Here is a 144,179-nt window from a genome sequence, read left to right on the forward strand (position 1 = left end):
TCCAGCGGGGGTCCGGAAGGACCTCCTGCCGTCCAATCTTTTTCGTCTATGGCTGCCGCCATTTTTCGGCGCCATTTTGGAAAATGGCGCCGGCTGAAGACGACAAGATTCAGAGCAGGAGCCCGTTCCGGACCGCTGCCGTTCCGGACCGCCGCTGGACCCGCAGGTTATTTAAGTTATTTGGGGGGGGGGTTCGGGAGGGTGGGGGATTTAATTTAAAGGGTCGGGGGTGGGTTTTAGGGGGTTTTAATGTGCCGGTTTTTCGATTTTTCGATTTTTTGATTTTTAACGATTTTTAACGATTTTTCACGATATTTTACCCCCCCAAACGGCAACAATACGATTCCCTCCCCCTCCCAGCCGAAATCGATCGTTAAGACGATCGAGGACACGATTCACATCCCTAAGAACTGGATGACAAATTCACATAAGGTCTTTAAGAAGCTCAGTAGCTGGAAAGGGTTAGGCCCTCGAGGAGCGAATACCTGATTCCAGGGAAATCTCTGAGAGAGCGGTGGTAACTCACAAATGTCTGTATCTGTGATAGCTTCCAGGCAGTAGAGAATCTTCAGAGTGTTTAGGAACATGGGCCCTCGAGGAGCGAATACCGGTTCCTATCGGCAATCTGAAATAAAGAAAAGAGAGCGAGGCCCCCGAGGAGTAGGTACTCCTGGTAAGTCCGAGGAGGCAGAGTAGCTTGGACACATCCGTAGACGAATCCTTGCTAACTCGATGTGCTAGCAAATACTGATACCTTTTATATTGGAAGTGGATGACATCATCTCAGGGGGACGCCCCCGAGTTTCGCTCCCTTGCTGGTACATTAATCGGAGCGCGCGAGCGCCCTACGTCATCAAGAACATGGCAGAACCACAGCGTCATGCCGGTCTGGGGATGCCGGGGAGAGACGGCATGAAGATGCTGCGGCTGCCAACTGTCCTTCAGACCCGGATGGAGTCACCACAGAGGCAAAGAGAGTGGAATGAGGGTGTCGAGCAGCAACAGACGCAACAGCTGGGACCATTTCTGAATGCTCTCCAGCTTTTGTGGGTCCATCTAGAACCCCTTGTTAGACACGAACGGTACAGACTCCTTGTGGAATTCGCATTTGGACAGCTTAGCGTATAGACGGTTCTCCCACAGTCTCTGTAACACTCTCTTGACATCCGTAATGTGGGTATTCAGATCTTGAGAGAAGATCAGGATATCGTCCAAATAGACAACAACATATTGGTAGAGTAGGTTGCGCAGAATGTCATTCATCATGTTTTGGAAGACAGCTGGGGCATTGTATAAGTTGAAGGGCATCACCAAATACTCAAAATGTCTGTCCCTGGTGTGAAAAGCTGTCTTCCATTCATCCCCGAACGAATGCGGACAAGGTTATATGCTCCTTTAAGATCTAACTTGGAGAAGATCTTAGCCCCTTGTAGGCTGTCAAACAGCTCAGAGATGAGTGGTAAGGGATAGCGGTCTTTGACCGTGATCTCGTTTAGACCACGATAATCAATGCATGGACATAGGGTTCCATCCTTCTTCCCTACAAAGAACGATCGGCGCCATTTTGAGACTTAAAATCGTCGTCCCGCCAATACTCAAAATGGCGCCGATCGCCTTTGCCCTCACTATGATGGCGATCGGCGCCATTTTGAGACTCAAAATTGCTTTCCCGCCAATACTCAAAATGGCGCCGATTGCCGTCATAGTGAGGGCAAAGGCGATCGGCGCTATTTTGAGTATTGGGATCGGACGGCCGGCGTGAAAGGAGGTCGCTCCCGGACCCCCGCTGGACTTTTGGCAAGTCTTGTGGGGGTCAGGAGGCCCCCCAAGCTGGCCAAAAGTCCCTGTGGGTCCAACGGGGGGTCCCGGAGCGACCTGCCATCCTACGCCAGGACTCAAAATGGCGCCGATAGCCTTTGCCCATACTATGTCACAGGGGCTACCGGTGCCATTGGTCAGCCCCTGTCACATGGTAGGAGCACAAGATGGCGCCGATGGCCATGTGACAGCGGCTGACCAATGGCACCAGTAGCCCCTGTGACAAAGGCTATCGGTGCCATGATGAAACTAGCACCAAGGGTCTGAGTGAGTTCCCGGACCCCACCGCTGGACCACAGGGAGTTTTGGTAAGTCTTGGGGGGGTCAGGAGGGTGGGGGGGTTTAAATTTTTATTTAGGCCGAATAAAACAGAAATCTGTTTAATACGTGGGGAGTCGCGATGCGTTTCGCCTCCCCACGTATTTAACAGATAGCAAAAAATAAGTTGCGGATTACAAATACGTGGAAAACGGATGCACACCTCTAGCGCCGACGCCATTTTGAGTACTGGCAGCCGCTAGCCTTTGCCCTCATATGTCACAGGGGCCGACGGTCGGCCCCTGTGACATAGTGAGGGCAAAGGTAGCGCCGACTCCATTTTGAATGCTGGCAATACGGCCCAAGTGCAGGAGGTCGATCCCGGACCCCCGCTGGACTTTTGGCAAGTCTTGTGGGGGTCAGAAGGCCCCCCCCAAGCTGGCCAAAAGTCCCTGGGGGTCCAGCGGGGGTCCGGGAGCGATATCCTGCACTCGTGCCGTCGGGTGCCAGGAATCAAAATGGTGCCGATAGCCTTGCCCTTATTATGTCACAGGGGCTACCGGTGCCATTGGTCAGCCCCTGTCACATGGTAGGAGCACAAGATGGCGCAGATGGCCATGTGACAGGGGCTGACCAATGGCACAGGTAGCCCCTGTGACATAGTAGGTCAAAGGCTATTGGCGCCATTTTGATACTGGTACCGAGGGTGTGTTGAGTGTAGGGTATGGTTCCCGGACCCCCCGCTGGACCACCAGGGAGTTTTGATAAGTTTTTGGTGGGGTCGGGGTGTGGGGGGGTTGTTTAAATTGGCGGCCGAATAATTCGGCGAAAATTCGTTGTATTCGTGGGGAATCGCGATACGTTTCGCTTCCCCACGAATACAACGAATAGTGTAATATACGTTGCAGATCGCCAATACGGCGAAAACGAATGCACACCCCTATAAAACATGCCTATTTTTCTATCGCATGCGATATTTAGTGCATTTTGATAAATCCAGGCCATAGTTGGTTTACTTATGCGGCCAAGATTGAATATTGCTCCTTAGCTGAATAAAATATGCGGCTAAGTCACTTCGCCCATTGCCCGTTCACAACTTATTCAGGTAATCTTTTAGCCATATAAAGGACTTTAGTGGCTAAGCAGCAGCCCCTATACAAAAGTGCATATTCAGTGGCCGCTACTTAACCACAAAAGTCCAACTTAGTCGGCTGGGAAGCATTGAACGCACTTTGATATCGGGCCCCCTATGTTTCTGGGCTGTTTTGACATATTTATTCTTTTCATGGTTTTAATATTATGAATGATGTTTTATATCTCTTGATTTTATTGCTTGATGCTTTGTGAGGAGTGATTTATGTTTTTACATTGTTACACTGCATAATACAGTCAGGTTTGTTGTGGTTACCAGAGAATGTTTGTAAGCAAGAGAGAACAAGTGAGCCAATGAGCATATGTTGAGCAAAAGGATTATTTATGTCAGCAGGCCTGTGTGTGAGTCTAAAAGAGAGCGACTGAGACAGTGAGTATGTGATTGAGCAAGAACAAATTTGTGAATATGTGTGTGGGAATATATATGAGAGAGCATGAGTGAGCCAGTGAGCATGTGTGTAAACAAGAGCATGAGTGTGGGACACAGTGAGCATGCCTGTGAGAAAGAGCATGGGAGCCATTCAGCACATACAAGAAAGAAAATATGATCTAGTAAGCATGTGTGTGAGAGAGAATATAAGGGAGTTTATGTGAGAATGAACATGTGTGTTAGAGAGAGAAGAATGTTTGTTCATATCTCCTACCCCATATTAATCCATGACAATCTCAGGGTGACTGGAATCTAAAGTTTCCAGGTACGGATTTATTTTAGCTTTAATTTTAATTATTGGGTGTTGTTTGCTATGCCTGCTATAATAAAATATTGTATTGATGTTTGGGAAATTAAAAAAAAAAGTTATATGCTTGTAATCATTGGATGTTCTTTTCAACTGTTTTGAAATATTTATTCTTTTAATGAGTTTTGTTTTACTATTATGATTGATGCTTAATATTTCTTTATGTTATTGTTTAGATCTGCATTCTTGTTTGTATAGGCAGTATAGAAAAACTTTTAAATAAATAAATACATAAATAAATAGGGGTAGATCTTAAAAGGAGCGCGCATGGCTTACATGTGCGCGTGCTATCCGGCCCCGCCCCCACCCTGCCCCCTCCCTGCCCCTTTTTGCAAGACCTGGGACTTACACACGTCCCGGGGCTTTACGCGCGTCGCTGGGCCTTTTTAAAATAGGCCCGGCATGCGTAACTCTTTTAAAATCCGGCCCATAGTGAGGAATGATATTTGTTCTTCCATTTCATATAGAGTCTGGCTTGTTGCAATTTCAAGTTCAGTTTTTGTCTGCATGTCTTTATTTATATTTTATTATATCTTCATTTTGTATTTGGTGAGGGTCTGTCTATGTTCTACATGTGTGACTGAGGTGAGATATTCTTCTAGCATGTAGCAATGCTTCCTCCAAGGAGTGACTAGTTGTGTACAAATGTTTTTTCAGGTGAGCAACAATTTTTTAAACCAACAATTTTTGAGTGTCAGATTAGCATTCCATTTTGGTATATAGCCCAAATAAAAATTTATGTGAACAATTGTAAAAACTTAGAGAGTAATGCACTAAAATGTATGAGCAGAACTATGGCATGTAGTTTCTGTGCAGGGATCTATAACAGCTTAGCTTGTTTTGTTTTCCTAATAGCAGGTGTATTGGTGTATTAGGGTCTGATGTAATATATTCACAAGCGAGCACTTTCGACAGCAGGTCCGCTCCATTGGAATTCGCTTCCCCCAGATATACGCCAGGAACAATGCCATCTCTCCTTCAGAAAGAAACTGAAAACCTGGCTGTTCACACAAGCTTACCGTTGAAGGAACCTCCATCAATCCAACATTGACTCTTACCCTTCTACCTCTTCCCCTATCCCTCCCCCCTCCCCGTTTCAGTCCCTCCCCATCTCCAGTCCCTGCCCTAACACACCCCCCCCCCCAACTCAACTCCCCAATTCTCCTCCTCCCAGATATATTATGTTAATAATCGCCTAAGATAAATTTGTTTATGACTCGCTACTATATTGTTTTCGTTAATTTTATCACTCTCCAGTTGTTATCGTTTAAAATCTCTCCTGTTTTCCATCTCCCATGTTTTCGCTCCCTGTTTAATGTAACTTTACCTTTCCACTTAATTGTTAATTGGTTTCCCCCTGTTATATTGTAAACCGGTACGATAAGACCTTGTCTTGAGTATCGGTATAGTAAAAGAAGTTAAATAAAATAAATAAATAAATATGCAATGTTGCCTTTTTACAGGTAGGGTTAATACTGTTTGAGTGCTGGCAGAAAGTGCTGTTTACGTATGGGAGGTTTACTATATTTCAATTCAGTTTTCTCAAAGCTTTCTAAAGGCCAACTCACCCAACACCCTTTAAAGTAAGCTGTAATACCATATGGCTGCAGGTGGCTTTTTTGCAGAGTTTTCTGTTTGGTAGCATGTAAATAATATACATGTTGTACGTGATAGTTTTATTTTAGAATATTAACTTTGAAGGTTCTTTTTCATGTAAAATCTGTTATTATAAATTACCCTTGTACCAGCCCTAGCTGCACTGGCTCTACAAGAAAAAGCAGAATTCCCATCTGGAGTTGGGTTGGTGACTCTCCCTCATCTCACGGTCTCAGCCACTGCTTAAGTTATTCTTTTTATAAGCCCATGGAAAAGTATGTATCACTTCTGGTCCTTTTCCCCTGAAATATTTAGTCAGAGTCAAGCCTGGGGAACTATAAAAGCAGCAGACTGTGTAGCATGCGGTCAATGGGAATTCAATTGAATGGTGGGAGAGTGGCAGAGAAGTGGAGGCAAGCTACAGGCACAGGAAGGGAGAGAGTGAGCCAGGATGAAGTACCTGTGCAGTGTTGGGGAGGCTTCTGTCTGAGGTGACTGAACTGAGCTGGGAGAGGAGCAGTTAGACATGGAACCAGCAAATCTCAGAGTGGGACTGGAAAGGGAGGAGGCTGCTGCAGAATGAGGAAGGGCTGGTAGCAAGCAAGAACTTTACACTATGATGTGGTAGTGCTGGGCTGTGGGCATTCACTGGAGGAGCACATAAGCAGCAGCACAACAGTTAGAGAGTGTGTGTGTGTCTGTATCACACAGAGAGCAACACATGCCTATTAGGGGTGTGCATTCGGATTGACCGCATTAGTAAAACGCAACTCATATTTTTTTTTTACTTAAAAAATTGATTCGACATAAACGATCGGATTTCCCACATATCGAACATAGATATGTTCGATATGTGGGAAATCGCGATTGTTGAGCCAAAATAAAAATATAAACCCCCTCACCCTCCTTAATCCCCCCCCCGACTTACCACAACTCCCTGGTGATGGAGCGAGGAGTGAGGACGCCATTTCTGCAATCCTTGGCGAGAAGCATGTGACGTCGGCGGCACGTCGAGTGACGCGTCACTCAGACGCGACGTCACGTGATTCCCGGCAAGTTCGCGCCGGACGGCTCGTTCGGCCCAAAAATAACTTTTGGCCAGCTTGAGGGGGTCAGGAGGCCCCCCCAAGCTGGCCAAAAGTTCTTTTTGGGCCGAACGAGCCGTCCGGCGCGAACTTGCCGGGAATCACGTGACGCCGCGTCACTCGACGTGCCACCGACGTCACATGCTTCTCGCCAAGGATTGCAGAAATGACGTCCTCACTCCTCGCTCGATCACCAGGGAGTTGTGGTAAGTCTGGGGGGGGGATTAAGGAGGGTGAGGGGGTTTAAATTTTTTTTTTGCACATATGTACATATACCCAACTCATTGGATTTTTTTTATGTCCATATTGGCCGCAAGTGGGACCCCCTTTCGGACATAAAAAATATGAACATAAAATTTTGCTCTGCACATCCCTAATGCCTATACCTAGAACAGGGGTGTCAAACTCATTTTTGCAGAGGACCACATCAGCCTTATGGTTGTCTTCATAGGACATTTAGTAATTCTGTGACTGTATAAATGTAGCTATGCCAGTAAGGTTTGTAAAAATGCTTACCTATTTTGTTTTCTGGCTAGATGTCTGACACCATTTTCCCATGGTCAGTGTGTATCTATTTCTGGTTGTAGGTCTTGAGCTGTAGGAATCCGTTAAACAGCATGGAGGTCGCCATCAGAAATGCATGATCTATGCTTAGTCTTGTTTAGATTCATTATCGAAAACATGTGTTCACATAGATAGGTGCTCCCAAACTTGGATAGAATACAGGCAGCATGAAGTCAGAGCGGTGGCATCAAAGCAGGAGGTAGTAGATGGTAAAAGTCCTCACTTTTACCATCCTGTAACTTTGCTCTCAGGCCATTATCACTCTGAACAGCAATTAACTCCATCTGATGGTGATGGGGTGCATTGTTGACGTCAGTACTGAAAGGATTGGCTACGATGGCAAAGCTTGAGTGCTGTGTTCTAAAGTCAGAGAAGTGCCGATCAAACTCATTAATTAACCGACCCAATTTGGTAACCAACCGAACAGTTGAAAAAGCACCAGGAAATGAGGTGGAGATGCTCTGACAAACAGGAAAGTGAACAAGACTGTCCTGGTCCACTTGGGACTTCCATAGGTGAAGTTTAGGTTGGAAAGCTGTGATCATGTCAGGCATGCATGATGGCTTGCTTGCGTCCCTGCGGCTTCTGATTCAGTTGGGTGAGATAATCTGTTATGTCACACAACATAGCAAAATCACACAGCCAGTTTGGGTCCAACACTTCAGGCAAGGGTTTTCCTTTACTTTGCATGAAAAGTGCAATTTCTTCTTTAAGCTCAAAAAATCATTTAAGGACTGTGCTCCTACTCAGCCACCTTAGTTTTGTATGGTAGGACATGTCTCCATGCTCTGAATCCATCTCCTGCAAAAACACCTGGAACTGTCGATGATTCAAGCTATGCACCCAAATGAAGTTCACTGTTTTCATGACTGTGGTCATTATATTATAGAGTTCCAGAACCTTTCCAAAAAAAGCTTCTTGATAGATAATGCAATGATACATTATCAAACGTCTGTGGCAGTTAATTCCTTGCATTTTCTCCTTTTTTAATCCAACCAAGCCTGTTTTTTCTCCACACATGGCAGGTGCACCATCAATAGTTAGCCCCACCAACTTTTCCCAGGATAATTTATGTTTACTTATGGACTTCTCCACCGCATCAAAAATGTCCTTCCCTGTTGTCGTCCCATGCATGGCAGCTACATCCAAGAGCTCCTCAGTGATAGAGATGTCTGCCTTCACGCCTCTTATAAAAATGGATAGATGTGCTGTATCTATGTTGTCTGTGCTTTCATCAACAGCTAATGAAAAAGCCAGATAACTGCATGCTGTTGCGCGGGGACGTGTAGGGACGCATGGTGGTGTGCCCTTTGGGCCTCGGCAAACCGGGCAGAGCTCTGTGGAAGCGCCGAGGCTAGTGGGCAGGCTAGAGGACTCTGGAGGCCCTGACCCTCCGCCGGACCTGCATGCTTCTGGAGGCCCTAATGCAATGGTGGTCTCTGAGTGGTCCTCTGACCACTCCAAGCCCTTTTGGACCTGCTGCTGGTTAATGGCAAGAAGTGGCAGGCTGGACAGAGGTCGAGGGGGATGAAGACCAAAGGTACTGGAGCTTGGGTCATAGAACCCCAACAAGACAAGGACGTAGAACTTGGAAGACAAGGCGAGGCCTTGGAATCTGGAACCAGGCAAGATGAGGCCTTGGAATCTTGGAGCAGGTGAGAAGGCCTTGGAATCTGGAGCTCAGGAACAGAGAAGAATCTGGGCAGTGCTCAATGACAGTCCTGCCAGAAGAAGGCTCCAGCCACCACGGGAATGGATACCGAATGGGACGGCTTTACTCCAGGGGCTGGTCAGCCGGAGCCGAGGCCTGGGGCGAGCGAGCTGAACCTTTGAGAGGACGGAAGGTACCTCAGGAACAGGAGAAGATGAAAGATCTCAAGCTGGTTCTTGGAAGCCCAAGCCTGGAACATTGAACCTTAGGACTGGAACGGAACATCAGGACTGGAAAGGAATATCCGGAACAGAGACTAGGAACATACGAGAAGGGATCCCATGGGGGAGAGCAGAGATGGCGGGCAGGGGCTGGAGACAAGGAGTCCTAGGAAGGACTAGGCCATTGCCAAGGCCACGACTGAATGACGACTGAATCCTTTTATAGGGCTGACGAAGGAGGCTCCCAGGTGATGTCATCAGGTGGAGCCAGAAGAACCACACCTACGCTGTTCCTTTAAAAGGGGAAGAGAGGTGCAGCCTGGCCCCGTAGGAAAAGGGGGCAGAACCTTGTACAGTGGTGTCCCCGCCCCTGAGGAGCGCAGGAGGAAGCTGCAGGCAGGCCCCAACTTTGGAGACAGCCTCCCTGCCACTGAAGAGGAGCAAGCCCACAGTGAAAAAGAGACAGGCGCAGCCTCGGCCAGCTGCAGGAGCAGCCAAGATGGCGGCCTCTGGGCCGCGAACTAAGAAGGCTGGTTTGCGGCGGCTCCTGCCATGTTGGGAGGTCCAGAGGCGGCTCCAGGCCACGGGAAAGGCCCTGGCTTCTGCGGCCTCTGGGCCGCACACATGAAAACAGCAGTGGCACCTGACACTTGAAGATGGCGACGGGGGCTGGCTGGCAGGAAGGTAAGAGGCCACCTGTGGCTCCGGCCATGGGTGGACTCGCAACACATGCCTCTTTGGACAGCTGTGTTGTCCGATTTCCTGCTAATTCCTTAACTCGGTTTGCGATGGTGTTTCTTGACAAACTGACATTTTTAAAACTCTGTATCTGATCGGGGCACACCTGCTCACATACGTTTAGCATGCACCCCTTCAAAAATTCATACTCTGAAAACACTTAGAAGCCTGAGCGATTTCTTCAGCCACAATAAAGCTAGCTTTCACTGCTGCATCATTTTGGGCTGCAGCTTTTGTGAACATCTTCTGCTGCAATTGTAGTCTGACTTTTAATGCTTGGATCATTTGTTGTTTTTCTTGGAGGCTATATTTAGCATACTTAATTCCATGTTTGGTCTCAAAATACCAACATATATTGTATTCCTTGAACACCACCACTGCCTAATAATGTATGTATTTATTTATTTAAAATCTTTTCTATACCATCGTTATGTTATATACCATCACAACGGTTTACAGATAGGCACGTATAGTAATGTTAGAATTGAATTGGGTAATACTAATTATCAAAGTGTCAGTAAAGTTCTGATTGCATAGTTACAAAATAAAGAATATTGATGAATGTAATGAATCTTGTCCATTTTTATATGTGAAAATATTTACCTTACATGTTTTGTTTTTTTTTATTTATTTAACGTTTCTTTTATACCGATGACCGTTTGCACATCGCGTCGGTTTACAGCAAACACAAACCATTGGGCGGAGCCCTTACATAAAACAGAATATAGTGAGCTAGGTAACATATAACAAATGTTTGGGAGGAGCCCTTACATAAAACACACAACCACGGTTAGAAGCCATGGGTATATGATAAGTACTTGAACTATAACAATAACTATATACACAGTTAGTGCGCAGTACAAAATCGATAGGCAAGAGGCGTTCAAACCATGTATAATACTTTTGTACTGTATATTTATTTAAAACTAGCTGTACCCGGCCACGCGTTGCAGTGGCAGTGCCAGGTTAAGTGGAAAGGAAAGAAAAGAGAATGGGGATAACCGCCCCCTGCCCCCCCCCCCCCCCGAACATGGACACAATAACATCCCCACGCCCCCCCTGCAGGCCCGCCAATACCTGTCAAAAATGGTAGTCGGTGGAGCGGGAGTTCGTTCCGGCATGGAAGTATTGGCGCCAGGCCCTCGAGGTGGAGCAATGGGAGCGGTCGTCTCGCTCAGATAGTAAGGGTGAAGGTGCGCCGGTTGCCAGTCCAGAAAATGGCATCGACGTGCCCTCGCCCTTACTATGTCACATGGGCTACTGCCGCCATTGGCGTTCCCGAGTGTCCTAGTAAGGGACAGAGCCATCGGCGCCATTTTGATTGCTGGCAGCCGACGGCCGTAGTGTATGCGATGTGTCACGGAGCGGTGTTGCCCCCCCCCCCCCCGATGGAGCAGCCCGAACTATTCTGCCGTTTTGCGTGCGTTCGGAGGGTGTGGGCAGTAAGTAGAAAAGTCATGTGCGTGGGGGGTGTGAGGAGGGTGTTTTTGTATGAGTTCGTAGGGTGTGGGAATTGCAAACATGTGGCATGTGAGTGGCCTCCCGGTGTATCATGCTGGAATTTTGTGGGTTTTTGTGTGTTTTGGGAGGGTATGTGAAGTAAGTACAATTGGCATGTGTGCGGGGGGGGGGGGAGGGGTGTGAGGAGGGTGGATTTGTGTCTGGTTGGAGGGTGTGTGAATCCCAAACATTGGTCACGTGTGTGTGGGGTGTGAGCGTTTGTGCAAGGTGTAAGACCTTGCGCTTACGTCCAGCAGATGTCGCTGTTTTGTGGAACCAAATTTTAAAACTTTTTTACCAGCCCGCGGTGTGACATATATGTAACGTAAGTGTAGAATAACCTTGCCATATGTGAGGTGAAGCTTGTGTCCAAATTTGAAAGCAATCGGTTCAGCTGTGGCTGAGCCTGGTTAAGTTGAAAAAAACAGAACAGAGCAGTAAAGGTTACAGTTTGTGTGGTTTTTTTTTTTTTTTACCCCAAATGAACAGCACCAGCAAAGAATAGTTTAAATGTGCAAGCACACCTTCCTGGGACCCCCCCCCCCCCCCCACCAACCCCAACCCGGCGAAATAGAGCAACCCACGCTACAGTCCCCCTCTCGGGAGATGTGGAGAATGTGTGCCCCCCCCCCTGTGAAAAACGTGCAGTGGAAAATGAGAACGGTCCCCCCCCGTGCTCCTCCCCGGCTACCTGTGTAAACTGCCAGCCAGTGGCGAGGGTGTGTGCTAGGGTTTGTTCCGCCGGCTGCCATGTCGCAAAACTTCACCGGTGAAAGTGGTGCGTCATGATTCCTGACCTAGTAAGGGCAAATGTCCGCTGAGGATATGGTGCCGACGGGCTCTTGCCCTTACTATGTCACATGGTGTAGCGACGTCATTGTTGTCTCTGTATAGCATAGTAAGGGCAAGGTCCGCCTGCACCATTTTGGTTGCTGGCATCCGACGGCCCAAATGAATGCGATGGGTCCCGGACCGTTCCTGTGGTGCCGGCGGAGAAGCACGGACTTGTTTCAGGTGTAGTGTGTGATCGGAGTGCAGTGCATGGGTGGGTGGAAGAGGGTACTTTAATTTAAATTTGGAGGGTGTGTGAAATGCGTGGCTTCCCAATGTAGCAGCCAGGAATCCGTGTTTTGGTGTGTTTTGGGAGGGTGGGTGAAGTAAGTGACATTGGCAGGCGTGTGGGTGGGGGTGTGTGGTGTGATGAGTGTGGATTTCTGTGTGTTATGAGGGAGTATGAATGAAAGACAATAGCCCTTTGTGGGGGTAGGGTGTGGTGTGTGAGTGTGTGTGAAAGGTGTAAGAGGTTGCGCTTGCGCTGACGGCCTCCAGATGTCACTGTTTTGTGTAAGCAATTTTTAAACTTGTATTACCTGTCACAGGGGTGACCTGTATGTAATGTAAGTGTATAAGATCCTTCCCGTATGGGAAGTGAATGTTGTGTGCAAATTTTAATGCATTCGGTTAAGCGGTTGGCGAGATTAGCGACAACGTACAAACTATTTAACATTTTTATTTATATAGATTAGTGGTGAAATAAAATAACAACATATGTACATATTTTAACTACGTGCTGTGAGCTGATGTTCTGCTGCCTGCTTTATTTATTTTCCTATTCTCCATTCTCTTTGTAAAACGCTTGTTTGAAAAGCCAGGTTTTAAACTTTTTAAAAAAGTTTGAAATTTTTCTGCAATCTAATCTCAAGGGGAATGGTGTTCCATAGTATTGGTCCTGCTAAGGATAGTGCCCGCTCTCTAACTTGGGTCAGTCTTGCTCTCCTAATTGAAGGGTTGGTTAGGAGGGCTTTGTTGGCCAATCTAAGATTTCTCTATGGGACATGCACATGCAGTGCTGTGTTCAGCCACTCAGCTTTTTCTTCATTAATTTGTATATTGTGCATAGTGTTTTGTAATGTACTCTTTGTTATATGGGTAGCCAGTGTAATTCAGCTAGTGTTTCAATGATGTGATCACTTTTCCTTTTACCAGTAAGTATTCTTGCGGCCGAGTTTTGTAAAATTTGGAGTGGTATTATAGTTGTGTATGGTAATCCCAAGAACAGTGTGTTGCAGTAGTCCATGCTAGCAAATATTAGTGCTTGTAAAACTGTTCGAAAATTTGTTGGTGTTAATAACAGTTTTAGCCTCCTGAGGACCATCAGTTTGGCGTAACCTTCTTTTACTTTCAGTGATACATGTTGTTTAAGGCTGAGTTCCATGTCAATTATTACACTGAGGTTCCATACTTTCTCGGCTAGTTCTACTTTCTGATTATTTTTTAGCATAATTGGAGTTTGTATAATCTCAGTGTTTTTTCGTTCGAGATGTAGGAATTCAGTTTTTTCAATATTAATAACTAGCTCCATTTGGTTTAGCAGTTGTTTGATTATGTTGTTATTATGTACATGTTAGCTAGATTTAAAGTTTTTTCAATTGAGTCATCAACGGGTAGAATTAGTTGTATGTCATCAGCGTATATGTAATATATGATTCCCAGGCCTGCTAGTAGGTGGCACAAAGGAAATAGGTAAATGTTAAAGAGCGTTGCGGACAGAGCTGATTCCTGTGGTACTCCTGTTTGTAGACTAATTTTCTCTGACATCACGTTTTTAATCTGTACTTGAAAAAATCTGTTATTTAGATAAGATCTAAACCAGGCAATTCTGTTGTTCTGTAGTCCAATTTCTTCTAATCTTTCATAACACAAAAGACATACTGGTCTTTCTCCTTGAAGCACAAACATGTATTCGCTTTCCCATCTTTCATGAAATTGTCTTCCTTCTGCATCAAGTTTTCTGTTGTTGGACATTTTGGGATTCAAATTGTTTCATCAGAGATGTTGTACTGCGCCACCAAAGTAAAAGACCAAGATGTCCTTTAGGGCCATTTTGCTGTCACATAAGTGCCCACTTAGAGAGCCTGCTGTCACATAACAACTGCCCCCATGAAGAGCCTGCTGCCATATTGCTGCCAGAGAGCCAGCTGCTATATTGCCCCCAGCCCCCCGAGAGCCTGCTTTCATATTTCCCACAGCCCCCAGATAGCCTGCTGCCACCAGTTGTATTTACCTGCTCCACTCCTGCTCCATGTGGGCACAAAAAGAAATTGTGCCCGGCCTTGTGATGACCTGTGCGCCGCGGATCCACCTCCACGATACATTGTGGTAGTAGAGCCAGGGCGTGTGTGCACATGATTGCTGAGTGGCCTGGACAGGATTGGTGATTGTATGGGGGAAGTGCCTTCAGTGCCGCGGTGTGCAGCTCATATGAGTCACGCTGCTGCGACACTGCTGACACATATTCTCACCCATTTCTCCTCAGCCACTCATATCACTGGCGGGCCACAGAAAACAAGGCTGGGGCTGGATTTGGCCTGCGAGCCTTGTTTTTGACACATGTGACCTAGAACAAGGGGGAAAGCTGACAGTCACTCAACAGTGCATGGTTTGGAGGAATATATCTTTGAAGGATACTAATGAAACAGGAGGGTTAAGGCATCCCAACAGAGAGGTTCTGATAAATGCAAAAGTAGCCCATGTGCCTATAAGTAAAGAATAACTTAAGCTAAAGAATTCCAATTTATCCATATTAACTGAGTAGAAGGTTTTTAATACAAACAAAAAATGCACTTTGAAATGTCTGTATGCCAATGCCAGAAGTCTAAGAAGTAAGATAGGAGAGTTAGAATGTATAGAAGTGAATGATGAGATTGACATAATTAGTATCTCGGAGACGTGGTGGAAGGAGGATAACCAATGGGACAGTGCTATATCAGGGTACAAATTATACTGCAATGATAGGGAGGATCAACTTGATGGGGGTTTAGCAATTTATGTCTGTGAGGGTATAGAGTCCAACAGGATAAAGATCATGCAAGAGACTAAATGCTCAGTAGAATCTATATGGGTAGAAATCCCATGTGTATTGGGTAAGAGAATAGCGATAGGAGTATACTATCGTCCAAAATGATCAGACAGATGATAAAATACTAAGAGAGATCAAGGAAACTAACCAATTTTGCAGTGCAGTAATAATGGCAGATTTCAATTACCCTAATACTGACTGGGTAAATGTAATATCAGGACATGCTAGAGATATAAAATTACTGGAGGGAATAAATGACTGCTTCATGAAGCAATTGGTTCAGGAACCAATGAGAGAGGGAGCTATTTTGGATTTAATTCTTACAGGAATGCAGGATTGAGTGAAAGAGGTAATGGTGGTGGGGCCACTTGGCAATAGTGATCATACATGATGAAATTTGAACTAATGACTGGAAGGGGAAACATATGTAAATATACAACTCTAACACTACATTTTCAAAAGGGAAACTTTGATAAAATGAGGAAAATAGAAAAAAATCTGAAAGGTTCAGCTGCAAAGGTTAAAAGTCTATAACAGGCATGGACATTGTTTAAAAATACAATCTTAAAAGCGTAGTCCAGATATATTCCATGCATTAAGTAAGGTGGGAAGAAGGCAAAACAATTACTGGCATGGTTAAAAGATGAGGTGAGAGAGGCTATTTTAGCCAAAAAAAATCCTTCAAAAATTGGAAGAAGGTTCCATCTGAAGAAACAAGGAAAAAGCATAAGAATTATCAAGTTAAATATAAAACATTGATAAGGCAGGGTAAAAGATAATTTGAAATGAAGTTGGCCGTAAAGGCAAAAACCTATAGTAACAACTTTTTAAAATATATCTGAAGCAAGAGACCTGTGAGGGAGTCGGTTGGATTGTTAGATGACCGAAGGGTTAAAGGGGCTCTTAGGGAAGATAAAGCCATTGCAGAAAGACTAAATGAACTCTTTGCTTCTATGTTTACTAATGAGGAAGTTGAAGAGATTCCAGTTCCAGAGATGGTTTTCAAGGGTGATGATTCAGATGAACTGAACCAAATCACTGTGAACCTGGAAGACATAGTGGGCCAGATTGACAAACTGAAGAGTAGCAAATCACCTGGAGTGGATGGTATGCAAACCCAGGGTAGAGAAGGAGTAAAAAATCACAGAGCATATAGAAAGACATGATTTAATGGAACACAGTCAGCATGGATTTGCCCAAAGCAAGCCTTGACTCACAAACTTGCTTCAATTTTTTTGAAGGGGTTAATGAACATGTGGATAAAGGTAAGCAAGTAGATGTAGCATATTTGGATTTTCAGAAGGCGTTTGACAAAGTCCCTCATGAGAGGCTTCTAAAGAAACTAAAATGTCATGGGATAGGAGGTGGTGTCCTTTCGTAGATTACAAACTGCTTAAAAGACAGGAAACAGAGAGTAGGATTAAATGATCAATTTTCTCAGTGGAAATGTCAAATGAAATTTAATGTGGACAAGTGCAAGGTGATGCATATAGGGAAAATAATCCATGCTGTAGTTACATGATGTTAGATTCCATATTATGATCTACCACCAGGAAAAAAGATCTAGGCATCATACTAGATAATACATTGAAATTGTCGGCTGAGTGTGCTGCAGCAGTCAAAAAAGCAAACATAATGTTAGAAATTATTAGGAAGGGAATGGTGAATAAAACATAAAATGTCATAATGCCTCCTCTGTATCACTCCATTGTTGGGACCACACCTTGAGTACTGTGTACAATTCTGGTCGTCCCATCTCAAAAAAGATATAGTTGTGATTGAGAAGGTACAGAGAAGGGCAACCAAAATGATAAAGGGGATGGAACAGTTTCCCATGAGGAAAGGCTAAAGAGGTTAGGGCTGTTCAGCTTGGAGAAGAGATGGCTGAGGGGGGATATGATAGAGGTCTTTAAAATCATGAGAGGTCTAGAATGGGTAAATGTGAATATGTTATTTACTCTTTCGGATAATAGAAGGACTAGGGGGCACACCATGAAGTTATCAAGTAGCACATTTAAAACTAATCAGAAACAATTGTTTTTCATTCAATGCATAATTATGCTCTGGAATTTGTTGCCAAAGGATATGTTTAGTGCAGTTAGCATAGCTGGGTTTAAAAAATGTTTGGATAAGTTCTTGGAAAAGTCCATTAACTGCTATTAATCAAGTTGTCTTAGAAAATAGCCACTACTATTACTGGCATCAGTAGCATGGGATCTTCTTAGTGTTTTGGTACTTGCCAGGTACTTGTAACCTGGATTGGCCACTGTTGGAAACAGGATGTTGGGCTTGATGGACCCTTGGTCTGACCCAGGATGATAATTTTATTTATTTATTTATTTAATTAAGTATTTTTATATACTGCGGCTCGTTGGCAAACATCACCTCGGTTTACAATGAACATTAAGTGAGCAACAGGCTTTACAATCCAACATATTTAAGAAAGGATACAATAGCTAATACATTAAAATTATAGTATAATAAAAACCAAACTAGAATTAGCTAGGGTGTATAGTACTTAAAGGAACATTATTAACAGTACAGAAATTTTTTAGGTCCATATTAGTCAGATTGCAGGAAAATAGGACACAATAAGGGGTCTTATGTTCTTATACATGTCAGAGAGAGACGGCATGTGTGGGTATCTTTCACACACACACACACACACACACACACACACACACACACACACACACACACACACATTCTTGCTCTCAGTGTGTGGGTTCATCTGTGTGTTTGTGAGAAAGTATCTGAAAGAGAGTGTATGTCAAAGTCAATGTATATGTGCCAATAAAGTTTCTGCAATCTATAAATCTGTTTGTGTGACTGAGCATGTGTGTGTGTCTTACACTGGCTGGCAATGTAGTTGTCTCATTACTTTCACTTGTTTAAGAACTGCTTGGTTGGCCAGACAGGTTATGTGTATGTATATGGTAATCGATTTGAATGGATGGAATGGGGTCTACAGCTTTGTTTATTCAATGCTGATCTAGAGTATGCTCTATTTCTTAGTTATTTAGGAAAAATGTGAAATTTATTTTGGAGATATTTGGACATAATTCTGCCAGGTTGCAAAGAAAGTACACGAGGGAGTCAGAAACTCCATGGGCCGGTTTCAAAAACATCCCCTGGGCTGATGTTTTCCTGCAATCCACCCTTGTAGGTACCCCTTCTTTCTTAGAGTCCATATCCTTTTGTCTGGCTCTGTTACTGCTAGCAAGAAGCACTCCTCAGCTTCTCCAGCATCCCTTTTGTTACTAATTTCCAGCCCTGCTCCTTTGCAGGACTGAACAAAAACGCTCTCAATTTGTCAACTCTCCACTATCCAACTCTGGAATCCTTAGTCAGGAATCACTATATCTCTCCTCTTTCTCTTGCTTCTCCTAGCTCCCTCTAGTACAGGGTTTTCTTAACCTGTCCTGGTGACCCCATAGCCAGTCAAGTTTTCAGGCTATCCACAATGAATATGCATAAAATAAATTTGCATATTATGGAGACACAGTATGAAAATTTATCTCATGCTTATTCATTGTGGATAGCCTGAAAATCCTACTGGCTGTGGGGTCTCCAGGACAGGTTAGGGAAGTCCTACTGTAGTATTTTGTGGAAGTACTAAAATACACTCATAGGCAATACATCTCCCACCAGCTCAGGAAATTTGCCCTCACTTCACTGACTCTCTCATGACCTTCTGATGGAAGATTCTACATCTTGTCAAAAACTCATTTCTTGTGAACCCAGGGCAGGGTCACATAGCTTTACAACAGATAATTGCTGTAATGTCCACAATGTACTGCAGTGATTATGGCACTGTCTCTTTAAAAATGGAAAAGAAGGCTCCATTGTAGGACATTTTCTGATCATATTCCAGTGAAATCAGATCATGCAAAAGAAAAGAGCATGGCATGGGTCATCTCCAATGATTTTCCATAGAAGGAAAAGAAAAGAACATTCATCTTCCCATTGGAATTGCACCCAGACTTAGCCCTGCTCTGATCAGGAGTTAGTATATTCAGAGTAGAGGCCTTCAGGAGTCTCTATCTAGGTGGGTAAATAATTCTTTGGGGCTGGGGATGGAAGTGGTGTGGTATCAGTAATAGAGAGTATAAGCAGAATCTGCCTTCTGTGTCCTTCAAATATCTTTTCTGTACCTTTGTGAATAAACTTTGGAGTATTTCATATCTGTATATCCACTTTTACATCAGGAGATATTCAGGAAAATACAATACCCAGCAACTATTCACCTCCTGAAAGTCCAATTATTCATTGGTGTATTTTTTCTGAAGACAATTAGCACCAGAAGACCCATTGTTATACTCCTATGAAGTGAAGTGCTGGCATTTAGAGGAATGGAAAACTATGGGACTTCAAAAGACAAGGAGTAGATAACAAAGGATCGTAATTGCCGAATTCAGGGTATGGCTGTTGGTGATAGGGGTGTGCATTCGTTTGCAACGTATTGGCAATCCACAATGTATATGTCCATATTTGTTGCATTTGTGGGGTCGCGAAACATATTGTGATCCCCCACGAATACAACATATCATCCGTTCCATACGTTTGGCGTGCTTGCAGTGATTTTTAACGGCCATTTGAAATAGGAGAATGCCATTTGGGTGTATCCATAGCCCAAAACCAGCCCTTTCCTGTGAGTCATCAGTGACTTCACATCCCTGTCAGAGTGGGTTGGACAGGTTGTCAAGGAGACCAGAATGCAACTTCAGTGGTAAGAATTTTTGCAATGCAGCCAATCGTGCTCTCACTCAGTGGTCAGTGACGCTTTTGCTGATGACCCAGCACTATATAGACTTAAGCACGTGGCAAGCCATGCACTTTCTTTGCAGGGTGGTGTGGGGAGGTAGTCTTCGGAAGGTGGCTGCACTCAGAGCTAGTCTGAGTTCTCAAATCTGTATTCATATTCAATTGCTCACTAGCTACTTCAATAGAAAAAGATATTTGTTCTGCATTTGGCTGCAGTGCCAGCTAGCCCTGTTTTTTTAAAGCACTTTTTTAAGTTGATCTGAGACGGTCTCTCTGTGCCATGGAGAGAAACTGCTAGCACTAGCAGTGGCATTTTGCTGCTTAATTCACCTCCCTGGGGTAGATTGCAAGCACCATTTGGGTGTTGTGGGTGGGAGAGATATATTCAATTTCTAGCTAATTTGCTAGAATTTCAATTGAAAAATATATTTCATTGATTTTCCTGCTGTGCCAATTCCAGATTTTTTGTTAACTGCATTTTTTAAATTGAACTCACTCAGTCTATCTATGCACTGGGTAGTTTTGCAGACTCAAGTATATTGGGACAGTGGGTGTCTGTGAAGCCAAATCCCCAGTGGGCCTCTTTTGTAGTTACAAGCTCGGTGTGTGCACACACATTACATTAGTGCACATCAAGGCACTGTGCCCGTGGGCAGCTAGATTTGCAGAATCAAGTATATTGGGTCAGCAGTGGTCTGTGAAGCCAAATCCCCAGTGGGCCTCTTTTGGAAATAATTTTTTAATTGAAATCCCTAGTAGGCAGTGACATTAAATCCATAATGTCAGGGAAAGCTAGACATGGTTGGGTGATTGGGACTAGAAGAGGAGATACCTCAAAAGGGAGTGCCAGTCCCCCATTAAAGTTAAAAAGGTACCTGTTGCAATCTAAACTCTTTGGAGGGGCAGGTAGTTCCATCTGGAAAAAAATGAAATCTAAACATGATGCATTTCCACCACCTGTTTCTGACCCTGTAGTTTTGGAGGTGAGGGAAGGAGAGGGTGAGTCATGCAAGACAAAATGTCAACACTCAAAAGCAGCAGTGGGACAGCAGTCTCGACTTAGCGTTGTCAATGTAGCACAGGCACTGTTTGCTTCTGATTCTGATGAAGAATCATCTTGTGTGGGATTCTCATCAGAAATGGAAGAAGTAATAGCTGACGAAGTTTTAGGAGGATCAGTTAGTCCTGTCTTAGCCTCCACTTCAGTGCAGCAGGGGAGAGATGAAACTGATGATGATGAAGAAGAGGAAGAGCAGTCAGCGCAGACACAGAGTGTGACTGATGCCCCTGGCATTGCTTCTCATGGTGCACCCACTACTTCAGCTCCAGTGCCAGCATCCACCCCCAAGACTATACAGAAGGGAGGATCATGAAAGACAGCTGGAGCTACTTTAAAGTGACAGAGGACCCTCGTTTTGCTCAGTGTATTTACTCTGGCAGGGCTATTAGCAGAGGCAAGCAAATGGGACATCTATCACATTTTGGCATGACACATCATATGAAGAGGCAACACCCAATAACAGTACTGCCATCTGGGGATGGTGGCAGTACCAGTCAGGGGACCCATTCTAAGCAGTGTAAAGTGGTTGAAAAGGAGCAGAGTCACCCCACGACCTCAACCCCTTCTAGCAGTCAGGTGGCAGGCCAGCAACCCCCTGACATGTGGCAGAAGCGATAACCCACCATGGAGGAAATGGGGTGGAGTGCAGTAATGCTATCCTGGGGTAGGAAGCAGGCAGCCTCAAAAGTTGTAACCAGGAGCATTGGGGAAATGATTGCCCTTGATGACCAGCCCTTGCAGATAGTGGAAAATGTGGGTTTCAAGCATTTTCTGAAGGTCGTACTTCCAAATTACAAAGTCCCCTCCAGAATCACATTTAGCAGAAAGGTCATCCCCAGACTGTACAAGCAGTGTTGCAGTCGCATCCAAGTGATGCTAGCTAAGGCAGAGGGAAGTGTGCATTTCACCTGTGATATCTGGACCACCATGAATGCTGCACACTCTTACTTCTCCCTGACAGCACACTGAAGGGACCTGGCTGAGGCAGGGGCAGGCAGCAGCTCTATTAGTGAACAAGTATCAGGGTAGGGCTTTATTGCACAACCACCTGACGGACCAGGCCCATACTGCAGCCAATATTCTAGCATGCATCAGAGAGATGCTGGAGGGCTGGCAACTATACCAGTGAGACAGGAATCCTCAGCCAGGGTTCTTTGTCACAGACAATGGTGCAAACATGGTAAAGGCAATAATCGACAGGGGCTTTCAGAACATCCAATTTTTTGCACACACTCTGTACCAGGTAGTGAAGTCAGCTATGGGGTTGGAGTCCAAGCATCAAGAGAATGGATACCTGCAGGACTCAATACACAAGTGCAGGGACATAGCAGGGCACTTCCAAAGAAGTGTGAAGGCGGGACAGGTTCTCTGACAAAAGCAGACTGATTTGGAGATGCCTCACAAGCGTCTCATTCAAGACATTGCCACCCGGTGGAATTCCACCTATATGATGCTGCAGAGATTTGTGGAGCTGCAGACTCCCCTTCATGAACTTTCTGGTTCAATGGTCATAGATATGCAGTATCCCCTAATGCATCATGACTGGTTAGTCATGAGTCAGCTGGTAAAAATCCTGCAGTCCTTCAAGGATGCTATGGAGGAGCTGAGTTCCAGAAGTGCCACCTTGGCTGACATCATCCCTATTGTTAATTTCCTGGATGAAAATTTGGAGGCATTTAAACAGGAAGAGGGAATGACAGCTGAGGTGCTGCATTGTCTGAATGTTTTGCAGCAGCAGGTGCAAGAGAGATTAAGGCCTTTAACATACATGCTCGCCACAGTCAGTGATCCCCGTGTGAAAGGGAAACTTGCCCTACAGTACGATTGTTTCCTGTTGGTAAAGGACCTGCTGTTAACAAAAGTCCATAAACAGGAGCACCATAGGCAGAGACAGATTAGGCATGAAGCAGAGGAGGAAACAGCGGGCACTTCAGAGAGTTGTGGTAGCCCAAGCAGAAGCAGCACTCTGTCAGCGACAGCTAGTACCTCCTCCTCCTCTACTTCAGTAGGCCAAAGGCATGTTGCCCATAAAGATTCATCTTTTGTGCTACGGGCTAGAGAGAAAGCAGCTGGCTTTAGTGACTTTCAGCCCACCCAAGCAAAGGAGACACCAGCACAACTGTCAGTAACACAGTATCTCTCAGAGCCCACAGAGGACATGCAGACAGATCCACTGGCATATTGGGCACACAAATCCACTGTCTGGCCACACCTAGCCAAAGTAGCTCAGTGATATCTGTCATTTCCACCAACCAGTGTGCCCAGTGAATGTGTATTTTCAATGATAGGGGATATCATGAGCCCTCACCGCTCAAGGCTGGCACCAGAGTTGTTGGAAATGCTAGTGTTTTTGAAAATAAACCTGCCTTTGCTTGGGTTTCCAAATGTTCCCTGTGAATGGCAAGATGAATAAAATGCTGTGCCTGTCTGTCCACTGTCCAGGCCATATGTCCCTACAAGGGCCTGGCCTCAAACACTGTACCTGTATGAGTTTTGTTCTGGTATTTCTAATTTCAATGCTGAAGTGCATAAGAACAATTAATAGTTTCTGGGTATTCACAAATAATCTCCAAGTCAGTTCTTGCTCAACAAATGGCAGTCTCTATTGCTCTAAATGCATCCTCTGTTGAATTATCTTTCAGAAATGAAAAATATGCCATTTTCTTATGGCAGTGAACCAGTTCAAGAAGAAGTGACAGATCAAACCACAACATACCTGCACAAAGGAAATCCTCTAATGCTGTGCCTGTCTGTCCAGGATTTACAATCCTTCAAGGGCTTGACCTCTAATGCTGTCCCTATCCATCCAGGATTTATGCCCCTATGAGCGTTTGACCTCTAATGCTGTGCCTGTTCATCCAGGCTTTATGTCTCTATGAGGGTTTGACCTCGAATGCTGTGCCTGTCCATCCAGGATTTACATCTCTATGAGGGTTTGACCTCGAATGCTGTGCCTGTCCATCCAGGATTTATGTCTCTATGATGGTTTGACATCGAATGCTGTACCTGTCCATGCAGGCCTTATGTCCCTAAAAGTGTTTTACCTCGAATGTTGTGCCTGTCCGTCCAGGTTTTACATCTCTTCGAGGGCTTGACCTCTATCCTCAAATGCTGTGCCTGGCCATCCAGGCCTTATGTCCCTAAAAGGGCTTGACCTCTATCCTCAAATGCTGTGTCTGCTATATGCAATGCTTAGAGAAGTCAAGTCTGCAATAGGTTTTCCACTGAGCTTTTGATTTAGTGAGGGATTGTCTTAATTCAGAAATAATTTTTACTTTCATGGTGCATGATTTCTGTGTTATGTTTCACTTTTTGTAATTAAGCATTTTGTCTGAAAATAAACATCTTGACTATTCCCCTCAAATCACTATATGACAACAAATCCCCCTGTAGTTGCGATTAAATTTGCTTTGGAACTTTTATTGATAATTTTGGTGTGATAGGAAATTAGCTCATATATTTTTTGCATTATTCATTGAGGTGCACTAAAACCTGGGACACTAAACCCAGTGGTAAATCTGAATAGTGCACTGTCTTCCATTATAGAAATATGCAAGCAAACTGTAGAATATAATTAATACTTGCTTATATATTAGGGATTAGAGATAATATTAGTTTTAAATCTCCAAATTTACTGTACATTTGCAGAGACAAAACTATGTAGCCTACTGGCTTGGCTGTCACATAACTACAAATGCTAGTATTAAAATTATTTTGGTCTTTTTTCATTTCAATTACAGTTGAAACATGAACCTATCAATTGTGTTCTTCCTTGCTCTGGCTTAAACAGTTAGTAACTGATGCATGATTAAAAGCCAAACGTTCTTCAGGTGACCATCTGACTTCTTTGTCATAATGCAGAGCTATTTTGATCCTAGTTATTCAGCTTATATTCCCATTAATTTTTTTATTTGAGAAACTTTAACAGTGCTTTGAAATAGGAGTTGAAAATCCGACTCGCCTGTTTTCTATGACCTAGAATCTAGCTGAATCTTTGACAAGCAGATCACTCACCATCCTCGTTAAAAGGTTTTAGGATTTTTCTGCTATGAAAAACAAGGAAAGCAATGTTTTTTTCCCAACTGTGCTGAGCAATAGCCTACAAATATTATGATAAATGTGCCCATATGTGTGTTTAATGTTTTCTTCTTTAGCTTTAGTACTGATCTTGGCTCATAAAGATGACTTGCTCAACTTTTTCACAGTTATAACTGAATCTGACCTTTGGAATAGCGCACAGAAATATTTAGAGGAAAGACACAGGAGGTAAAAGTCTGTGCTTCACCCTCCAAATGAATGCTGGCTCGATAAAACTCAACATGGAAACTGCAGGCTTAAAAATAATGAACAAGAGCTCAAAAAAAAAAAAAAGATTTGGAGTTAGTCTGGCATGACAATTTATTTATGTCACTTTATAACATTCACATGTGTATTTTTATTGACTAGGTTTTGTTTGCTTAGCTAAAATGCATTATGGAAAAAATAATCCATGCCATCGGGTTTAAAAAAAATGTGCAAAAAAGAAATACATGTCAGTATATTTATCAGAAAACTGTAGTCTAATTCTGAAGATTAAAAGGCATATAACTCACTCTTGTTGCTGAAGTACTTAACTCTTTTTAGTGATGTGAACAGACAGTAGTGGAAACCAAAGTCCTCCATTAATCCACAAAATAGACACCATATGGGATATGACAACATAAGGTTCCTCACATTGCCTTGTCATTCTGATCAAGGCCAGCTCTGGAAGGATCATCTTTAAGGCTATGAGAATAATTGGTTGCCCTACCTTTTCAATCTTTGACCTTTCTGCCTTCTAATTCTAAATAGAGATGGAGACCTTTTAGTGATGTTGACACTAGTCCACTGGTAAATGAATTGAAATACATGTCATCCAGTGCTCTGTAAATGGTAATAATCTTCAATCAGTATCAGTCTGTATCAGATTTGAAATGGTTACCTAGAGATGAAAACTATGTAAACTTGTGCCAAGCCACTGAGCCACTCACTCCTGAAAAGTATTTTTGGAATAAAAATTGTCCTCTGGAATCTTTTTGCATACCAAAACCCCTTTCCCACCTATTATTAAACATATCATTTCTGTTATCATATATTAACAATGGAAATAGGAAGCATTTGCATTAAGCCCTGAGTTACTAAAGTACTGATCACTGCTATTTTATTTTTAATTTAATAAAATCATCTGTAAAGAAATATTCATAGAAAAATATAAAATGTGAAATTATTACATTTATTATTCATATTATATTCATGTATCCTATTTACCATTTATGCAGTAATGGCTTATATAATTTAAAATCCATAAATAAAAGCTTTCATGATTCATAAATCCCTTCTCATAAGGCCCAATTTAGAAAATGCTTGCAGAAAAGCGTGTTTCTGTGTCTTAGCCATGAAAGGGTATGTGAATGTTACTTTTCTAGACTGTGTCCATATGGTGCCTAATCTGGTGAACTAACTATAACTAGGTAGAAATTCAGAGGGGGGAAAAATGCAATTTATCACAAGTGCACAGCTGGTGTCTCCTTCTAAGTGGTTGTTTCCTAATCTGATATCAACCTGTTCTTAGTCCAGCTACATTATTGAGCTATAAAATCAATAACAAATAGCATTCATGTTCCCTTGAGAGATTAACCATTTATTCCTACCATGAAGAGTAAATGAAGGTCAAACCAAAGAATATGAATTTTTTATTCTTCAAACAATAAAAAGGAGGGAAAGTATGAGAGAAAGGAAAAACATATGGATGAGGAACAGATCACAGCTGAATATACTCAGGGCTGAATTTAAGATTTTGGCAGCTTAAGTGCAAGCTTAAGGCTAGAACTGCAGACATTTAAATTTTCCACAGTAGCTGTCTGTGGTTTTCTTTCTTTAAGAAAAAAATCTTCATATCGAATTAAGAGCATTTATTTAGAGAGACAAATGAGTTTCTGCTTGAAGGCTAAAACTTGTTTATATTACCTCTTTTAGGGAAAATATATTTAAAATGTTAAATACTAATAAAAGAAAAATAAAAAAAATATTGAGATGATTATTTCATAATACATTTCACCAGTGTGCTTTGGATTTTTTTGGATTATTTATAATAACACTGGAGAGCTCTTGTTGTTGCTGAGTCTTAGTATATACCAGGAAATCCTATACTTTAAGAAAGATGCAGGGACACATTTCTCATCAAATAAGACTACGTAGGTATGCCACATCCCATGCTGCTGGAGACCCCATCACAACCCCATGAATCTGGTGGTAAAAATCTGACTGAAAACATAAACAAGTTCTTATGCAGAACTAATCCTGATAAGTTATGTATGAAAGACAATGGAACCTGTTGAGGAAGTGGTCACTGATCGAGAACTGTGCTGTTCTAATGTGACTACCTGTGGGATCTTCATATATAAGGATTCCACACCTAATTACAATAAAAGAGAATTTACAGGGATGTCTGTCAATTCTGATAGTTTCCTTAATATATGTGAAGAATCTTGGATAAACAAAGCAGGTGATTGAACATATGGTTGCAGAAATAGGGCCAAAAAGATAGCTAGACTTACCAATAAAGAACCATTTGCTGAAACAATGTGTTGGCAGAGCAGATTGTTCAGACTCTTGTTGTGAGAGTCTTAAGTTATGTAGTATCGATTGACGAGATGCTCATACATTGGAGATCATTACTAAATTTAAAACATGGATGCCTCAACAGCTATGTTTTGAGAGATATTTGTGACATTTTGCTCTTTAGAATGTTTAACATAATGTAATTTCTAGTGCACTTTTTAATAGCTTAAATGTTCTCTTTTCAGATCTTACAAGAGAGTAATTGTATTTTACAGTCACCAGTGGATTATCATTGTCGTTATGTTTCATCTCTGAGTGACTCCATGAAGAAGTCAGCAATTTTTTGAGGACTTAATTAATTGATCACCCCTGATACAGAAACTGGAATTTCAAAATGCTGAATCAGTGTCAGGCAATTACATGAGGGCTGAATACAAAAAATTAGCATATCTGCCTTTAAGTAACTGAGAAAAGAAAGGGTCAGCTTAGGTGTATTCTGACCCAGGGATTCAAAGTATGAGTGCAAGTTGCTACTTTGTATGCAATGTATGTGCATACATTGCTAAGGTTGTCTGTATGCTTTTACACTTTCTAATTGACTAATGTAATTGAAATTGTACTTGACTTTTGCTTGCAGGTTTTGAGTGGGAGGTCTGGGCAAACAGATGGAGATTCAGAGTGAAGTGATGGAGGGGTGTAGCTGAACTGGTGATGGTCTGAGTGAACTGGTGATTCCAAGTACGTATGGAAATAAGTATTTTCAAAAGTGGAGTATGCTCATAATTTATAAAATACCTGCCTATGTGTTTATTCTGGGTTATTACACATGGGTAGATTTTCAAAGGGTTACGTGCGTAACCCCCGAAAACCTACCCTATGCGCGTGCCGAGCCTATTTTGCATAGGCTCGGTGGTGCGCTCAAGCCCCGGGATGCGCGTATGTCCCCCGGGGCTTTCCAAAAAGGGCGGTCCGGGGGCGGGGTTGGGGGCGTGGCAGAGGTCTGGGGTGGGATGGGGGCGTGGTGGCGGTCCAGGGGCTGTCCCGAGTGCTCCGACACTGCGGCCTGTGCCGGGGCATGGCACGCCGGCAGCTGGCTGGCGTGTGGAAGTTACGCCTGACTTGGGCAGGTGTAACTCCTGAAAAAAAAGTAGGGGGGGATTTAGTTAGGGCTGGGGGGTGGGTTAGATAGGGGAAGGGAGGGAAAGGTGGGGGGGGGGGGGGGAGGGATCGAATAAAAGTTCCCTCTTTGCCGCTCTGATTTCGGAGCGGCCTTGGATGGAACAGGGAAAGCCATCGGGGCTCCCCTTGGACTCGGCGCGCGCAAGGTGCACGAGTGTGCACCCCCCTTGCGTGCGCCGACCCCGGATTTTATAACATGCGCGCGGTAGTCCCACATGGAAACCTGAGATCAGCTAACAAAGCACTACTAACCATCCCCTCTGTCAGAACAGCAAGACTAACACAAGTTAGAGAATGGGCATTATCACTGGCAGGACCTATGCTATGGAACACCATGCCACCTGAGATCAGATTACAAAGAGATCTCAAAACTTTTAGAAAGAGTTTAAAAACCTGGCTTTTTAAACAAGCCTATCACAAAGAGAATAGAGAATGGAAAAAGAAGGGAGCAGGAGGTAGAACACCCGCGCACAACTCTTAACTCGATATGTGCGCTTTTATTATTTGATCACGCTGTTAACATAAGATATTCAATTTATAAACTAAACCTGTAATCTGGAATGAAACCTGTACAAAAGGACATGATTTATCACTTCAACAAATAATACTGATCACAAAATTATGTTACCGAATCTTTATGGCACCTATGTAGAATGTATTTTCCAATACATTAACCAACCTTAATTTATGTGCCTTCCTGTAAACCGTTGTGATGGTATTTAACTTGACGGTTTAAAAAAGATTTTAAATAAATAAATAGATAAATAAATAAATAAATACATTTTCTTTCTCAATCAATGAAGGAATATCAGCTTCCAAAGCCAGAGGAACCTCTACCCTCCTGGGCTTTGGAAAAAAAATGGAGTCCCCAGGTGGGTAGGGTGTCCTGTAGATGGACAGAACATCCCTACATCTGGAAAAGATAAAAATGTATTGTCTCTGCAAAGAGAGGTTAACTCTCTCTTTCTCCCCAGGGGATAGAAGCACTGACTGGTGTCTCCAGAGATGTTAGACTTTGCCTTTAGTCACAGTTAGTTGTTTTCTCAAGTTTATTTAGTTAGGATGCAGTCCTTTTTCTCTCTTTGCTCTGATGTGATCCCAGATGGGAGGGATCCCCTGAAGCAGGACTCTCTGTGCTCCAGTCTGGAAGGAAAGGCAGACAGAACCTCCTCCTGGAGCTTGAAAACCCAAATTTTCAAAAAAAAAACTGAAGATAACACCAGAGTGCATCCTTCTAGCAGGTCACTGGCACCTCCTTCCTCATGGGGTGTATGGAGGGCGGGTCTTCCCTAATCTGCCCAGGCTCAGACCCAGGGTTCCCCATTCCCTGGGCCCAGGAGGTATACAGGGTCCAGTAGGGCTCCTACCACTAAAGAAAATAGAATCCAAAAAAATGTACCCAAAGGGAAAAATATAGACCAGCCAGTGAGTGGACTGGAAAGGAAAACCCCTACCGGCCTTGGTCAGGAGCACCAAACAGGGCTTGCTTGGAGCCTCTGACTGGGCCTGTAAAACAACAAAAGATAAGCTTCTAACTACCTTCTAAACTTGTGTAAGGCAGAAGGACTGCCTTCTGAGCTGTAGCAAGGGAGCGGTTATATATCCTATCCAGGAGTCGGCCATTTCAGATCCTGCAGAAGGAAGGGCTGTATTTGAATGAACCCTCCCCACCAAACCATCCTAAACTAACTAGCTGATCTTAACTTCCAGGGCTTACTGGTAGTGTGACTGTAGGATCTGCTACACCCCCTCCCACAAAATCAAATTTGACAACGGGCAGAGACTCTAGCACAGATTTCACAAGTGTGCACACCAAACAATATCACATTTTGCATTGCCATATACCTTGACATAAACTACTCTTATAAGCATAAATTCTCAGGACAGCAAGGCAGCAATTTCTACTAAGGTGGAACCCCCAGATACAAATAAGCGCTACACCTGGTGTAGGCACTAACATACCAGGACTGCAGACTCCATCGTGCCAAAGAAAAAGTTAGAAAGCATATCATCAATGTTCACCAGGGTAGGGGGAATAATAGTGAAGTGTAAAATATATGACAAATGTCAGCCCTGCCACTGCCGTCTACAGTGGATGCTGCCACCACCTTTAAATGTTGCAGGATGCTCTCACCATCCCCAATGAAACACCAAAAATACATAAGCTCCCACCTTCATTGAAGAAGGTGACACTTTGAGTTCTCCAGGATAGAAAACAGATGACTCCAAACTCCATGGGAGAAACCTGGAAGTGGTTCCTCTAGTTCTTGGGAGAAAAAACAATGTTAAGGTGTTGTGCTGGGTTTAGATAATTAGATCCTTTATGAAGCTTTTCTCTGGAAAAGCAGACAAAAAGCACCGGAAGGGCAGTTGCACCCAATCTACAAAGGAAATTATTACTTTAAGCTTATATAATGAAATGAATCCAGGGACACCAGATTCAAACAATTATTTTTTCAATTTTTATAGTAGGATTTTTTCAAATGTTTACTTTGTTCCAAAAAAGGCATAATTTTTATTCAACTTAAAAGATAGATACTTCTAACAGATATTGATTGTCCTTTCCATGATGGGTAAGGAATATTAAATGATGATAACTGGAAGTATATCAACAACCAGCAAGGCAGGATATTCTTGCCTTATTGGCCTCTTAACCAGTCAAGTTATCTGGTTGATTGAGGAATAACTCAAATTGGAAAAGTCCAAAAGAAAAATTCTTCTCTCCTAGAAGGAAAGCCTTTAGTCCTTCTGGACAACCATAATATCTTTCCCAACCTCCAAACCAGGTCAAAACATTTCATTATTCCTCTCCAAAGCCTGGGGCAATCAACTCTTTACATCAGAACCACAGAAAAACATCACACAGTGAAATATTTCTCTTTATTGCAGATTGCTATTATTTAGAACTGGGGGGCAGCTCAGAGTAAGGCTCATAGTAGGTCAGGTGAGGCTTCTTAATGACCACCCCACATGGCAGGTGGCACTCGATTAATATTCATTGGGTGGGCCAGGCACATGTTGGAAAACCACAGCACGCTTATGGATGTTGTGGCCCAAGCAAGCACATCTCCTGCATCCTCTGGCAAGCTCTTGAGGATAATCAGATGGGATCTCCTGAACCCAGGATCAGTGGAGTTCTTCATGATCTTGCAATCAGCCTCCTCTTACAGCCACTCCTTGTGGTTATTTTCCACAAACTCCATAACATGTGTTGGCACATATCATAGCGGAGTCCGAACTCGGCAAGCACCCACCGGCACAAAAGTCTTTCGGTCTGAGAGGCTCTCAGCAGATCTCTTAGGTTGATACAAGTGCTGGGGGTAACTCACAACTGGTTGCATACATTTTGGTGGATGGCCTGGTTGAACAACTCACTGAGTATTTTAACTTGGGAAGTAGTCACTGGGTAGGAGGCCTCACTGGGTGCTGGAGACTCAAACATGGAGAAATCTGGCAGCCCCACTCCAGAGGTTCTCTGGTAAACAGATTGTCTTCTGGTGTTGCAATCATGAATCTCTCTTGTGCCAAACATGCACTGATGGCCCTGCTCCATTCCAATGATCCTTTGCATCCAACCACCGATCAGCTTTGGAGGACTGACTCCTGCCACGGCCGGAGTCTGGAGGTCACAATGTCGGCAGGCATCAGCAGGCCCAGTGTGGTCATGCATCTGTGAAAGGCCTCCTAAAAGCAGTCCTACATCATTCCATTTTACTTTCTCTTCTCTCATCCTTTTCTTCTCTCTCCTGTTCTTGTATGCAGAAGGCTTCCTCTAAGCTATCCCCCCAGGTGGGAGGGGCAGCCTCTGGTGGACTCATAATTTCTGCTGATATTTCCGTGGATATTGATGGGGAAGTCACTCCCGCAGTAGCATTCACATCATTCTGGGCCTGGCATCACCTCCCACTGTTGGAAGAGGAGATTTCTGTGATACCTCCGGTAGCGCCCCTGGCATGATCGCCGCTTCCTTCTGATTTTATCAAAGGGGAGGTAGAGTATCCCTTGAGGGTGTCTTGCTCACATTCAGAGGAAAGCTGCAGTCTGAGGATGTCTGTCACTTCACGGGAGCTGGGAAACCTGGCCTCAGTGAATAATAGGTCCAGGCAATGACGGCATTGGAGCTGCAGCAGCTGCATCAGTTGAAGAGTGCAGCAGCTGGCACACTCCACAGCGCCTATGGATCTGGCTTCCTTTAAGATAACCTTCTCCCTCCCATGAGGGGTGAAAAACATGATGGTTTCACTTGCTGCCATGGCGATCCCAGCTGCTGCCCCAGTGGTGGAAGCAATATTTTGCCTCGGCTATAAGGTGCTACTCCCCATTCCAAGATGATCGCTCAGTCCTTCTTCCGAGCCCATGACTGAAAGCTGACTACCACCACTGCCAGAATGCATCAAACTGGCCATCAATGTTTGCGTTCAATACAGTGCATCACTGATTTTAATGCTTTCTACTGCTTCTCTCAATGCGTCGTCACCCAGTTCTGGCCAGACTATGCATCATGCTGCATGATCAACATGATGATGTATTCCACACACCTCAGCGATGCCCTGCTCGATGATGTCAGACTCTGACACAAGTCCCACTTCCCCCCTTTCTTTTGGCATGCTTTGTTTTGGCGTAGACGATTTCAGCAGGAGCAGCTGTGGCACAACCGGTGGCTTTGACGTGAACGGCAGCCATATCTGCAAAGTTTTTGTTTTTTTCCTTCAATTTCTCAACAATGCTCAACGATAGCAGTGCAGCTATTAGTAAGTCCCATTTGACATGATGTGCACCCTGCACTCATTCGAGCCCCATGTTCTCGGGCGCCATTTTATGCAACCTCATCTCTGGGTGCAGATTACTACCTGATGAGGCCAAAAGATTATTTGTACAAGTCATAGGGGCTGGAACCTTCCCAGGCTAGCATGAACAATGACTCTTATTTCCATGGCCTGGATCCATGGTCTAGTGAGGAAGAGAGGAGAATACGCCCAAGGCTCCGAGTACTAAGGGTGTCCTCTCATGTCCATTGTTATTGTCCCTGGGGAGAGGTAGGTGCATTTCTCAGTGAATGCTAGAGGTGCCAAAAAGTCAATAGAGCCACTATGTTAGTGCCCAAATAGATCTTTTACTGTTGCAAATAAGTGAAAATGGCACAACACTGATCCCCCACAACATTGAAGAATATGTTCTTTTACATTATCTTCCTTAATCTGTGCAGGAATATTAGCTACCAGAGCCAGGGGAACTTATCCAGGGCTTTGGAAAAAAAATAAGATTTTCCAGATGGGTGGAGCATCCTTTAGTTGGACAGAAAACCCCTTCAACTAGCAAAGATATAAAGTTACAGTCTCTGCACAGAGAAATAAACTTTCTCTCTCCCCAGGGGTTAGAAGCACTGGATAGGTCTCACTAGAGATGTTAGACTCTGCCTTTACTCACAATTAGCTGTTTGTCAAGTTTATTTAGTTAGGATGCAGTCCTTTTTCTCTCTCTGCTCTGATGTGATCCCTGATGGGAGAGATCCCCTGAAGCAGGACTCTCTTTGCTTCAGTCAGGAAGAAAGGGCAGTCAGAACCTCCTCCTGGAGCTTGAAAACCCAAATCTTCCATAAAATTTAAGAATAACACCGGAGTGTATCCTTACCGCAGGTCACTGGCACCCGCTTCCATGTGGAGGGTTTGGAGGGCAGGTTTTCCCTAATCTGCACAGCCTCAGGCCCAGGGTGCAGACCCGTTCGCTGGTCCAGGAAGTGTATAGGTTCCAGTAAGGCTCCTACCATTAAAAAGGTAAAATCCAAAAAATGTACCCAGAAGGAAAAATCCAGACCAGCTAGTGGGGGGACTGGAAAGGAAAACCCCTACCAGCCTTGGTCAGGACCAACAAACAGAGCTTGCTTGGCTCTTCTGACTAGGCCTGTAAAACAGCAAAAGATACGCTTCTAGTTACCTCCTACACTTGTGCAAACCAGAAGGACTGCCTTCTGAGCTGTAGCAAGGGAACGGTTACATCCTTGCTTAAGGAAGGGATGTACTTGAATGGAACCTTTCTGCTAACATGACCGTAGGGTCTGCTACACATGTAAAATATTTGCGCATAATTTTATAAAATGCTTATTCAAAGTAGGAGTATTTCTGCAATACAAATAAACGTGCAAACTTTTGAGGCAGTATATACATGGTATTTTATAAACTGTGCAGCTCCCACTATACAGTTTATAAAATACTAGCTTAAATATCCATGGGCCAACTTATGTATGCAAATATTATACCTTGGACAGTTTTGAAATTTGGGTTCAAAACTTTTTCAGGTACAGTAAAAAAACAGGAAACCTGTGAAGGGATCAGGCTGTTAGATGACCCAGAAGTAGAAAGGGTACTGTTGAGGGGCTAAAATCATAACATGAAATGGAAATGAGTTCCTTGGTCTTTACTGTGGAGGATGTTTGGGGACATACCCACACCAGAACCATTCTTTGTAGGTGATGACCTGGAAGGCTTGAAACAAATCAAAGTAAACCTTGAAGAGACATTAGAGCAAACTAATTAGCAACAAATCACTGGGACGTGGGAGTATTTATTCCAGTGTCCTGAAAGAACTTATATACAAGCAGGTTTTCAATTTTGTATATGAGTTCTGTTACTTATTACTCCAAAATGCCCTGAGGACTGCAGTACAGTCAGTTTAATACCAGTTATTGAAAAAGGCACAGGGGTGACCCCAGTAGCTACAGAAAAGAGAGCCTGATATCAGTCCTGGGTAAAATGATGGAAGCAATTTTTAAGAACAAAACTACTGAATGTTGTACATGTGGACCTTTAGGCTGAGGTGGATTTGGTGCTACCTGTAAGGAGGAGCCCCACAGATCCCTACTGTTGGCAGGTGAACCTGGCTGAAGCAGAGGCCCAACTGGGGCTTCCCCGATACCAGCCCATGTTCCCCTCAGATTGAATCCTTGGGTGCTGGGGCTGGCTGTTCTTATGTGCAGGCCTCTGTGTAGGTGAAGATCTATTGAAATGAAGTCATTCCAGGCCAGCACAAAGAAGGAAGTGAAGTCAGACAAGCAGCGGTCGAGGCAGGCAGCAATTGCCAGGGTCAGGTTCAGGCTTTAGTCAGAGGCAAGCAGCATTCCAGCAGTGTCATGGGCCAGAGAGTGGTCCGGGCAGGCGGACCACTCTCAAAAGCGTAAGAAGGTAGTGGTCATAGTCAAGCGGAGGTCAAGCAGCATCGAGGTTCAAACCAAAGTCAAAGCTGGGATTCCAATCCAAATGAGACAAAGAAGGGAGGACGAGGAAAAACAGGAGAAGGACGAGACACTGAAGACGGGTGAAGAGGAGACTGACCATGAAGACAAGAACACAGAAGACAAACCAGACTGAAAGGGATCAGAATCAGGATACATAAACTCAGGAAGACACACAGTGGAGACAGGAACCAGAAAGTAAGGATCAGGAACCAGGAATCAGGAACACGGGGCAAAGCACTGCTACAATGGAGTCGACCTATTGCGAGGCGTTGGAGGCAGGCTCTTTATACAGAGAGACCTGTGATATCATCAGAGGGTGCTGCAGAGAATTTCCCGCTATGAGTTCTTTAAATATTGATGGTTGGGCATGCACACGTGCCTAGGGAGGCTCTGTCTGCAGCAGGACTGGAGGCAGTAGGAGCATCAGCTTAGCTTCCCTGATGCAGACAGCTGCATCTTCATCAGGGATGCTGGCTGCGACATTGAGGAGATGTGTGCCAGGCTCCAGGCTGGAAGTATGAGCAGCAGTCTGTGGGTTAGATCCATGGATCACCGAATGCAATACTGAATATTTGGATAAACATTGTTTGATGAGGAAAAACCAGTATGGATTTCTCAAAAAAAAAGCTCATGCCTTACTAATTTTTTGTTTCAATTATCTTTTTATTGATTACATTCCTCATTTAATGAAATATAACAAAAACATGTTCGGGATACCCACATCAAAGAAGAAAAAAGTATACATAACATATATCATTTATCCTATGGTGAAGATCATATCTCAGGGGGAAAAAGCAATTTTAAATGTAAAATAATAATAATACATTGATCATAATGCGCTGTTTGTATATAACTAATTAATAAGTAACTCCATGACCATCAGCTAGTAACTTCTAAGATTAAAAAAAACTGGTGCCTTATCATGAAGGAATATCTCCAGATTAAGTTATCTAAGTGTTAAATCTTACTAATTTATAAGAATACTTTGGAAGTGAGAACAACCATGTGGACAAAGGTAAGATAATTTATTTGGATTTTCAGTAGGATTTTTTATAAACTCCCTCATAATAGACTCCTCCATATACTACAAAGCTGTAGGATAGGAGGCAAAATCTTACTGTGGATAGATAACTGGTTAAAAGATAGAAATCAGACTGTAGGACTAAATAGAGAACTTTCCCAATGGAAGGAGGATAATAGTAGAGTGGCTCAGAGATCTGTACTGGGATCAGTGTTGTTTAACTTATTCATTAATGATTTGGAAAAGGAAGAAGTGAGAAAGATGATCATATTTGCAGATGCCATAAAAAGATTCAAAATAGTTTAAACACAAGCAGACTGTGAGGAACAACAGAAGCACTTTTGAAGACTAGAAAACTAGGTATCTAAAAGGTAGATGAAATTTAATGTGGACTGGACAAGGGCAAAGTGATGGATATAGAGAAAAATAATTCTAACTTAAAGTTATGCAATGCTTGGTTCTCTGTATTATCAGCAACCACCCAGGAAAACTATCTTGGTGTCATTGTGGACAATATGTTGAAATACTCAGCTCACTGTGCCATGGCAATTAAAACAGCATATAGAACGTTTGGATTTATTCAGAAAAGAATGGAAACCAAACTTGAGAATATCACATTGTATTTGTATAGATGTATGATGCAACTCCACCTTGATTAATGTGTTTAGTTCTGGCTGCCCCATCTCAAGAAAGCTATAGTGGCATCAGAAAAGGTACAAAGAAGGGCAACAAAATTATGAAGGGAATCAACTGGCTCTTTTATTTATTTATTTATTTATTTATTTTTAGTTTTTATATACCGATGTTCCTGTATAATATACATATCACACCGGTTTACAAGGAACTTGTTTGGCTTTTATGAATAAAAGCCAAACAAGTTAGGGCTTTTCAGCTTGGAAAAGAGATGACTGAGAAGGATATGATAAGGGGTTTAAAAAAAAACCCCAGTGGGGTGTAACGGTTAAATAGGTGCTGCACCCCTATGCTTGGCCACTAGATGTCCCTAGTTCCCCATAGATGAGTACTAGGAATTAACAGCTCCTCCCCTATGAGGTAGCTGAAGAGGTGGACCTGGCTATAAGAGGGTCAAGGGGTGTTTTTGCAGGAGGAGTCGAGGAGAGAGTTCTAAGGGAGAGGAGCCCAAGAGTGAAGGGTCCTTCCGTACAGGAAAGGCCTACAATTTTTCCCAGATCCTTTTGGGGAATCAAACCTGTGCACATCCTGCCAGGTTAGGAGCCATGCAGAGAAAAGTAAAGCAGCTCCTAGAGTGACACTGAGTCTGAAATACCATGGTCTGGGATACAGCCTGGATTTTGAAGCAGGAGAAATCCCCAACTACATATCTATTTTATTGTAACTTTCTCACACACGGTTTTGATTCACTGTATTTAAAGTTTCACAGTTTATTGGGAATATTGGTTATTACGTTACTCTATGCTTTACACACATTGTTAAATGTAAACCGGGTTGATGTGATATCTGTCATGAAACTCGGTATAACAAAAATAATAAATAAATAAAATAAATAAATATCTAAGGAACATGATGGAAGACCCCCCAAGGATCTTTAGTTAGGAGATGGCTGCAGGTCAGGGCATCCTGTGAGGTTGGTGGGACCCAAGTAGGACTGGGGAAAAATACCCAGGTATCCGTCACAAGTCAGGGCCAGTCAGGAGTAGGGAAACCACCATGCTCCCCAATTCAAGTGAGTCATGACTCACCCCAGAGCCAGGGAATCAGCATTTACACAGGGAGAGTAAAATGACAATTTGTACAGACAGTTACTAGGGATGTGCGTTCGTTTTCAATGCATTGGCAATCTGCAATGCATAAGTCCCTAGAGAAAGATATTTGTTCGATTTGTCTGCAGTACTGCCGCCAGCTAGCCATGCTTTTTTTGTCCGCACTTTTATTTATTGATCTGAGACATTCTCTCTGTCTGTGCCACTGAGAGAAGCTGCTAGCAGTGGCATTTTTCTGCTTATTTTACCCCTTGGGGTAGGTTGCAAGCAGGATTTGGGTGTTGTGGGTGGGAGATATATTAACGTGAAAGCTACTTTGATAGAATTTTCCATTAAAAAAGATATTTCTTCATTTTTGCTGCTGTGCCAAGCAAGCCATCCTTTTTATTTAACTGCAGTTTGTTTTTTTTATTGAACTCAGGCTGTCTCTTTGAGCTCTTTTAAGCCAAGAAGACAGTGCACTCACTGGGCATCAGTGGGCACGGGGCAGTTTTGCAGACTCACATATATATTATTGGGACAGCAGTGTTCTCTGAAGCCAAATCCCCAGTGGGCCTCTTTTGTACTTACAAGCTTGGTGTGTGCACAATACACTGCAGTCCCAGTTTTAGTGTGCAACCAGGCACAGCCTCGTGGGCCAGTGGGCACTTTTGCAGACTCACGTATATTGGGACAGTGGTGGTCTCTGAAGCCAAATCCCCAGGGGGACTTTTTTGTAGTTACAAGCTTGGTGTGTGCACACATACAGCGGTCCAGGTTTAGTGTACATCCAGGCACAGCCTCATGGGCCTGGGGTAACTTTTGCAGACTCACATATATTGGGACAGGAGTGCGTTCTGAAGCCAAATCCCCAGTGGGCCTCTTTTGTAATTACAGGCTTGGTGTGTGTATACAGAGTTCCAAGTTTTAGTGTACATCCAGGCACAGCCTCGTGGGCCAGTGGGCACTTTTGCAGACTCACGTATATTGGGACAGTGGTGCTCTCTGAAGCCAAATCCCCAGTGGGCCTCTTTTGGAAATAATTATTTTAATTGAAATCCCTAATAGGCAGTGACATTAAATCCATAATGTCAGGGAAAGCTAGACGTGGTCATGTGATTTTGACTGGCAGAGGAGGCATTTCAAAAGGCGCTAGTGCCAGTCCCCAATTGAAGTTAAAAAGGGACCTGTTCCAATATAAAATCTCTGGAGGGGCAAGCAGTTCCATCTGGAAAAAAAATGAAATTTAAAGATGATGCATTGCCTCCACCTGTTTTTGACCCTGTAGTTTTGGAGGTGAGGGAAGGGGAGGCTGAGTCATGCCAGATAAAATGGTGACACCCAAAAGCAGCAGTGTGACAGCAGACTCGATTTAGCATAGACAATGTAGCACAGGCACTGTTTGCTTCTGATTCCAATGAAGAATCATCTTGTGTGGGATTCTCAACATTAGAAATGGAAGAAGTAATAGCTGAAGAAGGTTTAGGAGGATTAGTTAGTTCTGTCTTAGCCTCCAATTCAGTGCAGCAGGGTAAAGATGAAACTGATGATGATGAGGAGGAAGAGGAGTCAGCGCAGGCACAGAATTTGACTGATGCCCCTGGCATTGCTTCTCAGGGTGCACCCACTACTTCAGCTCCAAGGCCAGAATCCACCCGGAAGGCTATAGAGAAGGGATCACTAAAGAAATCTGTGATCTGGAGCCACTTTAAAGTGACGGAGGACCCGCGTTTTGCTCAGTGTAAGTATTCTACCAGGGCTATTAGCAGAGGCAAGCAAATGGGACATCTATCTAATTTTGGCATGACGCATCATATGAAGAGGCAACACCCAGCAACAGTACTGCTATCTGGGGATGGTGGCAGTACCAGTCAGGGAACTCCTTTTTCCAGGCAACGTAAAGTGGTTGAAAAGGAGCAGAGTCATCACACGCCCTCAGCCCCTTCTAGCAGTCAGGTGGCAGGCCAGCAGCCCCCTGCCATGTGGCAGAAGCAACAACTCACCATGGAGGAAATGGGGTGGTGTGCATTAATGCTATCTAGGGGTAGGAGACAGGCAGCCTCAAAACTTGTAACCAGGAGCATTGGGGAAATGATTGCCCTTGATAACCAGCCCTTGCAGATAGTGGAGATGTGGGTTTCAAGCATTTACTGAAGGTCTTAGTTCCAAATTACAAAGTCCCCTCCAGAACCACATTTAGCAGAAAGGTCATTCCCAGCCTGTACAACCAGTAACACATTCGCATCCAAGCGCTGCTAGCTATGGCAGAGGAGAGTGTTCATTTCACCTGCGATATCTGGAGTGCCATGAATGCTGTACACTCTTACCTCTCCCTGACAGCACACTGGTGGGACCTGGCTGAGGCAGGGGCAGGCAGCAGCTCTATAAGTGAACAAGTATCAGGGTGGAGGTGGGCTTTACTGTACACCCACCTGACGGATGAGGCCCATACCTCAGCCAATATTCTAGCATGCATCAGACAGATGCCGGCGAGCTTGCAGCTACACCAGCGAGACAGGAATCCTCAAGCAGGGTTCTTTGTTACAGACAATGGTGCAAACATGGTTAAGGCAATATACGACGGGCGCTTTCAGAACATCCAATTTTTGCACACACTCTGCACCTGGTAGTGAAGTTAGCTATGGGGTTGGAGTCAATCACCAAGAGAATGAATACCTGCATACATTAATACACAAGTGCAAGAACACAGCAGCACACTTCCACAGAAGTGTGAAGGCAGGGCAGGTTCTCCGACAAAAGCAGACTGATTTAGACATGCCTCACAAGCGTCTCATTCAAGACATTGCCACCCGGTGGAATTCCAACTTTATGATGCTGCAGAGGTTAGTGGAGCTGCAGACACCCCTTCATGAACTTTCTGGTTCAATGGACATAGGTGTGCATAATCCCCTAGGACATCATGATTGGTTAGTCATGAATCAGCTGGTAAAAATCCTGCAGCCCTTCAAGGATGTCACAGAGGAGCTGAGTTCCAGAAGTGCCACCGTGGCTGACATCATCCCTATAGTTAATTTTCTGGAGGAAAATTTGGAGGGCTTTAAACAGGAAGAGGGAATGACAGCTGAAGTGCTGCATTGTCTGGACATTTTTCTGAAGCAGGTGCAAGAGAGATTAAGGACTTTAACAGAAGACCACACATATATGCTCGCCACAGTCTGTGATCCCCGTGTGAAAGGGAAACTCGCCCTACAGTCCAATTGTCTCTCATTTGGAATTGCTGTTAGCAAAAGTCCATGATCAGGAGCGCCATAAGCAGAGACAGATTAGGCATGAGGCAGAGGAAGAAACAGCAGCGGTCGCTTCAGAGAGTTGTGCTAGTCCAAGCAGGAGCAGCACTCTGTCAGCAACATCGACGACCTCCTCCTCCTCCATTTCAGTACGCCAAAGGCATGTTGCCCATAAAGAATCATTTGTTCTGCTATGGGCTAGAGAGAAAGCAGCTGGCATGAGTGGCTCCCAGCCCACCCAAGCAAAGGAGGCACCAGCACAACTGTCAGTGACATGGTATCTCTCACTGCCCACAGAGGACATGCAGACAGATCCTCAGGCATATTGGACACACAAGTCCACTGTCTGGCCATACTTAGCCAAAGTGGCCCAGTGATATCTGTCATGTCCACCAACCAGTGTGCCCAGTGAATGTATATTTTCAATGACAGGGGAAATCATGAGCCGTCACCGCTCAAGGCTGGCACCAGGGTTGATGGAAATGCTGCTGTTTTTGAAAATAAACATGCCTTTGCTTGGCTTTCCAAATTTTCCCTGTGAATGGCAAGGTGAATAAAAGCAATTGAAAGCCTTGCAGCATCTCCAACTGCCTCATATGCTCCAGATAATATCAGCACATGTACCTGACCTGAAACGCTGTGCCTGTCCGTCCACTGTTCAGGCCATACGTCCCTACAAGGGCCTGACTTCAAATGCTGTGCCTGTCTGAGTTTAGTTCTAGTATTTCTAATTTCTGTTTCATGTATTTGTTCATCACTTCTTTCCAGAATATTCTTTCCTGTTTTGCAACATTTGTAATGTAAGAACATTAAAGCTGACTTCAGATGTTTGGAGCTTGCATAGTTCATATGCTCAATAATTTGCATAACCTTTAAAATATGGGCCATTTTCCCTAAATATTTCTTAGGTGCCAACATTAATGTTTCTAGAACAATAGAAAACTGGTGGTAGTTGCACTCTAGTTCATCCTCTGTGTTCCCATAGTTTACAGAGGCACTGTGTATACTACAAAGACAAAATAGGTTGATATTGTAGATTTGGACTTGAGTAGCGGTTTTCTTATTTCTGAGAGCTCTTAATGTTCCTTTGTCATCAGCTGAAGTGCAGAAGTACAGTTAATAGCTTCTGGGTATTTTCAAGGGCTTGACCTCTAATGCTGTGCCTGTCTGTCCAGGATTTACATCTCTACAAGGGTTTGACCTCGAATGCTGTGCGTGTCCATCCAGGCCTTATGTCCCTAAAAGGCCTTGACCTCTAATGCTGTGCCTGTCCATCCAGGACTTACATCCCTACAAGGTCTTGACCTCTATCCTCTAATGCTTTGACAGTCCATCCAGGCCTTAATTCCCTACAAGGGCTTGACCATTAATGCTGTGCCTGTCAGTTCAGGCTTTACGTCTCTACAAGGGTTTGACCTTGAATGCTGTGCCTGTCCATCCAGGCCTTATGTCCCTAAAATGGCTTGGCTTCTAATGCTGTGCCTGTCCATCCAGGTCTTAAGTCCCTATGAGGGCTTGACCTCTAATGCTGTGCCTGTCCATCCAGGCTTTATGTTTCTACAAGGGTTTGACCTCTAATGATGTGCCTGTCCATCCAGGCCTTAAGTCCCTACAAGTGCTTGACATCTAATGCTGTGCCTGTCCATCTAGGCTTTACGTCTCTACAAGTGTTTGACATCGAATGCTGTGCCTGTCTGTCCAGGCTATATGTCCCAAGAAGGGCTTGACCTCTACGCTATGCCTGTCCATCCAGGATTTACGTCTCTATAAGGGTTTGACCTCAAATGCTGTGCCTGTTCGTCCAGGCCTTATGTCCCTAAAAGGGCTTGAGCTCTATTGGTACCTGTTGACCTATGTTGAATCACTGTTCACATAGCACCCTCCTCCGCCTCGGCCTTGAAAATTCTCGTTTGTATATCTGCTAACTACACCAGATTTTAAAAGAGCAGCAAGAGCTCAATAGACACCAATGGAAACACCCCACTCAAGGGGCGAACCCATTCTAGGGATCCCTTTCCTGTGCAAAGGAAAGGGAACTCTCTCTGGGTCCAGCCTGTCTTGCCTCTATCAAAACCACAGGAAGCAGACTACCTCCACACTGCCAGCCTGTCATTAAACATCCATCCTGTGTTCATCTGTCTTGACTACACATCACCAAGGGCACAATAAAGAAAGTCACCCCACCACCTGGCTCACAGCAATAGCTACCCCACAGAAAGAATTCACCACTGGGGATTACGGTAAGGAAAGAAAGCCACAAGAGACAAAACATTATTTTATGTGCCCTCTGAGGAGAAATGGATTACATAGCAAACAGTTATTTACTAAGAGCATAAGAAATTGACATACTGAGACAGACCAAGGGTCCATCAATCCCAGCATCCTGTTTCCAACAGTGGCCAATCCAGGCTACAAGTACCTGGCAAGTACCCAAAAACTAAGTCTATTCTATGTTACTGTTGCTGGTAATAGCAGTGCCTATTTTCTAAGTCAACTTGATTAATAGCAGGTAATGGATTTCTCCTCCAAGAACTTATCCAAACCTGTTTTAAACCAGCTACACTAACTGCACTAACCATATCCCCTGGCAACAAATTCCAGAGTTTAATTGTGCGTTGAGTGAAAAAGAACTTTCTCCGATTAGTTTTAAATGTGCCATATGCTAACTTCATGGAGTGGGCCCTAGTCTTTTTTATTATCTGAAAGAGTAAATAACTGATTCATATTTACCCGTTCTAGACCTCACGTGATTTTAAACACCTCTATCATATCCCCCCTCTTCTGCCTCTTCTCCAAGCTGAACAGCCCTCTTTAATTTTTCCTCATAGGGGAGCTGTTCCAACTCTTTTATCATTTTGGTTGCCCTTCTCTGTACCTTCTCCATCGCAACTATATCTTTTTTTGAGATGCGGAATCAGAATTGTACATAGTATTCAAGGTGCGGTCTCTCCATGGAGCAATACAGAGGCATTATGATATTTTCCATTTTATTCACCATTCCCTTCCTAATAACTCCTAACATTCTGATTGCTTTTTTGACTGCTGCAGAACACTGAGCCAACAATTTCAATATATTATCTAGGGATGTTCAGCAGGGACGGATTCGTCCCATTTGGTATTCGTATTCGTCGGGACCCAAATCCGTTGCATCCATTCTCGGGGGACCTCGATCCGTTCATCAGTTACATATGTATTCGTTTCTCAAAAATAACCCCATCCCAACCCTTTACATTTAATTAACTACAGCCCCCCACCCTCCTGAACCCCCCCCCCCCCAAGACTTGCCAAAAGTCCCTGGTGGTCCAGCGGCGGTCCTGGAGCGATCTCCTGCACTTGGGCCTTCGGCTGCCGGTATTCAAAATGGTGCCGATAGCCTTTGCCCTTACTATGTCACAAGGGCTACCGGTGTCATTGGTCGACCCCTGTCACATGGTAGGAGCAATGGACGGCTGGCGCCATCTTGTGCTGCTACCATGTGACAGGGGCCGACCAATGGCAAACAAATGCACACCCCTAATATTATCCACTATGATGCCTAGATCTCTTTGCTGGGTAGCTCCTAACATCGTGTAACTATAGCATGGGTTATTTTTTCCTAAATGCATCACCTTGCACTTATCCTCATTAAATTTCATCTGCCATTTGGATGCCTAATTTTCCAGTCTCACAATGTCCTGATGTAATTTATCACAATCTGCTTGTGATTTAACTACTTTGAATAATTTTTTCTCATCTGTAAATTTGATTACCTCACTCGTTGTATTCCTAATTTATAAATCTATTGAAAAGCATGGGTTCCAGTACAGATTCCTGAGGCTCTCCACTGCCCACCTCTCTCCACTGAGAAATTGTCCATTTAATCCTACTCTCTGTTTCCTGTCTTTTAGCCAGTTTGTAATCCATGAAAGGACATTGCTTCCTATCCCATGACTTTTTTTTTTTAATTCTTTATTTTCAGGTTTTCCAAAATTCTTAGCCAAAAGCTTGACATAAATGAAATGTTGAACAAAATATAGGAATTCAATATCAATTTGTTAATCAACTTATAAGCAATTAGTTCTAATGAGACCTCTAATAGGGGACTGTTAATATACAGGAAACAACCTAGGCAATGACCAGAATTTCAATAAATATCTGCTAAATTTTTTTTTATAAACACTTTCAGCAGTAATTATGAGGAAATAATTAAGGGACTCTCTATTTTGCAAAAACCATTCTAGTTGATCGGGATAAAAAAAAATATTTAAGAGAACCTAATTTTACTAAACATTTATACGGATACTGCAAAAGAAATTTTGTTCCTATTTCCAACATATGCTGTTTCTTTTGTAAAAAAAACTTTCTGTCTCATCTAGGTGGCTTTTGCAAGATCTGGAAATATTGCAAGCTGTTGGCCATAAAACCTTTTTACTAGGGCACAAAAAAACATTTTCATGGTCCACATTTTATCAGGTTCCAAAGAAAAACCCACCAATAAAGCAGCACATCCCTCAGTATCTATTTGGGAATCCTGAAGTAAATCAGTTAAATTCTCTAATACTTTAGGTTGTACCGGAGGATTATTACTCAAATGTTCACCAGATTAGAGGTAATACAAAAAACCTTAGTAATAGGGGGAATAGCTCCCTGTGATATTTTAAGTACCTCTACATAGAATTTCCTAAGCATTTCAATTGGTGAAATAGTTGATGACATAGGAAAATTTGGAATTCTTAAATTCAACCTTCTAGAGTTATTTTCTAAAGATTCTAATCTACGCTGATTAAATTAATGTCCTTTAGTCAAAGCTATATCACTCTTTCCTAAACATTCACGCTGTTTTTCCAACGTAGATATATGTTCTATATTATTCTTAATAATTTTATCATGCCACCAAACCTGAGGTTGAATGGAACCAACAGCCTTAGAAATATTTTCAATTTTAGTCCCAAGAGAAACTTCTGAACCTTTAATAGCTGTCCAAAGTGTTTCCATGGTAATCTGTGCTGGTATCTCAGGCACATTTGGAGAAACTCTCAAAGCCAGTTCCCCCCCCCCTCCCCCAACAGGAGAAACCTGTAAGGCTCCGTTTAGCTGTAACTAGTCTTCCTGTGAACCTGCTAGAAGCACAGAGTCCAGTTTAGGTGGCAGGCAGAAGTCAGGTCTAAGGGAGGTGGAATTCCCCGAAGTGGAAGGCAGGGTAGCCCCCTTGCCCATTCCAAGCATCCCTGAAGGTATACTGACTCCCAAAGGTTGCAAAAACCCATCAATAGTCAGCTGGGACACTGGAGGGAGAGGAACTGTGTGGTTGGAAGGGAAAACACGGACAGTCCCTTTCCTCTTCTTCCCCATATGGATTCTGTGGGTTTATGCTCAGTGGAATAACAAAGAGAAGAGAGAGAAGAACGTACTTGGATGTGCTATAATCAACAGAAGGAGCAGACAGAGTCTCTAGGTAGGTTTAATAGATGTTCCAGCTGAAAGAAAGCCGCACACCACTTTGGCGGCGCGACGGCTGCGGATGCATGCCGCTGTAGGGTCGTTTTAAAGCCCCTCTGATGTCCCGCACCAATGACATCGGGGCACTAGGCTGTCCTCGGCCAAGCCCCGTCGGAGACCAAAATAGCGCTGCTCCCCCGGAATGGCTGCCGGTACCTCCTCTTGACTCTCCCTTCTCTTCCAGTCCCAGTACCAGTGCCGCTGCAGGGCCTTTTTAAGTCCCCTCTGATGTTCCATGCCGATGACATCAGGGCACTAGGCTGTCCTCGGCCAAGCCCTGTCGGAGACCAAAATAGTGCTGCTCCCCCGGAATGGCTGACGGCACCTCCTCTCAACTATCCTCCTCTCCCAGTCCCAGCTATCCCATGACTTTTTACTTTTCTTAGAAACCTTTCATGAGGAACTTTGTCAAATGCCTTCTGAAAATCCAAATATACTACATCTACCGGTCCACCTTTATTTATTTATCTATTTATTTAAAAATGTTTATATACCGCCTTTACAATGACGTGGTCAAAACGGTTTACAAATGTAAAATATAAATATAAAATCAATAAAAAGAAAAAGGAAAAGAAAATTACAAAAATTTTGTTAATATTAAACAAATAAAATTTATCCTTACAGAACAAGAAAAAGAGAGCATGTGTCTTATAATGCTAAAGAGAACATCCAAAAAACCAGATGTAATTAATAGAGATGTGAATCGTGTCCTCGATCGTCTTAACGATCGATTTCGGCTGGGAGGGGGAGGGAATCGTATCGTCGCCGTTTGGGTGTTTAGATTATCGTGAAAAATCGTTAAAATCGTGAACACACACTAAAACCCCCTAAAACCCACCCCGTGGTGTCGTCAGCCGGCGCCATTTTGCAAAATGGCCGCCACAAAATGGCGGCAGCCATAGACCAATACGATTCGACGCAGGAGGTCGTTCCGGACCCCCGCTGGACTTTTGGCAAGTCTTGTTGGGGTCAGGAGGCCCCCCCCAAGCTGGCCAAAAGTTCCTGGGGGTCCAGCGGGGGCCCCTGGAGCGATCTCCTGCCGCGAATCGTTTCCGTACGGAAAATGGCGCCGGCAGGAGATCGACTGCAGGAGGTCGTTCAGCGAGGGTTCAGCAAGGGTTCTGGACCCCCTCCTGCGTCAAATCATATTGGTCTATGGCCGCCGCCATTTTGCGGTGGCCATTTTGCAAAATGGCGCCGGCTGAAGACACCACGATTTGGTGTGCCGGATTTCCTGCTCTCCCCCTTCCCCCGATTTAGCTACGGACCCAGGGGTAATTTAAGCTACGGACCGCCGCTACGGACCCCCAGGTAATTTAAGGCATTTGGGGTGGGGGATTTAATTTAAAGGGTCGGGGTGGGTTTTAGGGGGTTTTAGTGTGCCGGGGGTGGGTTTTAGGGGGTTTTAGTGTGCCGCTGGACCCCCAGGTAATTGAAGGCATTTGGGGGGGGTTCGGGAGGGTGGGGGATTTAATTTAAAGGGTCGGGGGGTGGGTTTTAGGGGGTTTTAGTGTGCCGGTTTTCCTGCCCTCCCCCTTCCCCCGATTTACGATTTTTTGACGATAAATCGGGGGAATTGGTATTGTATCATGGCCCTAACGATTTTTGACGATTTAAAATATATCGGCCGATATTTTAAATCGTCAAAAAACGATTCACATCCCTAGTAATTAATATTAATGTTTTTCAAGCTTCTGAGATATTGTAAGCTAACTGAAAGACATATGGTTTGAGTTCTTTTTTGAATTGCTTTCTATTGGGTATTTGGCGGAGTATGTTGGGAATAGAGTTCCAGAGGAGCAGGCCTGCCACTGAGAAAGTGCGCTTACTTGTGTAATGTAATCTGACCGATTTTGGTGAGGGGATTTCCAACAGATTTCTTGATAGTGACCTTAGATGCCTAGCAGGTTGATAGATACGAAAGGTAGAACATAACCCCTTCAAAAAAGTGAAGTAGATTTAAGATAATACAAATTTTCAGATAATAAAAAAAGTAGAGGACATTTCATTTAACTAACAAGTAGTAGTTTTAAAACAAATTGTAGTAAGAATTCTTTTTCACTCAGTGTACAATTAACCTGTGGAATTTGTTGCTGGGGCATGTGGTCAAGGCAAATTGTGTAACTGAGTTTAAAAGAGGTTTGGACAAGTTCCTAAAAGCTATAAACAATTATTAGCCATGCAGTCATGGTGAAAGCCATTACTTATTCTTAGAAGTGGGCAACAGGAAATGTGTCTATCCTTTGTTTTCTGCCAGCTGCTTCCTACCGATATTGATTGGTCTCGATTGTAGATATGGTGCTGAGCTCAATTGGCCCTTGGTTTGACCTAGCATGGTGCCTCATGTTTTTAACTATATCCCACCTCTACAAGATACCTTTTTCTAAGTGGATCACAACATAAAAATCATTCAACAACATAAAACAATAATAATTACCCTTATTTTAACAAATAAAATGAACCCAGAGATGGAATGTATCAAACCAACAATAAAACAAAATGCCTGTGAAAAATGTAAATCTTTTATTTTCTTTTGGAATAACTTAAAATCACTAATATCTTGTACATCTGATAGAATTTGATTCCATCAACAAGAACCAGCCTCTAAAAAGGCACAACTCCGAGGCAATTTAAGAAAGGAATCACCAAGAAGTGCTTATCTGCTGAGCACAATGTATGATTCATCATGTGTGGGTCAAGAAATTAAAAAGTATTGAAGATTACCTTCTAATATCACTCTAAAGATCATGGTAACAATTTTAAACTCGAGTTTCTGTACTACAGGAAGCCAATGAAGCTCTTGTAGTCTGTGGGAGATATGGGGCTCTAACATGATGCAATTAACTATGCAGCCACATTCTGCAGCAATTTCAATGCATGAAGCTGACACTTGGAAAACCCCCACCTACAGTGCATAACAGTAATCAACAAAGTATATTTGAGACGTCTCACCATCCTAATCAGCTCTTTTACTAAAGACTTATTACCAATTTGTGTCTAAAGGAAATATGCTTTGTAAATAGGGCCCTAAATTTGTACAAACTAGCTTTCAAAACTGTATTAACCTGAGGTTTTAGTATCGGCTGAGAATTCAATAGTACCACAAGGTCACAAACTACAAAAGAAAAAACAATTGGAGACGGGTGACCCTCAAAAATCAACTCAGGCATAACTTCAGGAGATGCTCTATGGCTAATCCATAGTTCTTCAGTTTTATTAACATTGAACACAAGCTTGTTATAGGCCCAACAGTTATGTACCGCATGCATTAAAGATAATAGCAGATTTAGAGAAGAACCAATACTACTTATAGGAAAACATAGCTGAATGTCATTACCAAATATTAAAAAGGGTACACTAAGGACACTCTACCTGGGCAACAACAAGCTAGGTTGAGAGAATGTTGCCCAAATCTCTTCTTGGAGTGAGTTTCCTCACTCCACGGCCAGCAAATCTTCACTAGAGACCACTGTTCTTTCCGTATGTCTCATGTTGAATGTGAAAGTGGCCCCCAACCCCCTACGCTCATACCTAATCCCCACCTCGAGTTACTAGGTGGCCCTCCGATAGGGATACAAATACCTGTCTAGGGCATAGGCATTATAGCATGTCTCTCTCTCTCTCTCACTCTCTCTCTCTCTCTCTCTTTTATATATATATAACATGTTGCTTGCAGCACCTAAGAGTGGACATAGGCTGTTTGGGACAGTTTCATGTACTGCGAAGATTCATTGGTTGTTTTATCACAATGTTTTCGCCATTTGCGGACATGGATTCGCAAATCGTGATTGGAAAATGAGGCCCTAAAAGAGGAAATATTTGCATGTAGCGGCTGAATGTACATCTTAAAAACTACCAAAGATAACGGTGAATCCTGGGCACACCTATAGACAATGACTTCCAAGAAGAGGAGCATTCATCCAACCTAACTTTGTTGGGCACACCCCATACTACAAAAGCACAACCTCTCCAGCAAATTCTAATGATAAATGGTGTCAAAATCAGCCAAAATATCTAAAAAAAAAATCATCACAACAGATGAACCCTTATCCAATTCTCCTGGTAAGAAGTAATTTAAAGACAGTAATAGGGTCTTTGTACCCTGACCTTTACAGAACCCACATTGATGTGATGTTAAATAAATTAGAGGTAATTTTCTAAAGGATTTAAATATGTAAAAGCATATTTTGTAGCATTTTTCAAATGCCATTTATGTACATTAAGTCCATTTATGTATTTAAAACCTTTTGAATTTTTTTTTAATTTCAAAGAAGTTATATGCATAAAAGTAGCAATTTTCAAAAACCCATTTACACGTTTAAAGACCATTTATGCATGTAAAACTCAGTTTTACCTGTGTAAATCTTTTTGAAAATTATATCCTTAGGGGCAGATTTTCAAAGAGTAACGCATGTAACATATGCACATAACCCAGGAAAAGCTGCCCCAACCTGCCCATGCGTGTGCCGAACCTATCTTGCATAGGCTCTGCGGCACGTGTAAGGCCCGGGATGCACGTATGTCCCGGGGCTTCAAAAAAGGGGTGTTCTGGGGGCGGGGCCAGGGGCGGGGCACTGGCCCGGGGGCAGGGCAGGGCTGAGGCCTCCGGAACAGCCGCTGTGCCGAGGGATTGCATGCCGGCAGCTGGCCGGCACGCGCAAGTTACACCTGCCCATTCTCAAATAAAGGTGGGGGGGATTTAGGTAGGGCTGGGGGGTGGGTTAGATAGGGGAAGGGAGGGGAAGGTGGGGGGAGGCGGTAGGAAAGTTCCCTCTGAGGCCGCTCTGATTTCGGAGCGGCCTCGGACGGAACAGAGGCAGGCTGCGTGGCTCAGCATGCGCAAATTTCACAATTGTGCACACCCTTGCGCGCACTGACCCTGGATTTTATAACATGTGCACGGCAGCGCGCGCATGTTATAAAATCGGGCGTAGATTATAAAATCTGCCCCTTAGTGTCCTTATGAAAACTTTTTAATTAGAAAGTACAACTTTCTCTAATATGTTATTTAATATTGGCAGGTTAGAAATAGTTCAGTAACTAGAAGAATCTGATGTAGACAAAATTATTTTTTCAGTATTTATTTAGGCATTTTATATACCGTTGTTCCAAAAGAAGATCACAATGGTTTACAAAATAGCATTCATATTCTAGGTTAAGACAACATTAAAAACATGTTAACTATGGGGCTAGGATAGTCGTTTTTGATACATAAGTTCCATTTCAATAACCTTTATATATTAGTCAGTCAATTGTCTTAATATATCTCTCATTATTTATAGCTCATTCTTCTAACATTAACTATGTTTTTGAAAGTGAAGTTCTCTGTATATTGATTAGAGATGTGAATCGTGTCCTCGATCGTCTTAACGATCGATTTCGGCTGGGAGGGGGAGGGAATCGTATCGTTGCCGTTTGGGTGTTTAAACTATCGTGAAAATCGTTAAAATCGTGAGCCGGCACACTAAAACACCCTAAAACCCACCCCGACCCTTTAAATTAAATCCCCCACCCTCCCAAACCCCCCCCAAAATGCCTTAAATTACCTGGGAGTTCAGCGGGGGTCCGGAACAGCCTCCTGAAATCGAATCGTGTTGTCTTCAGCCGGCGCCATTTTGCGCCGCCATTTTGCAAAATGGCGGCGCAAAATGGTGCCGGCCATAGACCAACACGATTCGACTGCAGGAGGTCATTCCGGACCCCCGCTGGAATTTTGGCAAGTCTTGTGGGGGTCAGGAGGCCCCCCCAAGCTGGCCAAAAGTCCCTGGGGGTCCAGCGGGGGTCCGGGAGCGATCTCCTGCCGCGAATCGTTTTTCCGTACGGAAAATGGCGCCGGCAGGAGATCGACTGCAGGAGGTCATTCCGGACCCCCGCTGGACTTTTGGCAAGTCTTGTGGGGTCAGGAGCCCCCTCCCCAAGCTGGCCAAAAGTCCCTGGGGTCCGGGAGCGATCTGCTGCCGCGAATTTTGCGATTCGCGGCAGCAGATCGCTCCCGGTGGGTTTTAGGGTGTTTTAGAGTGCCGGTTTTCCCGCCCTCCCCCTTCCCCTCCCCCTTCCCCCGATTTACGATTTTTTAATGATAAATTGGGGGAATTGTTATTGTATCGTGGCCCTAATGATTTTTGACGATTTAAAATATATCGGACGATATTTTAAATCGTCAAAAAACGATTCACATCCCTAATATTGATATTTTAAGTTAGATCTTATGCATTTTGGAAGATCCAGGTTCTCAGTTCACGTTGTCAGATGTAATGACTCTTGAAGAGAGGTCCTCAACTTGGGGTCTGCTATAGAAAACATTCAGTCTCTTATTTGTGTACTCTGTGTTGTAAGCAGAGCTAATAGTCCTTGTTTTGTAATCTTAGGCCTGGATTTATCAAAATGCACTAAATATTGCATGTGATAGGAAAAGGGGCATGTTTTATGGTAATAGGCTGTTTATAGCAAAGTGTGCTATCTTAGTGCAAATTGCAATAACTTTTTCACACTTTGTGATAAGTGCCAGAATTGTTGTATTTCCTACCTACAGAGAGACAGAGAGAGACAGAGAGAGAGAGAGAGAGACAGAGAGAGAGAGAGAGAGATTCATCATTGTCAAACCCCTATAGTACAGGGTCCATTAAAGAAATGAGTAAAGATCGAATTTTTCTGAATCCGAATTGGTTTTGATATATAGAATATCATTGCCTTGTAGGTGATTTTCTAATTATTTATTTATTATTTTATTTTAAATTTTTATATACCGGAATTCCTGTATGCAATACAAATCAGTCCGGTTTACAAGAAACGAAAGAGGTTGCCCTGGTCTGGGAAGTTAGACCTGGGTTTTTTTTTACATAGAACATGGAACAATAACAATAAACCATTGAACATTATTACAAATAACATAGAATGTAACAATAGCATTTAACAGATTTAACCTTTTTTTTTTTTTTTTTTTTTTTTTACAAGGAACTTTAGTAGCGAATATGGTCTGCAGTAGACGGTTATATAAAGGTGAATAATGACTGTTAGAATTGTGAATAAGCAATTACGGTATGAAAATTAAGTGGCAAGGTGTTGGTGATACCCTGCGATGGTTGGATCTGAAAGTCAGGAGGAGGTGCCTATTGGAAAGCTTGCCTGAAGAGCCAGGTTTTTAACCTTTTTTTGAACTCTAGTAGATTGGATTCGAGTCGAAGGTCTGGTGGGAGCGCATTCCATTGGTGTGGTCCCGCAGTGGAGAGTGCTCTTTTTCTTAGTGTTGATTTGGCAGGAGCTGCGGCTAACGTGCCTTTGTAGGCGCTTCTGATGGGTCTGGAAGATAAGTGTGGACGAAGTTGGGTTTGTAGAGATATAGGTGCGACGTTATGAATTGCTTTATGAATGATGGTTAATGTTTTATATAGGATTCTCTGTTTGATGGGTAGCCAGTGGAGGTTGCTCAAGATGGGGGTAATATGGTCTCTTCTCTTCGTGTTAGTTAGGATTCTGGCTGCGGCATTTTGTACTATCTGTAGGGGTTTGATGCTGTTGGAGGGGAGGCCAAGTAAGATTGAGTTGCAGTAATCAAGTTTCGAAAAAATAATGGATTGAAGTACGAGGCGAAAGTCATTGAAGTGAAGGAGTGGCTTTAGTTTCTTTAGGACCTGTAGTTTAAAGAAGCAGTCCCTGGTGGTTGTGTTTATGAATTTTTTTAGGTTAAGTTGATTGTCCAGCCATGCTCCTAGATTCCTGACGTCAGCAGAGAGCTCAATGTTTAAAGATGTGGTTTGTGTCAGGTTAGGTGTGTGGGTGTTCGGGTTGTGTGAAATCAGTAGCAACTCTGTTTTGCTGGAGTTTAGAATCAGGTTCAGGCTGGAGAGTACTTGTTTAATTGGTTGAAGACAATTCTCCCAGTAGGCGAAGGTTTTTTGAATAGATTCTGTGATAGGGATGAGGATCTGGATGTCGTCTGCATAGAGGTAATGAGTAAGTTTAAGCTGTGATAGCAGATGGCAGAGGGGGAGGAGGTAGACGTTGAACAGGGTGGGAGAGAGGGAAGAACCTTGAGGTACACCTTGGTCTGATAGGATGGGGTTAGAATCCTTGTTATTAATTCTGACCTGGTAAAACCTGTTTGATAGGAATGATTTGAACCATAATTGATAGGAATGATTTGAACCATAATTGAGATAATGCTACTTTTTCTAGGTCTTTTGCAATGAAAGGCAGGTTGGATATCAGTCAATAATTGTCCCAATCGTCAATTCTACCAGTTTTATTTTTAGGATTGGTTTGATCACAGCTTATTTTGCTTCAGCAGTTGCCAATCCTTTTGGTAGCGAGTGGCTGATTATGGTTACGATTGTCAGAGTGATTACACTTTGTACTATTTTCATGAAACTTGCAGGAATTGGGTCCAGTGGGTGGATAGGATTAATTTTGGTAATAATTTGATTAATTTTGAGTTTAGTTACTCTGTCGAATGTTGTCCATTTATCCTGCCCATGTTTTTCTTCAGGTTCTTTTGTTGGTAAGCAAGTAGAGTATTGTGTTTTAACCTATTGATTTTATATAACAATGAAGTGGTATATTCATTGCAGGCATTCTTTGAAAAGTAGTAGTTACTCAAGATGGAGGAAGCTGGGTCCTTGATTAAGATTTTGACGGTCTTGAAGAGTAATTTGGAATTAAATATTACTTGTGAATTTGTTTAGCATAGTAATATTTTTTTGCTTTATTGATTTGTGCATGTGTATTTTCCTAGAGATTCTGTGGATGGGCATTTCCGCCATTGTTTCTCTGTTTTTGTCAGTGTTTGTTTAGTGTGCCTTAGCTCTTTGCTGTACCATGGTTTCTTTTGTTTAGAGGTATTCTGTTCTTTTTGGAATGTTTTTGTCTGGACTGGGCTTAGGGTATCTGCTTTCTCATTGACAATTTTATCCCAGGAGTCAAAAGCTGATGAGATATTAGCTTGATTAAAATCAATTAGCTTATTTTTAAATTGATTCTTCAGAAATCTTCACCTTCAGAAAAAAGATAGATTCTGAAGTAATCTATCTTTTTTCTGAAGGTGAAAATTTGATTATTCTTTAAATTTGTTTGCTTTGTGTTGTGGAGGGTTATATGCACTTTTATTAATTGATGGTCAGACCAGGTCAATATATTGTGGGATGTATTGATTAGACAATTATTGTAATTGGCAAATATTAGATCAAGCATATGTCCTGCTTTATAACTGGGTTGGTTACAAATTGTGACCATCTCATTGTTTTCATTGTATCTAAAAAGATTTCACATGCTATAGTTTGGTGTTCTATCTGCAGGTACAGTACAGGTTGAATCCCTGCTTTCTTTAACCAATCAGGAACCATACCCTCAGATAACAAAGAATTTAAAAATGTCAATTAAAAAATGAAGAAATAGTTTTTTTTTCAAAACACACAAGATGCCAAAAGGATATGGGTCTAGAGGACAGATGGTAATTTTTATATCTGATAAAAGTAGTAGTAAGTTCTGACTCTGTTACAGGACTAAAGTTGGACCAGAATACAGTTGAAGGAGTTATTGCCAAAGGTATATTCTCACTGACAAATGATGAGATGCTGGTTTTAAGCTTCTGTACCTTATCAATACAGAAATTAACAAATAACTCACAATCGAGAATACAAGGATAAGAAGCATCCCTGGGGAGGTAACCAAAAATCTACCAATTATGTCAAATAGTTCCTTAAATCAATTCAGTGAAGATTACAATTTAGAAATATAAAATGCTTTCTTTTTCTGACTTGAAGCAAGACCTATTCTGATTTTGCAAAAGGTTAAAATGTACTCAGTCATCTTTTCTGTGATACTTATGCCAGTGGCTCTCTGTCACATGCTTTATTTCAGCAATATGAGATCTAATGAAAACCAAGGAATGTTAGACATAATTCTGATTGAATTAGTAACCTTACGTGGGACTGCATCAGGGGCATGGCAGTACACTTGAGTAAGAGGGATTTTTGCAGTTTGTAAGGTCTGCTCATGCAAAAACAGGAGGATTAATGAAGACAAGATATGCTTAAGTACAAAGCCCACACTATTTACATAGCTGGACATTTGGCCCATACAAGCCAACACTAAAATGTTTTCTTAGTCTTTCTTTTAGGGATGCAATCCCACATTTATCCTTTCAATAACCAGGAAGCCTTTGAAATTCTCTCATGTCCTTTGTTGAATTTATTACTAAGTTTGTATTTTTACTCTCTCTGTATATGTCTCAATTTTGTTGACCTTTAAGGCTCAGTGGTATATGATTGCAGCTGGGTTTATGTTTATTCATATCTTAGCAGCAATTACTTTAGTGCAATAAATCACCCTCTGCTAGATGTTATTTTCTGTATAATACAAATACTTGGCTTTCCAAGAAAAACCTACAGAATTACATAGAATAATCAATAATAGCATAATTCATAATAAAATAATTCACATAATCTCAACATTTTCTGAAAGATGGTCGCCACATGCAGAAAAGATATTTAACTTTTCCTAAAACAAGTTTAAGACACATTTCACTTGAAATGCCAAGGCACACACAACTGTGTTTGAAGCTAAAAAAGGAAAGCACTTCAGACTGAATAGATCAAAAAATATGTGTACATATATTGGACACATGGTAACACAAACACAAGGGGGATCAATCAGCATAAGTTTGAGTCTTGTGAGTGTAAGGGATGGCTTCATTTGAAACAGCCAGCCACATTTCTCATATGTACAAACACCGGGCCAGTCTTTGGTAAATGTCAGCAGGGTTTTTATTAGCTGGTCATTTGGTCAGAAGTCAGAAGAAACTTCTTAATAATTGACGGGAAAACACAGCAAGTGATCATACAGTGGAAGGGTTGTTTTTTTTTTTTTTTAACATATAAAGTAACAAAGCACAAAAAAGGGAAACAAACTGCTCATCAGAACCACATAAATGCAACTTGTGAAAATATGAGCTCATTCCATTATTTCCATCCAGACCAAGCCACTTTACTTTATTAAGATTTATTTATTGCCTACAGCCGATGCCACTAGGCCATATACAGATTACACATCCATAATTAAAATAAAACAAAACAATTTAGCTAAGAGCAGACAAGTCAAAACTAATTTAATGTTAGCAAGTTTACGTAAGCTGGAGTAGTATGCCAATTGCCAAGGCTTCTATCTGGCTATTATCTATTCACATATCTTTCAAGTACTTACATGCAATACTTGCCCCTTTGTGAGTCCAAGATCTTCCACGTTGCTTTGAAAGCAGTTTGCATTGCCTTTTTGGGGAGACTCAGCATGGTAGTTGAAATCTCCAGGAGGCTAGTTGTTTCAGAGTAGAGATTGCATGGTCCCATAGGGATGTGCAGAGCAAAAGTTTAAGTTCATATGTCCATATGTCCAAAGGGGGTCCCATTTGCGGTCAATATGGACATAAACAGAATTCAATGAGTTGAGTATATGTCCATATGTGCAAATAAAAATTTAAACCCCTCACCCTCCTTAATCCCCCCCCCCCAAGACTTACCACAACTCCCTGGTGGTCCAGCGGGGTCAGGACGCCATTTCTGACCAACTTTGCAAGGAGCACGTGATGTCGGCGTCACGTCGGAGTGACGCGGCGTCATGTGATTCCCCGTGAGTTCGCGCCGGAACGCTCGTTCGGCCCAAAAGGAACTTTTGGTCAGCTTGGGGGGGCCTCCTGACACCCCCAAGCTTGCCAAAACTTATTCATGGCTTCCCTTTTGGACTTGTAAATAAACTTTTCAGTAAGACATTCGAAAGTTAGTAATTTTATCATCTTCTTTTCCCAATGGGCTAGACATGGGCTGTCTTGTTCTTTCCAACCAGCTAAAATTGTCTTCTTTGCTGTTACCCCTACCTTGTCTAAAAATAATTTCTGCTGTTTGTAATTGCAGCTGGAACAGTGTTATAAATACCAAATAGCTAGATATGTAGGTTATCAGGCAGAGGAAAACCCACTGTTGTAGAGCATCATTCCTCAACCCCGCTCCAGAAAAATGATATTTTTGGACATTGCCAGAAACCAAGAATGAATTCATTACTATCTGCTCCACACTTCACGCAACTAGAATATTTACAGATCTTTGCCTTGAACACTCTATCTTATGATAAGTAAACATGCCAAATAAATTTGAATTCTGTCTCTCTTAACACCACATTTTCTGTGATCTCTGGGTTATGCTTAAAATAGTACTGGAGATCACTGTTAGTCAGTCTAACTTCTGGCCTTCTAGACCAGTGAGATAATACCTCTGGGAATTCCTTTTGGTCATCTACATTAGGAAGGGCCTTGGAAAATTTAGCACATGAGGATTTCCTTCTTTTATCTCCCAGCAGAACCATATCTAGTTTACTCCGTCCCTAAATGTGGATTTTCAGTAAGTAAGCTCAGGATATAGTGTCTTAGTTGCAGATAAGCAAATAAATCTTTGTGTGGGAGCTGGTATTTAATTTGTAGTTCCTGAAAGTTATGTAAAGTGTTGGAGTTATCAATAAATATTTGTCTGATATGTGTTATACTTTTTCCCCATTTTTTGAACACCCCATTTTTCTCACCAGGGGAAAAGTGGGGATTCCCACAAATGGATAAGTGGGCAGACAATTTCCCTTGATGACCTGATAATTTGGTGAAGATTTGACATCATTTGGAGTGAGTAAATTCTCACAAAGATGAAATTTTATATTATGTTATCTCACCCTAGCTTATCTCACCAAGGTGTACTGTGCTGTTCATACATCTCACTCTATATGCGAAACTGGCACCTAAACCCTAAACCACCACCAATACCTCATTTTGATCTATTAGATTGCCCTCCTATAGAGATATACATACTTCACTACTATTTGGGCCTTGTAGATAGTCTCTCTCTCTCTTCTTAGCACAAGATGTGAAAAATAGGGTTTATTGCAGGGCACACTAAGGGTCGGATTTTAAAACATACTCGCGGCCTACATGTGTGCACGCTACCCGGCGCGCACACATGTATGCCCGAATTTATAACATGCGCACGCAGGCAAGTGTATGTTATAAAGTCCGGGGTCAGCACGCACAAGAGGGTGCACAATTCACCTTGGGCGCACCGAGCCCTATCCGAGCCGCACTACCTTCCCCTGTTCCCTCTCAGGCTGCTCCGAAATTGGAGCAGCCTCGGAGGGAACTTCCTTACCCCACCACCCCACCTTCCCTTCCCTTCCCCTACCTCCCCCACCCTTTCCCCCCTACCTTTTCCTCTGGCCATGCCCCCGCTCTGCCCTGGACTACCCCCACCCCACCCATGCCCCGCCCCTTTTTTCAAGCCCGGGACTTACACGCGTCCTGGGGCTTTACGTGCGCTGCTGGCCTTTTGAAAATTGGCCCTAAGCGCGTAACCCTCCTACGTTTACTATACTATTGATACAAAGCAGTAATTCTAAAATTTTCCTAAATACGCCCCTTTTTCTTAATGTGGGTGTCATCAATGTATTAAATACACATTTTGATGAATCTAGGGGCAAACATTTTTCAAAGCATCTGTGAAATAGTTTTGCAGGGACCTTGTAATAGAGTCCTTTAATATCTTATAATAATCATATGAAAACCCATCTGGACCTGGAGCTTTGTTCAGTTTACTCATGGCTATCTGTATAGGCCTGGTGATAAATTCCAATTGTTTCTCTGTAATATTAGGTATGCGAAGGTTGTGAAAAAAAAATCATCCTTTCTCTTCCCACCCACTCTATCCTCCGAATATAGAGACTCATAAAACAGTTGGCGGGTTTCACATATGTCAGACCATTTGGTATGCCATGTATTTTGTGGTGTTTTAAGCCTCTCTATGTAAGTTTCCCCCTTCCACACCCATACTTCTTTTCCCAAAGCTTTTCCACTTTGTTACCAGATTGAAGAAAATTGTGGTCAGAATATTGCAGCATTCTTTGCACTGTTTGATGGAGGCATCCCTTTAAACTCTTTAAATTATTAAGATACTCAGTTTTTGTGGTTTTGGACAAACATCTTATCATTTTGTCTTTAGCTAACTTCATCTTTGCTTCTAAGTGAAGTATCATTTTATTCAAACAAGTGTTCCTCTCTTTTAAAAAAGCAATTATCTCTCCCCTAAGCACTGCTTTGCTTGTTTCCCAAAAAAGGCTAGGGGTATCAGCAATGGCAGCATTTTGTAAGGCAAATTCATTCCATTTTGCCTAGAGAAATAGCTGAAATTCTTTATCCCTCTGATAAAAACCAAGAACTTTCAAAGAGCTGCACTACCTTCTTTATCTAGTTAGTTTAACTCTATCCAAATATGGTCATGATCAGTGCCTCAGATATTACCTATCTTTGCTGTACTGATCTGAAAGAATAATTCCTACAAACCTAATATGTAATCAATTCTTGAGAGAGATGTGTATGCCCTGAGATAGGAGTATAAGCTTTAGTTCTGGATTTATAACTCTCCAAAAATCAAATTCTTGTAAACTATGGCATATGTGTGCGATACACTTATTCTTCAAAAAATCTACTTGAAGACCTTGGGAGAGTAGTTTATCCAACAAGGGGTCATTGACACAATTAAAGTCCCTTGCCAAGAGAAGCCAACCACTCATATTTAAGAGTAATAATTGCACAATTTTCTCAAATAAACCATGATTGTATTCATTGGGACCATATAAATTGAAAATAGTTATTTATTTATTTATTTATTTATTTATTTGTGGTTTTTTATATACCGAAGTATAGCGTTTTGCCTTCACTCCGGTTTACAGGATAACAACGTAATACATACAAATAACATAATACATACAAATAACTTATAACTGTATTTAACATTCATATAGTATAACTTTATTTAAACTTTCCCTACAAGGATCATAAATCTTCCCTCTGGATCATGAATTTCTTTGATAATCTGAAGACAATAGGATAAAACATAAGCACTGTCAGGTTAAGTGTAAAACATTGATAATACAGGTGAAGAGAGAATTTGAATTGAAGTTGGCCATAGAGGCAAAAACTCATAATAAAAACTTTTTAAAATATATCCGAAGCAAGAAACCGGTGAGGGAGTCGGTTGGACGATTAGATAACAGAGGGGTTAAAGGGGCTCTTAGGGAAGACAAGGCCATTGCAGAAAGACTAAATGAATTATTTGCTTCTGTGTTTACTAATGAGGATGTTCGGGAGATACCAGTTCCGGAGATGGTTTTCAGGGGTGATAAGTCAGATGAACTGAACAAAATCATTGTGAACCTGGAAGATGTAGTAGGCCAGATTGACAAACTAAAGAGTAGCAAATCACCTGGACCAGATGGTATTCATCCTAGGGTTCTGAAGGAACTCAAAAATGAAATTTCTGATCTATTAGTTAAAATTTGTAACCTATCATTAAAATCATCCATTGTACCTGAAGACTGGAGGGTGGCCAATGTAACCCCAATATTTAAAAAAGGCTCCAGGGGCGATCCGGGTAACTATAGACCAGTGAGCCTGACTTCAGTGCTGGGAAAAATAGTGGAAACTATTCTCAAGATCAAAATCGTAGAGCATATAGAAAGACATGGTTTAATGGAACACAATCAACATGGATTTACCCAAGGGAAGTCTTGCCTAACAAATCTGCTTCATTTTTTTGAAGGGGTTAATAAATATGTGGATAAAGGTGAACCGGTAGATGTAGTGTATTTGGATTTTTAGAAGGCGTTTGACAAAGTCCCTCATGAGAGGCTTCGAAGAAAACTAAAAAGTCATGGGATAGGAGGCGATGTCGCTTCGTGGATTACAAACTGGTTAAAAGACAGGAAACAGAGAGTAGGATTAAATGGTCAATTTTCTCAGTGGAAAAGGGTAAACAGTGGATTGCCTCAGGGATCTGTACTTAGAACGGTGCTTTTCAATATATATATATAAATGATCTGGAAAGGAATACGATGAGTGAGGTTATCAAATTTGCGGATGATACAAAATTATTCAGAGTAGTTAAATCACAAGCGGATTGTGATACATTGCAAGACTGGAAGATTGGGCATCCAAATGGCAGATGAAATTTAATGTGGCAAGTGCAAGGTGTTGCATATAGGGAAAAATAACCCTTGCTGTAGTTACACGATGTTAGGTTCCATATTAGGAGCTACCATCCAGGAAAAAGATCTAGGCATCATAGTGGATAATACTTTAAAATTGTCAGCTCAGTGTGCTGCAGCAGTCAAAAAAGCAAACAGAATGTTAGGAATTATTAGGAAGGGAATGGTTAATAAAACGGAAAATGCCATAATGCCTCGATATCGCTCCATGGTGAGACTGCACCTGGAATACTGTGCACAATTCTGGTCACCGATCTCAAAAACGATATAGTTGTGATGGAGAAGGTACAGAAAAGGGCAACCAAAATGATAAAGGGGATGGAACAGCTCCCCTATGAGGAAAGGCTGAAGAGGTTAGGGCTGTTCACCTTGGAGAAGAGACGGCTGAGGGGGGATATGATAGAGGTCTTTAAGATCATGAGAGGTCTTGAATGGGTAGATGTGAATCGGTTATTTACACTTTCGAATAATAGAAGGACTAGGGGGCATTCCATGAAGTTAGCAAGTAGCACATTTAAGTCTAATTGGAGAAAATTCTTTTTTACTCAATGCACAATAAAGCTCTGGAATTTGTTGCCAGAGATGTGGTTAGTGCAGTTAGTGTAGCTGGGTTCAAAAAAGGTTTGGATAAGTTCTTGGAGGAGAAGTCCATTAACAGCTATTAATCAAATTTACTTAGGGAATAGCCACTGCTATTATTTGCATCAGTGGCATGGGATCTTCTTAGTGTTTGGGTAATTGCCAGTTTCTTGTGGCCTGGTTTGGCCTCTGTTGGAAACAGGATGCTGGGCTTGTTGGAACCTTGGCCTGACCCAGCATGGCAATTTCTTATGTTCTTATGTTCTTATATTGCTGTGGAAAAGAATGTCTAACTCAGCATTCTTGCCTTTTGCTCCTGAATAATGGCATATGCCCATCCAGACTCTTTTTAATTTATTATTTTCCAAAGTTGATAAATAAGTTTCTTGGATACAAGCAATGTCTGCTCTATTTCTTTTTAACTCCTGAAGCATTTTTGCTCTTTTAATTGGTATATTGAGGCCATAAACATTCAAAGATATTAGCCTGGCAGAGTCAATCATTCTCTAGGTAATGTGTAGTAGAAAATAAAAATCTTTCTCCACAGTCTCTGTGAATCACCCAGCCTTGACCCACAGTTTTTCCCATAGAAAGCCACATCAGACAACCAACCCTCAATAGTTCTAACTCTGACAAAACTATCCCTACATTATTATAAGAAGTGCATTCCATTTTCCCCAAATCCTTTATTTTTTCCAGGCTCCAGTTTCCTACTCCCCACCCCCACTTTTCCCCTCACCCCCTATGTCAGTCTTGCAGTCACCAATGAAATTATATGGCGAACATGAGGTACATCTATCATGTGTACAGGCACCATCAACAAATGATCGCACATTCCCACATGAGAAAATACAAAAAATCTTAGACTTAGATGCCAACCACATAACACGTATGAAAAACCAGAACTATTATCTCACCCATAATTGAACCATAAAATGAACCATGACCATAGATAAGAAGCTCCTTCAACTATAAATTTCCCTCATGGGAACCCTCTTTGAGTTAAAGTTAATAAAGTCCTTTCTGGAGTACATTAAAGAAAACTCAAATCTCAGGTGATATTTCTTTGCACTCCCTAAGTCACCTCTGGCATTGTTTTTCTCATAAACATTGTCATAAATTGAGCCTATGGAACATTGAGCTGTTTCCAGTATATCTCTCTCAAAATATAACTCCATACTTACTCTAGGTCTCAGCAAAGCCGTCTCCGACATGGTTCCACAAGCTAGTCCTTTAAGAGTAAATGTTACTTCATCAATAAGGGTCCAGAAGAAGGTCTAACATTAAGGTTTATGTTTATGTTCCTAACTCCTCTGTCTAAGACTCTCCCCGTCAGGATCAAATAATCTGATGTTAGTAAGCTGGCATTACTTTGTCGGCCTTCCATGCAAGAACCCATCATCCATCAGTGATGTTGTGGATTGAATTTCCTTGTTAAAAAAAAAATAATCCAGACATCAATGAGAGTAATAACCTGCCCAGAGAAAGGAGGAAAAGGAAAATCATCAACTAATTTGCCAAGTGAAATAAATACATGTAAATGACAAATTCTCTTAATTAAGAACATAACATGCCATACTGGGTTAGACCAAGGGTCTATCAAACCCAGCATCCTGTTTCCAACAGTGGCCAATCCAAGCCATAAGAACCAGGCAAGTACTCAAAAACTAAGTCTATCCCATGCTGCTGATGCTAGTAATAGCAGTGGCTATTTTCTAAGTCAACTTAATTAATAGCAGGTAATGGGCTTCTCCTCCAAGAACTTATCCAAACCTTTTTTAAACCCAACTACACTATCTGCACTAACCATATTTGCACATCTATGAAGACTTTGGCACTCTTCAAGTCATCAAAAGCATGCATATTGCCGAGATGCAGAACACATTTCATGTGCTTCTTTGCCAGGGCTGTGCATAGTAGATTAAATTCTTTATGATGCAGAGATATTTTCATCGAATAATACTGAAAAAGATGGATCTGCGTTTCCTGATATTTTAATTCACAGTTTTTATGGTAAGTTTGCATAATTTGTTGTTTGTGTGCTCAATTCAGAAATTTAGCTATAACAATTCTGGGTCTCATTACTTCTTCACATCTGCTTCCTAATCTGTATGTTCTTTCAATATTTAGGGTTCCTAGTAAGGCCAGTAGCGTCAGGGTCTCTGGCAGGGTCTCTGGCAGCCATTTTTCAAGAAAACCTGCCAGGTTTCTATCCTGTATAGATTCTGGAAGTCTTATGAGTCTGATATTGTTTTGTCGGGATATGTTTTCAGATCCTCTAATTTATCGTCTGGTGCTCCCAATTTTTTCTCCAAATTTCAAACCTTAACCGATAGTGCAGTCGAGTCATCTTCTAAGTGGGAAAGTCTCCCTTCTGCCATTTCCAGCCTCAGGGTTAATTCAGCAAATGAATTTCTAAGTTCAGAGAAATGTGCAGATAACATTCAATTTGGTATCGACAATCGCAACCATCGCATTAGTTACCTTTAGCGTCAGGGCTTCTATGGAATCAGAGTTCAGCGGAGGTTCATTTTGTTTCTCCAGTTCAGCAGCCATCTTTTCTGGTAGAACTTTTGGTTTCTCTTTTTCCTTCTTTCCCTCTTTCAAGGGCATATTCACTGGCAATTTAGGCATATATTTGTCTATGGACATAAGCCCTTCTCTCTGATCTGAAGATTAGTAGAATTTGAACATGAATGGTACTGATTTCACTCAATGTTGGGGAGATAGTGCCCAAAGCTCAAAGAAGCATGTCTGACTAGGCTCACCACATCACATGGCCTCTTTAAAATCCATTTTTAAATGTGTAAATGATTTTGAAAATCAGGTCATATATGATTAGTGGTAATGGATTTAGTTTTTTTACTGCCCCTAGGCAGAGATCCACTGTATTTATCCAATACTTTCTTGAATTCAGATAGCATTTTTTACTTCACTGTCTCCACTGGGAAGCCATTCTATGCATCCATCACCCTCTCTTTAAAACATATTTACTAAAATTACTCCTGAGTCTACTCCCTTTCACACTCATCCCAAGACCCCTTGTTAAGAGCCCCTTTTCAGTAGAAAGAGGCTCAACTCCTGTGAATGGAAAACTTTGAGATATTCAAATATCTGAAACCTATTTCTCCTATCTTGCCTTTTCTCTAAGGGATACATATTTAGAAATTTAAGTCTATCCCCATATGCTTTAGAACAAAGACCAGAGACCACTTTAGTAACCACCTTCTATACAAACTCCAACAAGTTTATATCTTTTGAACGGTGTGGTCTCCAGAATTGTAAATAGGATTCCAAATGATGTCTCACCAGGAACCTATACTGGGGAAATATCATCTCTTTTTTCCTCCTGAACAGTTCTCTCCCTATTCATCCAAGCATCTTTCTGCCTTTTGCTGAAAATGTATCCACCTGATTGGACACCTTAAGATCATCAGATACAATCACCCAAAGATCCTGCTCTTCTTTCATGCTTAGAAGAATTTCACCTCCAACACCATGGGGCAGAATCCATAATTGATGGATATCATCATCAGTGGATTGAGCTGCTGGGGACAACACTGAGAGAGTCAGTGGAAGTGGTGGTGAAGGTAGTCGTCCATAAACCACTTTGAATGGTGTTGATCCAGTGGACGACGCTGGATGTGAGTTAATGGCAAATTCTACCCATGGCAACAGTTTGGCCCAGTTATTCTGACGGCAACTTATATAGGCCCAAATCAACTCTTTTATGGTCCTATTCATCCTCTCAGTTTGGCCATTAGATTGGGGATGATAGCAGATGTATAATCCAGAGAAATGTCAAATAGCTTGCACAACTCCTTCCAGAATTTTGCCGTGAATTGTGATCCTCTATCTGAGACGATGTTCTTCGGTAGGCCATGTAGGCAAAATATGTGGACAATGAAGAGCTTAGCAAGCTCCAAGGCTGAGGGTAAGCCAGGCAGTGCCACTAAATGGGCCATCTTTCTGAAATGGTCAACCCGTCAGCCAGATAGTATTCATTCCTCCAGAAGGAGGCAGATCAACTACAAAGTCTGTAGTGATGTGAGTCCATGGCTCCTCCGGAACTGGCAGTGGTTGCAGCAATCCCCAAGGCTGACCAGAAGTAGGCTTATGTTTGGCACAGTTGGAGCATGATGCCATAGGAGTATGAATCCTCCTTGATAGTAGGCCACCAATAATAGTTCTGTAATTTCAGCAGGGTATGGCGTTGACCAGGATGGCCAGTCAGCTTGGAATCATGAGCCCAGTGTAAAGTTTCCTTTTAAGATTCTTTAGTACAATCATTTTAACGGTAGGCATGGAATGCGTAGCCGCCAAGATGACTTTCTTCGGGTCGATGATTATGCTGTGGTTCTTCAGGAACATCCTCAGAGAGGAAAGAGTGAGACAGGGCATCTGCTCTGGTATTCTTGTCTCCGAGACGGTATTTGAGCACAAAGTCAAAGCGATTAAAAAACAAGGACCATCTGGCTTGTCCGTGGTTAAGATGTTGCACATGACGGAGATACTATAGATTCTTATGGTCCGAAAATACGGTAATTTGATGTTGGGCACCTTCGAGCCAAGGCCTCCATTCCTTGAATGCCATCTTAATAGCCAGGAGCTCTTTATCTCTGATCCCATAGTTCTTCTCTGCAGGAGAAAAGCGCCGTGAGAAAAAGGAGCAGGGATGTAAGGCTTTAGAATCTCCAGTTTGGCTCAACATGGCCTCTACTCCAACATCTGAAGCGTCAACCTCCATGATGAAGGGTCTGTTGGGGTCCGGGTGACGCAGACATGGCTCGGTGGAAAAGGCAATCTTCAATTTCTTGAATGTGGAAATGGCCTCAGCAGACCACTTTGAAATGTTGGCCCCTTTCTGAGTCATCACAGTTAAGGGCACTGTTAAAGAAGAATAGTTCTTTATAAAGCTTCTATAGTAGTTTGTAAACCCCAAACATCATCTCAGGGCCTTCAGACTGGTAGGTTGAGACCAATTCTTGATATTCTCTAATTTTTGGGGATCCATCTGCAAGCCTTGTTTCGATACGATGCAGCCAAGAAAAGGCACAGATTCCTTGTGAAACTCACATTTCAACAATTTGGCGTAGAGACGGTATTCTCAAAGTCTCAATAATACTTGTTTGACATCTGCTAGATGAGTAGGCATATCTTGTGAAAAGGTCCAGATGTCATCTAGGTAGACAACGAGACATTTGTACAGAAGGTCTTGCAAGATGTTGTTCATCATGTTCTGAAACACGGCGGGGGCATTGCACAGGCTGAAAGGCATCACCAAATATTCGAAATGGCCATCTCGAGTGTTGAAAGTTGTTTTCCACTCATTGCCATTGCAAGTGCGAACCAAGTTATAGGCTCCCTTCAGGTCAAGTTTTGAGAATATCTTGGCCCCTTGCAGTCGATCAAACAGCTCTGAGATCAGAGGTAAGGGGTATCGGTCTTTAATCGTGATCTTGTTCAGACCTCGACAATCAATACAAGGATGCAGTGTACCGTCCTGCTTCCCCACGAAGAAGAAGCCTGTGTCTGCAGGAGACTTAGATGGTCTAATGAATCCCTTTTGCAAATTCTCCTCAATATACTCCGACATGGCTTTATTCTCCACCACCGACAGGGGGTAGACTCATCCTTTAGGAGGTTCAGCATTAGGTTTCAGTCTTATGGCGCAGTCATAAGTTCTATGAGGCAGAAGGATGTCAGCAGCTTCTCTGGAGAACACATCAAGAAATGATGCATACTGAGGCGGTAGTCCTAGCATCATTGGAGTAGTAGGCATACAGAGAATAGGAGTAACCTCCTTTAGGCATTTTCCATGACATTCTGGGCCCCAATGGGAGAGTTCCAATGTGGCCCAATTGAATTGCGGCATATGCAGCTGCAACCAGGGTATCCCCAGAACGATAGGGTGCATGGCCTTCTCCAAGACAAAGAAGGAAATCTGTTCAGTATGGAGAGCGCTGATGTGGAGGGATACCGGTTCGGTACACCGGGTAACAGCACCTGGTAAAGGCTCCCCATGTATAGATGATAAGAGTAGTGGAGTCTTCATAGTGGTGAGGGGAATCCTCAAGTGTTCCACTAAACGTTGAAGAATAAAATTACCTCCTGCCCCAGAGTCCACCAGGTAAGAGTCTGAAACTCCAATGGTCCGCAGATCAGAGAGACAGGGAGAGAGAATGAAGGAGAGGACGTAGTGAGGCCTAAGAAGAGTCCTCCCGCAGGACTTAGGCCCGTTCATTTCCCGGACATATTGAGCATGTTTGGACTGCATGACCAGCTTGTCCATAGTACATGCACAATCCATTCCTCTTTTGGTCTTCTCTCTTTGGATGTCAGGTGACCATGACCAAGTTGCATCGTTTCTTCCTCACTGGCAACGGGAGTCAATGGAACCATCCTGAGTGCAGGCTTAGCACGAACTTCCTTCTGAACAGGTCCTTTACAAGGCTTGAGCTCTAGCACCTTATCATGAAGCCGGTGATCAATTCTAGTAGCCAAGACCATTAGCTCATCCAGCGAGTCAGGTGTTTCACGAGCAGCCAGCTCGTCCTTCAAGCGGGAATCCAAACCTTTGAAGAAGAGAGTTTTCAGGCATCTAGGGTCCCAATGTAATTTAGTCGCAAGAGTCTTGAACTCTATAGCGAAATCATCCAGAGGTCAGTTGCCTTGCTTGAGCTCCATCAATGTAGAACCAGCAACAGTATACCGGGCAGGATCATCAAAAACGGATTTAAACAAGTCCATCAATCCATCAATATCCTGAAGTATAGGGTCCTTGCATTCCCACAGCGTGGAAGCCCAAGTCAGAGCCCTTCCATCCAGGTAGGATAGAATATAAGAAGACTTGGCATAGGCTGTAGGGAAATGAGTAGGTTGCAATGCAAAATGCATACAACACTGGTTTAAGAAGCCTCTTGTTCTGTGAGTCTCTCCAGAAAAATGTACTGGAGCAGCAAGAGGCACAATAGTCTTTATAGTTACTTCAGGTAACTGACCTTCATTACTGGATATGGAACCTTGATTCTTCTGTGCGTGCAGCTGATGAAACGCAGTAGTTAATTTCTCCAATGCGTCTTGTTGTTCAGCAACGCACAAGGCCAGGCCTGGAGTGGCCTGCAAAGCGTTGAGCTGAGCCGGATCCATGGAGTTAGCAATATGTTATGCTTATTGGTGTTTGGGTGGATCGTTGGACACTGTGGCAGCTGACCATGCCCACAGGGGGCAGTCCCGTGAGGGACCACAGTATCAGGCTAAACTCCGAACAGACAAACACAGATTTGAATCTTTTATTAAACAGGATATGGAACCACCAGAGGTGGCAGTAGTGAGTAGGGTTGTAGAGCCAGGCTGGGCGCGTCTCTCACAGAACGCTGGAACAGCGGATCCTCTGTAGGCAGTGCTGTAGTGGAAAGAGACTGAGAGTTATGAGCACTCAGTAGAATTAGCATTCAGAGTCCCAAGTAGAATAGGAGAGCTCTGAGACAGGGAGAGCAGGCCCTTGAAGAGCGAGTACCTGATCCCTTAGAGCCAAGAGACTCAGTAGCATTGTACTCACTAGCAGTAGCAGAGATTCCACTAGACGAGAGGTCTGGCACCTGAACAGAGGGCAGGCCCTCAAGGAGTGAGTACCTGATTCCAGCGAAGCGGTACTGTAGAGAGAGAGATGTTTCTGTACTTCTGTAGTTCTTCCAAGTAGAAGGTAAAAGTTGCAGGCAGTGACACAGGGAACATGGGTCCTTGAGGAGCGAGTACCAGTTTCTTGATAGCACCTGAAAGAAGCATAGAGGCCCCCGAGGAGCAGGTACCCCATTAGTGACCCCGAAGGGTAGTAAGAGTTCCAGTTACAGCTGGAGTGGCAGTGTAGCTTAGGAACGGAGAGTGAATCCCATCCATACAAGTTCTGGTTGCTAACTCAATGAGCTAGCAAATGCAGTAGGCAGATATACCCTGGAGTCGTGACGTCAGAACAGGGGGATGCCCCTGAGGTTCACGCCAATGTGGAAATAAAGATGAGGGCGGCGTGCACGTGCACGCCCTAGAGGTACCTTGAAGGAGCATGGCAGGAGGCACTACCAAAGCCGGTCCGGGGACACCGGAGAGGTCAGAAAACAGACACTGCAGCAGCCATCAGTCCAAGGTGAGCGGGAGGAGCCGCAAGTAGAGAGATGTAGGCAGGGTGAAGCCGTCGAAGACCGACGGACGAAACAGAAAGTACAGGAGGGAAGTTCTGGAAGCCAAATTTAGGGTTTTAGGTAGAAAGTGGAAATCTAGAACCTCCAGGGTAGCATTCTCAGAAATTCTTCCCATTCCACTTACAGGTCCATAGAGGCAGGCTGAGCTCCAAAGTCCAAATGCATAAATGAAGCATTGGTGCAAGGAAGAGGGTTTTAGATTTTTTAGGAACTGGGCTTCATTTTGGGGAAGGGGCGGGGGCTTTTCCAAAAGATGGGCTCCATCTTAACCAGAGTGGAAGCAGGCTTAAAAAGAAGATAACACAGCTGTTAAACTACATAATGGGGGAAAGCCGATAGTCGCTCAGAAGCATATGGTTCAGAATGATGTATCTTTGAAGGATACTAAGAGAACAGAGAAAACAGGACATCCCATCCCAGTAAAGAGGTTGCAACAAATGCCAAAGGGGATCAGGTACCTTTAAGTAAAGTGTACAAAGATTCAAAACTGCCCCTGTCAGCTGATGACCAGGTTGTTAATACAAACAAGAAACATACTTTGAAATGCCTATATACAATGGCTAGAAGTATAAAAAATAAGATGGGAGACTTACAATATATAGCACTGGTTGAACGGGTAGATATAATTGGCATGTCAGAGACCTGGTGGAAAGAGGATAATCAATGGTACACTATGATACCAAGGTACAAATTATATCAAAATGGTAGGATGGATCAAATTGGTGGAGGTGTGGAACTATATGTTAAAGAGAGCATTGAATCAAACAGGATAAAAGTTTTGCAGGAAACAAAATGCAATGCTGAATCTTTATGATGGAAATTCCAGGAGAAAAAGGGAATAGAATAGTAATGGGGTTATATTACTGTCCACCAGGCTAGAATGAACTACAGCAATGAAATGCTAAAAGAAATAAGGGAAGCTAACAAAATCAACAGCACAATAATAATGGGTGATTTCAATTACCACAATACACTGGTGCAGGATAAATGTTCAACCACCATTAAATTCTTTGGTGTATTTTTATTAGAATGTCAAATATCAAGCATAAGAGTATTCATACAGGCAACTCCATGAATTCAGAAAGCAGAATTTTAAACCGGTCCCCCGACACGGTCCCGTGTTTCGCCAGGCTGCGTCGGGGGGGACCATCGGTATATTCAAAATCTAGAGTGTGAAAACAAATAGAAATAGTATCAAGAACTATGGTGAAATAGGCTACAATAGTGACATCCATATAACAGCTTTACATACCTCTAAAGTACTATCCGGAGCGCGCAGGCTCTCACAGATGTTAGCCATTTAAACATGGAAAAAGGCGCGAACGTGGCAACTCTCGCGAGAGCTGTATCCATCGAGACCCGCTGAATTTTGACAGCTCTCGCGAGAGTTGCCACGTTCGCGCCTTTTTCCATGTTTAAATGGCTAACATCTGTGAGAGCCTGCGCGCTCCGGATAGTACTTTAGAGGTATGTAAAGCTGTTATATGGATGTCACTATTGTAGCCTATTTCACCATAGTTCTTGATACTATTTCTATTTGTTTTCACACTCTAGATTTTGAATATACCGATGGTCCCCCCGACGCAGCCTGGCGAAACAAGGGACCGTGTCGGGGGACCGGTTTAAAATTCTGCTTTCTGAATTCATGGAGTTGCCTGTATGAATACTCTTATGCTTGATATTTGACACTCTAATAAAAATACACCAAAGAATTTAATGGTGGTTGAACATTTATCCTGCACCAGTGTATTGTGTTACTTGCTTACGTGCAAGGTTTTGCTTCTTCTCATTTTGGACTGATTTCAATTACTCCAATATTGACTAGGCGAATATTACATCAGGACATGCTAGAGAAGTAAAGTTCCTAATGAAATAAATGACTGCTTCATGGAGCAGCTGGTACAAGAACCAACAAGAGGGGAAACTATTTTAGACCTAGTCCTTAGTGGAACACATAATTTGGTGTGAGAGTTAACAGTGTTGGAGCCACGTGGCAATAGTGATCACAACATTATCAAATTTGGCTTAATAACTTGAGGAAGCACAAAAAAGAAATTTACTATGACAGCATTTAACTTTCAAAAAGATGGCTATGATAAAATGAGGAAAATGGTTAGGGAAAAACTGAAAGGAGCAACTGCAAAGGTTAAGAGTTTACCTCTGGCATGGATGTTGTTTAAAAATACCATCTTGGAAGCCCAGAACAAATGTCTTCCACAGAGGCCCAGCATGAGCAGGTGTGCATACCATGCATTTGCATGGACCGGCACACCCGGGAAGGTGGCGGGCTGGTGGGAGCAAGAGACACTGCGGGCTGCCGGCGGAGTCTAACCAGCTGGCAGCCAAAGAAGGAGAAGGGAATGAGCATGCTCATGTATGTGCCTGCACTCTCTCCTTCTTCGGCTGCTGGCAGCAGCAGAAGTGGAAGAGGGGGAGAGAGAAGGAGGAGAGTGTTGGGGTTAGGGAGTGAAGAAAGGAAGGGGGAGAATACCGTGATTGTGGGAAGGGAAGGAAAGGGGAGAGCTCTGGCTTGAGAGGAAGAGACAATATAAAGAGTGCATGTGTGTGAGTAATGGGGGTGGGTAAAGAGACATTGTGCCCTCCCCAACTAATCCATGCCAGTGGGAGTGGATGCAGAGGGAAAGTTCACATTGTTTGCCAATCTGACTTCTTACTCTTTGCACCCCCATCCCCCACTTAAACAAACTACATTTATGTAATTTTTTTGGGGAGGGAGGGGTTGGCCTTATATTGTAGATGATCTGTCAGGAATGGGGCTGGGGTAGAGATTTTACTAAGTAACTAGAACACAAAATCTCAAAAGAATAAGGAAAAATTAAAGGGAGAGTCGTGGTCATAAGGGCAATGCCTGGTGTTTGCATTTAAAGCCCATGATCCAGGGTTCAGGAAGGATTCTTGGTACATGGATCCTAGTCTCAGAATCATTGCTGTAATGATAGACTACGAACAGTAGGAAGAGGGCATCTATTAAAACAGGGGAGAAATCCCCAGGTTGTTGTAAATGAATGCTCATGGCATCAGGATTTCAAACTCCTGGCTTATTAAGGTAGCTTAAAGAGTTCCTTTGCCTTGAGACTCATGTTGTTTTCATGCAGTTGCTTCCTCATGTCTTGGTCACCTACTTTAAAAAAGAAAACATTTTTAGCCTAGTCATTTTCTGCATAGTGAAACAGGATACTGAGCTCAGGATGTGTTCTTTTCACGGCTGTCCTCACAAAGCAGTTACATGATGCAGCAACATCAATTTCTGAAAGAACAATGACCATGCTTCAGAAGGCATTTTCACTCTGTAGTAATCAATTTAAAAAAAAAACCAAAAACAAAAACAATGATTTTAAACAGCAAACTGAGCAGATCTCAGCTGGAAGGTCTGAAGATTACTGACACGGGTATCCTGATGTTCTGATTTCTATGCACTGAAATTTAGGATTAAAGACTTTAAAATCTGTTCAGATCTACCACCATGCTAGCAAACTAATGGAAGCTGGATTACCTTTAGCAGCATCCTTCCTCAGCCTCCCATGGTGCCTCCCTTCCATTCCCTCCCCTCCCCCCAAGCAGGAAGATTTGGTGGGCCATATGGCCCAAAGATAACAGGAGGCCCGCGGGACCGTGGTGGAGCTCATCCCATCATGGCCCAATGATAAAAGGAGACCATGGGATGGATTTTCAAAGGGTTACGCGCATAACTCTTTAAAACCCCTCCTGCACGTGCCGAGCCTATTTTGCATAGGCTCGGAAATGCGCACAAGCCCCGGGTCTTGAAAAAATGGGCGGGGCGTGGGTGGGGAGGGGTGGGGCGTGGGCATGGCCAGAGGCCTCGCCACTGCTGCTGGGCCCAGGGATTGCGTGCTGGCACTCGGCCGGCGCGTGCAACCTAGATAATAATAATAAAACAAAGGTAGGGGGGATTTAGATAGTACTGGGGGGCGGGTTAGATAGGGGAAGGGAGGGGAAGGTGGGGGGGGTGGAAGGAAAGTTCCCTCCGAGGCTGCTCCAATTTCGGAGTGGCCTCAGAGGGAACGGGGAAAGCCATCGGGCCAGCCTTAGGGCTCGGCGCACGCAAGGTGCACAAGTGTGCACCCCCTTGTACTCACCGACCTCGGATTTTATAACATGCACGCGGCTTCACGCGCATATTATAAAATCAGGCGTAGATTTGTGCGTGCCGGGTTGCGCGCACAAATCTACGCCCGTGTTTAGGTTACAAAATCTGGCCCCAAGTGTGTAAGATGGTACTCCTTTGTGAATGAGTGAGAGTCTGTGTGCGTCTGAGAGCCTGTTTACGTGTTCTTGTGTGTGTCTCTGTGTGAGATCCTGGGTGTTTGTGTGTGTTTGTGTGTGTGTGTGTGTGACTGTGTAACAGCCTATCTGTATGTCTGGAATTTCCCCCCCCAAGCTGTCCAAAAGTGCCTTTTGGGCCCAACGAGGGTCCCGGAGCGGACCCGAGGGGAATCACGTGACGCCGCGTCACTCCGACATGACGCCGACCTCACGTGCTCCTTGCAAAGGAGTTCAGAAATGGCGTCCTGACCCCGGTGGACCACCAGGGAGTTTTGGTAAGTCTTGGGGGGGGGGATTAAGGCGGGTGAGGGGTTTAAATTTTTATTTGCACTTTTGGACATAGACTCAACTTATGGAATTCTCCATATGTCCATATTGACCGCAAATGACCCCCCCTTTCGACTTATGGACTTATGAACTTAAACTTTTGGTCTGCACATCCCTAGTACAATGTGCATTTAACACACTAGGTGCAAACTTTTTTCATTATAATTTAATTAATTTTTTTGAAGCATCAGCATCTATATATCTTAGAGATATACCTATGCCAGAAATAATATTCAAAGGTGATGATTCAGAGGAACTGAAACAAATCTCAGTGAACCTGGAAAATGTATTAGGGCAAACTGACAAACTAAAGAGTAGCAAATCTCCTGGACCAGATGGTATACATCCCAGAATGCTGAAAGAATTTATAAATGAAATTGTGGGCCTGCTATTGTAAATCTGTAAACTATCAATAATATCATCTATGGTACCTGAAGACTGGAAAGTTGCCAATGTATTGCCAATATTTAAAAAGGGATCAAGGTGAGATCCAGGAAATTATAGACCAATAAAATTGCTGAATATACATATAAGCATAGTTTAATGGGACAAAGCCAACATAAATTTAGCCAAGTAAAGTCTTACCTCACAAATTTACTATGTTTTTTTGAAGGCATAAAAAATATGTGGATAAAGATAAGCCAGATAATATAGAGAATCTAGAATTCCAGAAAGCATTTTACAAAGTCCCTCATGAGAGACTTCTTAGGAAATTAGAAAGTCATGGGATAGGTGGCAGTGTCCTATTGTGAATTGCTAACTAGTTAAAAGATAAGCGCACTGTATTGCATCAGCCCCTTAGTGTGCCTGTTGATATATCTAGGCTTTACGATTGGGAAGTTTTGTTTTAGGTTGTAGATGCTTATTGTGATCACCGCTGGGATTGTAAACACCATCAGAGCAGAAGAGCTTTGCTCAAAGGTTTAACTGGGCTGCCCTTGTGGAGGTTGCACACCAAGGCGCAATTAGGGGCGGATTTTAAGAGCCCTGCTCGCCTAAATCCGCCCAAAACCGGGCGGATTTAGGCGAGCAGGGCCCTGCGCGCCGGTAAGCCTATTTTATATAGGCCTACCGGCGCGCGCAGAGCCCCGGGACTCGCGTAAGTCCCGGGGTTTTCGGAGGGGGCGTGTCGGGGGGGCGTGTCGGGGGCGGGCCCGAACCGCGCGGCGTTTTCGGGGCGTGTCGGCAGCGTTCCGGGGGCGGGCCCGGGGGCATGGCTACAGCCCGGGGCGGCCCGGGGGCGTGGCCGCGCCCTATGGACCCGCCCCCAGTTCGCGTCCCGGCACGCTAGCGGCCCGCTGGCGCGCGGGGATTTACTTCTCCCTCCGGGAGGCGTAAATCCCCCAACAAAGGTAAGGGGGGGCTTTAGACAGGGCCGGGCGGGTGGGTTAGGTAGGGGAAGGGAGGGGAAGGTGAGGGGAGGGCAAAGGAAAGTTCCCTTCGAGGCCGCTCCGATTTCGGAGCGGCCTCGGAGGGAACAGAGGTAGGCTGCGCGGCTCGGCGTGCACCGGCTATACGAAATCGATAGCCTTGCGCGCGCCGATCCCGGATTTCAGTAGATACGCGGCTACGCGCGTATCTACTGAAATCCAGCGTACTTTTGTTTGCGCCTGGAGCGCCAACAAAAGTACGCCTATTCGCGGTTTTTGAAAATCTACCCCTTAGGGAGGAAGCAGAATATGAAAAGGCTATACACAAGCAAATAAATAATTAAATTACCTTTTAAAATAAATCTATCTAAAGTAGAGTATAGCTCACATTTGCTTACCTCACGCTTGGATCAGAAATGACTAGGCATTCATGGTCCAAACTTTTAAGGAGTTAGCTTGGGAGGTTTAAATATTAATAGGGGAACAGGTTTGTAGATGGATGTGATTGTCCAGGAAGGGAATGAGTGGACTTACGGAGAAGCACTTTTTTTTTAAAAGTAGCTGAGATGCTGCCTTAGGGATCTAGGCTAAAATAACAGAAATCATATACGGCCCCTGATCCTGCCATGTTCTTTATCCTTTTCCTTTATAAATGTCAAACCTCGTTTAATTCTTTTTAGGCTTTTAGACTGTCCAATTCAATTAAAGTAATCCTGGCAGGCTCACAGGGGATCCATTTCCCTTTGATCTGTATAATCTACTTGCATACCTGTAATTACATTGAAAAATACAAATACTGGGGGAATTTTATAACATTATGCTTGAGTTATCTGGTAAATAAGAACATAAGTTACGTCTGTTTTCGAAAGCAGACTTACGCATGTAAAGTCCACTTTGAAAATTGCCCTGGCAAAACTGCACACATACAGTTACACCTGCTATTTGGTATATGTAGCTTTGCTGAGAGAATTTACATGCATACCTATTAAAATAAAAATGAGGCATGGTAACTTTCATAGCAGTGTGCGGCTGCAAATGTGCGTGCATTTTTTGGCACGTGCCCAGGGTTGCAGCCTTTTTATAACACACACGTATATATGTGCACATGTTAAAGTAGCCTGACCGCAAGCAGTTTTAAGTGGGTGCAAGCCTGTGTGTACAAATGCAGCTTCTAATGCGTAACTGGGAGGATTTTAAAAGACACACACACACCGAAGCCATTGCCAGTTTTCCAGTTCATTCCCTGTTTGCACCGTTAAAACCCCGCTGATCTGACTAGATTTTTTTTGTTTTACGAGTTACATGTCACACCATAGCAGAAGTAAAGGTACGCAGCAGGGGAACCTGGCACACGCCAGTGCGCATACGTATTTACATGTTAATTTCAAGTTTCAATTCAGGAATGCCCATGCCCTGCCCCTGTTTTGAACTTTTCATTTGTGTGCACAGTGGCAAGCATGTGTGTATCTAGGGGGCTTTTAAAATTCGCTCGGTGCACGCTGGCCCGACGTATTCACAAATTCCCTAATTAATGCATGGCAGGCTTTTAAAAGTCACCTTTGTGTGCACAAGCCCTAACTCCACCCAGACTCCATCCCCTGGGATACTTCTTCCTTCTCATAGAAATGGATGAGCATGCAGTATGTGTGTGCATAATTTTATGCAAGTTTTGGTCACAACATTTTCTAAAGGGCCGTTTCTGCATTTACAGGAGTACTTTACCTGCAGAGGACCCTTAGAAAATTATCCTCTCTGTGGGTACACTAGTCATACTTTGATGGAATACTACATAGCAAGGATAAGCGCAAACTAGGATGCAGTGGTGCAGTACTGTTCTTTAGATATATTAGCCCATTACTTCAGGGCAGTAATTGTAATGTGTTCCCATTAAAGCTATTACAGCACTAGAGGAATAAAGAAGGAAAGTAAGGACAAGAGAGAGAAAAACAACCGAAAAAAGAGCTATAGATATAGAATATAATTTACTGACCAGAGAAAGCAGTTTAAATCAAAAATCTTGTTTTTAACTGGGTGCCAGAGGCACAGGGAGACACAATGACTTGACCAAGGTCACACAGAAAACCATGAATGGCAGTGGGAAAAGTCTTGAATTCATGTTCCAGAACTTACACTGAATCATAATATTAAATTCTAACCACATGACTATTCCTGCAAAAGAAATACTGTAAGATCAACTTTCAAAGGGTCTAGGCACCTAACATAGGTGCCAAATTTACTAAACAGCAATAAGATAATAACATGCAAAATTGGCAAATTTAGGAATTTAGGGGCAACTTATGTAATTGTGTTGGTTTGATGTTTTGAATTATAAATGCATACATGGAACCATCTAGTACGCAAGATAGTGTGGGATATTTTAAAAATAAAATACAAATAAACATATTTTCTGATAACATGTGTTGTTTAACAATTTCACACGAACGCTGTGAATATTACAAAAACATGATAATGGGGAACTGGGTTGCATAATATATAAATAACCTCATTATACATTATCACAAGCATAAATAAAGTGAGTTATTTATCACAAATCCATGCTAATTTAATGCTAAAAATGTAACTTCATCTCTGGAGATGTAGCTGGTTTTTTTTGGGAGGGAAGGTGAGTGGGGGGAGTAAAATTCATGCGTTTCCATGGAGTTACTCATGTTAAGGTAAGTTAAGTCTGAGACATTGCAGCCATGCCTACACAGATAAAAATCTGTAAAACTGAATAGCCATAGCATGTCAGGGAAGGCAAAAATGTTTTTCTTCGGCCAATGCATCTTTCTTTTGAAATGCTGGACATTTCAGGCTATATATTAGCAGCACACACAATGAATTAAACATATCTTGTGCCAGTGCAAAATAAAATGCAGAAGACAGCTCAGGAACACTTACAGATGGCAGCATACTGCCAAGCGTGGTGCTGATCCATCCTCTTCCCTTGTGCCTTGCCTACCAGTCTAGGGCTGCTGCATGGTGTGCCTGCAGAGGAAGGGATGGGACTGATGGTGGTGTTCATGTTATTCTAGTGCTGTGGCACACTGTGTCTCTATGGGCCAGGAGGTCTCCTGTTGGCTGCTCAGTGTTTCTTCTGGTTGCTCTTCTTGAGGTTGTAGTGCTGGTTCTGATTGGGGATGTGGTACCTTGGACTCTGGCAGAATGGTGTGTGTGTTCATTCATTCTTAGCTGCTGGAGTGAATTAAGTAAGCTCTGGAATCTGTTGCCAGAGGATGTGGTAAAAATTGTTAGTTTAGCTAGATTTAAAAAAGGTTTGGACAAGTTACTGAAGGAAAAGTCCATAAACTATTGTTAAGATAGACTTGGAGATATCCAATGCTTATCCCTGCTATAAGCAGCATGGAACCTATCTACCTTTTGGAATCCTGCCAGGTACTTGTGATCTGGAGTGTCGATGTTGGAAACAGGATACTGGACTTGATGGACCTTTGATCTGATCCAGTATGGCAAATCATATGCTCTTATAATGTTGTCCTGGTCCATGAGGAGGGTATTCTATAAATTCTCTTCCACGGGAATGAGAATTATAGGGCATGCCCATTTTCCTCTTGTGTTGATCTGGCTGAACTTATTTCTAAGCCTTGCCTTGATACCCCTGTATTAATATGCACACTGCTAGTTGTGGAGGGATTGCATTATGTCTTGCCTCCCTTCAAGTCTCTATGTTCTTCCCTGACTAAAAGCTTACCATAATTTGCCAGAATGTGCTTTATCAGTATTTCATTTTCCTCATATGAGAACTTGAGTGCATGTAGGCACTAGATGCCTACAATATGCTGCCTCCTACCTGCATAAAATAACATGCATGTGCTTAATTTCCATTAATTTATTACAATACATATTTATGTGAGTTAAAACCCAACTATCTGGGTTTTAGAAAAAAGGTGAAATTGTGGTTTTCTCAAGTTTAATTTAGTTTTAATTCCTGCTGTGTTTGTATTTCACTGTATTTTTTATTGTTGTACACTGCCTTTGTTAGCTTGCTGTTAGTGCAGTATAAAAGTTTTAACAGATAAATAAATAAAATAAGCATCTCATTTGTTCATAAGTAGCATGCTAATGTAACCATTTAAATGTTTATTTATTTATTTGCTTATTTAAAATTTTTGTATACCGTCATTCGCAAGAAACATCACAACGGTTTACATCATAGAATCATAAAATCATAAAAAACAACAATAATTATGGAGGTTAAAATACAGTAAACACTCAATAAGGACTCTCTTAAAATGTCAGTGTGTGGTAGCAGCTAGATACGATCACATCCAAAATATACTGTAACACCACAATTCGTCTGTTATGATCACTATCACCTCCAGTGAGGAAAATTATTTTTGTTCTCATATACCAGACCTCATATAAGGGCATGAGTTGTAATGCTAAATAGCATATATTTAGTCAGCCAGACTTTATAATCATGGGTCAGTGATGAGTATTTTAGTATGCTTCGTGAATCCCAAACACCGAGTAGGATTAATAAAAATGGTATGCAGTTGCATAAATTGTAGAAACACGTATTCTTAAATTATTCAATTTCCAATAATAATATTATCAAGCTTCCAATAGCATCAACTTAGTTTTGTTAATGCGGTGAAGAAACGCCATGTTATTCATGCGAGGCTAGTATGGAGAGAAGCCCGACACTGGATCCGTGTTTGGGCTAGTACCTTCATCGGGGGCCGAAATAGCTGTCAATGCAAATATAAAGAATTACTAAAAACATTTAACGCAAAACGAGTAAATACTTAGCAATTGTGAAAGGCGAGATCACTACACCGACATGTTACGGAGCGGCTTGAGGTGGCGGTGTCTGCCGGTAATACGTTTCTTCAACCAAATGGAGACGGAAGCGCACCTTTTCTTAAACTCACTCACAGCCAATCATAATGCAATTCGTCAGCAGATGAGGTTGAAACATTCAGGTGGCATTTAAACCAGAGAATACCATTCAACCGCAATACGTCAGCAGATGAGGTTGAAACATTCAGGAGGCATTTAAACCAAAGAGTACCATTCAACCGCAATATTGAGACCCTGCAGTTGTACAGAATTTAATTTAAAAATCCATTGTTGTTCTCTGATGTTCAATATTTTCTGTGGATCACCCCCCTCCCTGATAGTTGAATACAGTCTATCACCCTCCATCTTAGATCCACGAACTGATGTTTTGCCAAGAGACAGTGCGCTACAATTGGAGCTTGAATCTTTTCAGTTTGTAAACAGCTTTTATGTTCAATGAGTCTGGTGCGTATGGCGCGTTTAAGTACGGCCAACATATAATTTGTCGCAGGGGCATTTAATTATGTATATAACATATGAGGTCTGACAATCTGAGTAAGTTTCGGCCGACCATGTTCTTCCTTGATTGTCAGTCCAATCAGAACCTGCAAGAGTAAGTGGACATAAAGAAAATTTATGGCATGGCCAATGTCCAGAAGGTTGATCAGGTGCAACAATATTAGGAGACGTAAAAAATGAGTGCGTCAACATCTCTCTTAAGTTCCTGCCACGACTGTATGCAATTATGGGCAACTCAGAAAAAATAGTGTGAGTTTGTAATACATGCCAATATTTTCGTATGATCGATGCTATAGTGGCAGATTTTGAAGAAAAACGTATAGTGCACACAAGGGGATGTTCTTCAGAGGTCGATGAGGTTTCTAACAATAACCATTGACGGTGTACATTAGACCTTCATTTAAATGCCTTTTTAATAATGCGAGGTGGATAATCACGCTGCAACAGATTAGTTGCCAATTGTTGTGCTTGTAAAAAGAATTCAGACTTCTCAGAACATAAACGGCGTAAACGGAGAAATTGTCCAATAGGCAGATTCTTTTTGAGACTGTATGAGTGAAAACTAGAGAAATGTAATAAAGTATTACGATCAGCAGGTTTTTTGTTCAATGAAGTGGTCAGATGATCTTCTTGTTTAGTAATCAAAATGTCCAAAAAATTAATCGATGTGTGATGATGATAATGTAACGTGAAAAACATATTGGTGTCAACTGAATTGAGCCAATCCAAAAATTGATTTAAATGTTGAATATTGCTGTGCCATAGAAAGAAAATATCATCGATATAACGAAACCAATGAGAAATATGAGAAAAATATGAAGAAGGATATATATGTGTTGACTCAAAATCAGCCATAAATAAATTGGCCAAACTTGGGGCCATGGTTGTGCCCATGGCCGTCCCATGAATTTGTTTGTAGAAAAGTCCATTAAAGATGAAATAATTTTCTTTCAATGCTAATTCTGCTAGATTAAGTAGAAAAGATGTAGGAATCCGGTGAGGACGTGTTCTTGTCTCTAAATTCTGTTCTAAGATGGTCAGGGATTGTTGCTGTGGGATGCTGGTATATAATGCACGTATGTCAAGAGTGACTAATACTACATCTGATGACAGCTGTATCATAGCTAAAGTACTGAACATTGATTTAGTGTCTTTCACATAAGATGTTATCAATGGAACCAATGGCTGTAAAACTTTATCAACAAAGACCAAAAGGGGCTCAAGGAGGGAGCTGATGGTACTAACAATGGGCCTACCCGGTGGGTCCACACTGTCCTTGTGGATTTTTGGCAGCATGTACATAGTGGGAGTTCTATAAGCAGAGTTAATGAGGAAAGACTTTTCTTTTGAGGTAAAAAATCCAATCACAAAAGCGTCATCTCAATTTCTTCAATCTTCAATAGAAGAGTGGGACCTGGATCTTCAGATAATAAAAGGTAATTTTTAGGTTCAGAGATATGTGACGTCACTTTGTCCAAATAATAAGTGCTATCCATCACGATTACTGCACCTCCCTTATCGGCTTGTTTGATTGTCACCGATGCCATGTTCTTCAATGTGGTCAATGCTACATGTTGTTCTTTAGATAAATTGAAACGAGGCGGATCACGAGTGGATTCAGCAACATCCAGATCATGTAGGACCAAATCCATGAAAGTTTTAATGTGAGGTTCCGGTGGTCCAGGTGGTATCCAAGATGATTTTGGTACAGCAACAGAAATGTCAATAGTCGGTGGATGGTTACAGAAAAACAATTTAATATGTAGTTTCCTAAAGAAACTATACAGATCACAACGAGTTTGAAAAGGGTCATAGAAATAAAAAGGAACAAAAGACAATCCTTTTTCTAAAACTTGTGTTTGAGACGGTGTAAGATGACTAGATGATAAATTTATGACTGTTGATTCAGATTGCTCTTATATGAGGTCTGGTATATGAGAACAAAAATAATTTTCCTCACTGGAGGTGATAGTAATCATAACAGACGAATTGGGGTGGGTTAAAATACAGTAACATATTCAAAATAAAATAAAATTATTAATAAAAAGACGGGTAAAAGAAAAACATAATAATAATCGCTTTTTCATTCTAGTTACTTCTTTCCTCTAAATGGTCTGCGTAGGCCTGTTCGAAGAGCCATGTCTTCAATGCTTTCTTAAATGATTTAAACTCTTATTCCAGATGTAATTCAGTGGGCATTGTGTTCCAAATACAGGGACCAGCAATAGAGATGGACCTATCTTGTACTAGTATGAGGTGGGCTGAATTTACTGACGGGATTTGCAATAGTCATTTATTAGCTGATCTTAATGATCTTTGTGGGGTGTGAAGCCTAATTAAAAAATTCAGCCAATCTGTTTTTTGACCATGTATAGCTTTAAGTAAAATGCAGCACGCCTTATAATGTATTCTCTGTGAAATCGGTAACCAATGTAAATTAATCAGAACAGGAGTAATATGATCCCGTTTTTTACAATCTGTTAGCACTCTCACCGCAGAGTTTTGGAGCACCTGTAAAGGACGCAAGGTGGTTTGTGGAAGACCCAGAAGAAGTTACAATAGTCCAGTGATGAGAAAATTAAGGCTTGCAACACTCATCGAAAATCATTGACATCCAATAGAGGCTTCAATTTTCTCAGGACCAACAATTTATAATAACCTTCCCTTAGTTTTATAGAGATATGTTTTTTGAAATTCAATTGACAATCAATAGTTATCTCTAGATCTTTAACTGAATCAGAGAGCATTAGTTTAATATCATTTGATAAACCAAGAGTATTATTGGTATTAAGCGTATTATTTTTTGGTTTTCTATCAAGGAGAATGATTTCAGTTTTTTCCATGTTTAAAGCTAATTTCATATAACATAATAGTCGATTAATGGCAGCGAGATAATGGTTATTAATTTGAAAGTTTGTTCAATTGTATCTGATACAGGGATCAGAAGCTGAATGTCATCAGCATAAATATAAAAATTCAGGCCTAAACCTGCCAAGATATGACAAACTGGCAGTAAATAAATATTAAACAGCGTTGCTGATAAGGCAGAACTCTGTGGAACCCCAGTTTGGAGTTCAATTTTGTCAGAGAGGGTATTACCTATTTTAACTTGAAAGGATCTTTGCTTTAGAAATGAAGTGATCCATCTAAGAGTCTTATTTATAAGACCAATCTCTTCCAATCTTGTAATCAGGATATCATGATCTATCGTGTCGAACGCTGCCAACAAATCAAGTAAAACAAGAATATATTTTTGACCCGAATCAAAACCTTTTAGTACTGTATCGGTCAATGACAATAATAGTGTTTCTGTGTTTAAATGTTGACGGAAGCCAAATTGATTTGGATACAAGATGTTATTTGATTCCAAGTGTTCTACCAGTTGTTTGTGAACAATTTTTTCAGTTATTTTTGATAGGCAGGAAAGGTTTGATATCGGCCTATAATTACTCAGAAGATGTGGGTTCAGGCTAGGTTTTTTTAAAACAGGTTTAATAATAGCAGTTTTCAGGTCTTCTGGAAGGTAACCTTCAGATAAGGAAAGATTAACAATTTTTGCAAAAATTGGAGCTATAATATGTGCAATTGGTTTCAAAGCTACTGATGTAATCGAATCCAGAGGATGGTTAGTTGGATTTATTTTTTTTAATTACAGCTTCAAGTTCCAAAGAGGAGACCTCTTCAAACAAAGGCCAATCAGGAATTTATTTTTTTATCATTTTTATTTCTTGGGCTTTTACGCTAGGAATTATTTTAACAAGATTATCAACTTTATTCTTGAAAAAATAGGCTATTTCATTACATTTAGCTTCTGACAATGGATTAGCTTCTGCGTTGGTTGCGTTTGTTAAATTTTTGACAAAACTAAATAGGGTTCGGGCATTATAGCTAAAACAATTAATTTTATGCTTGAAGTAATTCTTTTTTGTATCATTAATAAGATTTTTGTATTTATTTAATTGGGATCTATATAGGCCTAAAGATTGACGGGCGGATTTTAAAAGCCCTGCTCACGTAAATCCGCCTGGATTTACATGAGCAGGGCCCTCGCGCACCGGGTCACCTATTTTGCATAGGCCGCCAGTGCGCGCAGAGCCCCGGGACGCATGTAAGTCCCGGAGTTTTTTGAAGGGGCATGTCGGGGGCGTGTCAGGGGCGGGACCGAATGACGCGGCATTTCGGGGGTGGGACGCGGCGTTTCGGGGGTGGGACCGGGGGCGTGGCGCCGGCCCGGGGACGTGGTCGAGGCCTCCGGACCAGCCCCCGGGTCGGATGACGGCGCGCCAGCAGTCCGCTGGCGCGCGTAGATTTACGTCTGCTTCTTGCAGGCGTAAATCTAGGGACAAAGGTAAGGGGGGGTTTAGATAGGGCCGGGGGGGTGGGTTAGGTAGGGGAAGGTGAGGGGAGGGCGAAAGAAAGTTCCTTCCGAGGCTGCTCCGATTTCGGAGTGGCCTCGGCGGGAACGGAGGCAGGCTGCGCGGCTTGGCGCGCACAGGCTGCCCAAAATCGGCAGCCTTGAGCACGCCAATCCAGGATTTTATAAGATATGCGCAGCTATTCGCGTATCTTATAAAATCCTGCGTACTTTTGTTTGCGCCTGCTGCGTGAACAAAAGTACGCGATCGCGCTTTTTTAAAAAATCTACCCTTGAGGATTTTTGTTTTTCCTCCATTATTTTTCAGATTTCCTAAGTTGCACTTTTGCTTTTTTAATATCATTGTTGTACCAAGGTTGGGATATTTTATTATGTTTTAGAACTCTTGTTTTTATTGGGTTGATTTGGTCTGCTATGTTTCCAGTTACCTTAAACCAGGATTTAATTGCAGTCTGCTAGATCAATGTTTTTTATATTTTCCTCTAAAGCTGATTTTAAGTCTTCAGGGTTATGTTTAGGTCGGTATTTATTTATTTATTTATTTATTTATTTATTTATTTATTTATTTAAGGCTTTTTCTATACTGAGGTTCAGGTAACAGAGTTACTAATCACTTCGGTTTACATCAAACAACTAACAAAATGACATGAGCTATGTCTTACAGAGAACAGGTAAAACAACTTGGATAAAAAGCAATGGAACAGAGTAACAACAATATAAAATTGGTAGTAACATAAAAGTACAATAATCAAACAGGAAGTAACGTAAAAATAAAATAATCAACGGTAACTTGGCTAGAAAGTCCTTGACCAGGTTGATTTAAGATATGAACTATTTACATATGTAATGATTTGGTCAAATTGTTTCTTAGCATAATTTTCTTTGCCTTGAAATTTACAGGAGATTAAATAATGATCCGACCAGGGCACAGGGGCTGAGCACTTTCATAGGTTTCAAATTTTTCTAAATTAGTAAAAACTAGATCTAACATGTGACCCGCTTTATGAGTGGGTCCTTGAATTATCTGGCTATATCCTAAACTTAAAAGGGATTCAGACAAAGTAAAACATGTAGGGTTAAGGGGCTCGTCATCCATATGTATATTGAAGAATCCTAAAATAAAGGAGGGCTTATCTGGATTTACTACTGTTGCCAAGAACTCAATTAGTGGGGAAATATTATGATCTAATAATTTGGGAGGACAATAAACTAAACAAATTTGAATACTGGGAGATTCAAGTAACATAACTTCATAAGGTTCATCTATATTAGTAGAAACTAGTTTTGCATTAAGCTCATTTTTTACTATTAATAGGAGACCGCCTCCTTTACGCTTTGTTCTAGGGGCTGAAAATGAACATAAGATCATAAGAACATAAGAATGTGCCATACTGGGTCAGACCAAGGGTCCATCAAGCCCAGCATCCTGTTTCCAACAGTGGCCAATCCAGGCCATAAGAACCTGGCAAGTACCCAAAAACTAAATCTATTTCATGTTACCATTGCTAATGGCAGTGGCTATTCTCTAAGTGAACTTAATAGCAGGTAATGGACTTCTCCTCCAAAAACTTATCCAATCCTTTTTTAAACACAGCTATACTAACTGCACTAACCACATCCTCTGGCAACAAATTACAGTGTTTAATTGTGCATTGAGTAAAAAAGAACTTTCTCTGATTAGTTTTACATGTGCCACATGCTAACTTCATGGAGTGCCCCCTAGTCTTTCTATTGTCCAAAAGAGTAAATAACCGATTCACATCTACTCATTCTAGACCTCTTATGATTTTAAACACCTCTATCTTATCCCCCCTCAGCCGTCTCTTCTCCAAGCTGAAAAGTCCTAACCTCTTTAGTCTTTCCTCATAGGGGAGCTGTTCCATTCCCCTTATCATTTTGGTAGCCCTTCTCTGTACCTTCTCCATCGCAATTATATCTTTTTTGAGATGCGGTGACCATAACATTTTGAGATGCAGCAACCATATTATTTGAAAACTGATTAACTAGAACAGTATCATAAGGTTTCAGCCAGGTCTCAGTAATGGCTATAAAATCAGGTTTTTGTGATGGCTATAAAATCAGGTTTTTGTGATAAAATTGCCTAATAACACATATTAATGCAGCAAAATTATTACAGCTTAGTTTATAGGTTCCTTAGGGATTTACTCAGTTACCAAATTTACTGGGAGATTTTTCAAAATGCTATCAATATAGCAGAAATATGGTGCATTAAGCACTGTGATAAAAAAGGTTATGGCAAGGCTAATTGGATCACTCCTGGGTCACAAAATTAAATAGTGCGACGTGCCATATGTTATCGCATGGCATGGTGTGTCATCACAGTGCGCATTGCGTCATCGCGGTCTACATTGATTAACTTTTGGTGCATTATTTTTTTCCAAATATATACTGACTTCCTGCAGCTGCTATTTTGAGGGTGTGTTGAGGTATAGGTAAGAGGAGAGGAGGTCAGTTGTGGTTTAGTGGATTAGGAGTTCTAATAGTGATTTCTGAGTGCATTGTCCTGTTCTTTACTGTTTTTCTTTGTGTTTACCTTTACCTTTGTCTTTTGTCTATCTGTGTATGAAAGTTTTTGTTTGCTTGAGTGGTTTGTCTCTGTCTGTCTTTTTGTATGGAGGAAGGAGGTAGAGTGATGATGGTAGTGTTGAGGAGTGAAGAGATGTGAGGAGTGGAGGAGTGAGGAAAGTGGAGGAGTGAGGAGTGGTGTGGAGGAATGAGTAGGTATGGAGTGGAGGAGTGAGAAGGTGTGAGGAGTGGAGGAGTGAGGCATGCAGAAGTAGTAGTAGTGGTCATGGTCATGTGGAGGAGTGAGGAGGTGAAGTGGTCATGGAGAGGATGGTAAATAACACAAAGAACTATAAGCCGGTCCTTATACTTAGTAAGAAACAATATAACACCATAAGGACATGAATCAACAGTATTACCATATTACACTGTATCAAAAATAACATACATATAATCAAATATTTTTGAAAAATTTGAAGTTTTTTTGTATAATTGTATTATGCATGTAATTAACAAATATTAACATATTATCACACATTTAATCCTTTAAACATCATTTTTTTTTTTAAACAATCATTCTAACAAATCATTTTAGACAACATATGGAAACCACTACTTCAATATCCCACACAAATACCAACAATAAATATTCCCATTACTTAAAATATAAGCAAACCCATTCATCCATCAACATTCATCCATTTAATTAAAAACCCCTTCCAACATGTATTGCACCATATCCCAATTTAAAAAGATTTTTTCTTTAATTCAAACCATAAGTATTATGATCCTACTTCAGAACACGGGTATTCTAGAAAATTTTTCAACGCGGATCCACAATCTTCACATACTCAAACTATCAGTGATTAGTAAATCATAGTTCATCACCCAGACAAGGAACCTCGTTTCACAAAATAGCTTCTTCAGGGGTTATCCTTCATAATACTCTAATGTAGACTCCCCCTCTCAACGAGAGTACCAATTCCCCGTTGTCCCGAACCTTCCAAATGTCATTACACCGGTGTCCACACCATCATTCAGTAGAATCTTATTTCATCAAACCGTCTCATGTATTCAATATTTATCATCAAGCACCACCTCAATACAAATTTATCAACATTACTTCACATATTACCATTATCCCCACTGTTCAAATTCTTCTCCGGAGGTGTATATCAATATCCTGAAACTAACAAATACCTACATACATTATTATCTTATATCCATGAGAGGCAGGGGGGGAGAGAGGGGAGGAGGAGGCAGGGGGACCATGAGAGGCGGGGGGGGGGGAGAGAGGGGAGGAGGAGGGCAGGAGTGCTAGGGGAAGGAGAAGTAGAAGTAGGAGTAGGGACAGGGACAGGAGTAGAGATAGGGAGGGGGCAAGGGATAGGAGGAGGTGGGAGGGGGAAGAGGATAGGCAGACAAGTCCGGTGGAAGGAAGAAGACAGGATAGGGATAGACAGCAAAGGCAGAGGGGAGGGGAGTTGGTAGGGCAGGGCCACAGGGGGTGGGGGGGAGGAAGGGAAGATGGGAGTGGGAACGAGAGTCAGGTAAAAAGGACACCTCTCTGGAGTGGAAGTGGTTCCCATTTATCTGAGGGCCTTGAAATTCAGTATTCAGGACAACGAGATGGTGATTGCAGGGGTCCTGGAGAATTACATCATGCTCTTTGGCAACTGGGTGGCCAAGACCCCAAGGGCCTCCAAAGACCAGATCTGGCATACCATCGGCCAGGCGATCATCAGGCACAGCGGCGTAAAATGCAGCTGTGAGCAGGAGGTCCACAGATACTGGGAAATAAAAGCCCAACTCAAGATGAAGGTGGGCAACAGAAATAAATACATTTGCCAAACTGGAGGAGGAGCCCCATGTCCTATTGTCCTCACACCAATGGAAACGTGCCTTGTGGAATGTTTGGGACTGGATATCTTCGGGAGCATGGCTGAGTGGCTGGACAGCACACGAGCCCCTGCCGGAAGTTCTCTTCATCTGTAAATGGCAATGCTGCAACAGTTGTTAACATCATTTTGCATAAGATGCTCACATTGATTGAGATGCTAAGTGTGCCTGTAATGCCAAATGCTACATGTAAAATTTTGCCCATTGGTACTTATGTATTCTTCTTTGTTTCCACAACTTTCACCCATGATGTTGCTGGTCCTTGCCATCAATGCCCAGGGACCAGCTGTCATGCCCCAGGGATCAACAGTGCAGTATCATGTTTGTAGGGCCCTTGCTCATAGATACCCAGACACAGCTGAGCAAGGTGGAGAAGGAGGAGGAGCGGCAACCTACTCAGCAGTTCAGCCAAATACTGGAACCCCTAGGATCTTACAGCTCTCTAAATGTCTCCCTCAATCTGTCTGGTTCATTGAGGAATCCAGCTTGCTGTGGCCCCCAGCACCACCTCACATGAGCACACCACAGCATCAGCAGGAGGCAGCAAGCATTTAGCAGGTGCAGGCCATCATGTCACTCCTGGAGACCCAAATTTCTGCACAACAGGCCCAGCACTAGCACTGCCATCAGCCCCAGCTCTTCCAGTAGCCCCAGCCCTGCCATCAGACACAGCCACACACCAACAGCACCTGCACCAGCACCCACAGAACCATCAATGCATGACCAGCTTGACAGGATTGAAAGGAGGCATGGTGTACACCTTAAACAAATACAGGCTGAACTAGTGTAACTCAGGAGGGTAGTGAATACCAACACCCAGGCACTGCAGGATCAGACTGCCACACACCCACACAGGTCTGTCGATGGTGGCTACATCCTTCAATACCATGACAAGCGACCTGACCCAAATTTTACAAAGAATGCCCAAACCTGCACCAGTCTCTTCTCCAGCATCCCTGGAGTTCATGCCCCACAGCAGTCCCCAGCCCGAGAGATGCATCAGGGGTAGGGCCTCTGAAGAACATGCCCACCCCCAAGTGGGAAGCCCTGCCATGACAAGGGGCCATAAGGCAGCAGAGATGGTGGCCATGAAAGTGGAATAAGAAGACTAGTACCAACAAGTCTGGCCAGGGCTCTTTACAGAGTTCCTATGCCAGCTAGATGGAAGAAAGCTGATGGGCCCCTTCTGACTACAGAGTTCCTATGCCAATTAGATGGAAGAGAGCTGCTGGGTCCTTCCTGACTACAGAGTTCCTGTGCCAGCTTGCTGATAGGGATGGCCAACTGTCAGCCTGTATGTGTATTCTTGCTGCCTACTTCAAATGCCCTCCTTGATGTTTGGCCCATACTTCAGCCTCCTTGCTGCTGTCTACACAGTCCATCTGTTGTCTCTTCTCATCATGTATAATCTCCTGCTATTGATACTGGGGTGTTTCCTATGATCTTATCGCATCCTGCTGCTGCCTCCATGCTGGTGTCATCTCATTTCATCTCACTTCATTCTTCTGCTGCCTCCATGCTGCTGTGTCTTGTCCTGGGGCTCCTACCTCCATGCTGTTGTGTCTTGTCCTGAGTCTCCTACCTCCATGCTGCTTTGTCTTGTCCTGGGGCTCCTACCTCCATGCTGTTGTGTCTTCTCCTGAGTCTCCTACCTCCATGCTGCTTTGTCTTGTCCTGAGTCTCCTACCTCCATGCTGCTTTGTCTTGTCCTGGGGCTCCTACCTCCATGCTGTTGTGTCTTCTCCTGAGTCTCCTACCTCCATGCTGCTTTGTCTTGTCCTGGGGCTCCTACCTCCATGCTGTTGTGTCTTGTCCTGAGTCTCCTACCTCCATGCTGCTTTGTCTTGTCCTGGGGCTCCTACCTCCATGGTGCTTTGTCTTGTCCTGGGGCTCCTACCTCCATGGTGCTTTGTCTTGTCCTGGGGCTCCTACCTTCTTGCTGCTTTGTCTTGTCCTGGGGCTCCTATTTCTAAGATGTGCTCTTCAGTACTGGTCCTCAGCCTCCGAGCTGCATTCTCCAGTCCTGGTCCTCAGCCTCCAAACTGCACTCTCCAGTTCTGGTCCTTCTGCCTACTACTTGAACTCTGCTGCCATGGACCTTAGGCTGTCACATTTTAGTGAACTCTTTCTACATGGACTGTCTGGGGCCTTCATGAACTCTGCTGCCATGGCCCTTGGGATGTCCCATTACAGTACATTCTTTCTATATGGATTGTCTGAGGCATTTTTCTGGCCATCACATAGTTATGCTGCTATCAGCTTAAACATTACATTTATACTGTAGCTATTGGGGTGCCACTTCCACTTTCTATGGTCTTTGCTTTAATAATGATTGTGCCAAAAGGATAAGTTGCTAAGCCTGTATATGTAATGATGCCATTTCTATAAATGTATATACAGGTCTACAGTCATTGTGCTGTTAATTTCAGTTACAATGTCATGGGCTATTTGAAATTCTGTGCTTGCTGATTGTGATTACCAAAGACTTTGACTTGCTTTGAATCTGTTGACGACAATTGTTGTGTAACAAACTGGTCACAGGTTAAGAAAAAGCACAATCTGGTTGTGTCTTTTCATTTTGTTGTTTTTGTCTTAAGGGTTGAGTAGATCAAAGGTGTGGCATCCATATGACATTGCTTGCTCAAGTGCCCTTGCACATTCCAAGTAGGCACATATCTGACAGCTCAGACCGTAGAACGTAGGTCATACTACTTAAAGCTCAGTGTATGCTCCCAAGGAAGACAGCAAGAGCTCAACCAGAAGCTTCTTACTGTCATAAGAACATAAGAAGAACATAAGAAATTGCCATGCTGGGTCAGACCAAGGGGTCCATCAAGCCCTTTGGTCTGACCCAGCAGGACCAAGGATCCATCAAGCCCAGCATCCTGTTTCCAAACCAGGCCACAAGAACCTGGCAATTACCCAAAACTATGAAAATCCCATGCCACTGATGCAATTAATAGCAGTGGCTATTCCCTAAGTAAATTTGTCAAGCTTCCCAATTGGTTCCTGTTGAATTCTCAAAACAGCATACTTTTAGCTACCTGTTGAGTACATGGGCATGTATGGGTTCTGGATTGGCATAATATCTGTTAGCTATGTATCATCCTTAGTTATCAGGCAATAGACAGATCCAGAAGCAAGGCTAGTCCAGGGGCAGCAGACAATCTTTGGAAGTTGTCCTAGTCCCAAGCTACAGGAGGCCTCACAGCTGTCAGCTCTTGGGCAGTGGGGTTTCTTCTATAGCATACACAATTCCCTCACTTCTCCTCACTTGTCACACAGCAGCTGACACTGTGCGCCAGCAGTCTGCAAGAGGTGCATAATGGCAAGGTTGGGTAGCAGACAAGTGATGGTAGGAAAGTTTCTTGCTTAATCAGTCTCCTAGAATCAACAGCAGATATGTGCAACCATTTCTAGATACACACAACAAAGTCATTGAGCTACATATGACAGAATAGAGGTTGACCTACCATGGCAGCGGATACAGATGATTGAGTAAATCTCCAATGATGTGGCCTAGTGTGGAAGCCTCTATGTGAAGGGTCCAGGATCTAATCTACAGAGAAGAGGGGAAGTACTGCACTGACTGGAAAAGGGAACCTCTAATAGTAGCACTGGCAGGCCTCAGGCATCACCACCATCAGCCACCCTCCCACCAAAAAAAACCAAACATCCTTGCCTCCCTGGCAGCTGACGGTCTGGGAACCATACTGACCCATAGATAACTGCACAATTAGGCCCACTCCAGATACTAGATGAAGAGCCTGGGGGGGTGGGGGGGAGGAGGTGTACACTACAGGCAGATATCTACTCATCCAGAAACATGACAGCGCATGTCTAAGGTATGATGCTAACAAATTTGACACCATCCTCCCTTCTAAACCCAATGAATAAACAGTGAGAGGCCTAGGAGGAAGGTTGAAAAACTATGCATGATTCCTTTTTTTCCCCACCCCATGCAATATTATCTCTGAGGCACCCTCTTGTCAAGAGTGGAAGCACAGGATCACTTGTGTCCCAAGCCATTGTGTGCAAAAGTGAAGCGCACAGACACAAATTGCCTGCTTTGGGGTAGTCATAGATGTGGTGAGGAAACAGCGAGGCCAACATCATCCCCAAGATGCAGATATAGACAGAGGCTAACAACGTATGTCACTCTCCCAGACGCACTCTGACAAACATATCTGTTGGGCCAAAGCTGGGTACAGACTACCTCCAGCACTTGGTGAACCTAAACATGGCCAATGTATTTGTTCTTGGCCTATTCTTCATCAATCATATTTGATGTCTATGTCAGCCTGGTCCCCACATGCTAATGAGGGAGTCTGAGTCCTAGATACGCAAGGAAAATTCTCTACACCTGGCCGCATGACACACATCTGTCAAAAGCATTATATGATAAGCACTATGTCTGAAGTACTGACCTGGGCCCCACAAGCCCTCAAGTGGCACTAAACGCATGTCTTGCAGGAGACCAACTGAAAGACAGCATAAGCCAACATTCAAAACACATGAGACACAGACAACAGCACAGCAAGTCTTCCATGTTTCCTCATAAGTCATGGAAAGTATGTGGACCAGCAAGGCCCTCAAATTCTGAACGGTGTTTGGGAAGTGTCATTTTTGCATGTTGTTCACCCCAGACATCCTCAGCCAATGTGATTTAAGGGTGCCCACAGGGAGCATATGCTACAAACAAACTCCTCTGCATATTATCTCAGTAGGCACAACATGGCTAGCCCTGAGCTGGACTGACCCAGGACTTGACTCACTAAGGGATAGATTTTTTAAAAAAAGCACATTCGCAAACTTTTGTTGGCACACCAGGCGCAAACAAAAGTACGCTGGATTTTATAAGATACGCACGTAGCTGCGCGTATCTTATAAAATCCTGGATAGGCGCGCGCAAGGCTGCCGATTTTGGGCAGCCGGCGCGCGCCGAGCCACGCAGCCTGCCTCCGTTCCCTCCGAGGCCGCTCCAAAATCGGAACGGCCTCGGAGGGAACTTTCTTTCGCCCTCCCCTCGCCCTCCCCTCACCTTCCCCTACCTAACCCACCCCCCCGGCCCTATCTAAACCCCCCCTACCTTTATCCATGGATTTACGCCTCCTGGAGGGAGACGTAAATCCACGTGCGCCAATGGGATGCTGGCGCGCCGAGACCCAACCCGGGGGCGGTTCCGGAGGGCGAGGCAATGCCCCCGGAACGCCCCGGGCCAAAACCACGCCCCCCGGGCCCGCCCCCGAAACGCCATGTCCTGCCCCCAAAACGCTGCGTCGTTCGGCCCCGACCCCACCACACCCCCGACACGCCCCCTTCAGAAAACCCCGGGACCTACGCGCATCCCGGGGCTCTGCGCACGCCGGCGGCCTATGCAAAATAGGCGCGCCGGCGCGCAAGGCCCTGCTCGCGTAAATCCGCGCGGATTTACGCGAGCAGGGCTTTTAAAATCCGCCCGTAAGGGTTTTTCCCATAGATACAAAATGGTGGAACAGCCTTAATGAATCTGGTCTCATATTGGTCAAAAGCTACCTGTGATGTGTCTGGCTAGGCAAAATGCTTCTAGTAAACCTTAATGTTGAGTTCAATGAGGGGAACCTTTTCCTAGCAGACATATGGGTGCAATTAGAGTCTGGAGAAACTATACTCTGACCTTGACATTTCAGAGGTGAATTTCCCAAAACAGTGAAGCCATTACACTATCTGATTCACAATCCTCCCTTTACAAAGTGAGGGCAGCATCTGCGTGTATCCTCCCTGAGAAGCAAACAAAACCTCCATGACATAATAACGGCTAAGGCCGTCACCATCTCAACATGATAGTTGACAGTTAGCCTAGGTGGGTGTAGCAATGTAGATCTTTGTATGGGTGCATGCAACCACAAAGAGGTATGATACCTTGCAAATAACTGTGAGCAGTGTAGGAATGCCACAATTTTTGCCATCCTTTTTACTAAAGCCTATAACTGAAGGGCCGCTAGGTGAGCACTCTGATGTGAGCAATGACTCAGAAACTGCTGAGGCAGTGCTGTCATCAGTATGTTTGCAGGCCCATGTGACACAATTCATCTGATGTATTGGTGCATTGCCTCAGAGGCACATGAATGTCAGCTATGGAATGAGGCAGGAAAGTGACAATTCGGTGATTGATACTTTTAACTGTCAACCACTAGCTTGAGCCTGTGCATTTAAGCTTCACAGTTACTTATGCATTATATGATTTTTGGAGTCTTTGGCCTCCAGGTTTAAGGCCCTGCTTTTGATCTCTCAGACCTATGCCATTATCTCGCCCACATGTAAGGGTCCAAGGGCTAGGTCCGCCCAGCCAAATGCTGCCAGATAGGGCAAGCTATGTATACTGTGTTGGCAGTCCTACAGGAACACTATGGAGAGAAATGGCTCTTTTACAATCACTATCAGGCAACAAACATTAGGCCAGCCTGGTTTTGGCCTCTGTTGGAAACAGGATGCTGGGCTTGATGGACCCTTGGTCTGACCCAGCATGGCAATTTCTTATGTTCTTATGTTCTTATGTATTTTATGTTATTTTTACTTGGAAAACAATTTTTGGCACTGCAGTTTATTGCTCCATTGTGAAGAAGAGGCATCAGTAAGCCTAAGTGGGCTTTGTTACACTCTGAGCCAGACAGAGGACCAGTGAGTAAAAGAAAGACGAGAGAGAGGAGATCAGCAGAAATAACTCTTCTGGGCTTTCTACCATGGAAGGAGAAGGAGTCTAGGAGGCAAAGCAGTGTTCTATGAGGCTTTGATAAAGCTGACTGCCAGTCAGCATGTTGTCCTCTGGTTCTCTGGGTGGACATGGCAGATCTTTCTTTCTTTCTGTATTATGTTACAATTACTTCCTGCCTTTACCTTCTTCCAGCTATCAAGCATCCAAGTTTTTACTCCTTGTTAAATGTAACTTTGCCTTATTCACCTCTATTGTTATCTACTTTATGTTTTGCTTCAGTTATACCCTTGTTATATGTAAACCAATCCGATATGGTTATTACTATGAAGGTCGGTATAAAAAAGTGTTAAATAAATAAAAAAAATAATCTTGGGGTGGACATGGCATATCCTGGGGTAGATCTGGAAGTATCTCTATTGGTATACCATGGCGTAGATCCAGATTATAGAATACACAGCAGAGCAGCATTATGTTAGCTCTCTAGGTGGGGCATACATTAAAGCTCTCCTAGTTTTTTCCAAAAAGCAAAATCTACTTTTGAGAATATTGAAGGTGCATTCTATTACACAGTGGGTAGAACATAAGGCCTCGTACCTCATCAATGCCATTGTGTGAGGAATAGCAAAGGGGAGAAGAAGCCAGGGCTGGCACCCATATCCTTAATCTCCTGTGGCAAAAACAGAATGGCTTCATCAATCACATTACCATGAGTTTGACAGATGACTAGCATCCCACAGCATGCTATATGACATTAGAAGCTAAGCTGTAGTTTACCATGAGCCTTAAATTCCTTTTGCAAAATCCCAAGTCCATGCAAGCTTTTCTGGTCTCACTGTATGAACACTCTAGCACTTGCTTTATCTGTGGCTGATCTTCTGGATTAGGAAACAGCATCTGGTGTTGCAACCCCAAGTGTGCCTCTCACTCACAACCAAGCTAAGACTACCCATTTGTAGCACTCATCGAACCCTGGAGCTGACCATCACAGGTGCCACACATGTCATAGACAAAAATCATTAACCTCGTGGTATGATTATGCAAGTCCTTTGCTGTTCTACAATATGTCCTCCAGATACACACATTGATATGACATCACTAAGTGAATATGCCAGGCCCAATATTGCACTGGCTGCAGCTTCAGTTTTGCTAGTGTGATGCTCCAGACCAACTGGGCCTGACATCCTGGCTGAGCCATCAATAATAGGGCACAGCAGATCTGGCAGTCCCAGCTGTGTGGATACTAAAAGGTTGTGATGAATCTGTGATATTTGAACATCTCCAAATGGGAGGAATGAAAATGGCAAAGGTTTAAAGTGAGGCTGAAGAAAGTATGTGTAGTGGCTGGATGACCCTCCAACCTTAGTGGCAAGTGCATTGTTTGGCCACACAACATTAGCAGGCCTGTCTAACATGGGGAGAGAATAGCAAGCCCCGCCACAATGTCATGCAGACCTAACTGTACAAGGCACTTGCCATGTAAGTGATGGAGTGACATTCTAAGCTAATAGCTGTGGTCCGCGATAAAGGCAGGTATGGCGTGCTAAAGACTTTTTCCCTCAGTACAGCTAAAAATAATAGGTGTAGTTAAATCCGAGGTTAAATCCCATGTTACTGTGCATTAAATCGGCATGATTAGTGATATGAATCACTCATTGGAGTAAACTCCGCCCCTGTGCATACTGATCAGCTGATTTGCATGTATCTTTGTGTTGCAAAACATAACATGCCATGCCTTGCACCTAATGCTTATTAGACCCATTTTAACATGCGTTAGGGCCTCCATGCATTTTGAAAAATGACCCAGTTATGAAACTAAAACACTGGGGAAGTTATGATGGGGAACATTTTCAATGAGACATTTTTAAATGCTGCAGGTGGCTTGCAGACCTCTGGTTATTTTATACTTTGTGCCTAGAAGCACATTTTTAGAGGGAAAACTCTCAATGGTGGTTTTCCTTTTGAAAATTCTTGTTGACTGACTGGTGCCTTCAGTACTTTCATACACAATGTTTTTGAACCTGATAGCATTTGTTTTGTCTTTTCTTGGTAAGACATCTGACTGCTTTTCACCCTTTGCCAAACTACAACAACTCACCCTATCCAACTTCTAAATTGCTAGTTTCGGAGGGAGAGCTGGGAGAGAGAGGAGGCTTACCATCGTGCCGGGAAGGACTTCACTGCTGCACTCTGAGGTACTGACGCTGCCGGAGGCAGAGAGAGGCGGGACCGGAACTGGCCATAAGAACGGCCAGCAAACACTCCACTCTCCGAGGGAGAGCTGGGAGAGAGAGAAGGCTTACCATCGTGCCGGGAAGGACTTCACTGCTGCACTCTGAGGTACTGACGCTGCCGGAGGCAGAGAGAGGCGGGACCGGAACTGGCCATAAGAACGGCCAGCAAACACTCCACTCTCCGAGGGAGAGCTGGGAGAGAGAGGAGGCTTACCATCGTGCCGGGAAGGACTTCACTGCTGCACTCTGAGGTACTGACGCTGCCGGAGGCAGAGAGAGGCGGGACCGGAACTGGCCATAAGAACGGCCAGCAAACACTCCACTCTCCGAGGGAGAGCTAGGAGAGAGAGGAGGCTTACCATCGTGCCGGGAAGGACTTCACTGCTGCACTCTGAGGTACTGACGCTGCCGGAGGCAGAGAGAGGCGGGACCAGAACTGGCCATAAGAACGGCCAGCAAACACTCCACTCTCCGAGGGAGAGCTGGGAGAGAGAGGAGGCTTACCATCGTGCCGGGAAGGACTTCACTGCTGCACTCTGAGGTACTGACGCTGCCGGAGGCAGAGAGAGGCGGGACCGGAACTGGCCATAAAAACGGCCTTACCGCGGCGCGCAGCAGAGCCGGCGTGCGGCTGAAGCCGCGCGCGCTTAAGGGGCGCGCGCACAATAGGCTTTGCCAGGCTTCGCCGGGGATTCGCCGGATTTGCCGCGGACGGATAAGATCACGTAAGTCCTCATAAGCTGTACTCTTATGCCTCCCAGCTCTGGGTTAATTACAGTAGTTTATTAATAGCTCTCTCCAACCTTGTTGAGATAAGGTTTGTTTGACCCTGTTGTCAATAGAAGGCAAAATGCCTCCGAAGAGAAAGGGGAAAGTTAGAATTTTCCCTACCCTTCCATTTCCATCTCCTATTCAACGGGAAATTACAAACTTTATGCTCTCACCCAAACTGCAAATTAAAGGAGCCGAAGAGTCCGGTGAGCCAAGAGACCAGGGAGAGTCTCATGTGCCAATAGAGGAGGCTTCTTTAAGCCCTAACGAGGGACTACCGCCACTTCACAGGTTGAAGGAAGGCTCCTCTGAAAAGGATATTGGAAATCTGGAGCATGCGGCAAGTGATAATTTATCTGGCCAGCAAAGCCCAGGCGCTGAAATTGACCTAGGAGCCTCCCCAATTGCAAGCGGAGGCACAGAAGGGATATTTCAAGTGGAAACACAAACAACTGTGCCAGTTTCAGAGTTGACTGATGTCCCTAAGAGACCATCAATAGTGACTATGGACACATTATGGGAATTGATGACGGGCATGACAGTTAACATAAAAACCTTAGAGAGGAAAGTTGATTTAATTTCCCAAACTAAACAACAGGAGTATATAGATTTACAGAGACAGATAAAGGATACGAATGATAGGCTTAAACAGTTTGAGATACAGGATAAGAAAAATAATGAATTTAAAGTTGCTATAGTTAAAGATAAAGCAATTACACATAGACGTTTGGAAATGTTGGAAAACGCTTCTAAACGTTTTAATCTTAGGTTTCTGAATTTTCCTAGAATTGTGGGTGAAGATCCCATTCTGACTTTAAAGAAATTTCTCATAGAAAATCTTGGTTTCTCGGAAAATCAGGCACCTACAATAAATACATATTATTTTCTACCTAGATCTCAAGCTGTTGAAAGGAGAGAGATGTTTCAGGGCAATCTATCCAATTTTTTGGAAGATTCCACCTTAAATATCATTTCTTATAATACTGTTATAGTATCCTTTTATGCTATCTCGGATATAAATTTGATAATGGAAAAGTATTTTAATAAATACCCTGTTACTTTTCATGATAAGACAGTCAAAATTTTTCCTGATCTGGCTATTGTAACTCAAATTAGAAGAAAGGCATTTTTGGAATATCGTCAGGAAGTCCTAGCATTAGGATATACGTTTGTATTAAAATTCCCTTGTAAATGCCTGATAAGGAAACAAGACGAAATATACCTATTTACAGATCCAGAACAGTTAAAAATATATCTAGAACAAACTCGAATGCCGACATCTTCCCCTGTGCCCATTTGAATAGATTGGTTTGGGATGTTGGAGAGCTTATTCTTTAAGATTTATTTCCATAAAGCTCCCGATTGATAATTGTACTGATAATGGTACCACCCTCCTTTTGAAAGTTAAAATAATGAGAGAGGTATGTTATTTATTGTTTCCTATAAATATTGTTTCTTGTTTTTTGATTATTACTATTTATCTCTCTCAGGCTTTTCTGATAAATGATATTTGTAAAATGATATTATTTTGAAAATTAAAATAAAGAATTAAAAAAAAAAAATTGCTAGCTTCACGTCATCAAAGCGGAAGTCAGGATATTCTTACTGAGTTCCACTTTGTTGAGGTGAAGATAGCAATTTCAAATCAGGTTTGAAATTTAGGTATTTTGATGGACACTATTTTAGCTCTTCAATATTAGTTAAGAATGTGGTGAAAAACCTTTTTTATAAGCTTTGGTTACTCAGACATTTGAAGCCATTCCTGAAAATGGTACAAAATACAGTGACATCAATTATTTCTGGTGTTAGAATTCAGGAGCATATTACTCCCATTCTATTCAAGCAACACTAGCTACCTATTTGTTAGCAAGTTATGGTTTCAATCATAGTGCTCATCCTCAAGGCTATTCATGGACAAGCTCTTTTTTTTAAGTCAGTGTTAAAGATCTATAAGCTGTTCGTGTTCTGAAGTTGTCTTCACAAAATGTATTAGTTGTACAATCTGTCAGATAGGTCACCTTTTTGAATTGAGGGAACGGTTTAGTGTGGCATGACTTTGTTTTTGAAATGGTTACCTGAAGAGCTTAAGACAGAGGTGTCTGTTGTTAGGTTTTCAAAATTGCTTATAACATACTTATTTGAACAAGCCTTTGAGGTCCTGATTGGAGCTTGCAGTAGATCCAATTTTATGGCTTGGGGCCGAAGCATTGTAATTGTGTATGTATGTACACATTGTATTGTGTATGTAAGATTGTAATCCGCTTAGTATGGACAATAATACGGGTTATACATTAAAAAAATAATAATAAAATAAAAAATACATAAATATCAGATGGTAGCTCTTTCATTTGGACATAGTATATATATAGTTTCTTTTGGTCAGCTATATTAGAATATCCTCCACATAAATTAGACCCTCAAGTTAAACTATCTTGGGATTCATGTTTGCATGCCTTAAGAGTTCAGAGCTCTAATCTGGCTTGCTTTACACTAGTATAAAATGGCCAAAATAGGATGAAAAACTATCAGAGCACTGACAGGACAAAGAACACTTCCCCAGTTATTTAGTTGTAAATTGCAAGACATAAGCCAAGGTTTGACTATATTTCTTTTGTTCTTCTCTGAACAGAAAATTATAGGAAGCATTAAAGCAGATATCAGGATAGGTCTATTGTTAATGTTTTCCTACAGTACTTTTGCTCATAATTATAAAATTATCCTATTCATCAAATTTCCTATTAGGATGTGATCCTGTTCTTGGAAAGCTGATTTTTTTAAAGTTAAGATGTGTAATTGCACAAAAGTGGCATGCATGACTATCCCTCTCAAACTGTCATTCAAATCTCCCTGAGCTATTTTTCTGTGCATTATTAGGCACCTTTTCCTCCTCATTACTTACATGCTATTCCTCTCACAGCAATCTATTTATTTTATTTAGTTTTAGCTCATACCTTATAGTTCAAAGTGAGCATCTCCCTTCTCCAGAGGACTTTCACTCTAAGAAGCAGATTTACCAGACTTACTGCTCCATCAATGTCTTAAATGTCCTGGTATGGAGGAGCCAGATGAGTCAGGGGTGAGGTTGTCACATCTGGATTACCAAGGGGGCAGGATTTGGGGGGGGGGGAGAGAGCAGGGCTGGACCACACAGGAACTTATAAAGGGGTGGCAGAAGGGTGTGAGAGAGAGGGTCTCGCTAGACTTCCAGGGATTTTTATACTACGGATGGAGGGAGTCTTGAGCTTCAGATGGAGGAGGGGAAGAGTCTGGGGCTCCATAACCTCTTTAAAAGATGGCACCCCCAAGGTGTGTGGCTGCCATTGCATAGGGCCCCTTTACCACGGGATCTTCCCTAGAGGTATTTTATTTACTGTTGGGAAAAGCACTACAGGACTCCCTGACCTACAGTACTCAGTATACATATTAAGATCTAGTGAAGTGCAATAAGGGAGGCAGAAAGGCAATCTAAGATAAGAACTAAAGGTGGTCACACTCTAATGAAGTCCCAAAAAGAACACTGGTTTTCAATTTTGTGAATTTACTGTGCTACTCTACAAATTTGTGCTTCTAATTCTTAACATTTCTATAATGTAATTTCAATTGAGAATCTTCCAAACTGAACTACTTCTCATATAATTACAATCTACCTTATATTTATCACATCCCTATCCACAAATTCCATCTCTGAATTCCCAACGAAGAAAAGCAATGTGAAAAGGGAAAAAACCTTAGGCGGCAACCACAAACATTTACATTCTGTAGCGCTTAGCTTCAAGAAAGTCTCTTAAAGCAGCCAATGCCATAACAGGAAAAAAAATAAACCTTTTTTTAATGTCACATTTCATTAATTTATAGCCTCTTTTATTGTAAATATCGAAGTAATGATGAGGGATAATAGATGTGGGCAGAATGCAGAAACAAGATGGTCCTTTCTTCTACTGTGTAGCAATGTAACTATGACTGTATGGAATGGTCTTCAAAGGGAAAAGCTTCACTGAAGATGTTACATGAATTCCAAAAAGAAAGGTAGAAGAACACTGGATCCATATATAACAAACAAGGCTAGGAAAACTCCACAGCTACTGGGGTGTAGGGTTAGGCTCCTCCAAGGAAATATTGAACACTGGATGGGTTTTATGCTCCATATCTTTTCCCCTCAATGGATGAGGCCTGAGGCCAAGAGTTAGGAAAAGAGGTGATTCCTCCTCTAAGGAAATGCCGGGAGTTAGGAGAAGAAGGTTGTTCTAACAAGAGGAGTGCCCCAAGAATGACCAGAGCATGGAGGAGGCCAAGGACACTTGCACATTGCTGGAAGGGTGAAATCAAGATGACCTAAGTGAAGGGTGAGTGGCAAGGGAGCTGTGAGTAAAAATGAGGGGGTATGATGATATTGCGTGGGTCGGATCTAAGGCCTGGGCCTGTGCCTGACCACGGTGCGGCCATTGCTGTGCGTGCCAATGGAGCGATGCATGCAGTCGGAGCTCTGCCGTCGAGCTCTTGTCAGACTTTGGGTTTGCATCTGGGGTCGGGCCACTGCGCGGACGTTGCTGGGTGCACGGCCAGAGCGATTCGTGCGGTCGGGGCTCCGCCGTCTTCGCCGGGGTTTCTCAGTGCCGCTGTCATCCCAGCTCTTTAGGCACGTGCTCAGTTTACTTTTAATTTAAAAAACCAGTAACTTCTATCCTCGCGGCCCTATTCTTTGACATCGCAGTGCAGGGACTATATAAGGATAGTTCCTGCATTTTACTAGTGCCTTGGCAACAACTTTTTCTTAACGCCTTGCTTTTCTTGTACTCCTGGGCATCCTGAATTTTCTTTTGTTCCTGAGATTCCTGTAGTTCCTAGTTTTCTTGTGGTTCCTGATTTTTTCCTGTGCTTTATAAGTCTCCTGTGGTTTCTGAGGTTCCAGTTCTTGCCTGAGTTCCTGATTCATCCTGCTCTTCGGATTTACACCTGTCTTGACCTATGCTTGGACTGACCAAGCCTCAATCTGTGCCTGGACATCAACTAGAGAGACCCCATGTAAGTCCAGCTGGCCCTGGTACCCAAGGGCTCAACCTAAGGGGAACGTGGGTTGGTAGTGGTGAAGCTCCAGCGGGGTCTCTGCTTCTCTCCAGCCTGGCCTGCTGAAGGTAGGGATTAGTGGGATTCCTCTTCACGGGTACAATCACTATCCTTCAGTCCAAGGGTCCACGTTCAGAACAGGTGAAAGTAGCCCTGAAAAGCCAGAGATATGTCCCCCATATCCCACATTAGAGACTGGTGTTTAAAAGGAAGAGGAATCTGAAGAGTGGGATTCACTTGTCCCTTAAATGATATGGAAAATAAATGGGTACTTGCAGAGTGCGGAACTGTTGGGTATTAGAGTATTAAAGAATGCAAGCCCTACATTCTAGGGATGTGCAGAAGGAAAACATTTGTTTCATTTTATTTTTCATTTCACCAGGACCCAAATTCGTTTCATTAGTTTCATAGGGGGAAAAAACAATTCATTTATTAGTTTCATTTGTTTTTCCTTTGCCATTAAAGTCAAAGGGAGAAGTATTTGCAGCCTATTTTTGGCTGCAGAATTGGGGTTTTCTTATCAATTCTGATGAAACTTCTGGGGAGCAATCATCAGAATGAGAAAAGAGCTCCAAGCTACTTAGACTGTGGCAACGTGGCACCAAAGTGGCATGAATAGCCTAAGGCACTGTAAAGGGGCAAAAGGGTGCCAGTAGTGGCAAGAGTGCTTTAACAGAGGTGCAAAGCAGCAGCAAGAGTGTCAAAAACACACCACAGCTTTAAAAGGGAGCACTGATAACAGTTGCATGAACCCTCGAAGGCAGCATGACTGGCAAAGTGGCAAGACAAGTGGCATCAACATCCTACAGCACAATGAAGGGGGAAAATAGCAAGCAGTAAGAGTGTCAGAAAAAAACACAAGGCACCAATAAAGGGACAAAGCAGCAGAAAGACTAGCACCAACACACTGAGGAACAATGATAGTGGCAAGAACACCACAAGGAGTAGAGTGAGTAGTCTGGTGTATGGCAGCAAGGCAGAGTGGCAGAAATTTGATAGGGCAAGACAGGCTGGTAGAGCTGAGGTAGTCAGGTCACTGTGGTTTTGATAGGGGCAAGACAGGCTGGCAGAGCTGAGGTAGTCAGGTCGCTATGGTTTTGATAGGGGCAAGACAGGCTGGCAGAGCTGAGGTAGTCAGGTCGCTGTGGTGTTTAGTGGAAAGGCAGGGAGGCAAGACAAGGCGAGGCTCAGCCCGCGGATGGTGTTAGGCCGGTAGCAGTGGCCCCCGCCACGCCGGGACCAGGTCTTCTAGGAGTCGGGTTGTTTGTGAATGCAGCATAAAGTGAGTGGTAAACTCCATCATAAGCTAAATACTGGCACGAGACTGATAGTCAACAAGTAGTTCAATAAAAAAAAGTGCAGCAAGAAAAAGGCCTGGCTGCCTGGCACGCACAGCAGACAAAAGAACAAATATCTTTTTCAGCAATAGAAAATTAATTGTAGCAAACTAGCAATAGCAATTGAAAAAAGATTTGAGATACTCTGAGAGAGCTCAAACAGCAAACAAGCTTCTCAGACAGAGGGGAGCAGGGTGAAGGGGGATTGGGCTCCCTGCATGCGGCGGGACATACTGTCCACCCGACACATCTTGAAACACCGACCAAGGAGTCTAACGTGTGCTAGGACCTGAAACATGAAGAACTATGCCTGGGTGGGGTGGAGCTCATGGGGGTGCAGATTTTGGTGGTAGTAGCAAATATTCAAACAAGAGCCCCTGGGAGAGTTCCCTTTCCTTTGCACAGGAAAGGGCTCCCTGAAATAGGTTCGCCCCCAGAGTGGGGCATGAGCCTTCAAAGTGTGGCGAAGTGGAGGAGGTTTCCATGTGAACAGTGGTTCTGGATCAACATGTGTCAGCCGTACTAAGAGATAGGCTACACCCGGGGAGAGTTCCCTTACCTTTGCGAAGGAAAGGGCTCCCTGGAATGGGTTAACCCAAAGAGTGGGGCATGAGCCTTCAAAGTGTTGTGACATGGAGAAGCTTTCCATGTGAACAGCGGTTCAACATGTGTCAGTGGGTGTTACGAGATAGGCGACACCCGGGGAGAGTTCCCTTTCCTTTGCACAGGAAAATGCTCCCTGAAATGGGTTTGCCCCGAGAGTAGGGCCCGAGCCTTCAAAGTGTGGCAGAGTGGGGAAGGTTTCCATGTGAACAGCGGTTCTGGTTCAACATGTGTCAGCAGGTACTAAGAGGTAGGTTACATCCGGGGAGAGTTCCCTTTCCTTTGTGCAGGTATGTTGTGGTTTGATCTGTCACTTGTTCCTGAAATGGTTCACTGCCAGATGAAAATGGCATCTTTTTCATTTGTGAGAGATAATTCAACAGAGGATGCTTTTAGAGCAATAGAGACCACCATTTGTGAAGCAAGAACTGAGCTGGAGATTATTAGTGAATACACAGAAGCTATTAACTGTACTTATGCACTTCAGCTGATGGCAAAGGAACTCGAAGAACTCTCAGAAATAAGAAAACTACTCAAGTCCAAATCTACAATATCAAACTATGTTGACTTTGTACCCTACACAGTGCCTCTGTAAACTATAGGAACACAGAGGATGAACTAGAGTACAACTACCACCAGTTTCCTATAGTACAAGAAACATTAATGTTGGCACCTAAGAAAGATTTAGGGAAAATGGCCCATATTATGAAGGTCATGAAAACTATTGAGCATATGAAATATGCCAGCTCCAAACATCTTAAGTCAGCTTTTTATGTTCTTAAATTCCAAATGTTACAAAACAGGAAAAACATTTTCTGGAAAGAAGTGATACACAAATACATGAAACTGAAATTAGAGATACTAGAACTAAACTCAAACAGGCACAGCGTTTGGGGTCAGGCCCTTGTAGTGACGTAAGGGCTGGACAGACAGGCACAGCGTTTGGAGTCAGGCCCTTGTATTGAGATAAGGGCTGGACAGACAGGCACAACGTTTGGGGTCAGGACCTTGTAGTGACATAAGGACTGGATGGGCAGGCACATCTGCTGAGATCAGGCTCTTGTAGTGATGTAAGGGCTGGACAGTGGACAGACAGGCACAGTGTTTGGGGTCTGGCCCTTGTAGTGATGTAAGAGCTGGATGGGCAGGCACATCAGTTGAGGTCAGACAATTGTACTGATGTAAGGGCTGGACAGTGGACAGACAGGCACAGCGTTTTGGGTCAGGCCCTTGTAGTGACATTAGGGCTGGACGGGCAGGCACATCAGTTGAGATCAGGCCCTTGTAGTGAAGTAAAGGCTGGACAGTGGACAGACAGGCACAGCGTTTGGGGTCACGTCCTTGTAGTGACATAAGGGCTGGACAGACAGGCACATCGTTTGGAGTCAGACTCTTGTAGTGATGTAAGGGATGGACAGACAGGCACAGCATTTGGGGTCAGGCCCTTGTAGTGATGTAAGGGCTGGACAGACAGGCACAGCATTTGGGGTCAGTCTCTTGTAGTGATGTAAGGGCTGGATGGGCAGGCACATCAGTTGAGGTCAGGCCCTTGTAGTGATGTAAGGGCTGGACAGACAGGCACAGCATTTGGGGTCAGTCTCTTCTAGTGATGTAAGGGCTGGATGGGCAGGCACATCTGTTGAGGTAAGGCCCTTGTAGTGACGTAAGGGCTGGACAGACAGGCACAGCGTTTGGGGCCAGGCCCTTGTAGTGACATAAGGGAAGGACGGGCAGGCACATCATTTGAGGTCAGGCGCTTGTAGTGAGGTAAGGGCTGGATGGGCAGGCGCATCAGTTGAGGTCAGGCCCTTGTAGTAACGTAAGGGCTGGACAGTGGACAGGCAGGCACAGCGTTTGGGGTCAGGCACTTATAGTGACGTAGGTGCTGGTCAGACAGGCACAGTGTTTGGTGTCAGGCACTTGTAGTGATGTAAGGGCTGGACAGACGGGGCACAGCGTTTGGGATCAGGCCCTTGTAGTGACGTAAGGGCAGGACGGCAGGCACATCATTTGAGGTCAGGCGCTTGTAGTGAAGTAAGGACTGGATGGGCAGACACATCAGTTGAGGTCAGGCCCTTGTAGTGACGTAAGGGCTGGACAGTGGACAGACAGGCACAGTGTTTGGGGTCAGGCCCTTGTAGTGATGTAAGGGCTGGATGGGCAGGCACATCAGTTGAGGTCAGGCCCTTGTAGTGACGTAAGGGCTGGACAGACAGGCACAGCGTTTGGGGCCAGGCCCTTATAGTGACGTAAGGGCTGGATGGCAGGCACATCATTTGAGGTCAGGAGCTTGTAGTGAGGTAAGGGCTGGATGGGCAGGCGCATCAGTTGAGGTCAGGCTCTTGTAATGACATAAGGGCTGGACGGGCAGACACATCAGTTGAGGTCACACCCTTGTAGTGATATAAGGGCTGGACAGACAGGCACAGCGTTTGGGATCATGCCCTTGTAGTGACATAAGGGCTGGACAGACAGGCACAGCGTTTGGGGCCAGGCCCTTATAGTGACGTAAGGGCTGGACGGCAGGCACATCATTTGAGGTCAGGCGCTTGTAGTGAGGTAAGGGCTGGACAGACAGGCACAGCATTTGGGATAAGGCCCTTGTAGTGATGTAAGGGCTGGACAGACAGGCCCAGCGTTTGGGGTCAGGTCCTTGTAGTGATGTTAGGGCTGGTTGGGCAGGCACATCAGTTGAGGTCAGGCACTTGTAATGACTTAAGGGCTGGACAGACAGGCACAGCGTTTGGGGTCAGGCCCTTGTAGGGATGTTAGGGCTGGTTGGGCAGGCACATCAGTTGAGGTCAGGCACTTGTAATGACTTAAGGGCTGGACAGACAGGCACAGCATTTGGGGTCAGGACCTTGTATTGACATAAGGGCTGGACAGACAAGCACAACGATTGGGGTCAGGCCCTTGTAGTGACATAAGGCCTAGATGGGCAGGCACATCAGTTGAGGTCAGGCCCTTGTAGTGACATAAGGCCTGGACAGCCAGGCACAGTGTTTGTGGTCAGGCCCTTGTAGTGACGTATGGGCTGGATGGACAGGCACAGCGGTTGGGGTCAGGCCCTTGTAGTGATGTAGGGGCTGGATGGACAGGCACAGCGGTTGAGGTCAGGTACATGTGCTGATATTATCTGGAATATATGAGGCAGCTGGATCTGCTGCAAGGTTTTAAATTGCTTTTATTCATCTTGCTATTTAGAGTGAAAATCTGGAAACCCAAGCAAAGGCATGTTTATTTTCAAAAATACTAGCATTTCTATCAACTCTGGTGCCAGCTTTGAGGACTCATGATATCCCCTGTCATTGAAAATACACGTTCACTGGGCACACTGGTTGGTGGACATGACAGATATCGCTGAGCCACTTTGGCTATGCGTGGCCAGACAGTGGACTTGTGTGCCCAATATGCCAGTGGATCTGTCTGCATGTCCTCTATAGGCTCTTTGAGATACCATGTCACTGACATTTGTGCTGGTGTCTCCTTTGCTTGGGTGGGCAGAAGTCCTTCTTGCCAGCTGCTTTTGCTCTAGCCCATTCCAGAACAGATGCTTTTTCAGGGGCAACATGGCTTTGGCGTACTGAAGTGGAGGAGGAAGTACTAGCTGTCACTGACAGAGTGCTGCTCCTGCTTTGACTTGCACTACTCTCTGAAGTGCCTGCTGTTTCCTCTTCTGCTTCATGCCTAATCTGTGTCTTCCTATGGTGCTCCTGTTCATGGATGTTAGCTAAGAGTAGGTCCTTCATAAATGTGAGACAATCGAACTGTAGGGCGAGTATCCCTTTCCCACAGGGATCACATACTGTGGCAAGCATGTATCTGTGGTCTTTTGTTAAAGGTCTTAATCTCTCTTGCACCTGCTTCTGCAAAAAGTCCAGACAATGCAGCACCTCTGCTGTCATTCCCTCTTCCTGTTTAAAGCCCTCTGAATTTTCCTCCTGAAAATTAACTATAGGGATGATGTCAGCCAAGGTGGCACTTCTGGAACTCAACTCCTCCATGGCATCCTTGAAGAGCTGCAGGATTTTTACCAGCTGACTCATGACTAACCACTCATGATGCCCAAGGGACTATGCATACCTATGTCCATTTTCACAGAAAGTTCATGAAGGCATGTCTGCTGCTCCACTAACCTATGGAGTATCAAATAGGTTGAATTCCACCGGGTGCCAATATCTTGAATGAGATGCTTGTGAGGCATCCTCAAATCAGTCTGCTTTTCACGGAGAACCTGCTTGGCCTTCACACTTCTGTGGAAATGCGCTGCTATGTTCCTGCACTTGTGTATTAAGTTCTGCAGGTATTCATTCTCTTGGTGTTTGGGCGCCAACCCCAGAGCTGACTTCACTACCAGGTGAAGAGTGTGTGTACACATCGGATGTTCTGAATGCACCCGTCGGGTATTGCGTTTACCATGTTTGCACCAGTTTGTGAGAAAAAACCCTGCCTGAAGATCCCTGTCTCACTGGTGTAGCTGCCAGCTCGCCAGCATCAATTTGATGCATGCTAGAATTTTGGCTGAGGTATGAGCATCGTCCGTCAGGTGGGTCTGCAGTAAAGCCCATCTCCACCCTGATACTTGCTCACTAAAAAGCTGTTGCCTGCCTCTGCCTCTGCCTCAGCCAGGTCCCACTAGTGTGCTGTCAGAGAGAGGTAAGCGTGTGCAGCATTCATGGCGGTCCATATATCGCCGGTGAAATACAGACTCCCCTCTGCCTTATGTATCAGCGCTTGGATGCGACTGCGACACTGGTTTTACAGACTGGGGATGACCTTTCTGCTAAATGTGGTTCTGGAGGGGACTTTGTAATTTGGAACTAAGACCTTCAACAAATGCTTGAAACCCACTTTCTTCACTACCTGCAAAGGCTGGTTATCAAGGCAATCATTTCCCTAATGCTCCTGGTTACAACTTTTGAGGCCGCCTGCCTCCTTCCCAGGGATAGCGTTACTGAACACCACCCATTTCCTCCATGGTGGGTTGTCACTTCTGACACATGGCGGGAGGCTGCTAGCCTGCCACCTGACTGCTAGAAGGGGCTGAGGGAGTGGGATGACTCTGCTCCTTTTCAATCATATAACACTGCCTGGAAAAAGGGGTCCTCTAACTGGTACTGCCACCATCCCCAGATGGCAGTACAATTGGGTGTTGCTTCTGCATATGATGCATCATGCCAAAATTAGATGTCCCATTTGCTTGCCTTTGCTAATAGCCTTGGCACAATAATTACACTGAGTAAAACACAGGACCTCCGTCACTTTAAAGTGGCGCCAGATCACAGATTTCTTTTGTGATCCCTTCTCTATAGCCTTCGGGGTGGATGCTGGTACTGGAGTTGAAGTAGTGGGTGCACCCTGAGAAGCAATGCCAGGGGCATCAGTCACACTCTGTGCCTGCGCTGACTGCTCTTCCTCCTCATCATCATCAGTTTCATCTCTCCCCTGCAGCACTGAAGTGGAGGCTAAGACAGAACTAATTAATCCTCCTAAACCTTCTTCAGCTATTACTTCTTCCATTTATGATGTTGAGAATCCCACACAAGATGATTCTTCATTGGAATCAGAAGCAAACAGTGTCTGTGCTATATTGTCAGTGCTAATAAGAGTCTGCTGTTGCTCTGCTGCTTTTGGGTCTCACCCTTTTGTCTTGCATGACTCAGTCTCCCCTTCCTATACCTCCAAAACAACAGGGTCAGAAACAAGTGGTGGTGGTGCATCATCTTTGAATTTCTGTTTTTTCTGGATGGAACTGTCTGCCCCTTCAGAGATTTTAAATTGGAACAGCTCCCTTTTTAACTTTAATGGGGGGCTGGCACTGCCTTTTGAAGTGCCTCCTCTGCTAGTCCCAATCACTTGTCTACCTTTCCCTGACATCCTGACATGGATTTAATGTCACTGCCTACTAGGGATTTCAATTAAAAGAATTATTTCTTTATTGGTGAATGAATACCTCTGAACCAATATATGTGAGTGTGGAAAACTACACACACACACACATACACACACACACACACACACACACACAGACACACAGTGCAGTGCCTTGCTGTACACTACAACTGAGCCTGCTGTATGTGTACAAAAAAAAAATTTAAACTCCAGAAGATGCCTACTGGGGATTTGGAAAATTGAACAATTGAACATATAATGAAATACATATTTATCTATACAAATAAGCAATAAATGACTTCATATACATTATTTCAGTCTTCAAATTTGTGCCAGAGTGAATGTGTGCTGCCCATGGTAGGCACACATTGCCTGCCATCCTATTCTCCAATTGGACTTTTACCACAAGAGCACATTGAGCATACAATAGGATAAGTGCCGAACCTTTCCATCCTGAAACTTCCTATAACAAGAAAATACAAATGTTGATTGCTACTCTCTGTAGCTGATTAGTTATCCCTCAAACAAAATATATACCTCCATCTAAGATTTATTGATTTATTTTACAGGATTTATAAATTGCCAATCAACCATTACTAAGCAACAAACAATTTATATCACCTGAAGTTTAGTTGCTTCAGAAGTTTTTGGCCAGTCGCGGGATGGCAATGGGACCAACCAAACTCACCCCAGGGAGCCATAGACCCACCTGACACTAAGCCTTCATCTACATAGCTCGGATACTGTTACTACTGTGCGTGCATGTTCTATCCACTAAAATAGACCCCATGGTGGGAAAAGCCCGCTAGTGCTGCCTGATGACATCACGGGAGGCTGGCCACTTAAGTTCAGCCATCCCATTCCTCAGCACCTTATCAAATGGTTTGCCTGCAGCCTTGCAGGTCATGTTGCTTTTCCTCATCTCCATTGCCTTGTCACCTTGTCTGCTATGCCTTGTTCTTGTGCCTGTCTTGCTCATGCTGGTTCCTTGCCCTGCTGGATCCTCTCCAGGGCCAAAGGAACCAGCCCATCAAAAAAACACCCAGCTTCCTTCAGTGATACAAAGTTTAAAAACTGACACCATTCCCTGCCCCCAACCTATGGTTGGTACAAGTGTATTAGGTGCCCCAGATGAACCTTACAGCCTTGAACAATGCCCCCCCCCACCCCATTCCACACATACAGTTAAGAGTTATGCAATTATATTTTACATGAAAAATATCAAAGTACAGTATTCTGTGGTAAAAATATCGCTTACATTATATTTATATGCGCTGCTGTGAAACCATCCAGAAATCCCTGCAAAAAAAAGGCACTTGGAACTCATATGGTCTTGGGCCTATTGCAAGTGACCCTCATTTACCAATATTGCATTGGTAACACATTTCCATTCTTAGGTGCTGCAAGCAACTGTCTCACACCTCAGGTTAGATACGAGAGAGAGAGAGAGAGAGAGAGAGAGAGAGAGAGAGAGAGAGAGAGAGAGAGAGAGAGAGAGAGAGAGAGAGAGAGAGAGAGAGAGAGTGAGACTTGCTATAGGTCCTACTCCCTAGACAGGTATTTGTATCCCCATGGTAGGCCCGCCTAGTAACTCGAGGTGGGGATTAGGTATGAGCGTAGGGGGCTGGGGGCCACTTTCACATTCAACATGAGACGTACGAACAGAACAGTTGTCTCTTGTGAAGATTTGATGGCCTTCGGAGTAAGGAAACTCACTCCAAGATGAGATTTGGGCAACGTTCTCTCAACCTAGCTTGATGGACACTCTACCTGGGCAACAACAAGCTAGGTTGAGAGAATGTTGTCCAAATCTCTTCTTGGAGTGAGTTTCCTCACTCCAAAGGTCATCAAATCTTCACAAGAGACCACTGTTCTGTTCGTACGTCTCATGTTGAATGTGAAAGTGGCCCCCAACCCCCTACGCTCATACCTAATCCCCACCTCGAGTTACTAGGTGGGCCTACCATGGGGATACAAATACCTGTCTAGGGAGTAGGATCTATAGCAAGTCTCTCTCTAGCTCTATCCTCTCTCTCTCTCGCTCTCTCTCTCTCTCTCTCTCTCTCTCTCTCTCTCTCTCTCTCTCTCTCTCTCTCTCTCTCTCTCTCTCTCTCTCTCTCTCTCTCTCTCTCTCCTGGCCTCTAATGCACAATGTAATGAAAGGGTTGTAGCTATGAGCAGCACTAACACTGTGGCTGTTTTGCAGCACATGATAAACTGTTTCCTGCTTTACATATACTCCGCCCCCTGAATTACAAATTTGCATTTGTTAGCGCGATTTATCTCCCGCGGTAACACCTTGAAAAATGACCCCCTAATATACTTCCTATTAGGAGAATGTCTCACCTCAGTCACACATGCAGAACATAAACAGACCTTCACCAATTACAGAATAGAGCAGCCATAAAGTAGAAATACAAACATGCAGACAAAAACTGAACTGGAAACCGTAAGAAGCCAGACAGTCTATGCAGTGCAACAATGAAAAAAACAGAAAAATAAATAAATAATCATAATACTGAAAACATACTAATAATATTTCAAAAACACTGATGAATAAAAGATCAAATAATTCAAAACTCATGAACAAGATTTTTAAAATGTTCCAAACACTAATAAAATATTTCAAAACAGCAGACACATCTAATAACACCTGAAAAATAAAACTAAAAAGGATTTTAAAAATTCACGCTCTCCATACCTGGGAACTTTGATTTCCAGTCACCCAGAGATTGTTTGGATAGTGGGAGAGGGATGCACAAACTTTCTCCTCTCTTTCTTATGCACACATACACACATACATACACATACACACACATATATGCTCCCTCTCAGACAAACCCCCAGGCATCTCCAGATCTTCTTTAGTTGGGATCTGCCAGCAGCAATAGGCCTTCATCTTCATTTCAGCTGTTGGCAGGTTGGAATCTACCTGCAGCACCCATTCACTCTCTTACTCTCTCTCTTTCTCACACACACACCCACAACCCAGGCAGCTCCTAGTCTCTCTCTCACACACACACACACATACCGCACACCCCAGACAAGGTCCCAGTTATACCTACCCACCCCAGGCAGGTACTCATTCTTACACAGACAGACTCTAGGAATGCACTCATTCATTCTCATACATAGACACACCTTCAGGCAGAAACCCATTCATTCACACTCACCCCCAGTCAGACTCCCATTTATACACATGCACACACTGAAGGCAAACCCCCTTAAAAATGCTTAAAAATGAGTTTTACTAATGTAAATATACTTTACCCATGTAAGTGGGCTTTTGAAAATTGCTACAATGTATACCATTGAATTGTTCATAGGAATTACTTGCGTAAGTGCACTATGACAGTAACTATGAAACAGCCATGCGGGCACCCATGTACATACATTTGCCAATTTGTGTCCAGAGATGCATCCATTTTATAAAATACGCAATTATATGCACTCATGTTATAAAATAGCCTGGATGTGTGTACATGTGCACACATTTCTAAATGGGAACGTTCATGTGTGTACAAATGCTAGGGATGTGCATTCGTTGTGAAGAAATGCGCAATTCGCAACGTATAGGTCCCTATTCGTTGCATTCGTGGGTTTGCGAAATGTATGTAGGAGCAATGGATGGTCGGCGCTCCTACCATGTGACAGGGGCCTACCAATGGCACCGGTAGCCCCTAGTAAGGTCAAAGGCTATCGGCGCCATTTTGAATACCGGCAGCCGACGGCGCGAGTGCAGGAGATGATCCAGGACCCCCGCTGGACCACCAGGGACGTTAGGCAAGTCTTGGGGGAGTCAGGAAGGTGGGGGGTTTATTCATTCAAGATTCATTGCATTCGTGGGAGATCGCCATACATTTTGCAAACCCACGAATGCAACGAATAGGGACCAAGTCTTGGGGGGGGGTCAGGAGGGGGGGGTTTGTAGTTAATTAAAATTAAAGGGAACGAATGCCGAATTCAAATTATTAACGGATCGGGCTTCCCCCCTCTTGACCGAATGCAACGTATCTGGGCCCCGACAAAATCATATCCCGAATTCAACGAATACTTTCCGGCTGCACATCCCTAACAAATGCCCTGTCTACCGCATAAGTGGGTGAATTTTATAAGGGAAGTGAGTTGATGTCATAGCTAGTTTTCCCAATTCGCCCAGTTTAGGGATAAGACTTCCAAACCTCGTAATTTATTAGCTTCCCTTCCCCCCTATTAGCCCCAACGCTTAAAACCCCACTGACTAGCCTAGAATGTTTTGTTATTTTTTACATACATGCCATCCATAGCCGTAGTAAAGTTAAGCTGCAGGGGCACCAGGACGCGCTGTGTGTAAGTATTTACGCACATATCTCTTGGTCTTCCCCCACCATGCCAACGCTCCACCTAGACCACCCCATTTTCTAAACTTTTAACTTGTGTTCATATCTCTCAGCTGTGGCACATATAGGGCTTTTAAAATTTGCCTATTTGCATATGGGAATGGCTTTTGAAAATTGATACGATAGTATGTTACATTTACACAAGTAACTCCTTTGAAAATTCACCTGATAGATTTTATGGAATTTTTCCTTTTTTGGATGCAATACAATTTAAGAAGACATTTTCTTTTTTTATTTTATCGTTATACATTTTACAAACTATAACAAGATAGAATCTTGAAAGAAAATACAGAGAAATGCCATCTTCATTCAAAAAACAATTTCCCATTAAAGAAATACACAGTATAAACTCCTCTGTATAAAGTCCTCAAATAAAAGGAAGGGACGGTTATACTCAACCTAAAGAAAACGTAAGGGAATTTTTCCTTTACTACAACAATTAAACAGGCTCAGTAAATACATAGACTAAATAACTATGAGGAACTTACAACATCTATATTGGGACAGGCTGGTGTCACAACAGTCTTCCCTATTAGGAACTGCTCAATTGGGGAGGATCAAAGAAAATATAAGTATTATTACTATACTTTATTATGCATTTGCATGGGGACTTTAAATAGAAAGCCCCCCCAATTAGTAAAACATGAGATCTTAATAATAGGACAGCCTTCCTTCTTTTTTGTGTCTCTCGCGAGACATCTGGAAAAACTCTTATGTTACAGCCAACAAATAAATCACTCCTATGTCGAAGACATAATTGGAACAACCATTCTTTCTCATGTTCCAGTGCGAGCGTCACTATTAACATTGCTGGTGTTTCCAATTCTGTATCTGAAATCTCCTGAAAATTTGAGATATTCAATGGTTGATTCTGTGTAGACTCAGGTGAAATCCCCCCTCCGATTGCACCAATGTTCTCCTTGGTTTAGGTAAATAAAATACCTTAGTAACCGGAGGTATAGCATTTTCAGCAATTTGTAAAACATCCAAAAGATATCTCCTGAACATTCCTCTTGGAGGATTTAAAGGAACCTGTGGAAAATTTATGAACCTTAGGTTCCTATTTTTGATCAAGTTCTCTAAATTCTCCATTTTCATTGCTTTGATGTTTTTCTCCTTTATCATTCCAGGTTGTATGGATTGTACTCCACTTATCTGCTGACTGTTCATCATGATTTGGTGTTCCAGCTCTGTACTAGTGTTACTCAGCACTTTCACCTTTTCCTCTAACTGCTTAACTTTTTCATTTATTGGGTAAACTTGCTGCAAAATGGAGGATCTCATCTCGACTATAGTTTCCCAAATAGTCTCTAAATTGTGAAGTTCTTACCACAGATGGTATATTCGTGGTAGAAAATGCTGTAACAGCTCCAGCCTGTCCTTCCAAAGATGATCCTCCTTCAGCGCTGGTCTGCCCCACGATGTTTCCTGGGCTCTCTGATGAAATCGTTGCTCCTCTGATCCCTGCTAGGCTCCGCTCTTTGACACTTTGGTCTAATGGTGTTTCCCTCGGCCCAGGGGCATCTCTCTTCTCGGCAGGATTCCCTGGTGGCTTTCCTTCTATAGGGCTAAATGGTGACATCGAGCCAGGAAGAGAGGGGAGCTCAACTTCCCCTCCACCACTGTCCAGCGGCTGTATTCCTCCCACATGCAAGTCCCTGCGCACAATGTGAGCATCCATGGGACCGGAGACAGGTGTTGACATGGAGGGGACTTCAGGGTAAGGCTCCCCCTGTGGTTTACGCTTTTTTCCCATAGAGATAAATTTGCAGCAAGAAATTTTTGTAACTAGCCTCAGGAGCTCAAACTCCGCACAACTCTACCGAGCAGCCATCTTGGAACCACCCCTATAGTCATCAAGATGCCTTTTTCATGCTTAATTTAGATATGTGCTCACAGCTAATGAACTCTTTTGCATAATTTTGCATCATAGTTACTCATTAACTTTGAATTTGAATTACAATTTGAAAAGTTAAACTGAGCATGAAAAATAGTTCTTTGCAAAGCCGATAGCGAAATTTAGTACGTTAAAAGGGCAAATAGTATGCAAATAATATGCACACTATAGGAGATTTTAGCACATGAAGAGGCTTTTGCTCATTTCTGCACCCTTATGTATATCAGTCTCTAAGTCTGAAGTGTGCCTTCTCCATGCTGGATCTGCTGCTTCTGCAAACAAGGGTTAATTTTGTAACTTCCCATGTAAATCAGATGGAAACAAAATGCACATAAGTGACACCAGTTTTCAAAGAAATTTTGTGTGACCAAGTTTGCTTTGAAAAATATTCTACCATAACTACCTCCTCTTTACCTCTTACCTCTAATACCATTATCCTTCCTTAAATTTCTGTCATGTTGTTTTAAAGTGTTATAATGTAATTTTCCCTTTCATGCGTCTGTTCTTGTTCATTGTAAACCGATTTGATGTGCAAATGAATGTAGGTATATAAAAGCATTAAATAAAATAAATAATAAATTAATAATTACACATTCTAATTTGTGCATAGAAATGTTTCATGAAAATGTACCTTCATTCTTTTGAAAATGGAAAAGCATGTGTATAAATTGAAACCCTTTCTCAACCCCCACCACTGGGAACATTTCCTTTTCAAGACATCATTCTTTGAATTTTCTCATGAACCCTTTGTGTAATCTCACCATATCTGTGAAACTATTGGCATAGTGAAAGTCAATATATTAGTATTATTCATGGCCCTATATAATAACCCAAAGGTCTTGTAGAAACACAAAAACTTAAAAACCCGATGGCAGAAAAGGCCATATGGCCTAACTAGTCTGCTCATCCATACCAACTCTTCAGCTTTACAATCCCTACCAATCCCTCAGAGATTGTCTGTGTTTATTCCATGCCTACTTGAATTCAGATACTGTCCTTCTCTGTACTACCTCCAAAGGAGGCTGATAGTTACATGCATTCAGTGACTTCTCTGCAAATAAATATTTCCTTAGATTACTCTTGAGTCTATCACCTTTCACCCTCACCACATAACCCTTCCTTTTAGATCAATTTTCCATTGAAAGAGGCCTACCACCTGTACATGTTTAGGTCTTTAAGTCTATTCTCATATGTTTTAGAACAAAGTCCATTGACCATTTTAGTAGCCACTTTCTGGACTGACACCAACCTAAACATCAAAATCACAGAACATATAGAAAGACATGGTTTAATGGAACAAAGTCAGCATGGCTTTACCCAAGGCAAGTCTTGCCTCACAAATCTGATTCACTTTTTTGAAGGAGTTAATAAACATGTGGAAAAAGGTGAACCGGTAGATGTAGTATACTTGGATTTTCAGAAGGCTGACAAAGTTCCTCATGAGAGGCTTCTAGGAAAAGTAAAAAGTCATGGGATAGGTGGCGATGTCCTTTCGTGGATTGCAAACTGTCTAAAAGACAGGAAACAAAGAGTAGGATTAAATGGACAATTTTCTCAGTGGAAGGGAGTGGGCAGTGGAGTGCCTCAGGGATCTGTATTGGGACCCTTACTTTTCAATATATTTATAAATGATCTGGAAAGAAATACGATGAGTGAGATAATCAGATCTGCAGATGATACAAAATTGTTCAGAGTAGTTAAATCACAAGCAGATTGTGATAAATTGCAGGAAGACCTTGTGAGACTGGAAAATTGGGCATCAAAATGGCAGATGAAATTTAATGTGGATAAGTGCAAGGTGATGCATATAGGGAAAAATTACCCATGCTATCGTTACATAATGTTAGGTTCCCTATTAGGTGCTACAACCCAAGAAAGAGATCTAGGCGTCATAGTAGATAACACATTGAAATCGTCAGTTCAGTGTACTGCGGCAGTCAAAAAAGCAAACAGAATGTTGGGAATTATTAGAAAGGGAATAGTGAATAAAACGGAAAATGTCATAATGCCTCTGTATCGCTCCATGGTGACACCACACCTTGAATAATGTGTACAATTCTGGTTGCCCCATCTCAAAAAAGATATAATTGCGATGGAGAAGGTACAGAGAAGGGCTACCAAAATGATAAGGGGAATGGAACAGCTCCCCTATGAGGAAAGACTAAAGAGGTTAGAACTTTACAGCTTGGAGAAGAGACGGCTGAGGGGGGATATGATAGAGGTGTTTAAAATCATAAGAGGTCTAGAATGAGTAGATGTGAATCGGTTATTTACTCTTTTGGACAATAGAAAGACTAGGGGGCACTCCATGAAGTTAGCATGTGGCACATGTAAAACTAATCGGAGAAAGTTCTTTTTTACTCAATGCACAATTAAACACTGTAATTTGTTGCCAGAGGATGTGGTTAGTGCAGTTAGTATAGCTGTGTTTAAAAAAGGATTGGATAAGTTCTTGGAGGAGAAGTCCATTACCTGCTATTAATTAAGTTGACTTAGAAAATAGCCACTGCTATTACTAGCAACGGTAACATGGAATAGACTTAGTTTTTGGATACTTGCCAGGTTCTTATGGCCTGGATTGGCCACTGTTGGAAACAGGATGTTGGGCTTGATGGGTCTGACCCAGTATGGCATGTTCTTATGTTCTTATTTCTACCCTTTTGAAGGTGCAGTCTTCAGAATTGTATAAGGTATTCCAAATGTCACCAGGGACTTATACAGGGGCAATATCTCCTCCTTTTTTCTGCTGACCATTCTTCTTCCTATGTAGCCAAACTTTCTGGCTTTTGCTGTCACCTTGTTGGCCATCTTAAGATCATCAGATATGATCACTTCCAGATGTTGCTCTTGTTTTGTACTTAGAAGAAATTCACCCCTTAGAGTGTATCACTTTCTTGGGTTTTGCAGCCCAAATGCATGATTATGCAATTTTTAGCATTAAATTTTAGCTGCCAGACCCTAGCCATTCCTTGAGCTTCACTAGATATCTCCTCAGGTTTTCCACACCTTCCTAGCTGTCTTTTCTGCTGTATATTTTGGTTTTGTCTCCAAAATGACAAACTTTCCTGACAATCCTTCCACAATGTCATTTACAAAAATGTTAAAAAGAATCAGTCCAAGGACTGATCCCTGCAGTACACCTCTAGTAATACCCTCTCTACAGAGTGAGCTCTATTTACCACTAACCATTGTCATTTTCCACTCAGCCAGTTTCTAATCCAGTCAGTAGCTTTAGGGCCCATACCAAGGATGATAAATTTATTTATATCACCTATCTGGAACCATGTCAAGTGTCTTAATGATATCCATGTACACTATATCTTCTGTTACCCCTGATTCAACTTCCTTGTCACCCACTCAAATAAATTGATCATATTTATTTGACAAGACCTACTTCTGGTGAAACCATGCTGTCCTGGATCTTGTAAACCACTGAATTCTAGAAACTGCACTATCCCCCACCTTAGTAATGTTTTCTTTAATTTGCTTACCACAGAGATCAGAAAAACTGGCCTGTAGTTCCTAGCCTTCTCCTTACTTCTACTTTTGTGAAAAGGAACCACATCAGCCTATCTCCAGAACTCTGAAACTATTCTCAACTCTAAAGAAGCATTGAAAAGGTCAGCCAGTTGAGCTGTCAGAACTTCTCTAATTTGGATGTATCCCATTTGGCCCCCTCACTTTATCTACTTTGGGGGTCAATATTTAAAGGCTAGCCAATTATCTAAGTTATCCAGATAGATATATCCAGCTAACTTAGATGGGATATTCAGTAGGAATGTGCAGCAGGGACGGATTCATCCCATTCGGTATTCGTATTCGTTGGGACCCAAATCCGTTGTATCCATTCTCGGGGGACCCCGATCCATTCATTAGTTACATATGTATTCGTTTCCCCCCAAAAAAAACCATCCCAACCCTTTAAATTTAATTAACTACAACACCCCACACTCCTGACACCCCCCACCCAAGACTTTCCAAAAGTCCCTGGTGGTCCAGCGGGGGTCCTGGAGTGATCACCTGCACTCGGGCCGTCAGCTGCCGGTATTCAAAATGGCGTCGATAGCCTTTGCCCTTACTATGTCACACGGGCTACCGGTGCCATTGGTCGGCCCCTGTCACTTGATAGGAGCACAAGATGGTGACGTGATCACCATAATATCGATGTCAGTCTCTTTCATGACTGCCTCTGATCTGGGACTTTATTTCCCATATTATGAGCATTAGTGTATATAGTTTTCGAGATGCTGCCCTTTTTCCCCTTTTCTATACAAGTGTGCAATGTTTTCTTTACCTGAAAACTTTGCTCATCCATCACTGACAGACTTAGTTTAAAGCCCTCCTCAATGGGTATGTGTTAGTATTTGAGGTAGTTGTGGGTGGATCCTTGGGCTGGTAGCAGATGACCATGCCCCCGGGGGAAGATCCCAAGAGGGACCACTGGTCAGGCTCAGAGTATGGAGATAGACACACACTAGTTCTTTTATTAAACAGTATATTGAACCACCAGAGGTGGCAGCAGTGAGCTGACGTGCCCGGCTGGGCTGTAGTCCCTCAGATACTGGAACAGCGATCCTGGATAACTGAGCTGTAGAGAAACTGAATATAGTGAGTAGGCAGGGTATGCAGAGTTCAGGAACAGAACCTTGATGGTAACACTCACACAATGGTTTCTTGGAAGCAGCCCAGGAGCTGGAAAGAGTAGGCCCTCGAGGAGCGAGTACCTGGTTCCAGGGAATGCTCTGAGAGAGAGAAGGTAACTCACTGATGTTGTAGGCAGCGATGACTTCCTGGCAGAAGTGGTATTCAGTAACAAGTCAGGGAACGAGGGTCCTGGAGGAGCGAGTACCGGTTCCAGACTGCGATCTGAAAAGCAAAGAGAAAGCGAGGCCCCCAAGGAGCAGGTACCCCTGGTAAGTCCGTGGAGGCAGAGTAGCTTAGGTAGAGTAACCCATCCCCTGCTAACTCCCTTCGTTGGCGATTTCAGAGACCTTAAATATCTGGTGCGGATGACGTCATCTCAGGGGGACGCCCCTGAGGTTCGCACCACTGCTGGTACTTCATTCGGGGACACGCCACGCGCGCACCCTTAGGCTCCGGGGAAACATGGCAGTGTGCAGCGTCTAGCCGGTCCAGGGATGCCGGAGGAGGACGGCAAGAGGATGCCACAGCAGCCAAACTTGCAACAGGCAAAGAGGGAATCACCAAAGCGGTAAGGTGGGCGCAGTGGAGACGTCGGGCAGCGACGGTCACAACAGTATGCCATTCTGTTCTGGAAGGTGCTACACCTCTTCTTTGATAAGTAGACCCTATCTTTGCTCAGCAGTCCTTAAATCATCATTTCATGGTCCAGGAAGCCAAAATGCTCTCATCAATACCATGTGCACAGTTATTCATTCATCTCCAGAAAGTGAGCTCCCCTGTCTGGGCCTTTATCCTTGACTGGGAGGTCTGAGGAGATTACCCTCTCTCCCAGAGCTATGATGGTACTTCTGATATGATCTGTGTCGTACCTAGTAGTATCATTCATTAACTCATGGATGAGACACATCCTTTTATAAGACTTCATAATATTTTCCAATTCTTTTTCTTTAGACCACTTGCTAAATTTGTTTTCTGACCAACAGGAAAATGATTTGCGAAGAGGCATTAAGATCCAATTCTCTGCAGATAGTTTGTACAACAATCTTTGTCATAAAATACATTTTGCAGCCCACACATGCCTATTTTAAGCAGTTCTTTGTCAGAATTCGACTTGGTAAAAACACAGCACTATGTCAAAGACTTTGTGTTTCATCCATGTTCTTTGATTAATATTGTTTTGCTTTTACTATTTTTATTGGTTACAATGATCCTGCTTTAGTAAAGAATGTCCTATCAACACAATCAATATGTGTAGATATAGGTATATAGATATAATTTATTGGTTCTACCATAGTACATTACATTTGTGGAAGAGGGGCTAAAATTTCTATTCATGGACCAAATATATTATGTTTAAACAATTTATCCATCCTATTCATTGCTTTCACAGGCTAATAATACAGGAAATCCATTTTTGACAGTTTTAAAGAAAAGCATTTCACTTTCAGTGTTCAAACCTGACAACATATAGAATCCCTGAAGCATGAGATCTGAGAAGGAAGCATAGGATGTGTTAAATAATTCACTGAAATACTCTGCAGAAATTAGTATTTTCAAACACATAATTTCAGTCTATTTTTAGTGAAAACTATAAATGGTATGAAAAAATGGAAGATGTATAGCAGAATGTCTCCAAAAGATTTTTGATTTATCAGCTCCCTGCTATCTAGTGGAGATGATAATTGTGAAAGGACTGTGTCAGCATACCATCAATCCTGTTCCATTTTGTTGTCTCCCTTGGTTAGTTCACACCATGTTAATTAATCCAACTCTTTCAGGAAGAGAAATTAGTAATCCTCCAATGTTAGCAAATGAAGTTCAGTCAGTTCCCTGTGCCAGTTTTTCACAATAACCCATTGTTTCACCACCAGGCCTTTTTGGCAGACCAGTAATATAGATACCAACTAGGGAGATGCACTTAAAATGATTTACAATTTGTTTCTTTGTTATTTTATTCACTTTTTTTGTTTCATTTAATTTTTTTAAATAAAATAAGCAAAGAAAGAATAAGGAAACAATAAAATGAATCAAAACAAAAAAAACTGTACTTCTGGATTAAAGCATAGGCAGGACAGGACAGGGCAGGACAGGAGCAACTGGGGATCACTTCTGCCCCATTCGGAACCCTATGATTGCAGATAAACTTGTCTTGTGGCTGCTCACAGATTTGTACCCCCCTCCCGTGCAGAATGGTGGATCCCATCTCACCCCAGCACAAAGAAAAGAAGAGGCCCCCTCCCAAACTCTGGGTGTTTCTCCTTCTTCCTGCCTGCACGGCCCCGAAGAAAAAAAGTTGCCAGAGCCTTGCGGTGAGGAAGGAGAAGGATTGTGGTGAAAGAACAATCTTTTAATAGTAACTGATGTTGGTTTCTCCTGCAGGACCTTTCTCAGTCTCTGCAGTTTAAACAATAAATGCGGCTGGCGTTTCCTGCAGATACTCGTTCACCTATCCCTCCATCTTTAACTAACAAAACACTCTTCAATTACTCTGACCTGTTAAACTGGAAGAAGGAAACGTACCTTTCTTTTCCTGTCCTTGTACTATACATCTGACTTTCTTATAATATTCTCCTGTATATTAGTCAGTCTAGACACATGGGGTTGCTATATAATATAGAGAAAGGCACCAAACTCCAGAGGGGAGGAAAGGACTGGAGAACTTTGCATTAGAGGGGCCTTTTGATGCCACAAGGGATGACATGGGGGACATTCTTTATGTGGGGTTGGAGAGGAAATCCTATTAGAACATAAAAACACAAGAGAAGTGCCATACTGGGTCAGACCAAATGCCCATCAAGCCCAGCATCCTGTCTTTGATAGTAGTAAAGCCAGGTAGATAGTGGTAAAGTACCAAGTAGAAAGCCAAATTATAGGTTCAATCAGTCTTGGTCATAACTGGGGATAAACAAGGACTTTCCCAAGTTGACATGGCTAATAGTAGGTTGGGGGCTTTCCGTCCTGAATTTGTTTAGACCCCTTTTTAATCAAAGCTATGCTAACTGCTTTCACCACATCCTCTGACAACAAATTCCACAGTTTAATGTGGGCTGAGAGAAAAATATATTATCTGAATTGTTTTAAAAGTGCTATCTATAAGTTTCATGGAGTGTCCCCTAGTCCTAGTATTATTGGAAAGAGTAAATAACTCTTTCCTGGTTACCTGTTCTTCCCTATTCATGATTTTATAGATCTCTGTGATATCTCCCCCTCAGCCGTCCCTTCTCCAGAGCGCTAACCTGTTTATCCCTTCCTCACAGAGGAATTGTTCCATCCCTTTTATCATTTTGGTTGCCTTTCTTTGTATCTTTTCTATATATATATATTTTTTTCTTTTCTTTTTGAGAGAGCATGTCTAGAACTACATATGGTGCTCAAGGTGTGGTTGCACCATGGAGCAATAGAAAGGCATTATAATAACTTTTGTTTTATTTTCTATTCTTTTCTTATAACATCGAACATTCTATTTTTTTTTTTTACACTGCTGCATACTGTGCTAAGGATTTCAAAGTATTGTCCACCGTGACTCTAAGATTATTTTCCTCAGTTGTGATACCTATTGTGACTCCAGCATCGTGTAACCGTTGTTTGGATTATTCTACCCTATATGAGTCACTTTGCACTTGTTCACATTAATTTCATCTGCCATTTAGATACCCAATTCCCCAGTCTTGCAAAGCCCTCTTGCAATTCTTCTCAATCGACTTGTGATTTAACTTCTTTGAATAATTTTGTGTCATCTGCAAATCTGATAATCTCACTCGTCACTCCCTGTTCCAGATCATTTATAAAATATATTATAAAACTCCGGCCCCAGTACAGATCCCTGGGGCACGCCACTATTTACCTTTATCCAGCGAAAGTAATGACCATTCAGTCCTACTTGCTGTTTCCAATCTTTTAGCCAATCCACAGTAATACATTGCCTCCTGTCCCATGACTGATTTCCAGATGAGCCTCTCATGAGTATCCTTATTAAATGACTTTTGATACTATATCAACTGACTAAACCTTGTTCACATGTTTATTAACCCCCTTCCAAAAATGTAATAGATTTGTAAGACATGACATCCCTGTAAGGATTACTACCCCAAACCAAATGTGCCTGATACTTCACTTTCGATGCATATCCAGCATAGCTCTCTGCTTCAACGGCAGGGGAGAAGATAAACAACCAATAAGGGCTGTATAACATAATCTGGGTAAAAACAAATAAGCATGGGTGTAGCTTGCTTATTGCGGCGGTTACTACCCCTACTACCTCTAACTAATCAAGCTAGATATTTCACTTGGATGCAGCTCCATCACCGCTCTCTACATTAATGGTGGGGGTGGAAGGGAATTAGAACCAAGAGCTAAGAGAAACAGATAAGTATGAGAGAAAAAATGAGGGAAGCTTGCTGGGCAGACTGGATGGGCCATTTGGTCTTCTTCTGCCATCATTTCTATGTTTCTATGTTTCTATATGTTTCCTTCTGCCAGCAGTAGCTCTCAGTGGGCCATGCTCCCTGCTGCTTAGCTCTCAAAGCCCTGTGGCTTGGAGGTCCTGCTGGCAGCCATGATTCCTAGCACCGTTTCAGTATAAAAGCCTGCCCTTCCATGAGTATGGTGCCTCAGCTTGGATTTATTTCCACTCTGCTCTGTGGAACTTGTTAGTTGTATCCCAGTTCTTACACGTGCCGGGCCGATTTTAGAAAGGCCCAGCAACACGGGTAAAGTCCGGGGACGTGCGTATGTCCCAGGGCTTTGAAAAAAGGGGTGGGGCGGGGCCAGAGGCCTCCAGCACAGTGGCCATTTGCCATTAGCCGCTGTGTCTGAGGATTGCATGCCGGCCAGGTGCCAGCGCAGCAGGTAAAATAATTTTTTAGGGTGGACCTAGAATAGGGATAGGGGTGGGTTGGTAAGGGGGATATTGAAAGGTGAAAAGGATCAATGTGTGGAGAGAGATGAAGAAATGGCAGAAATATTAAACAAATACTTCAGTTCTGTGTTCAATAAAGAAGACCCTGGAGAAGGACCATTGCTAGTTAACAAACTAGAGGGGAATGGAGTAGATGTAACTCCATTTACAGTAGAGAATGTATGGGAAGAGCTGAGGAAACTGAAAGTGGACAAAGCCATGGGGCCTGATGAGGTTCATCCCAGGATACTGAGGGAGCTCAGAGATGTGCTGGCGGGTCCACTGTGTGACCTGTTCAATAGATCCCTAGAAATGAGAATGGTGCCGAGTGTCTGGAGAAGAGCGGTGGTGATCCCGCTTCACAAGAGTGGAAATAGAGATGACGCTGATAATTACAGACCGGTTAGCATCATCTCGGTGGTGGGAAAAGTAATGGAGTCGCTGTTGAAAGAGAGAATAGTGAACTATCTACAGTCAGGAGAATTGCTGGATCAGAGGCAGCATGGATTCACCAGGGGAAGATCCTGTCAGACAAATCTGATAGAATTTTTTGACTGGGTAAGCAAGGAATTGGATCAAGGAAGAGCACTCAATGTCATCTACTTGGATTTCAGCAAAGCTTTTGATACAGTCTGGCACAGGAGACTGGTGAATAAAATGAGAAGCTTAGGAGTGAGTGCCGAGGTGGTGGCCTGGATTTAAAACTGGTTAACGGACAGAAGACAATGTGTGATGGTAAATGGAACTCTCTCTGAAGAGAGAGCGGTTTTAAGCGGTGTACCGCAAGGATCGGTGTTGGGACCGGTCCTGTTCAATATCTTTGTGAGCAACAATGCGGACAGGATAGAAGGTAAGGTTGTCTTTTTGTGGATGACACTAAGATCTGCAACAGAGTGGACACACCGGAAGGAGTGGAGAGAATGAGACAGGATTTAAGGAAGCTGGAAGAGTGGTCGAAGATATGGCAGCTGAGATTCAATGCCAAGAAGTGCAGAGTCATGCATATGGGGAGTGGAAATCTGAATGAACTGTATTTGATGGGGGGAGAAAGGCTAATGTGCATGGAGCAGGAGAGAAACCTTGGGGTGATAGTGTCTAATGATCTGAAGTCGGCAAAACAATGTGACAAGGCAATAGCTAAAGCCAGAAGAATGCTGGGCTGCATAGAGAGAGGAATATCGTGTAAGAAAAGGGAAGTGATTATCCCCTTGTACAGGTCCTTGGTGAGGCCTCACCTGGAGTACTGTATTCAATTCTGGAGGCCGTATTTCCGAAGAGACAGAGACAAGATGGAGGCGGTCCAGAGAAGGGCGACCAAAAAGTTGAAGGGTCTTCATCGAATGACTTATGAGGAGAGATTGAAGAGTCTATATATGTACACACTGGAGGAAAGGAGGAGCAGAGGTGATATGATTCAGACTTTCAGATACTTGAAAGGTTTTAATGATTCAAAGACAACAAACCTTTTCCGTCGGAAAAAAATCAGCAGAACCAGGGGTCACGATTTGAAGCTCCAGGGAGGAAGACTCAGAACCAATGTCAGGAAGTATTTCTTCACGGAGAGGGTGGTGGATGCCTGCAATGCCCTTCCGGAGGAAGTGGTAAGACCAGAACTGTGAAGGACTTCAAAGGGGCGTGGGATAAACAATGTGGATCCATAAAGTCTAGAGGACATGAATGAAGAGTGGGTGGCTCACGGGAATGACGGTTACTACCTGGAGATAATACCCTTAGGGGGCAATTTTCAAAAGTATTTACACGTGTAAATGTAACAACTATTGTAGCAATTTTCAAATGCCATTTACCTGCTTAAAGTGCACTTATGCCAGTAAATCATATGGACAATTCAATGGCATATAGTGTAGCAATTTTCCAAAGCCCACTTACACAAGTAAAGTGTATTTATACGTGTAAAACCCAATTTTAAGTGTGTAAATGCTTTTGAAAATCAGGCCCTTATTCAATAAACTTACACATGGTTAATGTGACTCCAACATTGCTCTAAGCTTCAACGGCAAGAGGAAATGTGGAAAAAAGGATTTGCATTCACAAAAAAGCGGGGAGTAGTTTGCTTGTACAGTGGCTACTACCCCAAACCAAATAAGCCTGATACTTCACTTTCAATGCATATCCAGCATAGCTCTCTGCTTCAACGGCAGGGGAGAAAGACTGATACTTCACGCATATCCAGCATAGCTCTCTGTTTCAAGGGCAGGGGGAATGAAGAAAGGTGGATCTATGTACAGACAACAACCAACAAGGACTGAATTATTTAGTCTGGGTGGGCAGGTGGGCATGGGTGTGGCTTGCTTATTGCAGTGGTTGCTACCCTAACTAATTGGGCTAGATATTTCACTTAGATGCAGTTCCAACGCTGCTCACTCATTAATGATGGGGGTGGAAGGGAAATAAAACCAAAAGGTTACTAAGAGCAAAGAGTAACATAAGTATGAGAAAAAAAAAGTACAAAACTTGCTGGGCACACTGGATGGACCATTTGGTCTTCTTCTGCTGTCATTTCTATGTTTCTATGTTTCTATGTTTCTATATAATTATATTATTTTCCTTATAGAACCTTATATCATGTCCAACAGATACAAATAAGTATTGTACTTGCACATATTTTTGCTTTACTCTAAATGTGTGTATACTGTTGTGCTCCGCGGCCGTGGTGCCCCACGACCGCGACCCCCTACCTGATTCGCGGCGCCGCACGAGCCCCGGGGGAGGGCTCTGACTCAGGCCATTGCGCCTGCGCGGCCTCTGGCGCTGCTCGTTCCAGGGGAAGCTGTCCTGCTTCCCCCCAGCGGCGTCTCCCCTCCGCAGTGGAAATCCAAGATGGCTGCCGCCATGCTTGGGCATGAGGTCATGCCTCCTCCACAGAATTAAAGGGACCCATCCCTTTAAATGGCCTCACCTGTTCTCTATCAGCCAGGGCAGAGGAAGTATAAAAGGCAGCTTCCTCTGCTCATCCAGTGACTTTGGCAACGTCTTCCAGTGCTGTCCAGTCTGCTTGCTTCGGTGAGTCCTTGAACTTTGGATCCTGTTCCGTCTTGGTGTTCCCGGTTCCTGACTTCGGATTGGCTTACGGTGATTCTCTGGTTCCTGACTTCGGATTGGCTGACGGTGATTCTCTGGTTCCTGACTTCGGATTGGCAAGTGGTGATTCTCTGGCGTACAACTTCAGACTGGTGAGCAACGACCCTCTGGCACTTGACCTAGGACTTTTTCAAGACTACCATCTCCAAGGCTCGCCTAAGTGCCAGTGGCCCGGGTCCCTACGGGCTCCTCCTGGGGGGACCGCGGGCTTCCAGGGCGAAGCTCCAGTTGGCCCTTGCACCATTCCCTGACCTTCCTAGGTCCACCTAAGTCCCAGCGGTCGGGTCCCTAAGGGCTCTTCCCAGGGGGACCGCTGACCACCAGTGGTGAAGACACAGCGCCTTATCTCGTCTCTTCATCGCCTCCGTATTCGCCTCAGCCTCCAGTGCCAAGGGTCAGCTGGTCCTGCCTCCTGTTCTGCCTCGCCACCCGACGAGAGAGCCTACGGACCCTCCGAAAGGTATACCATCCTCTCGTCGGCCAAGTGTCCACAAGCCTGAGCATAACAGTATACTCTGAAATTATTCTTTGTTTTTTGTTTTTTTTTACAGTCTCTCCACATACAGCATCCCTGGAGGTATCTTTATTAGCTTGTGTTATCTTTCTCTGTACAAGACAGGCCAGATCTAGTGTATGTGTCCTGAGGGATGTGCATACTTAGCTCTGATCAAAGATAGATGTTCTGGTGCTGTGGTCTCTATAACATTGGGTTTCTGGGTGGCTGGTCCTATGAAAACAGATGTTGATCTCTCCTTCAAGATTGCCTACTCCTTGACTGTAACAAATCAATAAGACAAACTAGCTCTCTGGCACTGAAATCTTCTGCAAGCTAATTAAACTGATTTGATAGTGTGAATGATTAGTAGTATTCATGATAATCCCTGCACAAATAATGTACTGTTAGTATAGGATCTAGCTCTTTGGCAAAACATAGAAAAGCTAAGACGGCTTCAAAAGAGACTACAACTCTAAGAGAGCATGAACAAGCGAGGCTGATCAGAGTGACTGATCAGGTTTCCCATAATTGGTGGCCAGGTACTATAAATGAGAGAGTTTTCTGAGATGAAGGACTTCCAGCTTCCCAGTTCCAGGTGAGAGCCAGGTCCAGGGCCAGCAGCCGTCCCACTACTAAAAACCATGGAAGGAGAGGAGGAAGGAGAGGCAGAGGCAGAAGGGGAGTTACCTGCAGACGGAACCCTCACACAGAGTTCTTAGGGTTGGCTGCTTTTTTTTTATTTTAGCTAAAAATGAATTGAAAAGGGAATAAGATATAGGTGAGACATTTAAATTTTCCCAGTGTTATGTATTTTGATTTGGGAATATTAAAAGGTTTAGTAATCTATGAAAGGCTTTCCTTGAAGCTAATAGAATGTAAACCTACTAAGCTCAGTATTGAGCACTGAGAGCTAAACTATGCTACTGCTGGGAGAGTGATTCCTTGTTTAAAATGGTTTAGAAGCTGAGGTTTCCTGATAATATACAGAATGCAAAATTGCATGTTTAATAATTTTCCTGTTTAATTATTACAGTACAAGCAAGTAAACCTAATAATGTCATTAAACATAGCAGAAACTATACTTCCTCTCTTTCTCTGAACAAAAGCCACAGTAAAAACATTATTGTGTGAGTTTAATAAACTGTATATTTATTTTATGAGTATAAAAATTGTTATCCCTATCCTCAATTTTTTTGTTGGAAGATGATTTTTATCAATGGTCTCTCCCGTTGTGCCCTGTTTAATTTCCTGTCTTTCCTAAACAACATTTGAAAACTTAAGGTGATTAAAGACAGGGCAAACAAATCATAAACCTAATATCAAAATATTGGATTCCTATTGCCCCAAATTAGTCTCCAGTCTAATTAGCAATGATTGCAATGTACAAATGTGCTAAACCTTAGGGGAACCTCTCCTCCTCCAATTGGTAAACAGCTAACCCTTAGTGGATCCCTCTACCTCCCAGGCTCTGTAGCCAAGTACAAACAAATTGTTAGGGACATGCATTTGTTTAAAACAAATGTGAAAAATATGACAATAATGCCAATTTGTTTCATTCAGAAGGCTCCAAAACACATCAAGGGCACCACCAAATGAAACAAACCTTATTTTTCACATTTGTTTTAAATGAATGAATCAAGCCTAGGACTCGGCCCGAGGCCTTAGCCTTGCCTACGGCATAGGCTGATGCAAAAATCTGGGGCTCTGGCCTAGGCATGTATAAAACACTGGGGATCTTGGCCTCAGCCTATGCCAATGCCATGGCCTCAGCTGAGCCCCCTGAACAAACTTACCTGATCCATTGGGAATTAGTGGAAGCATCCAGGCTGGGCCCAACTCCTAGGCCTTGGTCTAGGCTGAAGCCTGGCCCAAGGCCCAGTGTTGTGAATTGGCCCAGAAGACAGATCCCAATACTGGGGCCTCAGCCCAGACCCAGGGCAAATGCTGGGACCAGGCCTGGAGGCTGGGTATCGATGCCTGGGTCTCATCCTAGGTTGGAGCCTGGACTCAGGCCGATACCACAACCCAGCCAAGAGGACAGGTCCCAATGTTGGGGCCTCAGCCTGGACCCAGGCCCAATGCTGGGGTCAGGCCTGGAGGCTGGGTCCCAATGCCAGAGCCTCATATTGGGCCCAGATTGATGCTGGGGCTAGGCCCAGAAGCTGAATCCAGATGCCTGGGTCTTAGTCTAGGCGAGATATCAGACACAGGCCTGACACCATGTCCTAGCCTGGAAGCTGGGTTCCGATGCTCAGGACCAGAGCCCATGCCTCAAAGCATGCCCGTTATCCTCTTCTTTCTTCTTCAATTGAAGCCATCTGCTGAGGTCACTCCAGAGTTAATTAACTCCAGTGAATTCACCCAGTGGACAGTGCCATTTTAATATACTTTGAGGCATGGGCTCTGGCCCTGGGCTTGACGCTAGGCTGAGGCTCAGGTGTCATACCTGGCCTCCAGACCAGGCCCCAACATTGGGCTTAAGTCTGGGCCAAGACCTTGGTGTTGGAAGCTGACCTCTGGGCCAGGTCTTGGCATCAGACCTCAATCTTTGTTCCAGCCTAGGCCAGGCCTTGGCATCAGGATTCACCTCTGGGCTAGGTTGTGGAATCAAGCCTGGGTCTGGGCTAAGGCATCATCTTCATGACCTGGCCTCTGGACCAGTCTGTGTCATTGGGTCTGGGTCTGGGCTCTGGTCTAGGCCCAGGCCCAGACATTTGTACCTGGCCTCCAGGACAGGCCCTGGTATCAGGTCTGGGTCTGAACCGAGGCCCCAGCATTGGGACCTGGAATCCAGGTTGGGCCTCCATGTCAGATCTGAGCTTCTGCCTGGGCAGAGGCATAGGTATCAGGACTGGGCCTCCGGGCCTAAGCTTCATCAGTGGATCCCCACCAGACTGAGTAAATGGGGACTAGGTGAATCCTGGCCTTAGCAATTTTCCAGGAAAGTGGGAGAACGCCAAGAAGCCCAGTTTTTGTTTTTGGGCCCTTTTTTTTTTTTTTAATCTTTGATTCATTTTTTTCATATGAATGAAATGAATCAAACATTCCATGAACTGAAATTAGTGGGGAAAAAAACCCTCCCAAAAACAAACTGAAAAAAGAAATGATTATTTTTCCCTGCATATGCCAGCTAATTATAGGTTATGTGATACCACCTTTCCAATAATTCTTCCAACTGCAGGCTATCACTTAAAAATAGGATTTAACCCAAATTTTATTAACAAAGCTTATTACTTAAAATTGGTATCCGCATGCAAGGTTTATATCACCTTAAGTTTAGCTGCTTCAGAAGTCTGGCCAAATCAAATTCTTTACCAAGGAATACCTCTATACTGCCAGGACCCTGTACAATGTCAATTACTCTCAGCACTTTCTGTTATCCATTACGGTCTTCTTGGTTTATACGTCTATTCTGATGGTTTTGCATGCAGTCATCATAGGTAGAGCTTACTTTGTCATCATTAGTAACTGGCTCATATGTGGCTGATGTCTGGGGCTAGGCCTCTTTCATTAGTTAGCTAGTTCATAGACATCTGAATAATTGGCCTTCCAGATATCTCATTATGACAACCAGAGGGACACTAGTTGTCATAATGCGATGTCAGCAAGTTGTTATCAATTGGCTAGAGTTCATTTCAAATCTGATTGGATGACAAGGCTGTCAATGTCAGACCTTAATTATAATTATGGCCTGTTTTAACAAATGTTCACAGTACTTTCCTGAGTTTTATATCTGCAATTACATTTTTAGACAACCTCCTATGCTGTGTTATTCTGAATTCTTGTCTGTCTGCTCTATGCTGGCAAGTCACACCCTGTTATAATATATTTTTTATGTGACATTTAATGCTCAGATTCATCTTAGTGACCCATTCCACCCCTCCCCTTTATTTCCTGCTTTTCTTCTAACTTCTGAGGTAGGAAATGGCTATGTGTATATCTTTATCTCACAGGTTACATTTGTAAGAGGACCAGAAGTTAATCACATTATCTATGAAATGGATTCTGTCTTTAAGCTTAGAAAGGCAAAATAATATATGTAGAGAAACAAAAGTATACATCTTGCTTATAGTCCCTTATGTATAACTTTACAGAAGGAACAGTACATATTCAGTTTTACAAATTTCTTCACCTCTATTAAGGACAGGAAAAATAAACCCACATTCCTGTACAATTAACTGCCTTATTCCCTCACCTTGCCACAGGAGATCAGGAATCACTTTCAGTCAAAAGAAACTTATTATGTCTCTTTCAATTTACTAAGGCATACATTAGTGCTGAGATCATAATCTTTCTATCTGTCCCCATTACATAGTGGATGGATTCTTTGTTTCTCCTTTCTTTTCCTTGTAATTCAGGCAGAGCCAGAAAGGCACTTCTGCCCTAACTGAACCATGTACATCATCTCAAGTATATGATATTATACTTGAGTATATGATATTATTTATATATTTGATAGTATTCAGTCCTGAGTACATTATTATTATAGTCCTGAATATATGACTAGATATTATTTATTTCTGAGTTAGCCATGCCTCTGGCTCTTCCTCCTCCCAGTTCAAGTGCCCCTGTTTTATTGTAACTTTTGTTCACTTTGTTCTCTCTTCGCCTACTGTTCATGTTGATGTTAATGTTATTGCACCATTGTTTCTTGTAAACCAATATGATATGATTGGTATCATGAATGTCGGTATAAAAAAAGCCCTAAATAAATAAATAAATAAATAAATCTCCCTCTTCTCCTTTATTTTTTAAGTTCAATCTTTTTATTGAAGAAAAACAATGATTTAAAAAAACAAAAAACAAACCACTAAACAGAAACATTACAAACAATACAAAAATCAAGAGTCAGTAATACAAGGAATTACAGCTGCATGTGTGGCTCTACATGATGAAGATCGAGAAAAACAGGAAATAGATCCTATTTTATCCGTAGCAAATACTGCTGGTTTTCTTACTAAGAAAGAAATTGCATTCCCCACAGTGATCATCCTATTATGGCTACAATCTATATTTTGCCAAAAATACACAAATTATGAATGATTATATCAGCTACAAGATCTCTTTTGGAACCTCTGTCCATTTTTATAAATGCATTTCTGAAATCTGCATGATGACATACAGTATAATTTAAGAGGGTTCAAGATATGATTCAAATGGTCCCCACACAGCAATGTAATAGGCCTATATTAATTGTGTTTAACTGCAGTAATCTTTTCATATTTACAATATAAACAAATAGTATTCCATCAGAAATGCATCCTCAATTAAGAACTATTTTTCCAATTTGCTAGCACCATTTTCATTGCTATGGTGAAAAGAAAATCTAAGTCTTCTGTGTGGTGCATTCAGATCTGAATCTAATTCCACTGATTTTAAAACCACTACATGGTAAGTGATGGGAGTATAAAGGTTCAAAATCGCAGAAATTTTCACCCAAACCACAAACCAAAACTGTTTAACATGTGAGCATTCAAAAAGCATATGAGAGAGTGCTGCTTTGTCTTCTGAGCAAGACCAATATTGGTGTGAAAGAGATAAGCCTGCCCTGAATAATTTCCAAGGTGACCACAAGGTAAATGTAACATGAGGACATGCTAGATAGATAAAGTTCTTGAGTGGAATAAATGACAGCTTTGTGGAGCAATTGGTTCAGGAACTGATGTGAGCGGGAGCTATTTTAGATCTAATTCTTAGTGGAGCGCAAGATTTGGTAAGAGAGGTAATGGTGGCTATGACACTTAGCAATAGTGATTATAACATGATCAAATTTGAATTAATGACTGGAAGATGGACTATAAGTAAATCCATAGCGCTAGCACTAAAATTTCAAAAGGGAAACTTTGATAAAATGTGAAAAATAATTAGAAAAAAAACGAAAGGTACAACTCCAAATGCTACGAGTGTACAAAAGTTGTGGACATTGTTAAAAAAACACCATCTTAGAAGCAAAGTCCGGATGTATTCCATGCATTAAGAAAGGTGGAAGAAAGGCTAAATGATTGCTGATATAGTTAAAAGGCTATTGGCTATTTTAGCCAAAAGGCCTTCCTTCAAAACTGGAGTAAGGATCCATATGAAGAAAATAAGAAAAAGCATAAGCATGATAAGTTAAATATAAAACATTGATAAGATAGGCTAAAAGAGAATTTGAAAAGAAGTTGGCCATAGAAGCTAAAACTCATAATAAAACTTTTTAAAATATATCCAAAGCAGGAAACCTAAGAGACAGTCAATTGGATCATAAGACAATGAAGGATTAAAGGGGCACTTAGGAAAGATAAGACTTCACATAAAATAATTCTTTGCTTCAGTGTTTACTGAGGATGATGCTGGGGAGATACATGTTTCAGAGACAGTTTTCTATTAATTTATAGGGAATAGTCACTGCTTGTTGCTGGCATTCGTAGCATGTGATCTATTTAATATTTGGGTATTTGCCAGGTACTTGTGACTTGGATTGGCCACTGTTGGATACAGATATTGGAGTTGATGGACCCTTGATCTGACCTAGAATGGGATATCGTATGTTCTTATAATTCTTAAGGCATTGTGAGCCATAAAAAGCATAGACTGGGTGACATTAGATGACAGTTACGATCTCACAGTAGAGATTCAAAACCAATTCCCAGGTTCTCAAATTGTAGATCCAATTCCCAACTCTTTTCCAGCCTAGTGCATTTGGCAAAATTTATGTTACTTAACGTATTTGTAGAAAGTAGATGCTAAGTGGCTGTTAGATAAGAATCGGGTGTGGTGTTAGTATACCTAAGTATGATAAAGGTCCAGAAGATAACAGGCCACAGTCTTTGAGAGAATTATGCATCTGCAGCCAGTGAAAGTTCTGGGCTTTGGGGGAGAGAGTAAGTAAAGACTAGATCTAAGAAAGGGATCATCTGAGCATCCTCTACTATCTGATATAAAAACCATATTCTACTATATTGCCAAATCTTCTGATTAAAATCAGTGGGTTCTGTCCCAAGGAGAACATAATAGACCACTTACATGTAAATGGCAGATGAGCAGTAAATCTATCAAGCAAGAGTTCTTGCTGTGGCATTGATAGTCAGAATATGTTGAACATGCAAAGGGAGCATGATTCCCAGCAAAGTCATGATATGCAATGGGCGTACTAAAGCCCACTCCAAATCTGACCATTGGGGGCAATCTGTGAGACCCAAGAAATTCATCAGGCAATATTGGGCTTGTTACAAAATATATGCTTGATGGTAACTATAAAAGTCTGGAAAAATAAGCTCACCACTCTCTTCAGGTTCTTTAAGGTTCCTAAGAACTATCTGAGGAGACTTGCACCTCCACAAGAAGGAGGTAAGATGCCTAGCTATCTGTTTGTAAACATTGAGTGGGAAGAGAATTGCCATCATACCAAGTACATAATTAACGCAAGTAATAAGTACCATTTTGATAGTGTCTAGTCTTCCCCCACCAAGAAAGATTTAACAACGACCAATAAGCATAAGCTTCTTTAATAATATTGACTAGAATAGTTTCATATGTAGAAATGGTAAGTTCAGCATCGGTTTGAAAAATGATGTCTACATATTTCATCCAATGTGTGGAGGGCTGCATCTGATAAGTCCAGAAATCAGCCAGGTGGCCCAGATGTTCAAAGATATCACCTCCAATTTCTGCCAGGTAATCTTTTACCCCAAGAAGATGGAGAACGCAGAGACTAATTCCAAAAGTGTGAGAAAAAAAGAGTCAGGGTCAGAGAGATAAAGTAGGACATCATCAGCACATGCAGAAAGTTTGTATTCCACATCTTGGTATGAAATCCCTCATATATTGGAACTTTGTATAATGGTTATTTATAGAGGTTCCAGGGATGTTTAAAAGAAAGGAGGACATGGGATAGCCTTGCCTGTTACCTCCTACTAATATAAAGAGGTCAGAGGTAAGATTAGTTACAAAACTTCTGCGCTAGGGAGAAGTATATAGGAGTCCCACTATACCGGAAACATCACTAATGCCAAACCATTTTAAGACATGCAGCATATAAGATCTATTACCTCCTGACTTGTCCCCATCACGACAGTTAGGGCCATCACACCATGCTACCTCCTGACTTGACTCATCAAGATATCTGGGGTCTATCACTTTCTGGTCTCCCCATCAAGATAACTGAAGCCTGTCATATCCTGCTGCCTTCTGTCATGTCCCAACATCAACACTGGGGTCTGACTAATCCTATTGCTTCCTGTCACATCCTCAATGACAACACAGGGGTCTGACCATTCCTGCACCCTCCTGTCATATTTCCAACATCAGCAGTAGGGTCTGACCTATCCTTCTGCCTCATATCATGACCTCAACGACAACACTGGAATTTGATCAATCCTGCTGCCTCCTGTCATGTCTCCAAAGACAACACTGGGGTCTGACCAATCCTGCTGCCTCCTATCACATCCCCAACATCAACATGGGGTCTGACCAATCTTGCTGTCTTCTTACATTTGTTCAACAATAACAGGGGGCTTGACTCGTTCTGCTTCTTCCTTACATGTCCAGAGCATCAACACCGGGGCTTCACTCCTTCTGCTTTCTCCTTACACATCCTAAACAACAACAGTGGGACCCAATTCAACCTGCTTTCTTCTTACACATCCCCAATTACAACAGTGATGTTTTACTCCTCCTGCTTCCTCCTTACATGTCATCAACATCAACAGTGGGACCTGACTCAGCTTGCTTCCTACTTACATGTTCCCAACAACATTGGGGCTTCATCTTCTTACTTCCTCCTTTAACATCTCCAATAATACTGGGGCTTCACTCCTCCTGCTTCTACCTTACATATTTCCAACAACAACATTGAGGCTTCATTCCTCCTGCTTCCTCCTTACACATCCTCAACAACAACACTGGGTCCTGAGACTACAGGACAGGATATTCAGCAGCAACTTTCTACTTCTATACCCCAACACCACCAAAAGGGGTTTTCCACATTCTGATTCTGCCTGCTGTCTTCCAGGCACCACCACTGGGGCATAACTCTTGTGATTTTCTCTACCTGCCTACACCCAAGCACCACAGCCAGGTCATGACTCCACTGAGTTCCTCAGCCTGCTGCGTCCCAAGCACTAAAGCCAGGTCATGACTCCACATAGTTCCTCTGCCTCCTTTTCCCCAAATGCCACCACTGAGGCATGACTCCACATGACTTTACCATCCCTAGGAATGCTACAATTTCTGCCTGTAAAGGTATTTTTCAGATGCCACATGGACCTGACACTGACAACACCACAGCTTTTGGGGGTGTCACAGCTAAACTTCTCACTATGTTGCTCTTCTCCTACCATTCCAATTTTTTTAAAATTATTAACTGACATTGACACCACTTCTGCTGCTGCAGCTGCCCCAGGCCATTCTTGCCACATTATGGTGCCCACTTACTCTGCTTCTCTGTGCATGCGGAAGAACTGGCAGACGCCTTTGGGGCTGTTACAGATACCTTTCTCGCTGTGTTGCTTTGCTCCTAACATTCCAGATCTTAAGATATACCACTACCACTGCTGCCTCCACTGCCATTCCAAGCCAGTCTTGATACCTGAAGGTGTTTCCTCCTGCTTCAGCTTTGTTCAAAGTTCTTGCCAAATACCCTTCCCCTACAGTACCTGCCCACTTTTACTCGTGCCTTAGCCATACATTGCTTTGTAAACTTACTGAAACTTTCCTCAGGATTTGAATGTTATTCATCATCACTCACATTCTGTCATCTCTTGCTTTTGCCA

Source organism: Rhinatrema bivittatum, chromosome 2 (assembly GCF_901001135.1).
Source record: "Rhinatrema bivittatum chromosome 2, aRhiBiv1.1, whole genome shotgun sequence".
In the NCBI taxonomy this organism is placed as follows: Eukaryota; Metazoa; Chordata; class Amphibia; order Gymnophiona; family Rhinatrematidae; genus Rhinatrema; species Rhinatrema bivittatum.